Source organism: Xiphophorus couchianus, chromosome 1, assembly GCF_001444195.1.
Source record: "Xiphophorus couchianus chromosome 1, X_couchianus-1.0, whole genome shotgun sequence".
Lineage (NCBI taxonomy): Eukaryota > Metazoa > Chordata > Actinopteri > Cyprinodontiformes > Poeciliidae > Xiphophorus > Xiphophorus couchianus.
In genome coordinates this window covers 1,831,134-1,958,941 of record NC_040228.1, presented here as the reverse complement: position 1 = coordinate 1,958,941, position 127,808 = coordinate 1,831,134, and the positions used below count along the sequence as shown (strand labels likewise).

Here is a 127,808-nt window from a genome sequence, read left to right as displayed (position 1 = left end):
TGCCATACTGTCAGGATTACAGAACCTAAATAGCAACAGGCTTATTTGAGGAGCTGCAGTCAGACTGAGCGACTCGTTGTCCTCAAATGCTTGCCTCTCTTGTGGCGTCCCTCATGGCTCAATTGTTGGGCCAGTTCTTTTTGCTCTCTCAATGCTCAAATGTTAATTGTTAAAGCACATCGTCAGAATTATATGACTGCTTATTACGGCCATTGTTGATAGAAAAAAAAAAAACAAGAGCAGTACATTTCTGCTAAAAAATTTTTAATTTTTAAGATTAATCTCAGAAATTTTCTAGAAAACATTTGGAATTTTCTGAGGTCGAAAAGTCAAACATTTTCAACTTTTGAAAAGTTTTTTCTAGAAGATTTGAGATCTCAAAATTACTGAGTTTTTTTGGAAGAAATTTGCTCCTTTTTTTTGTCTGCAATGGCCGTAGTACGGTATGTAGAATTTATCACTATGTGGATGACACTCACTATGTGACACCAGACCTCTTTTGAAAGTCAATTTTTACCTTGAGTGTTTAGAGGAGGCTAGTATGCGATGGGATGAAACCATCTGAAATCAAACACAGGGAAGATGTTGTATATTTTAGAACTTACATCCAGTAACATTTTGTCCCTTCAAGTTGTAAAATGAAGCCCTTTATCAGAAGCTCCTCGGCCTCTGGACAATTTCATCTTTTTTTACAAATAGACAAATCCTCCAAGCTTTTGTTTTCTTGTGTGATTAAGAATGATCACAGAGGTGAGTCCACCTCTTTCCTCTAAAGTTGCCTTCATTACATTCAGCCCAGACTTTTAAACTGGTCTTTAAGTTGGTGTTAGAGTGTCATAGTTGATCCAGCTAAATGTTTTAATGGAACATGAAAGTGAGATCACGTTACTGACATCAGTGGCTGCCTGTGCGGCAATTTTAGAGTCAATGGTACGATTTTATTATTTGCTTTTAAATCTTTATATGGGCCAGCAGCTTGCTTTATTAACTCTCCATATTCCAATTAGCTCTGCTGAACTACTTTTTCTTGCAATAAGGTGGAAACAGAGAAAACTCTGGAATAAACTATCCCTGCAGATTAGGCCTGCTCCATCATTACACTTTTTAAAAATGTGTCCTATTTTCTGTTTTGTAAATTTAAGTCAACCGATGCTTTTCTGTGTGATTCCTTTTTTGATATTTTATGATTTGTAGAGCCTTTTGGTTAACTGATGCTTTTAATGTGCCTCAAAAATGCATTTGATTTGAACGGAATAGTTCATGTAATCAAAAAACCTCATTAAAAAACATTGAAATTTTACAAGATTCTTGTGGTTAATCTAAGAAATTAGCCTGCCATTTAAAATTTAATTTCTATTTGGAAATTAGTTTTTGAGTTGAATTAAATGAATGTTCAAGGTTTAGATCTGTCATTTGTTTCTGCTCATTCAAGTATTAATAGAAAGGAAGCTTTATCAGATGTTCAGCTGATAAACCACGTTCTGCTGTAAGTGTTCAGTTCCTTTTAAGCAGCAGGAACCAAAATAAATAAAAAGTACGAAGCTGAAAACAAAAAAAAAAATAACCTATAAGAACCCATTTTGCAGTCTATTTCTAACCCATTTTTTCCCCAGCCTTCCATTTCATTTTATTTATTTTTCTCCACTTTAAAAATGTCAAAACAAGTGTTCTTCTGACATTTTTACACCTTCCCCTTTTCAAGAAACCAATATTCACGACATATTTCCCAAGACAGTAAGGCGTTTAGCACGTGTTTCCTGTGCAGTTAAAACTTTTATAGTTTTGTTTTTCTTGTCTGCTTCTGTCTTCATGTCAACAGTTTGAGCCACTCAGAAAATTTCTTCTCTGCATTTTCTTTTTTGCTACTTGAAAATACAGTCCAAAGTATCCACCAGCTTACTGTGTGTTGCACCACCTTGGCAGAGTCCAAAATATATTTGATGGATTATGTCCACTCGCTTCAGCTCTTCAGGAAGTGTTTAATGTAAAGTGGCTGGTTTGGAGAGCGGATGCTCGCTGTGTAAGGAGCTTCCAGCGGGACTGAATACAGTCATCTGCACAGAACAACACAAACATAAATCAACCGTACCCTGACAAAGCATCTGTGGAGAGTAGTTTTCAGTAAAAAAACCCAAAGAATGACAGTCCTTCACAAATATGTTTCATAAGTCAAGATCTAACCAGTGTACAATTACGTATCTTCAAACTAATGCACACTTAAAGGAAGAAAATGAAAGATGGACATGATGCTTATTTCTAGTTCTTCCAATTGTGAAACAAATAAGCAAACAGAAATTAGATTCAATTGCAGCTCAAGAGAGAGAGAGAAAAATCCATCAATTAAGATGCAGTTATAAAAATACACATTATCTCATCATCCATCAGCCAATCAGAGGAGACATCAGCGTCTTATTCAGGAGTTGGAGCTACAAGCCTCTTATACTCCGGAGGCTCTGCATTTTTGTCTGAAAACAACCTATCATCCTCCTATCACTTCCAAAGGTCTTTTTTTCGTTTTAGCCATTAGTAACGTCCGGTTGTTGATCATGTGACTTTCCTAATGTGAAACCTTTCATCAAAAAATTAGGTTTTTTTTTTCGAAATTGCCGTGCTACCATTTAGCAAATTTTTGGAATTTCAATTTGTGCAATTCTATGGTTCAATGTAACTAATGTTAGCTAAATGTTGTCATTGATCATATTATTCATACATAAGCCTGTCACAGTCGTCAATTAATAGCATGATAAATTAAAATGAGCTGAATAATATTTATATATTTTTTAAGGCATCATAATCAGTTTTATTTATGGTTTCGATTGTAAGTGTTTTTTTATTTCTGTTTTGTTTATTGTTTTTGGTTGTTTTCTTTTTGAAATGTAAAAAAGAAAATGTAAAAAAAGAAATGTAAAATATCTCCCAGTTCCAGTGTTCTGTACAAAATTAAAGTTTATTGATCTTTGAAATGGTGAACTTGCTTCATAATTCAATATATATTACTTGAAAATTGTCATGATGGGTTCCAGTTTCTTCACCCACATACAGAACACCACCAGGAGAATAGACATTCAGATAAATAAAGTTTATTTTAACAATAATGAGAAGTGAGATTGTGCGAGTCTGGTCCTTGGGGTTGGCAACCGGAGTCATCTGTACAATGAAGAGCAGTGAAAAAGAGAAGGTGAGTTTGAGGTCATAGGAAAGTGGAACTTCGAGAAGAATAAGATCGATCTTACTTGATTTGAAGATAGACGTCTGCCAGGGGGGCAATACAGTGGTTTCCAGAGTATAGTCTATTTGTGGGTGTCCTTGAAGTGGTCCGGGTTCCAGGGGGAGGTCTTGACAGAGTGAGTTCTTGTTGGTGATGTGAAGGCTGCTGTGGAGGGCGGACAGGTAAGTTCAGGTGCGGAGGAACAGAGGAGCAAACCGACTGCCAGCTGGGAATCCAAGAACGGTTTATTGGAAATCTGCAGGGGCGAAGAAGGTACTCGGGCAACCAGTGGGTAACGATCCACAGCGTCACGAGGGAGGAAAATCCAGAAATCCAGGTCTCGGACTTCACAGGGGACTCGGACTTAAAGCGTCACAAAGAAACACCTGAGAGAGGGGCAACAAAAATAAATTACTAAAAGTAATCTTCAGAGAAAACTCAGAGAGCTAGCTCGGAGGGGCACAGAGTACCATAACTGGCAAACACTCAGGCGTTGAAGTGCTGGCAGCCTGCTCCTCATATACTCTGGGATGATACAGAGTGATGAAACACAGGTGCGCTGACACAGTCAGCGGGCACGCCCTCCAAGGTGTGAAGCCTCTAGTCACCATCTAGTGGATGAAGGGGGAAGCAGCAGGCAAAACAGAAAACAACCTACAAAGAAACCAAAACCCCGGTTCCCAACAAAAATGGTCTCAAAACAACAATGTTTATCATCAAGCAAAGCTTGTTATTGTGACAGGCCTATTCACACTTGCACAAATAGCTATTAAATACAGGAAATGCAGAGGAGAAATATGTTTTGTTGGCACCCACTCTACCGTGGTGCCCAATGCGTTCCATATCCACTTTTTGCACTACTGGGTCGCATCTGTTTTAGTTAGTAGTTTATAATATACACAGTCTTTCTCAGCTCTGCTACAAAGAAAAAGCAAAACTGTGAACTGTGTGAATTTTAACACTTGAATACTTTATTATTACGTTCCTGATTTTGTACAATCTTACTTCTGCTTTTCTATCTCAATATATTCGTCACATTCTCGGTTTTAAAATCTGCACTTGTCTTAGATCATCCACGTTTGTTGCTGTTTGTTTTGCCTCAGAAGCACACTGAATTGACGATCGTCTCATCTACAATGTCAATAAAGCTGACTCAGTGGACCACGTTGTTCTGACTTATGTGAGGAAACGGGACTAGAAGTGTGTGTGTGGCTCTAATTGAGAGAGACGGAGAGGACAGGAAGGAGAAGGGGGGTAACACTACAGACACATGAGACAATGGGAGTGCCGCGTCACCATTTGACAATCCTGGTCAATGTCAAGCTGTTGCACAACACCCATCCCACCCCTCCCTCTCTGGTCTCCTGTGTCCTCCTTTGTTGCCTCGTTTTCTTGCAGCTCTGCACGCTCTCTGCCTGTCTGCTCTCTCCAGTCCACACAGCAAACGTAATTATAGAAGGCCTTTCTGCTCTCTGGAGCAAAACGTAGGACATTTGGGAGCTACCTGAATGTCGCAATGATGAGAATGTTTCAAAATGGACCTAAACTCAAAGCATTTTCAATGGCCTCCACTCCCCCCTCCTCCTTACATGTAGTCCTTCAGCATTCTTTAAAAGGAATAACAATGCTGTGTCTCTTCGCTGTCTCGCCTTTCATTCCTGCATGCCTCTCTCTCCCTCTGGTCCCTTGTGACCTCTGCCTCAGTGGGAAATACAGAGGAGGAAGTGCAGATCACAGCTTTAAATGATTCTGTGTGTCTGGAAACATGGACAAGTCCACAACCAGCCAGCCAACCCCTGGCTGACCTGAACTCTTCTGTCTTCCTCCATCGTTTCCCCTACATCACATTCCTCACTGCCCAGTTCTTGCCTCATGTAACGGTGAAACATAATTCTCCTGTAGGGCCATCATGTGGCAACGATGCAACCATTGGTCAAAATTTCTGATATTTGCTGCTATAATTCTGTTTTTTCAAGAACTTCCTTTTAGATTCATTGTTCTTGTTGAAATGATTCAAGTTGACAGTAAAATTGCATAAAACTTCCCTACACTTGTTTTGCACAGCTGAAAACTGCCAGATGGTCTGGAGAAGGACGCTTGGCTTTAACCCGTCTGACACTGACCTACCGCTGCTGTTTATCTTTACTATTAACGGCCCCAATGGGAAAGTATTTGTAGAAGAGCATTTTCTGTTCAATACGTTTCTCCTCATATATAAATACAATCCTGAATAATCATGATAAATATTCATCCCATAGGCTAGACTGTTGGCTAAATAAGTGATTAAATTGAACCCAATTTAGAGTTTTACAGGTCAGCCAACCTCTACAGTGAAAACAACATTTAAACCTTAAAGTAATAACAGAAAACTGGGATAAAAAAAATTATCAACTAAATTTCAGAACCTGTAATTAATTGAAAAACACTTTTTGTTGCAGAATTATTTAATAAATAGTCACATGAGCTCAACAACAGACATTTATTGTTTTTGATGTCACCTTTATGTTATTTAACTATCAGATCAATGCAAAGTGCTATTATAACTATTCACATTTTCAGGTTTTTATTCACGTAGCTTCTTTGAAAAAGTACTTCTTCAGAAATGTGGACACTGACGTTAGCATTGGTAAGTCTGTGCTGCTGCCACATGCTTAGCATTGAGATGCTATTTGGACAGCTTTGCAGACAGGCTAACTCCTTTTAGCACAAAATGAACACAACAATAGTCTTTTCCAGCATCCTATCAGATCAGTTTTAAAGCAAAATCAACCCCCAGTGAGACCAGAGAAGCTGCTTTGTTGTCAGTCACTGTTTTTTTTTTTGCTTTTGCATCAGATTTACTAACGTACCAGAAACAAATACAAAGGTTACCAACTAGTAGCTTTAATTTTAATTTTATGTTGAATGCAATCACATACATCTAGTCAGGTTTGCAAAAGCAGACTACTCATTAAACTTGGTAAATAAAGTGTCCCATTTCCCATTCTTGTTATCCAGAATGGAATAAAAAATGTATTAGGTATGAAAATACAAATAACCGACCCCAAAATGTACGATATTTCATGACTTTCTTCTAAAAGAGAATCTTTTTTTTTTTCAACAGAAATCCTTTCTGTTGTCTTATTAAAATACTGTGCTTGTTGAAAACATTTCATAATAATAACAGTCGTAGTACACTAAATGTGACAGCTTCTGTTTTTCGGTCTGATGTAAAGAGCAATGCAGTTGGCTCCTCCACATCCTGCTGCCCAGAAAAAGTAGGAATCACCATAGCAACCAGTGACTATCCTTTGTATGAAAAGTATGAAAATTACACATGGGAACGACTCATTTCACCCAGATCCTCAGAGGAGATTCCAACCAGCATTATAACAATCTCTGACTTCGTCCTTAAATAAGAGCCACTTGTTTTTTTCCCTGAATGAAAGTGTCTTCAATCAGAGGCTACTTCAGGTTCACTGCAAGACTGACTGCTACATAGCTGCTCACAGCATTGCCATCTTTGAAAACACTAGAATGATATCACTTTCCACAAAAAACATTTTCTCTTTGGGATAAACAAGGTATTTTTGAACTGAATTACAGAGAATCGGCATCATGAGGGACACAACTGCTGAATCTGTTGGTTTTCTATTGCTTTACTACATCTTGACAATGTAGAAAATTAATGACAGATCTGGTTATGGTGGTGTTGGATTGCTATTATTTTGACCAAAGCTCTATGTTAACATATGAAATAACCAATAAATTACTACTTGCTCTTTACTTGAAATGTGTCTTAAAATGAAGTAGATTGCATAAACATCTCCACCGGAATGGAAGATTTTCAGTAAAATAAAATTTGCATACATTCTGTTTCTGCTAAAATATACAAAATTAGAGTATATTTGTATTTGTAAAAGGTTACTCCTCCTGAACATCCATAGGCTGTTCTTTCTCTGTGGAGCTTTGATGAATTTTGCATGGCTGTTTGCCTAAAACGTTCCCCTGCATAACCTTATTTTCGAACACACTCGTTAGTCTATTAATGAGCAGAGCCATGTGAACCTGATCACAACATCCTGAGAGCGCACAACGCTGATAGTTAAAACCAGCACAAAGCTCGTGACAACGCAAACATCTGGCGGGTTTTGCTCCATGCGGGACGATACGTGCACATTTCCACGCGTACAGGTATGATTGCTTCTTGTATCCACACGTTTGGACACACGTGGAACACAGGTTGTTTTGATTTTCATTCCCAAGACAACAGGTGCAAATCGGGAGCTTATCCAGATTTCCACCTTCCTCTGTTATCCCAGCTAATTTCCCCCAGAGGGAAAACACGGAGCGGGGGAAGTGGGTTCAAAGAGGTATAGGCCAGACCTATATAAGTGGAGCGTTTCCCAGCTGTGATGGCTGAAGAATGTACGGTATGCGCATAGATGCACATGTTCACAATTTGCACAGATGCATGTCTTCCTACTTGCATCTATTGCATGTTGAAAAGCAGAGCGGGAGAAAAACGTAAACAGCTCTGATCGTTATTCCTCAGAGGCCGGGTTATACATAGAAAATTATACACTGGAGAGCCAACACCATCTGACTAAAGCTCGCTCTTTCAAACCAAGAAGTGAATCACATTTGTTCCATGAGAAAAAACAGCATTAAAAAAACATGAAAAACAAAAGTTTTTTCCTTACAGTCAAGCATGTGAAGTCCTTGTTTAGATAGTAGAGGGGCCCCATTTGCAGTGTGTGTGGGTGATTTACACACACACCACTACCCCCACATACGCACACACACACTAATACACATGCCTACACACGCACACATGCGTAAGTCTACTGATGGTGGGACAAAACTTAAATTTTTAATAAATTTAATTTCAGGGTCTGTAATTAATTATTCACATTTAATCACATTTGAATCAAACTACATAAAATAAGCAACATGTTCAATTTAAAACAATCATTTGCTGTTAAAGTATTGTGTAAATAGACACATGAATTCTGCATCAAATATTTATATTTTTGATACCAGCTGATTTAAAGGGCAGCTGGCCCTTTAAATCCTCGTTTGATTTTTACATCACTCTTTATGTTCTGCTGCAATTCAGTGCGATTCTGCTTGAATTTTTTAAACCTGTAGTTTTAAAAGGACATGAGGTAGAAAAAGACAGCCAAGTACTGTTGTGGCTCTACGGCCAGAGCAATAAGCTCCCTGACATGCTGGGGCTAAATCTTTCATGTGAGAGGGGAGATGGGAGTTGTGTGTGCGTGTGTGTGTTAGTATATGAGTGACAGACAGCTATAAAGCAAGCTTGGTCAGACTGTGACTGAGTGTTCACATCCTTAAAATTCCAACTGAAAGGAAAAATTATTTAGAGCTGTAAAGTAATAAAACAATGAGCGCTGTATTTGTTAATGTTTGATGGGAACTGATTCAGTCTATATTGTAAACGCGCTGCAGCTGCTGAGGGCCGTTTTATACATTAAGGTTAATTACAGGACTTGGTTGGGGTCAATGTTTAACCATGAGTGTCTGTGCTCTCCGGATTTGTTGCATGCACTAATAATAATAGAGGCCTAAACTGGGAAAAGTACACAAAAAACACAGAACTGAATGGAATAAAAGAGTCAGTCTTTTAAAGCTTTTTCTACCTAATTATGGCTCTTAGACAATCAAATATTATTAATTCTGTTTTAATATGAGTGGCTTGTATTGTGGTGAACTTTTGTGCTATATGGGTTTTTATTCTTTTTAAATTTGTAACCTGATATGTTTTTTAGATAAAAAAAAGAAGCTTTTTATTCATTATTATTGTTATTCTCTTTTTGATGGAAAAAGCTTAACTTGTGTGTAATGGACAGTAACATATCGTGTTTTTATTGATTGTACCCTGAGGGACTACAGATGAAAACTAGCACATTATATCATGTGCAACATCCGTTTTGAAATAAATAAACAGCAACAATGTTGATCATACAGCAAATATTTTTATGACTTTTTGGTCATGTTGAAACCACGGGCTACCAGGTGATTTATTGGGATTTTATGGAATAGATCAGAATAATGCCCACAAATTTATGTTGAGGATTTTCATGTAAAGAATTGTAATTTGTTTTTATTATTTTTTATTGTTTCCTTTCTGACAGTGTCAATGTGAAGCCCATCAGATTTACCTTCACAAGTGGAGCATTGCTGCTTTCTGTATGATGCGCCACCTCCGATATATGTATGAAACTTTATTAGAAATTGTTTTTGTTTATTTCAAATGTAATAGACACAGAAGCAAAAAAGAAAAAAAGAAATGGGCAAAGGTGGAGGAAAAGGTTTAAAGGGAAAGAAGTTGAAGCAGAAGGAGAAAACAAGTCAACACCCTAAAAGTGAATTTATACATGTGTATCAATGACAAAATGTAAATACAATACCGACTTGGAAAAATAGTTACAGTCATTCATTTTTTCCACATTTGGTGACATTGCCATCTCAAACTTTAATGTATTTTATTGGGATAGGCAAGGATTGATATTTACTATTTATCCTCCTTCATTTACTCCCTGGTAAAATCACCTTTCACTGCAATTACCACTGCAGCTTTCTACATGCAGACTGACATTTTAGTCCATTCTTTACAAAATAGGTCAACCATAGTCAGACTGGGTGGAGAGTATTAGAACAGTACGTCATGACACAGATTTGTATCTACATTTTCTGACTGACATGAATATGCTTTCATGTAACCATTCATTTGTCTTTTGGAGACAAAACCCAAAAGTGTTAAACTCCAACCAAAATTCCAGAACCAGCAGGACTAAAGTTTAAAACCATCTGTACTAACAGGTTTTCTTCCAGGACTTCCCTTGTATTGAGCTCCATCCGTTTTCCGACCAACTCTGATTTACTTCCAAATCCCAACTAAAGTCAATGATGGTACCTCCACCAGGTTTCACAGCAAAGATGATTCTTGAAGTGTTCTTTCAGAGTTAGTTTGGAACCAAGCGTCGTGTTTTGCATGTGGGCCAGAGAGGTTAGGTTTTAGTCTTGTCTGACTCTTTCAAATGTTTTTTTTGTTGTTTTTGTTGTTGTTTCTTAAAGGGCTTGCAGCAGGCTGAAAACAGGATTTCTTATTGCTTTCTTTCAACAATGGCCTTCTTCTTTCCACTTTTCCACTAGGGCCATGTTTGTGGGTACATAAATAATACTTACCCTGTCAACAGATTCTTCTCTCTGGTTTCTCCAGAGCTACAATGAGGCTGATTCTCTGACTGGTGCTCCCTTTCTCCAGGTTTCCATTCAGGTAAACAGCCATGTCTTGGCAAAGTTGCTGTTGTGCCATAGAGAGTATTCACTGGTATGGTCGCTGGTATGAAAAGCTACATACCAGCGACCTCTACAAGCAATGATTGTACTTTTAAAAATGTTGTTAAAGAAAATGTTTTATTTTTGCCCCATTTCATTACTTTGTGTTTGTCTGTTACATAAAATCACTACAAAATACTTTGGAGTTTGTAGATGCAGTGTGACAAAATGTGAAAAAGTTCAAGGATGTATTTTTGCAAGGCTCTGTGCTTGAAAGAGCCTTCTCTTTTCTGGTCGGTCTTTTTAGTTCCACTGAAACAGGCATTCTCTTTTAAAATTACTCTTTATTAATAGTTCTTCAAGAATTCTGAAGGTCTTTTTGGTAGAATTGTACTCTCGTTTCCATTATATTGCTTGAAGATTTTCACCAAATGGTTTCTTTTGTTAGTATCGCATGGGCATAAAAGATCTTGCTAAACTCTCCACAAATAACAGATGATTTAGTAAAGAACTAGCCAGGGATGACTCATCCACTTATATCTCATTTTAAGCTGCTACACTCACTACAAAGTCAGTCTCTGTTTACTTTCTCAAACCCTTAATTTATTATTTGTTCAAAATAAATGGAGTTCCCCACAGGACCCTGAATACTTAGGCTCCACTGTGAACAGCCATCAGAAGTAGTGTTCAAATGCAGAGCACAGACCGAGGAAAGCTTTAAAGATTTATGGGGAGACTAAGCTTCGGTTTAGAGATGAATGATGCAGGCGGAGGCCAGTGACCCAAAGGGCGGAGGGAGTGGGTGTTGGGGGTATGGTCGATTAGGGTGTGGCTACAGACGGGACGAAATTAGGACATGGTTCAAAAACACAAAGGGATTCCAACAAGGAACAAAGAGCCAACTATAATGAGTACAACTCTGGCGACACAGAGCACGTTAAAGAAGAGGTGACGACACGTCTGCACGTTGTTTGACCGCTGGAGGTGACTGAGGGATGAGACGCAGGTGTTGATGATGACTGTTCTGGGTTGCCCAGGGAAACAGCGAGAACAGGAAAACAGAAACAGTGCTGTTGTTACAGATGCACTTGTTCACGCTCACTAATATCCTAAATGCCCTTTGAAGGTTTATTAGCAGTGGTCAATTGCCTAAGGAAACCCATTAATAGCACTATCTGTGACTCAGTCCATATATTTTGTGTAATTTTTGGGCTTTATGGTGACATGTTAAGCAGGAACTAAAGGAGAAACTAAATGTCCTTTGAGGTGGTGTAATTACATTCAGTTCCTGACGAAACTCACCAGCCAAAAAAAAAAAAAAGGTTCTGAATGTTCTTCATCTGGGAGCCATAATTATTTAAACAGTGAAAAGATGACTTTCAGTTGAGTTAGCAATTAGTGACTAATCTAATTTCCCGGAATAGTTGCAGGGGGTCACCATCCCTGTCTCAGGAAGCCTCAAAGATGCGTCATTAAGTCTGGATTTCAGTGGAAAGTTACTGTGTCGTAAAAATCCTGCCGAGGTTTTTCCTCCCCTCGCCAGGAAACACTGCCGGCTTGCAATTTGGGAATGAAAAAAAAATAAAATCTTTAATCCCAGTTGAAATTCGAACATTAATTGTGGGTTTTGGTCAGTGACTGCTCATACGTGGACCATTTACAGATGAAGAGCACAGGGCCCAGTGTGTGGTCAGGCAGGTCTTTAAAGTGCTAAAATAAGGCCACTGACACTTCTCTTCTGTTAGCAAACCACTTGCATTTCATACCAAGACCTTGTAAACAGATAAAAAACTGAAGATTTCAAAGGAGACAGTATTTTTCTCCAGGTGGAGGGCAGATTAAATGAGTTTTTACAATATCCATCCGTCCACCAGTCCATTCGTCCGTCACTGTCCTGAACACATTTAGAAATGTATTTCATGTCTTCTTTTCTGTTCTCAGTTTTATACATAAAACTTTGAGCTTCCTATGTTTATTTTAGCCAATTCCCATTAAAAATCTAAAATATAAGAAATCAAGGATCCAAAATATGTAAGCATGTTTGATGTAAAACATATTTTTACAAATATTTAAAAGACAGAGCTAAAATGATTACAGATTTGACATTTTGAACAACATTTTATGTGTTTTTTTATCTGTTGTATTAACAATACAGTTCAGTTTGGTGCAAATAATAGCTGCCTTTAAATTGCTTTATAAAAAAAATGGACATTGACATTCTTACATTAGCAGTTAGCTAGGTTAGCAGGGCTAGCTTTGCTAAGATTTCAGTTTTTGTGTTTATATAGAGAATGTACTGTATCTTTGTACCTTAATGCTGAGACTTCCAAATCCAGTGTAACAGAACCTGATATTTCAAAATGTTAAACTTGTTTAAGCATGTTTGCTTCCTCCTACTCCCCAAGGATGAAAAACCTCAGACATGTCTCGACATGTTGCAGGAGATTCAGTTTCTTTTGAAACGACTTCTTACCTACTTATACTGCCTCATATTTGTTTTTGAAAATAGTTCACTTTAAAACTTTATTCAGTATTAGCTTCCACTCTGAAAGATGTTGTTAGAGCATCAAGGATGTGTTTATGTATCCTGTGTACAGCAATGAGAAAAACCTTTGACTTTTGAGCTTCTGACATCAGTTAAGGTTGAGCTCTAATGACCAACATTACCTACGCTACACACAGAAAGACACACACAGGGACATTTTAGAAGCACCCCTTAGCCTTACACTCTGCTATTTTTGCTTATTTATGGAATATTTTGCCTTGAAGAATCATGAGAATTTTATGTTGTGAGCTAAGATTTGTGTCCTGTGTTTTGTTTTTTTATTACTATTCTATAATAAAAGACTTCATATATTGACTGTGATGTAGTTCAGCTGCAGAAAAAAAATCCTCTAATGAGCTTGGTAAAAACCAGCTCCTTGTTCTATGCTTTGCTTCATCCAGAGGGTCTGGACTCTTAGCTATTGAGAAAATTGCTTCCTGGAGGCATGAACTGTTGAAATTTTAAATTTTACCCAATCGTTAACGTTGCCTGTGATGTATGTTATGCGCAAGTTTCATGCAAGTTTAATTGAAATTGCGTGCGCTATAAATAACTATCAGAGAGAAGTACTCATCCAAACGAGGTGGCTGTTATTGCTAATTCTTTAAAATCACTTCCTCTGCTGCCTTTGCTAAAACTACACACAGATTACAAGTGTAAAACAACGCAGAAGTTCAACGTCCTCATTCACAACTTCTTCTGTTCTTCGTTTGGCCTTGTAGAAATTCTACCAGAGGGAATCCAAGCAAAGGGGAGCAAGTCCAGACTGTGCTGGAAGTGAGACTTTATTCTAACAGAATTGCACAGGAAGGCACTGACGTGGCTAGCACCAAATAAATCTTATGTCATAATTCTGTACTGGCCATCAAAAAGACAGGTCTTAATCATTTTTGATTGTAGACCAAAAGTGCCAATACCTCTCTCTTGAAGTTTTGTGTTCCTGTAAATTACCACCCTGTCATGTCTCATCTTAATTTTTGAGGAGATTTTTCAGTTTCCTCACTGCATTGAAACAGTGTTGATAAACCCAATTTAACTGTAAACCAAATGATTGGTTTGTGTTTGTTCTACATAACTAAGCTACAGTATGGAGCATTATTTGTCATGAGCAAAACTTGTATCAGTTGTCTGTCTACCTAAAGAGTCTAAATAACGAGACATTTTGCCACAGCCGTTGTTACAGATTGCACACTGATAGCAGCTAGGCATGATGCTTCTGTATCCTGCAGCCTGAAAGGTCACTGTCATCCAGGAGTTATCATCTGTTCTCAAGCTCATCAGTCAGTTATCTCAGTGGCACTGAATGTTTACTCCTATTGCAGCTGACCTTCAAAGCAATCTGTAAGATTCGGGTTTTTCCAAACCCCATCTTATCCAGGTCCATCTGTATTTCCTTTTTTTTCTCTCTCCTTCTACAATATAAAGGCCAATGATCCAAATACATTTCATTTATTGTGGAGTGGAAGACCTATTTACTGGGCTGGTAATGTTCAGTTCACTCTGAGGAGTGCTTGCTTACACTGCAAGTCTGTCTGTGGGAGTTTTCATCAGTGCAGCCTGTGGGTTTTATCAGAGGTGTCCCACCTGGAGGGAGTCTGGGAGTAAAAACAGCTTCAGACAGATTTAGAGGTCTTCTTGCTCCACAGGAATGAATGAATGAAGAGTGTTTGTGTTGCAGTGGTGTTTGAACAGCGTCCTTTTTTTGGAGCGAGTTTCACATAAGAGGCTCCCGAACTGAGCAGACAAAATGCACCACGGCGCATTTGAATGATTTTTTTAAAAGAACCAAAAGGACAAAAACCTCTAAAACAAAAAAAAAAACATTTTATGTACAAAAGAACATGACAGAAAATTGGGGCCTTTTTAAATAATAAATTACAGAAATTACTTTGTTTACATTTATTTTAAGTTTGCAAATCACAAGAATAAAACTTTAGAATGTTTTCTGTAAAATACAAAGGGCAATATACTATATATTACAACAGTTTGCCTAATTTGGAGATTTTGTGGCTCTTTGAAGGGATCTGAGTCTTCAGTTTCACGTCAAAGAGCCGTTCAAATTATCCATTTCTAAAAATACATTTTTGAAAGAAAAAGTCATCTTATTCCAAATATAGATTTATTTTAATTGCTTTTATGACTGAGCTTCACTAAAAAGTTGAATCCTCTGTATTAAAGAGGAATTATTAATATTTTACAGGCACATAGTGCCATTTTATAGCACAATCAAGTCACTATGTTACCTTCAGTTATGAAAATGCTACATACATGATATATGACTGAACAGAAATGTGACTTTCTAATTTAACGCCTTGAAATTAGGCCTTTGTCTCTATAAGAAGCTTTTTCTGTTTCTGAAACTCCGCATTCGTGGTGAAAAACCAACTCCGCACCTTGCCCTGAACACAACACTTCCACCACAAAGCATGGCAATAGCGACATCATGCTGTGGGGGTGTTTTTCAGATGGAAGATGGATGGAGCTAAATACAAGGTAATCCTGGAAGAAAACACATAGGAGACTGGGGAAAAAAAGACTTTGAAGCTAGGAGGAGGTTCACCTTCCAGCAGGACAGCAACCTGAAACCAGAGCTACAATCGTGGTATACATCAAAAAACATGCATGCGTTAAAATGCCAGTCAAGTTGCACGTCGGCGTTTTTCTCTCTCTCTTTCTCTCTCACACACATGCACACACACAACCAGTGAGCTATTAATGTAAATGTTGGTAATTTTACTTGCTCATTAGAGAGTCACATTAAAGTAATGAAGCAGTTGGATATAATCATCAGTGGAGGTGGGGTTTATTGGAACAGTCCCTGGGAGTCTGGGGATCTCTGGCAGGTTCCTGTGCTGCCCCCATTAGTACTCAGCTTTTGGTGAACATTTTCTGGGGCAAAAATAAAACTAATATCTCTAACATGATCATTTATATCTCTGACCATAGGAGGTGTTTCACTGCAGAGTTGTGTTTTTGTAAAACAAAAGTCCAGCCTGCAGGATCTGGTAATAAAAAACAACAACAACAAAAACAAAAAACAAACAAACACTGCAGTGTCATGGAGGACAACAGACTGGGCCAGCCCAATAACAGGCTGATTCAGTTTGTTAGAGAAGCTCAAGGTTTTTTTTTTGTTTTTTTTTCATGTTTATGCATTCATTGAACTGGAAAGTTATTGGGCTCTTTAAGCATTTTACCTGCCGATCAGATCCAGAGTGGAAAGCAGTTTGTTTGCTTCTTTTTCTGTGCATTTCTTTTGCTCAATCTCCACTCCAAAATGATTTATTTGGCAAAAACATGTTAACTGAGAAAATTAAGATGATTCAGCTTTATTCTGGCTTTAAAATATGTTTGTTTTGGTGATATGAACTTGTTGTCATGCAGATGATGTCCCAAAACCAAAAGATAGCAGTTTTTTGAAAACATTGCTATATTGGACTGGATCTCTGTCAATACGTTTCAAAAGTCCTTTTCAGTATAAATAATCTTATTTTTCTAATTTAACAGTTCAGAAATCTTTTACAAGAATTCTTAAATGATCTACGATTCATTCATTAAATAAGGATTAATGTGTTTAACTATAAATCTACAATAAGTCTTAGTTGTTTTTTTTTCTTAAATGATGCTGAGTAGGTAATGTAGAACACTACGTAGCTATAGCAGGAGTATTTATTTTTTCATTAGATTCCCATTAAATTAAAACAATATGCTCCAATATTTCTGATTGGCTGGTTTGGCTTAATTATCTTTTTCCAGTTCCTAGTCCTAGCTCATAAAACATTGAAGAAAAACAAGGAAAAGACAAAAAGACATTCAAACAGGATTTTCTGACCAAGTCAAAACAAGCCCTGATCCACCCAGCTCTGTTTGTTTGTGTAATCATCTTTGCTTCCACTGTACACTTTGCTATATTCACCTAATTCTGTGTAAACTTAGTGACTGTTTTTACTCTCCTATTGAACAAGAGGAAAACAAACACTGACTTACAACTAGCCTTTAAGCTGAAGCTTGAATCGAATTTCAAACTTACATTACTCTAGTTTTCTTTATCTTTTTACTCACAGCGCAGTGTATTTGTCTTGACTACGTCATACTTTTACCACAAAATATCAAAAATGTCTGCTGCACCATAAAACTTTATGCTGTAACTAGGCTGAGAGTTGCTTTTCAACCGTAATAAATGGACCCATTTAATGTGCGGATGAATTTGATGATGACACTTGACAAAATGTAATGTCTGTTATTGGCTTTCATAACTGTTGACTCTATGATGTATTTCTGATGTTTCCCTTTGTTTTCACGATGTAAAGCACTACAAACTGCCATGTTGCTGAAATGTGCTACACAAATCAACTTGATTGATTGATTGTAATAACATATATATGAGATACATAATTTATTTTTCTAATTTAATCTAGTAGTTTTATTTTAAACTTTTTCCTGGTGGTGGCCATAGCAGACGACCAGCAAAAGATTAGTCACTGATTAGCCTGATCTGTTTTGAGGAAACAGAGAAAGCTCCATTGAGAGTATTATTGATTTGGTGGAGATGTAGGCATTCTCACCTGGTTTATCAGAAATGGAAGCGCAGATGAAAGATGAGGCCAGCGACAAGAAAGTAGGACAGGAAAAGTAGGGGTTCGAGCACACAACCTTGGGGAACGCCATGGGATGGAATTGGCCAGGAGGAGGCGCAGTTGTTTACATCGATGAACTATGTAAACTATGTCTGTCTGAAAGGATGGATCTGAACATATATAGATGGCACAGAGTCAGTGATGTGGAGGAAGACTCCAGGTGGGTGCGTTGAGTAGCCTGGTTGATAGTGATGAAGGAGAGGTGGGGTTAAGGTAACTTGATAAGGAAGAATACGTTCTTCAGATTGAGTTTTCAATAGAGTAACATTTAAAGAGACAAGTCAATTATATAGCATTATGTCGTAGCATAGCAGTGAAGCGGGCATATGAGACAGGAGTTATTAGAGAAAATAAGAGGGTGGTGAAGGTTCACTGCAGCTGAGGATGTCAGGCCAGCTTTGGCTTGCTTTGTACAGCACTTTGGTGCAGTCTTGTCTGCTGTAAGGTGCTATATAAATAAATTTGACAAATTTGACATTGCTTTCCCCTGCCGCTGTCTCCTTTTTGGAAGTCGGTCGGGGTTACCCTCAGCAGAGTCCTGAAGGTGCAAAGCGGGGATTCTTGATGACTTGATCAGACATGACAGAGCAGCGGTGAAGGAGCCATCCATGCCAACTAGTATAGAAGGAGAGGACAGAGGAGAAAGTCAGTCACAGCCCAGGGGCTGAAGAACACGAGAACGCGTCATTGTTTATATATCTGGTTTATTGGAGATTATTGTGACATAAAAGAAAAACAAGTGGAAAACTAACTTAACTAGCAAGATCCCCTGGATGCGCTTAGCAACAAGGAAGACATCTGGAAGACATAATTAGTAAAAGAGAACGGGTTCAAAATAAGATCAAGGGAGCTTATATGTCCAAGGTGTGAGGAGAGCAGATGTCAAAGGGTGCTAATCTGGAGCCGAGTGAGCTATTTAGATGATCCCCCCGTTACCCGGCTGGTTGAAGTCAGGTTGCTGGGTCCAGTCAGAGCATGTGATGTAATAAACACAGACAGAGCCTAGCATGCAGCTCCCAGGGCCAAAACACCAATCTGGAGCATATGACACGTACCAAGGGATTCAGATCAACAACAGAGTAGGCTCATAGACGCTTTGCTTTCTTCATAATAGTTTTTATCTTTTTGTGATGACATGAAAAGATGCTGATGTAGGCTATAATAAAGTAAAAAAACAAAAACAAATAAACATTAGTGAACTCTGCAAGAAGTTTAAATAGTAAAAAAGAAGCAGCTAAAATATATTGTTTTTATTTTTGATTTTGATATGATTAATATCTTTTTGTTTTTCTTACAATATAAAAAGGGATTTTGTTTTTTTTACTTTTTCATTTTAATATTCTTAAACCATTATGCTTGTTTAATATATATATATATATATAAATAAAGTATTTATAATAACATTAGGAAGAAAACACTCACTTTTCTATTCAATGAAAATATATCTTTATAAGCTTCACTAAAACTTCCATTTTTAAAAGAAAAACAATTTCAAAAACACAAACTTTGGTTTGTTGGCAACCTCTAACGTCTTTGTCATCGTCACTGATTGGCTGCATTTTTCTTTTGCCTATAAATTGGAACAAAATCTCAGCTAGGGTTGAAACAATTAATCGATTTAATTGATTATTGAAATAATCAACTAGTTTAATAATTGATTAATCATTAACTGGACAAACTCAGAAATGACTATTTGATGAATAAACAACACCTTGTAATTATGTCAAAACTGTAGAAGAAATATGTTAGATTTGTATTCAAAATAATAAAAAAAACGTCTTTGTCACTTTCCTTACTTTGCCTTATTCAATTTCTATAATTAATTAATAATTAATTATTAATCGGTAATGCAAAAATGAGTCAATCAATCTATTAATAATTAAGCACATTTAGTAAAGAAATGCTGTTATTGCATTTTAGTCAATAAAATGTTTATTTTCTTATAATAAGAATAAAATTGAATCATTTGTTTGCATCTTTTAATTAATTTCTAATATTGTATAAAGTAAACTGAAGCGGTTAAATAAAAAATCGGCAGAAAGGCCAATTTTCTTATCCAATTAATCAGTTAAGCATCAGCATAATTGATCAGCAAAATAACTGTTTGTTGCAGCCCTAATCTCAAATATTACAGATAACAAAACAATAACTAATGGACATGGGAAACATAGTTTTCTATGTGTGACACTCCAGCTGCATTTCCTTTTTCCTGCAGCACCTGCACTACCAGCAGCACTGCCGGCACACAGCAACCATCAGATATCCTCAATCTCAATGCGAGTCATCGTCCCAGGAATGAGGCTGTGTGCGTACAAACTGTCTGAAATAAAAACATCAGGGAAACTCATGAAGCACACCTGGATGCTGACATGGGGGTGCAATAAGGAGGTAATCTCTCCAAGCTGTAATGTAACTTCATATGGGGCAGATTTTGTTTTAATGCATGGAGCACACCTCGCTCAGCTCAGCTCTGCCTCTTTCCTTAATTTTCTCTGTGACTTATTTAAAAACTTCTGCTGAAACCTAATAGGTCCAGGTGCTCCTAAGGTCAGTCCAAATGCCGTCCCAGTGAGCCACTGCTGCAAAAACGGACTCTGGGAGCTGCCGATTTTAGCATTACTGACTATTACGTGTCAGTTAACACTTCTATTTAAAAACTGGTCAAATTATCCCATTTCAATAAAGCTAAAAGCTGAAAATAATACTTTCAAGACCGACTAAAACAATTCAAAGGCTTTTCGGTGTGTTCAGTGTCTGGTTTCGCCACCAAAATAAACCCTTCAGCCCATAACAAACATTATCAGGTGGGAACGCCGGACCTGTCCCCTGTAATTCTCATTCCAGTGAAACCAAACCCAACCTACCGCATTTAGACAGCTCAAGTCTCGCAAGGACTGTTATGAAAATCTTGTGACATGTTTAGCTTTTGCAGGAGGTGGACTCAGGAGACTCCAATCAACTGTCCAAAACATGCTGTAACAGTGCAAGTGTGTTCTAGTTCCTGAAGTCTTTTTTCCCTTTAGGTTGCCTCTCTGTTTAGGCAAGCCAAATGAACACATGACATCACTAAGGTTGTAAGTCTAAAAAGGGAGAGAAGGTATGTAAACTATGCCAAATCTGTCAGGCTAAATTCAAGGGAACTCAGTGGTCCTCTCAGACTCCACAAATACGTTGAAATAGATTACAAGTATTTATTTAATCCTGTACTGTTAATGAAACCTACTTTGTTACACTACTAAGGACTGACTTGATGTCATTAAAGGGCCAGTGTTATGTAAAATCAACTTTTTTGAGCTCTAGATTATAAGATTACTCCCTCATGAAAAAAACATAACTGGAGTGTCACCTTGACTCTTTGCATGCATGTTTGAGAAATCCTTTAATCTCTGGTGGCAACCATTTGGGTTATGTAAGGGCTTGCTCTGACCTCCTCAGAGCTGCAATCTCGAGCCAAGCTTCTTCATTACAGAACACCTCTCTCCTGCAAATCCCCCACTCAGCTCCTCCAGACTAGCGGCAGCAGCAGTTAGCAAACACCTGCTGCAACTGTGCATCAGCTGACCTCAGCAGAGGAACTACTTCTCAGTGCAACGCTCCTGAGAACGAGTGTTAAAGGGTTAATGGAGAAACATTGCTGCAATGACTTCCTCAAGGTGGAGTTTCAGAAAGACCAGGAGCTTTTAAAGAGACAGAGGCCTAATTTCAAAATGTTGAATTGCAAGGTCAAATTTCTTTTAAGTCATATTTGATATACATAGCATTTATATACCAACTGAAGGTAACATATAGTTACTTGATTGTGCTATTAAAATGTCACTAAGGAGTTGGAAAATATACAGTATAACTCCACCCCTTTAAGTCAAGGCCAATTTTTGGTACAGAAGCAATCATATAGATGAAAATTCAAGACTAGAGTTATGTAGTTAAAACTATCAGGACAGTTTAGGGTCTTAAATAGACAGGATTATACTTATACTCAAACCGTATAGCGTATCAAAGACCACATTATTTTATTCTCCTCTTTAAATTCCATTTTATCAATTTTCTTTACCAGCTCAATCCTATCGGGTCAGAGGAGGACAATCTCCAAGAGTTAGTGGGACATGGGGTAAAAGCTCAGCAGATTGTCAGTCAGTCATGGAGCAACTCAAGTGACACACAACATGAAAAACTATCTATACACACTCACACCAAATGACAATATAAGTCAACCAATTAACCAACTAATATGTATTTTTGGCTTTAGGGAGCAAGCAAAAAGAGATTTTTTTTTTTAACCAAATTTATCTTTTGGCAAAGAAGAGGTTGTGGGGTGCTGTGGTAGTGCAGGGGTAAAGTACAACCCATGTGTGGAGCCTTGACCGGGATGTCATAGGTTCTAGTCCCAGTCCGATGACCTTTCCCTGCATGTCTTACCTCGTTCTCATTATCCACTTCCCTGTCTAACCAAATAAAGGCTGCTAGAGCCAATAAAACCTCTAAAAAGAGGTTGTGTTTTTTTTTTTCTTTGACCATTATTTTAAGAAGTTGACGATATTTAATACACAGCATGAAAGCACACATGGGAAATGATCACCAAAACATCAGATGTTCTGTGATCATTTGCAGGAAGAGCAGCCTTTTAAACTCATATACCAGGTCTATATGGTATATAGACCTGGTATAGACCTGGAATGAGAACTTACAAAGTTCTCATTCCAGGCTACTGTTTTAAATCTAATATAAATATAATACAATGCGACCAACTAGAGTTAGGGTTTTCACTCCTTTAAGTCATTTGATAGTGATTAAACTTCTTAGGCAATGATAAAGGCAGAGAAAATAAAGTTTGTCATCTGAGCTGTTGCCATTTCAGAATTTCTCCTTTTGAAAACTCATGACCATCTGCTCATTGTTTTCTCAGCTGCTCAGCATTAACATGCTCTACACGGCTCCTTCACGTCTCCATGAGTTTTTCTGTTCTTCTTGATTATGAGTTAAACTTTCATAAAACCCAAACCCTCCTGATAGTGACGATCAATCACCTTTTCTTGATCCTGCCTTGTTTTGTCCTGTTTTCACTGGCAGAATTACATTCATAATGACATAAATCACCTAGAACTTAGAAAGCGGAACAAAAGAACCTCTTTTTTTTTTTTAAATGCACTCAGTAATGACTCACTTAATGTATTTAAAAAGCTTCTTAAATGTTTGGTCTTCACCTTCTCCTTTGAATACAGCTGTGAAGGACAGCTGAAGTCAAGTAGACCCATTATCCTAACTTTCCCTCCTACAGTCTTACATTTCCTTTTGAAATTTTCTTTCTTTAAATTTCTTGATCAGTCACACATTGTAAAAAGGATCATGTTGTACTCCACCTGTTGTTTATTAAACCTAAGGAATACAGGTTATTGCATCATGTAGCATGTATGCTACATAGTGCTACATTATACTACCAAAACTACTGAAAAAGCTTTTGTGTTTTGGTAAAACATTTGGATAATCTTTCAGGGAAGCATTTGTAGGAGTTTCAGATATTTTCTAACACACATGGTTACATATTTAGTTTGTTATAACTCTTAAAATGAGAAGAGTTGCTTATTTTTAGTCGAATGCATGTCATGGTCAGTTATTTAAAGTTTTAAGAAAACACTATCTGAAAGTGGGTTAAAGGTAAATTCACTAAATACCAGCGACCCACTGAGCAGCAATTTGCTACAACAGAGCCAAGCTCATATGGTTGTAGTAGTTTGTAGCCTTCTCTGCCCAACACCACCTTCAAAATTAAGGCCAAAATGTAAAGGTTTGCTGATCCAAAACAGGAAGTGCCAAAGCAGTTAAAGTAATAACTAAGATCTCTACAAATCCATGCATTCTAACATAACTATTTAGGCAGTCTGGTTTGTTATAACTGTATACTTATTGAATAAAGAAGTAAGGAACTAGGATTTCACATATTTTGTACAAGTAGAGTTTTTGGCTTGGTTTGGTGGTTTTGGTAATTCTGTCTTTATTTTTATGTCAGAATCTAATGGAATGGAATGTGTACACGATATCTGAGTGGATTGGTCAGAATTTCCTCCAGCTCAAAGCAAAAAAGACTACAGGTTTAATATTTGGTCCAAAAAAGGTCAGAAATCAAAACTGAGCTAGGCTCCATTGGGTTAAAGAGCACAGAGTGAGCAAAAACTTAGATATCTAACAATCTGAGGCCTGAAGTTTCTCCCAAAGAAAGTCAAACATTAGCTCCTCCTACTGCTACCTTAAAGATACTGCAAGAATAAAGACTTTCCTGCCAGAAGAGGACACAGAGAAACTGGTGCAGTACTACATAGGCTAGACCAGTGGTCCCCAACGACCGGGCCGCGGACCAATTGGTACCGGCCGCGCAAGAAATAATGAACTACTTCCGGATCTTTTATTTTGAAAATCCTAAACTGGATTTTACCGGTTACGTCTTGTGCGTCAAAATTGAGCCAACTTGCAGCAGAATGAGTAACAAAATAACATCGGAGTACTGCGCACGCAACCCCCCACCCCCCTCCCGAACAACAGCATCGGACCGACTAAAAAGGTTGGGGACCGCTGGGCTAGACCATTCCAGTCCTGAAGTGTCGCTGTCCTGAAGTTTTTAGATGTGCCACAGATACAAAACACTGGAATGAAATGGCTTAATTACCTCCTCCTTGTGTAGATCAGTTCTCCAGAGCCTTGCTAATGACCTAATTATTCTATTCAGGTGTGGTGCAGCAGAGGCACATCTAAAAGTTGCAGGACACTGGCCCTTGAGGACTGGAGTTTGAGACCCTTGGGGCTAGACTTTGGTATTACAACCATATCAATCATGCTTTTTTTTTGTGCTTGTTTTGGTTTTGTTTGTTTTGTTCCTCTTTTCTTCTGGCCAAGCTCTTAGAATTACTGGAATACCAAATACTCTACCATGTCTGTGCTGTTGTGGACCAACTCCAGTCAGGATGGAGTTTGGATAAATACCAAATTAGGATTTAGCCTAAATAAGACAGACAGGGATTACAGGAAAAGAAGGCAGAAAAGCTTGTAAGTCAGAGTGAATGGCTTAAATATAAAATCTATGCACAAGATTCATACAAGTTTGAATCTTCTTTTACTTACTTCATACTTCATATAGTTTTTACATTATATAGTTTTTACTCTCAAAATGTATGCAATTGAAACCAGATGTTCAAAAATACTTTTAAAGAAAACTCCAATAACTAATTATTTCTTATTTTGTATCATTGAACAAGAATAAATGTTACCTGTTTTATATCTGTTGAGTGAACCAACACCATTTCTAGCTGTTAAATGTTGTTGATGAATGTTGACACCATCAGGTGTGAGGAGATTGAACCAGACTTGTGGAGATCTGTAGATGTTTTCCTGGTTTCTCTAAATTATTTTCATAATATGACAAAAGCAGTAGCGCTTGTGGTATAGACGATATGAGCAGCTGCCCATGGCGACTTCTCCTCTAGGGCAGCATGAGCTGCCACACCATTAGAAAGTGTGCAGTTAAATTTTTAGCCTATTTTGCTTGAAAATTAATTATTTAACAAAAAATATGAGCTTTTTACAACAGTTTTGCAATTTAATTTGTGTTTGTTGAAGTGTAATAGTGTAAACTGTCTAATACATTTAGCAGTTAATTGAGTTAATTGTCATTGTGCAGTGACATTTGTCTTAATAAAAATTTAACTAGTAAGACATAATTTTGTAAAATTTTGACAATTGGTGCAATTTATTTTAATTAGGGTTTTTTTTTTGTATTTGCATTGTTTACTTTATGAGAGTTTGTAGTATTATTCTAGTTACTTTCACATTTTTTCAAATAAAATATTAAAAGTAATTTTGAGTGTGTTCATGATGATACATTAGGGTGACCAAACGTCCGTATTTCCCGGGACATGTCCGTATTTCACGTCCTGTCCCGGGCGTCCCGGGTTTTTTTTAGAAAGTTAGGAAATGTCCTGTTTTTTAGATTTCCTTCATTGGACCATTAAATTTACAGGCACTAGGGCACTGCGCACAGCGCTGCGTGTGACGTAATCCCTGAGCCGCATCAGTGCAGGCAGCCCTGTTCTTAATCAGAAGATAGATAGCGTTGCTGTCAGTACGACAACAACTTGCCAAAGTGCAAACGTATGGAATTTCCCAGCTTTTAGAGCACCCCCCCCCCCCCCCCCCCCCACACACACACACACACGCTCCAGGTTGTCCTGGTTTCCGCAAATTAAAATATGGTCACCCTATGATTCATGATAATCTAAAATGATGTGTGGAGCATGTTGGCAACAGACAGGCTAGGACCGCCCCTGGACATCAGTAAGCACATTTAAATCAGATGTTGTGAAGCTGACAAACCCGTTAAATTAGAGAATGGGCTTTCCAAGTTAAGTTAACAGCATATTCATTTCAAATTATGTTAACTTCTGAATTAAAAAATACATTTTAAAGAATCTCTCCAACTACTTTAAGCAAAATTAAATATTTTGGGTAATCCTCACTGAACAGGAAAAGTTTAGTCTAATTTAAAGTCAGGTAGTGAAGAAGAAAAGCAAATGTCTTCATTTTCTTTTCCACAATGTGTGAAAAATCTAACTTCATCATTTAGGTAACTCCAGCTTTAACATGATGCCTGATTATTAGATTCTTCTTCTCAAAGTCCAGCACATTATTGATTTTCCTCTACGCTGGTTAAACATGAGTACATGTGTGTCCTCACGTATTCTCACTGTCTTCCTAATTATATGTGCATGCATTGTTCGCTGGTCCAAGGGGGCGTCAGGTCAGGTGGGAGGGGTCTCCTCACGTGTCAGGGATTGTGATGACACAGACGAGAGTGTGGGAGCTTTAAGCTGTTAGTACAGGCTAAGCTGTGGGACATTAGGTTAATGTATCCTCGCGGCTCCTCTGAGTTAAACAATAGCTGAATGGAACTGTAGAGGACAGGCCTGCCTACAGCTACAGTCTGGGATTATTCACCGGAGCATGAAGAGTCACACTTCTTGGAGTGCACTGCAGAAAATAAAGTAGATATTTAGCTTTTATTTATTAATATGTGCTGCAATATAGACACTAACTATACAAACATACCTAAAAGGAAGCACCTCAAAATTAAAAAACGTAAGTGAGTTTTTTCACATCAGAAAATAATAACAATCAACTGGTCTCAGGTTCTAAAATTGTTCAAATTTTAGAATACACACTCAATGTATTTGACACTGTCCATTATTCATTACTCAACAATTAAGGAAAAATGGCCTATTTACTTGTGGAAACAACAAAGTGCATCCTTGCAGCTTTCACAGGATTTAAGAGGGAAATTAAAGCAGGAAGGAGCTGCTAACTAATCACTAAAGCGCACTTGTGTGCATGAACCTTATTAGGCCAATTAAGTCCATTGTCCTACTGTAGAACAGATTCCTGACAAAGGGAAAATACAGTAGAGTTCTCAATCTGCCAAGGAGTTTGCTCAAGCAAATGCACCCAAAGTGTTACTCTACCTGGTTGCATGAGTTAGATTTGCAAAGCAGCATAGAAGGCTTATCAGAACACCCAGAGTTGACCATAAACTCCTCTATGTATCAAAGCGTTCTAGAGAGAAATGTGAAGCGATCTGAAATTTGACATCTACAGAATGGAAGGATGCATTGTGATTAAAATGGAATATGCAAGAAACTACAAACTTCAATGAAATAATGAGATGTTGGTAGTGCAACGAGTCAAAAATATGCACTATAATTTAAGAGACTGATTGAGTTATAGAGAGCATGACTTCTGAGAGGTACTGCTGGTGAAGATGGTTCTACAAGGCTTTTAATTAAACTGTGTAATTAGTATTTAAACAAAACTCTTAATTTCTGACCTAACTTTGTTTAATAAATAATGACAATAATGTGACAATGCTTTTCTCTGTGTTTGTAGACTTCAAAAATAAGAATAAAACTTTATTAGAGGATGTTGAGGAACAGATTATTGCCATCACTTCCTGCTACCATTATAGAAAAACTTTTATTTTCAGTATATTATTACTGTAGCTTTGGTAAATATATTTTTGACATGTTTTAGTGATATTTTCCACATCAGTTTTATACAATATTCAAACACACTTAAAAGTTCATTAACAACAAAAGTGCCAGGGATAGTCCACTTGATACTGTAACAGCCTCAAATCACACAACGATTCTGAGGGTCAAAATTCTACAGCTTTAATTTAATGCGCACTAATATAAAAGCATCTGCTGCCCCTAGAGGCAAATAGTGAAACTACATTAACACGAGCAAGTCCTTAGCAACTTCCACAAAATGGTGACAACCGATACACTGAAATACGTAGCTGTATGCAGAACATTGCTGAAAGTATATCTTAAGTAGCTAATGGGACCTTTGTTTCCCTTTATGATTAACCTACAATTCGCTTTTGCTGTTCGACTGAGGCTAGGGACACCACTGCTACCGGAGTTAAATGCTGAAATAAACCAATTAAAAACGTCGTCCATTCATATTTTCTCAACTGGTGCTTAGAAAAGGTGTTTAAGATGTTTAAAAGCAGGTACCTTAAGCAATTAGTCTCTAAATTCTGAGTACACGAAGCAGATAGAGGAGGAGTGTCGCTGTATAAATCGTAGCATAACTTGCTATTAGCTGAGCTGCTTTAAGGATACGTGGCATCATGTGACGTGTACTGTCAAAATACCAGTCATGTGGTGTAATGTCTTCGTAAATTGATTTACTACCTCAATGTATTAGACATATATTCATTTAATAATACATATATGTGTGGGTGTATATGACCTTAGAAGTTGAGTGTGTATTATTATCTGGTCCCATGGTGTAATGGTTAGCACTCTGGACTTTGAATCCAGCGATCCGAGTTCAAATCTCGGTGGGACCTCATCCTTTTGTGCTGCCTTGGAGTTGCGTTTTGATTTGAAGTCAATACAAAACTGTTTCAGTAGACACAAAATCGTCCTTAATCTATGTCCAATTCATTTCCCATAACTAAATTCTATAGAAAATTTAGATTTAAATTTAGAACTTTATTTCCACATATTTATGACAGTTTTAAAATATAAACATCAGCGACATGATATTGACATTTCTTTGGATATTATTTTTTATTTTGGAATGTTTCTCAAAACTGTTTCTCGGCTGACCAACACTGACGGAAGTGACCTGATACGCTGCGTCACACAGCGCTTTCATTCGCAGCTGTTGTGCTATACCCCATCTGTGATCCCTGCTGCATCTACACTGGAAAGATTTGATTTTATGCAAACTGTTTATGCATCTGGCTTACAATGACAGCAAACATGTTAAAACTTCTGTAGTTTTACAATAACGTCTGTAAAGAGTAGTAGTACTGCAAGTGTATATACAGCATAAAACATGGAAAAGGAATGAAAATAAAACTCCACGGGTGACACAAAATTGTATATCTTTTGGATTTGTAGAAAAATATTTTGCAGCAGACATACAAACCAAAATAAAAACAATAGTATCAACATTTAAAGACATCTGAAATATTATTACAAATATACATAAACCTTGCAGTGCTGCCTGAAGTAAAAATTAAAAAAGAAAAAACTATATACTGACAAAAAATGCTGTGAGGTTTATTTTTAGAATAAAAGACTTGCATCAAATTAAGATTTTTTACAGCAATACAGAAAAATGTATGACATTATATAAACTGTAACATGTGTTGACATGTGTTGGCAAATCAAGCAAGTATTGTGGGTTTGCACTTTAACACAAGCTATGATGTTCCTGGATATGCTATGAACAAGATTTATTGTGTTGACAACAGGGCCCACTTGTTGTAAACACATTCAGTTAAAAGTTCAACTTGACTTGCATACCAAATCGAGACTAAACTGTCTCAGTTTACGGTAAAAATTGGCTTTTATTACTCAGTTTGCCGTCCAAGCTAAAGGCTTCAGATAAAAAATATCTAATTTACAACTAAGCAGATATGAGAATAGCTGTGCTAAGCTTTTGAAAAAATGACCAACAGTCCAGGAAGCTGGTTAGATTTAGTAACCAGTTAAAAACAATTTTCACTCTGTGTTTCAATAAGACACAAACACGAGAGCTACTTAAGAAATGCCTCATTCCAGGTTTAGAGTTTTCAACCGAGAACCTAAGACTAAGCCTACACAGTGCCTTATTGGGTACCTTACAATGGCAATTTGGGTTTCTTTTAGAAGGGCAGAGAGAAACTGGCTGGTGACCAGAATTGTCTGAATTCCTGCTTGGTAAACCCAGGCAGGTGACCAGCCAGTTTTTTTGTTTTCAATCAGTGAACACACCATGCTTATCATTACCAGGCTTGTGCTCATAACACTGTGATGTGGACGCTGAAGCTGAGCGGTTAGCTATTTTCATAACCAGTGGGGTCTTTCCCATGAAGCTAAAGGAAACACAAAGATGTATATAAGCTATTTGAAATAAAACTCTATTTTCAAAAACCAGTCTAGAAAGATTTGAAGTTAGGTCAGGCTGTGAGTAAGAGAGCAAGATTTAAAGCTGATAGCAGGGAGACTAAACCGAGTACAGAATAGTCATTTTATCTTATTGAGCTTTCAAAATGTGAGCAACCTTGTTAAGGTAAGAATTCAAATTCTTTAGAGACTGCGATTTTAGCAATGCTATCTGTACTAACCATGTTAATCGCTAACATTCTCGTGCAGTAGCCTCACTAATATAAGTAGCTGATAACTGCTGCTGGCAGCAAGATGAAGCTCTTGTTATATATTAATGTATTACAGATTTTAAAAGGAAATTGTAAAAAGCTAAATGGATGTAGACAATTTCACAAAATGAAATTCGGAACCAGCCACCAATTTCTGATATGTTCAACTCTGGTCTCCTTGAAAGACATGTGAATTTTTGTGTGCGTGTTATGGCCGTTAGTGAGGTCTCCAACGTTTTTGTGAGTTACGGGTCAGAGCTGGACATTTCCAAGTTGCCATCCATGTTTTTTTTTTTTTTACAGTTACTGAAAGTAAAGCAGAGCATTGTTTGAAGTCAAAATACCTTGTGATAAAAATGGGATTTTTGTATTCTCTTGAACCTTTTCACATTTTCTCATGTTACAACTGCACAGTTTGATGTGTTTTATACACAATTATGGACGACTTTGTGCTAATCCGTAACATAAAATTCACTGAGGATTCGGGTTGTAACATAGGAAAATGTGAATAGTTCAAAATACATACGCCAGACAGTGTAAAAGCTCCGTAAGGCCACAGTGCACAATTTTGTAGTAGCATTTTCAAGTGTAGTATAAAAGAAACTTTAGTTAAAAACAAGAAGGAAAAAAATATGATGCACTGCCTATTAAAATGCACAGAAACAATACAATGGCACAATGATAAACAAATGTCTTCCTACAAGTTCTTGACTGGTGTAAAAATATCAGATTGTTCATACAATATCATTTATGTACATACAAAGCAATCACTTTCCATTTACTTTGTAAATGAGTTTTTAGTTTCTTTTTTTCAGATGTTGGGTGCTTTAGTTGTTGGACACCACAGCCATCATCTCTGCTGCTTCCGAAGTCAGCGGTCTGGTCTTGGTTTGTGCATCCTTATCCTGTCCCACAGGCATGAGGTGACAGGTTTCCGTCTGTTGGTGAGACGGCGCCGCGGCAGGCACCTCGACGGGCACCTCGATGGGCACCTCGGCGCTGCCAGTGGCACGGCTGGTCTCCACGATGGAGGAGGTAGTGTGACAGCTGAAGTGATGGCTGACGAACTGAGTTTCTCCCAAACCCGTTTTCCCCCAGGCGATCTTCCACTGAACCCACTTCCTGCACAGCGCTGTTTGGGCCTGCACATAAATTCAAACACATGTTTCTGGATTGCAGTTTTAAACAGCCATGTTGTAAAACTTAAAAAATTTGGTTTGGGAAACCCTCTGAATTTGATGACATCCAGCTTTGTGGAAGCGTGCTTAGGAGGTCTTGAGTGGTAAAAGATATGTAAACTAAGTGAGAGTATGTAAAACATGAACTCAGTGCACCCTAATCCTAACCCTATGGCAACAGTAAATGTTGTTTTAGGACTATCTGCAACTGAAGGACTTTAGAGAGGATTTTTAAAAATACTTTACATATTTACTCTGTATATTCCTGTTTTATGAAGAACTGCTTTCAAATGCCTTCATTGTAGCAGGAGTTTAAAAAAATACTTGTCTGCTTAAAAAATGCAGTGGAAATTAGGATTTGTTGCTACTTATCAAGATTTGATGTTCTTCTGGAAAGAATATACAATATAAATGTTCAAATGATAAAATTAATTCAATTCCAGTAAGAAAGCAATGGCATGGCAAAATGCATTAAATATGATTTTTTTTTTTCTTGAAAGACATTTTATAAAAATCTTGAGCAACATGCAGACATACAGAAATACACATAAAGAATACATGTAAATTAAGTAAAAAGATTATAGGCAATTTAATTCTTATTTTCTATTAGATAAAGTTGAATGATTTTTTCATAGAATTGGATAAGGTTGAAATAGATAGATCAACATACCTCTGCATTGCAGAAACAGAGAATAATTGACACAAGGAGTCCCTACAAAATAAAAGACAGTTTATCAAACAATTCATAACGGATACGAATAAGATTATCATATTAGTGCAGAAAACACATGAAAAAGCTAATTAATTATTAAAAGTACTCAGTACTCATAACATAAACTACATTAAACATGTTTGGTGTAGTTTTCTACAGATTAACAAGCTCAGGGAAATGTCATGTTTTGTTTTCTCCTTTACAAGTAAAGGATTTGATACATATTTAATTAAGATAGGTTCAATTATTTTAGAGATCTGTGCTTGATGAAAGCAAATGGTACATTTATTTTGTTTAATGAAGTTAACTGATTACATGTGCAATAAAAATAAAGGAAAGATTTTAGCATAGACCTTTTAAAAATCTTATGAATTTTTTGACTACAGTGGCTTGTATTACAGCCTCAAATTTTAACATATTTTCTTTGGATTTATGTATATTTGTATTTAGCCTCCTTTTGGGAATGTCTCCACCAGACAGATCTGGATTCTGACAAAAGTCCAATTCTGTTCTCATTTGTCCGTTTATTCCTGCAGGTATGTGTCAAAATCCCTGCAGAAAGAGTCCTTTTTGCTGCAAGGCATTGAAAAATAAAATCAACCCAATTTAAAAATCTGAAGTCAGCATTTTATGGTGCAAAAGACGCACCCCTATGCATGATGTGCCATAGGGGTGCTGCGCTGTAGGGGGCGCCAAAACAATGGTATAAAAAATTACTATAGCGGGTATTTCTGTATTTCACAGCTTTTTGCTTATGGCTAAATGATGCGATTCACACCAGAGTCAAGTTCATGATGTGTCCGCATATAATTGACCTCAGAAAGGTCAAAGTTGACTCCCTGGCAATGATGATACCAGACTTGTCACTGCGTATCCCTATTTTGAAAATCCTTTATCATTTTCCTTCCATTTCATAAAGATGCTTTGTTTGTTTTGGTTTATCATATACAGCCTCCTTTAATGTTTTATTTATTTTATTGATTTTATAAATCAGTCATAATCAACAAAATTTGCCATTTTGACCAAAAAATTATATATAACCCCTTTCTACAAAATAACGAGAATTAAATAAAAACACTTAACATAAAATAAGTGATTGGATAAATATTCACCCCCTTCAAATCAGTGTTTAGTTGATGCACCTTTGGCACGGAGTCTGTGTGTATCTGTCTTGATCAGCCCTGCAAATCTGAAATTAATTGGGGGGGGATTTCTCCCAGAAACTAGTTTTCACTTTGACATTAAAAGTTTTTTGTTTCGTTTCTTTCTTTTTTTTTTTTTTGTAATTTTTTTTGTCAAACCCCAATCCCCCAAATTTTATTGATCATGATTGATTGACATCCAGAGGGTTGAATCCTGTAAAATTCCTCATGAGACATTAAAGTTTGCAAACATAAGGCAACAAAATATGAAAAGGTTGTTGAGATTTTAATACTTTTGCAAGAGATTGTAACTCTGAAAAGTAGCTTAAAACAATCACACATGTGTACCTGGAAGTTGGAAAGGATCGCCACAAAGCAGTAAATGACTTGGTTATCAAATTCGTGTGGTGTCCAGGGCATGAGGATGTACTGGACTCCTAGCAGAGGGATCAGAATGAGCGTGGCTCTCACCGCCTTCATGTAGGTGGTAGACTCAGCGCAGTGCGTCTTCCTCAGCTTGGTAATGAGGACTCGGATGACGTTCAGGAGAAAGAAAAAGTTTACCTGATTGGGTGGACAGAAGATAATACAAGTGAAACGACAAAAAGATACACGTGAAACTGCAGGCATTCATTGTAGAGGAACAACCTCTGTTGGATTATGTCCAACCTCTGTTGGACATAATTTGTAGAAATTTCTCCCAAACATCTGCTGATTGAACAAATAGTAGACCAGAAGCTCGACACACCAGCTAATGGACAAGAAAACTTTGTACAGCTCTGGTGTCAGAAATAGTACAAAAGTCCTTGTTGTTTTTAACTCCTTCAGCAGTCAACCTTTCCAGAGGTTAGTAGATGGCCCTGGGCTAACATAATGAACATTAATCCATCAAAGCACAACATCGCTTCAGTAAAAGTCCAGCTGCATTAAGCCCAGTGGTCCAGATGATGTCTGGCCTGTTTCATTGAATTCTTTTGATTTGAAAAAATAGAAAACCTATTGAAATGCCCAAATCATTTCCCATCAATAAAAGTCACATAGCTCCAACGCTTTTTGACCAGTGTTTATATGATAAAACAAGTAAAGGAAATGCTTGATAATATGCAGAAAAAACAGATAACTACTTACAAAGAGTGCAGCATGAATGGGCCCATGAATGATGTAGAGAAGGTGGGAGTTTGAACTGATCCAACACCTGGAGAAAACAGAGCTAGCATTTTAGGTAAAGCTCCGCAGCTTTGATACGTTTACAGAAAAGACCGTTCCGTCAGCTCAGATGATGGTTGTAAAATCCAGTTAATACAAATACAAAAATACTTAATTGCTCTCAGAAGGGGATCAATGTTGTTGTAACTTACATTGAACAAAAATATAAACGCCCCTTGTCAAATATGAACATTTGGGTTACACAATATATAGAAAAACTTAAAGTATATTTTTAGCTATTACTGATCTTTATATCGGCATTGATAACAAGGTGGTTCAGCCATTTGTAGCGGATTGACAGTCCTTTGAACATGATAGAGGTCAGGTTGAGGAATTTGCCGAGCATGCAGGTTGGTTCACGTTGTGTGATGCGTCTGTTGTCAGACCAGTAGTCTCATTAGCTGTGTGTGTCGCTGGTCTTAGCTGATCTTGTGCTGGAGTGGTTACACGTGGCTGACGAGGATGAGGTCGATTTGCAGTAGTGCCAGGCTGTTGGAAAAGAACTCTTAAGCGGCCAATGGTCCGATAATGGACATAGAGCCGTGCAGCTACTGCTCAGGTGGACATCCCTGCATCCAACATGCCAATGGCACGCTCCCGCATAACTTGTGACATCTGAAACTTTATGACTTGTGACAAAATTTGACATTTTGGGGTGGCCTTTTATTGTCCCCAATCCAAGTATTGTCCAGCTGTTCCTCATTTTGTCTGATCATCCACTGGACATGCCCCACCCATGCACTGAGTAAAAAAACAATTCACTGAGTAATGCTCACTGACAGCACGTTGAATTAAAAATTATATACAAATCAGGAGAAATATTACTTTTATACAATAAAATGTCAGCAAATGCTCATTTACAGTTGTTAACTCCACATGGCAACAATATTTGACATTGAGCATTTTTATTTTTGTTCAGTGTATTTCAGATTCTTCAGAGTTATTGTAGATGATGATGGTTGTTGGCAGGAAAGATCTCCTATAGCAGTCTGTATTACAGAGAATCTGAAAAAACCTCTGACTGAAAACCTCTGAAAACAGTTTTGAGAAACTGTTTTCTCAAGACAGTTTTCTGAAGAGGATAGTCAGGGTTGGCCATCATTTTCTTTATGAAGAATCCTTCTTTTCATAGTCATGACCATTATTTTATTCATTTTTTACTGCACTATTGTAGTTATTAAAGTAGAGGTTACATACCAATGATTAACTTAGCTGTTATTAAAATGAACATTTCTGTTTGACTAGATGTAAGCTTTAATAAATAAATAAAAATGAATAAAAACATACCAGCAAGCACAGGACACCCAACATGCCACTTTTTATGCATTTATTAGAATAATATCTGTGAAAACTATTTGTGAGATTTATTTTGAAAAAAAAAACTGGAGTGAGTTGGCCTAAATACAACCAGGAGGATAAATTAGGGTTGATCATAATTCAGTCAATACAATGAAACAGACCACAGGAAGAAAAGTACTCACGTGTCATTAAAGTAGAATCCACGAGCAAAAGCATATATAAGGGCAGGAAAGATGGGAAAAACTGCGAACACAGAAAAAAAATCCACAAACATAAGAAATATATCATCCCACCAATCCCTGTAGAAGCTGCTGGAAGTTATAATAACTTAGGTTAGTTGCTCAGTAGCTTAATGTAGATTAAAAAGTGAAGAGGAAACACTGAGTCTTTCAAAACATTCACTTTAATGTTCTATAAATTAGTGTCTCAGTTTCTATTTTGGCAATTGCACAAGTGATATAACTCAGTTTAAACAATTGTTTAAACTGAGTTATATCAGTACAGCATATATACTGATATAATTCAGTGTAAGCTATTGCTTAAACTGAGTTAAACAGCCTTCCATAAATAAATCAGATAAATGAAGCTGCTCTATGTGCATTGATTCCAAAAGCTGGTTAAAAGGAGAAACACACATTGCTTTTTATTCAGCTCAGTAACATAGCCCCAGCATTTCAAAAGCAACAATCACGTGAAGGAAAAACTGATAAGTGTGGAACCAGAGAGCCTCATCTGAAGAGACACTTATATAAGGAGAGAAATACTCAACCAGCAAGGTTACATCTTTGTGCTGAATGATGTTGAAAATGTATGCTCTTAATGCATCAAAGGTAGTCCAGGTCTTTATGTGTAATAACTGCTAATGTAAATATAGAGCTGGTGTGAAGTACCAGGTTTGGGAGGTACAAAACATTTATATAGTCCATGTTACTTGTATTCATCTCCATGGCTCCCGTGACAAGAAGTCTGTTCCTGCCTCTGCTTTAACCTCTCACTGCTGTCAGTCAAGCAGATTGAAAAAACTGAACCTCCTTACAGGTGTGATGTTAGATAAATGTTTAAATAAAATGTACTTTTAAGTTTATCTTCTATGATTCTTCATTATATCCTACCAAGCATCTGAGGGTGAATGCTAAAATTTCCCTTAAGTTTCAGTTTAGCTAAACGATGTAAATCCTTACAGGCTGACATTAAGATGGTTCTCTGAACTGTTTCAGGAGAGTTTAACTTATTTAACTTATAGGAATTCTTGAATCAGGTGTGAACTTCAGTGTTTATTTTTTTCATCACAGTTGTGAATTGATGTTTGAAAAGTCTTGAGGAGGATTTGAACAGTAATTCCTTTGTGAGCAGGCTGAGGAGAGCAAATTGAGTAAATGGAGTCCTGTTGAAATAATTCATTTCTATTCAGTCCAGTGCAAGAATCAGATTGGGGTTCTGATCAAGGTATCTTTTAATAATCGATATCAGAGTCCCTGACTCCACTCACTCTGTTGTTGCTCTACTGTTTGTAATTACATTAGCCACTCCCCCAGTGAGTCACGTGGCTAGCATTTTGCATAGCTAGTTATGTCAGTTGTGTGTGTAGCTTGCAAAACCTTGCCTTACTTCATGTAATCCGTGGTGCTTTAATAACAGAGTGAGGTGTTTAAATATAGAAACACTTTAGCTTGAGAAACTGCTGTGACAGGTTGAGTGATGGTTGGGGCTCCACCACACCATCTTAGCCAATCGTCCCCTCCCTGCTCATCCTGTCCAATATGTACTCATTTAACAAGGCAAGAGTGGTGAAACACCTCCCTCTGTTATCGAAGAACCAGAGATTAAATTCATTAACCCATTTCTTTCTAACATTGGTCAATGGTTCGGGAGAAATGATCCACCTGGCAGTCATCCTGATCCAGGCATGAGGTAGGCCCCGACAACAATTAAACCTCTAACAAAGGTGGATGGAAACCCTGTACTTCCACAAGTGAACATCTATTTGACAGTAAGACAAATAAATGTTTGCTTTAGACAATGCTTAGTGTCTAAAGCAGCACAGTGCTGCTTTAGACACTAAGCAGTACTGGGCCTCAACCGCACCCTAGTGGCCCCAGGGAGCCAATGTAAACTGATGGAGATCACAGGCATTCACCCTCTTAGCTATGGTCAAGAGTGGGAGCAGAACAGAAAGAGTTTTCATGGTAATACCTACAATAGGTCCAGATAAACTTTTATAGTTGTAAAAGCCTTCTTCCTTTTCTAACAGTCACTGTAGAAAATAAAGCACCTCAACTAGAGAACACTCAAAACAAACACATTGTTCTCACACCATTTTCCAGAAACCAATTCAGTTGAATTTTGGTTGATGTCTTCTGGAGAAGGACTTGCAGAAAATAAATTCCCTTTTACCCAGGTCATGCCAAGAGAGACAAATGATCCTCAATCTCTTCCTGTGACAGAAAGTTCCTTTGAAAAAGAGAAGTCCTAGATCTCCTAATAAAAACAGGATTATCTCCAGATAACTTGCCCAAACAACAGGTTACTGAGCCTACTGTTGATTGTTCCCTGATGGTTGATGTAATCTACCACTCTGGAGTTTCCATCTTCACTAGTTTCCAGACATTTGTGTGAACCAATCAGGAACTGTGGATACTGGATACTACCACCTCCAGGGTGTTCTGCTTTTGTTTTGTTGGTTTTTTGATAGAGTCTTTCTGCTCTTGGCATCATGGATGAGTCCAAAAAACTTTTATTTTTGCTGATTCTCCTGAATTAGTTGTGCTAAGGCACAAACAAATGCACTGTAATACTTATCAAGTGTTCTGGAGTGTGTGACAGAAGCTCAAGATGGCAGCTTTTTCTGCTCCATCATCCTCTTATTATAAATATGAGATGGAAAACTTACAAGGACTGCTGGTAAACTTAAAAACCCAAGAGGATTTGGTTGCCAAGCAGTGATGTTCAAACACCTCACAACATTTCAATGGACTTCAAGCTAGTATCCAGAAGACAAAATGAGAAGGGAAGGTTGTCCGCTTTTTGTTATTTGAGATAAAACTATGAAGGCTGGTGTAAAAATGGGAACCTCAGACAGTTATTCATGCTTTTATTTCCTCTCAACAAGACTACTGTAACACACTTTTCACATGAATCAACAAAAAGAAGCTCTTGATCGCCTTCGTTTGGCCAAAAGCTCTGCAGCAGTGTTTTAACTGGATCAAACAGAAAAGCTCACATCACTATTTACAGTGATGTGAGTGATAAATTTTTATGGCCCTGCATGGTCAAGCTCCTTCCTTTAAAACAGAATGATAAAAGCCACTAACATGAGCCCTCTGGTTGTCAAACCAAAATTTACACATAGTTCCTCAATGCTGATGTAAAACTTTTAAGACTATTGAACTTCAGCTATGGAGATAGCTTTATTTGTATGTAGGTTGTCTTTAGAGCAGGCGTGTCCAAAGTCGGTCCTCAAGGGCCGGCATCCTGCATGTTTTTGTTCTCTCCCTGGTTGTAGTAACAACCTTCTCAGCTTGTCAATGTTCTCCTAAGGCCTCTAATGAGCCATCATTGGATCCAGGTGCGTTAAACCAGGGAGAGAACTAAAACACACAGGACGGCGGCCCTCCAGGACCGACTTTGGACACCCCTGCTTTAGAGTCTGAAATAACTTAAAAAGCAGCTAAATGCATTCTTATTCAAAGACATTTTGCCTTAAAATCTTTTGGAATGCAAACTGTAGTGTAAAAAAACCTCATAATTCCCTTCAGTCTCCCAGCAACCAGCACAGTCAAGTCCAGTGCACAAATTAGAAACATGCAATGCTTCTGCCCTTATTAAAGCCTTGATCAATCAATTATTTAAGGTAGTTGTCTGTGACATCTTATATTTAATGCGAATAAGTGGATCTGAAACAGCTGTAGATAACCAGAACTTCCAGACTTACCCCATCCCAGGACATAGTACCAAACCAGCTGCTGTTCCCCCACAAAGACGGCCACTATGATGAGCGTGTGGAGATAGATGCCCTCACACAGCATCCAGAAGTAGTTGGAGGTAGACGTATACGCAACCAAAGTAGCCAGAATCTTGCAGCTGACCTGATGGTAAGAAATTCAAACATTTGTTCACTGATAGAAAACACAAACCCACTAAAATCTGTGCAAGTACAACAGAAATCTATGAATTAGCACCTCTTCTATAAACCCCAATAAGTCCAGCTTACATAATGTATGTAACTATGTATTTTTCTAATCAATTAAAGTTAAATTCTTAGGTGTAATGAAATGAAGCAATTAATCAACTCACAGGGTTGATGGCATTTATGGTTTGCCTACCACCGGAGGTCATTGAAAGCCATCCCATGGTAAACACAGAGTTGAAGATGAAAGAGATGAACATGTTTTTGTGGAGAGAGATCCTCTGACAGCTAAGACTTCTAAAAAAGAAAAACATATTACAGAGAAGATGAAAACAATCAGATTAATTGTATTTTTAAAGACATAGAATCTGAATTTTTCTCTGTGACATTTATTTAGTCATTTAAAGTCATTAAAAGAAATATACACAGCAAATGGACGTAAAATTGGATCAGGCAATTTAGACTCACTTTAAATAGGAGAAGATGATCAAACTGATGATTAAAGAAATGATGGATATACCATGACCGGCCATAGCCAGGTAATAGAGACTGAGTGTAAACTGCAAGACAACATAAATGTTTGGTCATAGTTAAAGTACACACCTGCATAACATAACTTTTAACCTAGCAACAAGACAAAAAAAGCATGGGTTTAGCTGGGGGAGTTTGCATAGTCTCTATTATAACATGTTATAACAGGAAAAGGAGGGCCATCAAATGTACACAGTGTCTCATCTGGAGTCATGAATGTAGACAGATTAAGATAGTTTCAACTAGCGGCGGTTTCTGATATGGGCAACATGGGCAACCGCCCAGGGTACAAAGGGCATTACCTTGAGTTTGTCTTTACTGTAGGCAGAACACAGTGTGTAGTTAGTCCAGACTCTTTTACTCGCTGGATGGTGGAACCACTGGCCATCAGGATTGCAAATTTTGGTAGCTGTTTCTGTTGTAAAAAATGAGCAAAAACTCATTCAGTCAACAGCAATGTGTACTCAAAGTGTAGTTATTGCTTTTCCAGGAAGCATGATACCCATATAACTAAGATAAATGCAAAACAAAACAAGCTTTAATACACATGTATGCAAAGCTTTTGAAGGCCTTACCTCTGGCGTCAAAGTCTATAAAGTATGAAGGACACATCTGCATGGAAGTCCCCGGCGCCGAGTCGTCCCAACACATCCAACCGTCCCACGTACGGTTACAGAAAGGGCCTGCAGAGAACAAGACATCGAGAACTGAAACAACAGCAGTGTAGACGTGAGTCAGAACAGTGGCTTTTTAATAAAAATAACAACATTGTACTAAAAACAACCTAAACACATAGAAAACATGAAATAAAGTGAAGAAAACAATAACTGACAGATTAAAGGCTCAAAACCATTGCAGAAATGCATCACTGTAGATACTGTAGTACAGTGAAGACAGTCAATGTTTATGTATCCAGCCAGTTTTAAGGTAATTAATTTTTATTTTCTACAGAACTGAAGTTGAGAGACCAGTCCTGGTTAATATTTCCCAAACTTTCCCTTTTGGGCCATAATTTCAAATGGGATGTATGGCACAAGAACCAAACCAAAAAAAACACACCTTTCCCAGTGAAACATGGTGATGGCAATGTTACTTTCCATCATGTGAAGCTGGAATGTTTTATTTTTATGAGTGAAGGTTGAATTGAATAAGAAAAAGTTCAAAATAACATTTTCACCCAAAGCCTTTATATATTCAGAACAAATTTCATATTAAATGTGAAATGGATTAGCTGGTGTGTCTAGTCTCAAGGCATGCTTAATGTAAAAGACAGAATGGGGGTTGATGTCATGTTTGAAAATGTTTTGTTCTGGTTTTGGTTGAAGGTGGCCACTTAAGGGATAATTCAAATGTTAACTGTGTGATTATTGAAGTGACATGTTCTCCTTTCAGAGCCAAGTGATTCAAACAAGCTGAGCACTGAAAAAAATTGAAGCTAATATTGGATTAACCTGGAAATGAAAGGAAGGGTTAGATTTACAACTATGCCAAAAGGGCAGTCATATCAAAAATGAACAGGAAAAGTAATATAAATGTTCTCTTTAACAATGATTGTTATATTTTAATAAAATGTCTCACCAAATCCTCGCCCACTTAAAGCTTGTCAACAATGGACGGAAACCTGCCAGTGCTAAGTTGCACAGAGGCATGTTGGGAAACGCTACACAACATAACATTTGAAAGGCAATGAACGGGAGAAAAGGGCGCTGAGAAAGAGACAAAAGGCAAGTTTCCTTTCCTTCAGAGCAGACTTCCCTGTAGCCACCATTTCTTTGTCTTTTCTGCTTGACTTTACATGGTGAAAAGTTGACAGGATGACAAGTAATGGATGGAAATCTGCATGTAAAGAAACAATCTGGTCCACATTAAAATATGTAAATGCATTAAATGCTGCAGGATTTCTAAGATGGTTACTACCGTTGCCTCACAGCTAGATGGTTATGAAATGTTTAATTCTTGGCCATTCTTATTTGTCAAAATAGAAAATAAAAATCTAATCATTTTAAAAATTATGCTCATCCCTTTTTGACACTAAAAATGGGAAACACTTTGTATTTAAATTTAAAGGTTTGTATTTTAAAACAAAAATAACTTTAATATATTTTTCTAAAAGGAAAACCAAATGACCAAGTTAGACCATTAGTCCTCCTGTCCTGTTAACTGTCTGAATGAGAAAGGACACCATGGTTGTATAATAAACAGGAAATCGTACATCCAGGGCCGGGTTTACAAGGATGTGGGCCTACGGGCTGGAGATAGTTTTGGTGCCAATTATTTGGCTGCAAAGAAAATTATTTAATGCAAATTACATTATAATAGATAGTCCTATATGTATGAGCTGAAGCATATTAGCTACATATTTAACACATCCTGTAACTGATAACTCCATGTTGTTTCTAAAGAAATTAACTACATCTTTATAATTTTCAGATACTTTAATATTTTTTTTTTATTATAAATGAATAAAAATCATTAAATAATACAACTGACAAGATTGAGGGCCATGAGTTTTATATAAAAAACCTACATTCATTTTTTTTAAAAATGAAACAAAACAAAAAAATGAAAGAAAAAAGTCTTTGAGCCCCTTCACCTCTGACTGGGACTAGGTCAGCCCTTTTTAGGGCATGTGGAAGTGAAAGTGAAAGTGAGAGTCTTTGTCATAATTATTTGTTTTTAATATTGTCCTGTGTTCCATTTTGGTATTTTGTCTTACATTCAGGCTTCTGTTTTTTTTTTTTTGTTTGTTTTGTTTTGTTTTTTTCTTTGTCTTGAGTCGAGTTTTTATTTGTTGGTTTCACTTTCTGCTCCCTGGTTTCCTTATTATCTATTCTGACTTTAGGTAATCATTACTCCCTCAGTTCATAATCTTGCAGATTATCAAGAAGATCTTTAACATTAAGCACTTAGATGTGGCTCTGTGTTACTCGTGTCATAGATTTTGTTACAGTTCCTCTTGTCTTAGCATCATCTCATGCTTTATTAGATAACTAAATTAAACTAGATGGAATCAAAATTAAATTAAAAAAATATATATCAACCAACTGTTTCTGGAGCTCGTGGTGCATCTGTGTGTTTTTGGGTTCTTTATCAACCTATATCTCTCCTTGGATTGTAACGAGAATTAAACAAGCCACACATTTTTCAAATGTTCAGATTGTTATTTTTCCAAAATAATAAATAACTTTGTCCGAAGTCTTAGTCTCATCTCATAAAGTCATGCGAAACAAATTCCAGAACCAGGAGGAGGGGCTTAGCGCTATCAATCAATGTCATATCCTCGCTGCTAAATGTGCAAATGCTGGAGAAACAATTTATTGTTACAAGAAAACCGCCGACCTTGGTGGCTATGCTAACTAGCCTAGCATTCACAACAAGATCTGCTCATAGTGAAAAGCTGTAGCAGTATCAGAGAGTGGAGGGCAAGGGGGTGAGCAGTATCACACAATCATGTTATTGTCAGCACTAAGATCCGCCCCCTGGCTCTGATTGGTTGTTTCCAGTTAGCATTGGGAGCACTGAGAGAAGGCAGAGGAGCTAAACTTTTTCACAGATTGCCTGTCTCATAGTATACGGTCACGACATGAAAAAAGTAACTCCCAAATTTTTGGAAAAGTAAAATACTGAAGCTTTAAAGCGCACATATACAGTAAATGTAGATATTAAAACCTATCACTTATTTCATAAAATGTATATATTTATTTTATTTTTCTCTGCCATTAAGAAGATTTTTCTGTCAGATATGGCCCAGACTTGCTTTCCACAAAATAAAATCCTTTAAATAATGCTTTTAAGGACAAGTGGCCAAATGACGACCTCACCTTCATCTGTGTGAAGTGGCTCGTGAATCATCTTCAGGTAACATTCATACTGAGCCAACAAGATCTGATGTCTGGAATTTCCATACAGGGAAGATAAATCATCATTGCTGAAATCTGCCTCGTCTGCTGGCTTTTCAGCTGGATCCAGTGAGCCCACATCCTGAGGGACGGAGACCTGGGTGTAGTGCAACCAAAAACATTATCTTTACCATTAAACACAGCTGTTAAGCCCCATGTTCAGACATAAAAGCATTACAGTGAGCTGCACTCACCTCTGTGCCCAGCGCCAAGGCAGCCACGAGTGAGAGAGTGAGGCTTATCCACATGTCTCTAAAGGAGGGAGAAACAATACTTCACGTTAAGAACCAAGTCGGCAAATTGAGCAATAATTGTTTCAACTACAAGATAAACTTGATTTTCTTTTCTAATAAAGGAAAAATTCATATAATTTGAGTGGACTTATTAACTGTAAAGTAATCCCTGGACATATTGTGCTACTTTTAGTTTAAAGATAGCATTGCACTTTTATTTACTTTACATGCATTTTCTCATCTATGAGGACAGGAAGTTCATGCTCTTGCAGTCATTCGTCTCTGCTGTCTCCTCAGGGTCACAGAAACAGATGTGTGTTTATTATTATTACTGGGCAAAAGGGCAGCAAATTCCCTTAAACAGTTTCAGCATTAATGAACTAATGAACTCCTCCCTCCGCCTCTCCGGCAGAGTCTATAAACCTACGTGCAACTTGACACGTTCTGTCAGGGTAAACAGGATTTCCCAGCCACTGTGAATTTGGATTTAGGAGTGAATAAAGAATAATTTTAGATCAGTTATGACAACATGAAAATCAGAGCTGTTCTCACTCAACTCCTTCAGACTACCCAGCAGCAATTAGCAAACAGCTGGTGGAACTGCTGAGCTCATTATAGGAGCCGCTGCTCAGAGCAGCACTGGTAAAAAAAAAACATTGTTAAAGGGTTAATAGAGGAGCCATGTTGGGTGGACTTCCTAGAGGCAGTGTGTCAGAAAGAAGTTTTTAAAGAAAAAGAAGCTCAATTTCAAGGTGTTATATTGCCAAATCAAATTTTGTTTCAGTCATGTTTGAAATGTAAAGTATTTTTTAACCACTGAAATTAACATGGTTAGTTGACTGTGCTATAAAATGGCACTGTGTGGTTGGAAAACAATACTGCCCGCTTTAATAAATCTTTGTTGTGGTTTGGATAAAATGTATCAACATACATCCAACTTTGAGAGATTTTTTTGTTAATCTTCCAATTAACAAGACACTTAAGTTAAAATGATGAATGTTTAATATAAACATTCTTCTGTTTTATATGAACAATAAAACAGAAGGTTCAAACTAAATGAAATGAGGCAGCGTTCACAGTATGTGTTGCTAGCGGGGCCGAGCAGAAGCAGTACCGGCTGCCAAGTCATTTAACACAAGACTCAATGTTTTTGGGAGGAGGCGTTGCATTAAGAATTGTACAATTATATGTTTTCCCCCTGAACCGAGTTCGACTCTCCTTCGCTATCACTGTGACACGCACAGTAATACAAACATTATGATTTGCAAGACCATTCATCAAGAAGCAAACAATGAGTGCCCTTCAATGTTATGCACACAGAGACATGTACCGATTGTTAAGACATCACAAACCAAAGCACCAACGCTGTCACATGATTGTTTCAATTTGGCAGCTGCCATTCTGAGCGAATGTCACCAATAAATGCTGCGTGCAATCAATCTGTAAACCAAGCAGAGTTATTTGGGTTTTCGCTCTAGATTGAAAAGCTTTTGTTTTATGCCTTTGTTTGTTTGTCCTTTCAAAAAGAAATTTATTAAAAGGGGTCAAAAGCAAAATTATTCACTATTAACCTGACAACACTGTTATCAAATAAAACCCTCTCCAGTCAGCTCACAATAGGCCTGTTGCAATAAGCAATGAATCAATTAATCACATGATAAATTGAAACCAACACACTTATAAATAGACAGGAACAAAAGAATTAACGTATTAAAATTTGAATGAGTTTGGACCAAGATATGGTTTTCAAAAATACAATTTTATTCGAGTGTTGAGCTGGATGGTGAAAACGCTTAACCCTACATTATGAAAAATGTAATAAATAACTCATAATGCATGAAAGAGTTGTTATTTTTCATAAAATCCACAAAAGAATTGTTATTTGTTATATGTTTGTGCTCGAAAAGTGTAAAAAAATACATGAACCGACCGGTATCTGCCATATCTCCATCTGCTTCCAGCGTTGGTGCTGATTTAACTCAGGGATGTGTCACAAATTCATGTTGCATAGACAAGCATGCTGTGTGTATATCTGCATGCGTAACCAGCCCAACCTGTGATCCTCAGAACGACATGAAGAAGGAAGGGTCAAAGGTGAGCTGACAAGTAGCGCCGTTAGCAGGAAACAACAATCAGCTCAATCTGGCCGTTGTAACTGAAATGTTCTCCAAGAGTATTTCTGAATAAAGTCCTTTAAGTTTTCTGGTTGTACATTTTTTTTTTCAAACTGGTGCGCTAACTGTCCAGTGTCAGAGCCATATTCTCAGGCCAAAAATACACAACAATATAAAAATACACATCAAATACAGGTGCTTAAATCCACAATCAAACCCAAAAAGTTGTCAAGAACCTGAGGCAACACAGCAACTGCAGACCATCACACTACCAGCATTGTGTTAAACTGTTGTTATGACGTTCTATTTGTGAATAAATGTGTTGGGCGAGTACCTTTAAAACTGTTTTTATCTTGATGGTTCATAGGATATTTTTCCTAACATCTTTTGTATCAAGATATATTTTGGCTGATTAGTTTAGTTTTAGTTTTTATTAGCCTGGCCATCGCCTTACAGTGCAATTCAGCTCAATTTTCATCTCCCCTCACTCACTCTGGGTTTCCTCCTATTGTCTTGAATTCCTTCTGTAGATTTTCTACCAGGCCAATTAGTGAACAAGAGAAGTTGTAAACAATGACATTGAACTTCTGCTCTGTTTTAGAGTTGTAGTCTGTCTGTAGTTTTATCAATGGCAGCAGAGGAAGTAAAGGAAGCTGTTCAGTCCTTGTTGGGCAAACTTTCAAAAATTAAATCAACAGCCATCTCGTTTGGATCGGTACTGCTCTCTTGGCTACTTACAGCACAGGCAATTTCCAGCAAGCTTCACATTGTCGACTGGGTAAAATCTAAAAGTTCAACAGTTTCCACACCTTTAGTAAGCAATCACTTCTCCGTATCAGAAGGTCCAGACCCTCTGGACATTAAGCAGCCTCAGACGTCTCCTATGATGCAATTTTTGTTTCTTTCTTACTGTTGAATTATGAACCCCAGTCTTCACTAAGACATGTGAGGCTGACAGTGATTTCCATGTTTTGGCTCTTTTGTAACTTCCTGGATGAACCATGAAGATTGGGCACTTTGGGTTTCCGTAGACCGACCTTGGGAGGATCACATCTCTTCTCTGTTTCATGTTTGTTGTTAAAAGATCTCACTTGCCACTGACTTCTAAAGCATCAGAGTTGAGCATGTAGCCTTTCACAGGCTGATAGATTTCAAACACTTTCCTTCTCATCTGTTCTTCATCAGGATGGATCACAGATCGGAACACAATGTGCTAGTTTATGAGCTTTTTTTAAGCCAAACTGTTGAATATTAGTGATTTCCTAATTCCACAGACCTTTAAGAACCAGTCACAGGGCAACTACTTTTTAACAGCAATGTTTAAGAAAATTATTTTAATTGACGCTTCGGTAAGCAATGTGCCAATATATTTATAATACAAGTACTGTATTGGAGGGCGCTACAGCAACAAAAACTGAATAAGACATAATTGATGTATTTGTCACCACATCGTCACATGCTACTTTGGTTATGCATAAATTGCTTTGTGAAAATTTGCTTTAAGCAGATACTGTTCCTTCATGTTTGTTGGTATCTCAGTTTATTAAGAAATATATTTTTGCTGCAGCTTCCTCTCTAAAGACCATTCTTTTAAGCCGAGTTCAGCCACGACAACGCCATGACTCTGCTATGAATTAAACACGATACATCTTTGTCCTCCCAACACTTACTGGTTGGGTCACCTTAAGCACCACAAGCAAACAAAGTGTCTGCCTACTTCTAAATAGTAGCAAAGCAAATAATTTATAAATGCTATTGTTGGTATCCATGTTGATGATTCCTGCGAAGTGGAACATTTTCCTTTAAAGGAGTTCTGACTTCTTTCTGTGAAGTGATGTTTAGATGATCTGGAGCCAGTTACTGTCAAACTGGAATGCAAATCTGGAACTGGAAACAAAAATCCTGCGTCAATTTGCCACATGGAATCACACATGGTGAATAAAACACCATAATAGCAGAAAAGCAAAAATATTCAAGAATTAAGTCTGAGAAATTCAGTCTTGTGTCAATTCCTAAGTGGAGCTAAGTTTTTAAATCTTTTTTGTTTTAGTCACATCCTGAATCTCAGTGAAGGAAATTAAAAGCCAAATTCTGAAAAATGTGTGTGAATAGCCTTCCTAATGTTGTTAAACTTCACTTGCTCTTAAGTGAAAAAAAATCTTTCTACCAACATTTGCAAAAAATGAGGCATTGCAGAAAATGAAACAATTTCAATATTTCAAGTTTGTGAAAAACAATGTTATTAAATATCCCAGAGAGTTTAAAGAGCTTTTTGATACTTTGATTTCTCAAATAAATAACTGGGTAGAGTTGTCTAACTAATAAAACTGCATTACTAAATCCAAAAAAGGGTGTCCATACAAGGCTGTAATTATAGTGAAGTGGGGACAGAAACTGCTCAGAATGAACAATGACTTTCTCTGGAACTTGACCTTTCCAGAATATTCAAAGTCAGTTACTCAGCTTTTGTTTTTCGCTATTTTTACCTGTTAAATAGGAAGCCATGGTAGAAAGCTGTTTGGATCAGACTGAGTATTAACCAGAACAAAAGCTGAAAAGATTCAGTGAAAGTGGAAATTCAGAGAAACATTTTATGGAAAGGCAAACGTTATGTTATTTGACCACAGGGACAAAAATTATGTTTGAAAGAATGAAGGCTTTTAAACCTTTTAAACCCAAACATGAATCAGAACTGGCTTCAGACTGCAAAAAGCAGGATAATATTCTGCAGTAATGTATGCATATACCAACCACTCTTCTTTACTATATCTAATAAAGATGGTTTTGGTTTCTGAAACTAAAAAAAACATGACAGAACCTGTAACCTAACGAAATAGTTTGCAATAAACCATAAGTCAATTAATTGCAAGATAAACTAAAGTGAGCTCAATAATTTCCATTTGCATGATTTATAATTATTCTTTTCTAATAAAAACTGGATGTCAGTCTGCTGCTTTGGTCACAATTAGCCCTTTTCTGAAAGACAATTTTGCTTACAGAGATTTCATAATTGGTTTTGTTTGTTGTTTCTGTTGTTTTATTTATTTTAGATATTTAAAATATCTTCCAGTTCTGGTGTTAAATTTTCATTAGACTTTAAAGTTTATTGATCTTTGAGAATGTGTTCTTGCATTATTATGCCATTACCATTATATTAGTTGAAAATGGTCTCAAAATAACAATTATATTGTTTATTGCAATAACTTCTGGGACGATCTATCATCCAGAAAAGGTTGTTATTGTGACAGGCCTGTGTCTGATGCAATATTGTGATCTTAAACATCTTGGTTTTTTTAGCATATCATCATCACATTTAACAGAAATAAAGACTGTGTGAAATTACTTTATATGTTTCATGATTGAACTGAGTTATCAAATAATAATTTTCAATTATATTCAAATTTATTCAGAGGCTCTGTACATACACACAGTATTTGCATATGCTGTTCTTCCTAAAACCTCAGCTGAAGGTTTTTTTTGGAGTGTTGAACAAGCCCTGCAAAACTTTGTTTGGTTTCCCATTAAAGCCAATGAACCGGATCAGAAACCACTGAAAACCTTTCAGACACACACACACAGACGCACACCCCCATACAAGACAAAGGAGGTCAAATGAACCATGACATGACTCATATTCTTCATGACAAAAACATCTTACTCCCTTCAGGATACACATATGAGTTTCTGGAATTCAAAATAAGCCGGGTCAAATTTAATCTCAGCCTCCCTCTGCATTCTGAACCCCTGAACTGAATCTGACGAGGAAATGAGTCAGTCTGCAACCTCGACCCTTGCAACTGAAGGAACTCATTAAATGTATTGATTTTAAATTAATTAAGCTTTTAAATCTAACTGGGCTCATTATTAATTCAGAGTTACATTTGTATCTTTGGTTGTGTTGAAAATGATTCAGAAAGCCAGAAAAAAAAATAAATAAATAAAAAAAATAAAGTTATTCATTATTGCCCACTAATTTTCAAGCTGCCTCTCCTTCCAAATTAAATATGATCCTCAATAGTTCCCAGAATGCATCATGGATGCCTGTCAAATAATGACCATGTCATATAAACAGTGTATAACGTGTGGGTGGGGGCAAATTTAATCAGCAGAACATATGACAGGACTGCTAGATAGGGGAGGAGACAGCCGAACATTGACTCATTGCATTCCTGTCTTTTGAGGTAACGCTTGTTAGGAAACTGGCCATAGTGTATCCATATTTTATGAGTCGACTGGATTTTCACTTCTAGTCCAGAGTAATTTTCCTTTTCGCTGCATTAGTATCAGCTAAAACAGAACAAAGATACCGCTTTACAGCAACGCTCAAAGAGAAGATAGAAATGGTGAGGCAAAAGTTGATAAGGAGGTAATTAATAATAAGATACAAAATATAATCCTCCAATAAACAGTTTACGGCTCATCAGTATCGACATAAATTAACAATCAAATTCTAACATTGCTGATGTACTTCAGAGTGATTAACTCCCCCAGCCTGAGGAGAGGGGACATAGCCTACAGAGCCTCGGTCAATCAGATGGTAATCACCAATTAGGGAGTTTCACACCTGATGGTCCGGTAGACTTGGTTTGACTTGGGAGCAAAATTATAACATCTGTTACATTTTCAGCTGGCTCAGTTCTGGCCTATGGTCTTTTGTGTTTAAATAGTTTTTCAAACACAAAATCAAGGCTAAGCAGTCAGCAGTAATGGGCATATACTGTTAAATACTTCAGCAACCATATCTATGACTTCAGGTGCATCAGCTCTGAATTTCACCAAAATTACACCAGAAGTAGTACAGCGGGTTTCCTTCTTTGTTCTTCTAGCACAGGGGCAACTCATTATGCTAACCAGGAAAAATATCACATGACCTCTTGCCCAGACCCGCAGGGTCCTGCAGACATGTACATAATTTGACCAGAACCTGAATATGAATCCCATCTGATAAAAGTAATACCTGGCCTGGGGTCTTTCTGCATGGAATATTCATGTTTTCTCCGTTCATGTTAGGCACCTAGAGAGAACGTGGGCTCTCTCCAGGTGCTCTGGGTTCCTCCCACAGCCCAAACACATGACTGGTAGATCAAATGATTACACTGAATTATGTGTGCGTGTGTAGTGGTTCATCTACCCTATTGAGTTCCATTTCTTCCTTCTATTTCTTTGCCATATTTACTAGCTTTCTGAAGACAGATGGGCTTTATGAGGACTAAAGCCTGGTCCTGATACAGTTGAGCCCCTTGTTCAGGGTCAAAGGTTAGGTTTAGAGGTACAAAGTGAATTAGGTTTTGGCTAAGGCTAGGAAGAGATTAGTACTGGTTAGGTATAGAGAAAATGTCTGGGTTACATACTGTATATGTCATGATGTGTTGTAGGTGAACCCAAACGCTCCAGGCAAAAGCATAGAATGGCCTTGAGTGTTTAACAAAACAATATCCGAATCCAACTACAAAGGAACATCCAAAGGAGCACAACAAAATCTAAAGCAAAATCCAAAACAGCAAACATGTGGAGGAACAGAGGAACACAAGGGGAGAGATGAGCAAAGTGACCAACATAGTAACCAGACAGACTGACGAGTTGTGACTGAGATAGAGGAGCTTAAATACTGGGAGGCAGCAAATGGAACAATGGACCTAACTAGATGAGATGATTGATTACAGGTGTGAGTAGTTGGCACATTAGCTAGCTGAGGGGCGGAGAGAAGATGGCATAAGGAAGCTAAGAAGATCTGCTGGGGGAATACAAAAGGGAGGAAACAGGGAGCTGAAAATACTTCTAATACTAAAGAAACACTAAGACTAAAGAAAACCTGATACTAGAAGAGAAAAAGACATGAGGGAAAAACTTAAACAAACCTAAACAGAAACAAGGCTGATCTAACAATAATAAGAACTAAGGAACATAGAGCTATAATAACTAGAAGATCTAGACAAAGAAATAACCTAACTAGAATCAGTAAAGAAAGATGGACATAGATTCAGACAAAAAGACTAACTAAACCTAAAGTTACAAAATAAGAAAACTAGAAATACTAAAGGGGGAGGTAGAAGGACTTAAGAAATAACCTAACTGGGATTACTAAAGGAAGATGGACATGGATACAGACATAACAGAACTTAACCTAAAGTAACCAGATAAGAAAAGCTAGAAACACTACAGGAGGAAGCTATAAGGACTTAATAATTTAACTGGAACTACTAAAGAAAGGTATACCTAAACTCAGACATGTAAGAATAACTGATCCCAGTGTGATGAAATAACTAAGAAATAAACATTACTAGAAACACTACAGGGAGCCTGAAATAAGAAATAACTAGGATTACATAAAAATAATCTAACTATAATCACTAATGAAACCTAGACATAGACTCACAAGAATAACATAACCTAAGGTAACTAAAGAATAATTGTAAATAAGATGCAAAAGCAAAACAAAACCCAGAGTCCTGACAGTATAAATACAACTATTAAAATGAATGGAAGTCAACACAAAGTCCTAATATGGGCCGAAATACAAACTTGAGTGTGTGTGCGTGTGTGTCTGTCCTGTGTGTCTCCTCCAATAATCATTGGAGGGAAGAAGGTAAGTAGATGTTTGAAAGAAATAACAGTTCTCCACTGGATACCCTGAATGATACCCTATGACCCACTAGCTTAGCAACTCATGAAACAACTTAACTAAACATATGGACTGTGTTTTATCTGATTTATAGAGACATGTTTTCACATGTCTATGTCTAATAAACTAAAGGGTCACTGGTTGGGGTGAAGAGAAACCCAAACATTGTTATGTTGCTATTCCAGAATTAGCTTTGTGTCCCTGGTGCCCTGCAGTAAAATTGACTGCAGATGCTTGTCTCTGAGACTTGAAGTCCTGGGAAAGAGAGAGCTCAGCCTCTTCCAAGTCTTTTATGCATCATAGCAAAATAAAAATGACCTGATCACAACCTCAAATGTACAAAAACACACAACTGATTTCTGACAGTCATAATTTTTTAACAAAAACATCTGGCATTAGTCTCCAATTTTAATTAAAATAGACTAAATATTTTTGTCTTGTTCCACCAAACAGTAGAATTGAAAGGGGGAGTGTCCCCCACCCCCAGTGCTGTAAACCAGAGTTTCATCCAAAACCTTCAGGTTATTTTTAACAGAATCATAAAAAATATAAAAAATATTGTATTCCACTCTGCATTTAAAATTAATTTATAAATGTTCATAACTGGACTTTGGAAAGAGGCAGCAGATAAAACAAACTTAATATTTCTTTTTTTTTAGGTTCAGCTGGAATGAAGTCATTGCACCTAATGTGAGAAAACATCAAACAGACAGGTGTGTGAGGGACTAAACAAAAAAAAAAAAATCACAGTCTGGAATATTTATTCTGCAACGATCGGCAACAAAGGGGAACAAATGACCGCATAATAAAAGTAAGTTCCTTTTAAGGTGTCTAACACAAACATTTCTCAGAAGAACAATTGAAGAATGGTGTGCTGCTGATAGCAGTGTTTGACAGATATAAGATAAAAACCCAGAAACAAAATGGAAAACAATAGAAAGCAACAAAACTGCTGGTTAAACTGAGACCAGAGTAATTTCAATGGCATATCGGTACACATGCTAATTCATTTCATTCTTCTTTTAGGAAAACAAAATAAATATCTGACTTTAATTTTTTTTTAAAAATCACAGATTCACATTTAAAGTAATATTCTATTCTTGCCATCATGTTTCCTTGGGCTGGTAGTAATATTAATTGGGGATGCACAATATATTGTCACTAACGTCGGTATCGGACGATATTAGTCATATTGGTATCGGTTTGATAAATAAAACAGGGCCGATATTAAAAAGCAACTTTTTTCCCCATCATATTAATATCAGATACCGATATTAGCCTAAATTTTCACATCGGTGCATCCTAAATATTAAACTGGCCCAGCCCATCTAGATTCCCAACTTGAAACCAAAAGGCAAACAAAAGAGGAAGCGAGGGATCAGAATGATTGCAAGGAGACTTTCCAACCTCCAACATTTGGGGATCACCACAAAAGATAAATCAATGTAAACATGCAAAGAGCTTTTTGGCAAGCAAATACTGTACTATCACTATCATCAAGGGTATAAATAATTTTACATATATAACTAAGTGTGAATTAAAACAAAATAAATTCATTATTTCACAATTAAGACTGTTTTTATATTACTCTTATCTTTAGATAAATACCTGTCTTCATTTCCTGTCAAACAAACTTCTTGGTTGACTGAAATTAGTTTAAAACTAAATGCAAATCTGTACGAGATTTTGTCACATAACTTTATCTACACACATGGAACAGACCAGACACCGTCACACATGCATCATTTTTATTACCTTTGCTACTGGAGCTGGTGCAGCAGACACATTTATTGTTAATAAATCAGTTAGATAATGCTGCACAGCTGAGGTTTTGTCTCACTTTCCTCCTTTATAAAGGAAGCTGATGTCACATTGCAAAGCCCCCAAACAGGAAACACACATCTGCACACAACTGTTTGTCTATAAGTTGTTGTCAAAAGTTATTAATAAAATTAGTTTTTCCAGATGATCAGAGAATCAATCTGGCACAATTTTAATTTGATTGAGTTTGAAAATTTTGTTTATTTTATGGCTAATAAGTAAGAGTTTGAAACTGGGGTCACCGTCTCTTTTACAAACCTGTGAAATAAGTGATTTCTTCTCATTTCCCAAGTAAGTGAAACTATAAACCTACAATTTTTCTGACATGAATTGATTTTTCTGATTTCTGCCAAGATCTCCTTGACCTTGTATGCATGTGTTTTAGCATTTCTCACCCAGTAAGGTTCATTTTTCTAACAAATATTAGAAAACATTGTGAGGACCCACTACTCCCCATGGGGCCCACAGTCTGGGCCCTATTGAAAGAAGAGCTGTTTTTGGGTTAGCGGTTAGGACTAAGGTGTGAATCAAGTTTATGTTAGATTTCTGGTCAGACGTCTCTCAGTAATGGTTAGGGTAAGTTTAAAGTTCAGGGTTAGCTTATAGAAATGAATGAAATATGAATGGAAGTTAACGCAAAGTCCTTGTGAAGATGGAAAGATGCAATATGTGTGTGCTTTAGTTTTTGGCTATCCTGTAGAGCACTACTATTACGTATTTTATTTCCATTTTATCAATTTCAGAATACCAACTCACACAATCTCCTTATGTGAGGAAAGGCAGAGGAAGGACGAAGGTTGAGAAGACCACTTCCTGCCACTTCTCAGCTCTCCACTTCTAAAGAATCCGGCCAGTTAAAAATAAGCCATTGTTACATACACACAAAGGAACAATGAAAAAGCTGTCAAACAAGGAAGGTGAAGCTAACGTGGAGATCTGAGATTAAAAAAAAAATAAAAACACACATACACACACACACGCACACACTGGGTTCATTTGACAATGGTTTTTCAGGCAAGTTAGTAAATAATAAAAACAGTGACTGTTGGAGTAATTCTCCTGAATGAATAAATGTACATGAGAAGGTGTTACACCAGATTTTTAAATCAGATGTTTGTATATGTAACACAGTGCATATATTCCAAATATATTTCAATTGTTTGTCCTTTTTATCTTGCCGGCTCCAGTTTTTATCAAATTTTAGCTTTTAATGAAGCCTGCAAAACGTTATTGTGCTACTTTTGATTTTTTTGGTTAACTTAAGGAAGTTTAAATTAACTTCCTTAATTTAATGTTAAGGAAGTTAACTTAAACTTTCTTATTTTTGTCGATTCATCTCCCTTCAGATTCTCCCCTTTTACAGATCACAACAATTACATCCTGACTACAAAAACACATATTGTAGACTCACATCAAATGACTTCAACCTTTCGTCTGTCACAACAATGAGCAACAGCAGCAGAGAGGAGTCGCCATCCAATATCACTGAGCCACATGTAGCAACTGCTGCATTTCTCTGTCCAATTTACACAATCAGTGCAGCCTCACTGCCTCATTCACAAATAATGATAATGGTGCAAACATGGTCATCACACAGAAGAGAGCAATTTACACCATTTTTCCTTCAGGTGTAGTTGTTTTAGTTTCATGATTGAAATATGACAGTCAGTTATAAAAACTGCCGTCATACAAGCCAAAGAGAGAAAAAAATATGTTGTTGCGATTTTCAAAATCAAAACACGCGTCTTAAACTATTGTAACACTAAGTGGACACTTTAAAATCAGTAATATTAATAATACATTTCACTTTTAATACACAATCCTTTGTAAACAAAAGTTATTCAGTAGTTTTCCCTCAAAAAAATGGTCAAAGTTCAAATGCATTAGACTGCACATTTATTATATAAATATGCACAGTACTAATTTTCCGTACACTGTCTGTTATTTATATGTTTTAGTCAGAAAAATGTTTATTGCATTCTGTTATTTTAAATAAATAAATTAAAAAAATTTATTTAGCTTTTAGGATCATTTTTTAACCTGAATGAACTAGCATTTACTATATAACCATTATCTGTTGGAAAGGTGGATTCTTCTTTCCATGAAGAAGGTATTTTTTAAAGATGAACAGTTCCAGTCTTTAATGCTGTCAAAATCAGTGACTTTGAGATTAGCAGCATATTTTGGGTACAATGTAAAACCTTATGCTTCATTGTATTCCTGTGCTTTTGGTTACTGTTCCCTAAGCACTTCCTGGTCTTTAACAACCATTTCCCTTCATTTACTCACTGGTTCAACATGAAATAATCAAAGGTTCAGCTACTCCATGTCAGATTCCCTGTTGTCTTCACCTACTGTTTCTGGATAGTTCTGTGAATTAAAATCATATTTTTTCACTATGCGCAACACCAACCATGGCACACCTATACATAATGTGTAATTGAAATGCAGGAAAATTTGTTTGCCAGCAAAAAGCAAAGAGCAACTGTTTCTTTGTGGGGTTTTGTGACTTAGATGCAGACTCTAGTTGTCCCACATGGGCAGCTCTTTCAGATTCAAGTTGTGAAACCCAGCAGAAATTATTTCACTCATCTATTTAAAAAGACACAATCATTGCAAACATGTTGGGGGTCACTGTAAGCATTGACACAAAGCAATGTGAAATTTTACATTCCCTATCTCTGTTGGCTGCCAACCCAAGCAGCTAGCAGGATAATTGAAGCGTTATCTCCGCTCTTGCTGAGCTGCAGCTCAGATGTAATTATGTGGGAAAAAGAGAAAAGCTTTTGGACAAAGTGCTTGAAAATGGCTCCCACACTCATTCAATGCATCAAGACAACAAATTACATGGCAAACATTTTCAACCCTTCCATCAGCAATATAAACTCTGCAAGATAATTTATCTTATTAAGATGCTTTAGTGGGTCATTTTTATACATGCATACATCAAATAATGAATTGGTCTAAAAAGCAACATCAACATCAAAAACATCATTAACACACAGGATAACTTACAAAATAGATCACTTGCTTTAAGTTCTTGTATGTACAAATTCTTTGAGGGTCAAACATCATGAGGCCAATAAAGACATGATAATTATTATAAATGTGCCATGTAACTTCATTTTATGTGAACCATTGACATGTTGGATAAAAGGAGAATAAAATACATCTTTTCTACATCTTTGATATTATTCAACATCTACAGGGAAAATTTAGGTCCTATAATTTCCCATCATACCCACTGCTGCACACACCACAGTTCAACCATTAGAAATCTTAATAAAATTGAAGCCAGTGTTGCTTAAAGCTTGTTGCTAAAATTAGCTTACTAATTAGCCAGTTTGGGTTAGCTAGCCTTTGAACTGCAGACTTTTGGTATGCTAACTTTTTTTTCAATAGAAAGTAAACTTAACAGTAATTGGAAATAGTTTCTAGTTTTCACCCTAAAATCTTTCAACAAGCTCACAAAGGGAAAGTGACTCTTGGCAAGAGTTACCAAAAACATGTCTACAGGTTCTGTTGAATCAACCCATGTCTGAATTGGCCAATAATTCAGACATGAGTCATCAATACTAATAGTTATGCCAAATATTTTTTTTCTTCATAACAACGATTAGTTTTTTAATATTTGTTATTCTAAAATAATTCCTAACATAACCTTTGGTGTTGTCTTCAGTTCAATTTCAGATTTTTCATTTACAGCTCCTTTAATCTGTAAATGAAGAATTTACAGATGAATGTTTTGGTGCCAGTTGATGTGAGTAAGATAAGTAGATTAGCCAGAGGTATTTTTCCTGAACAAGGCCGCCTGTTGTTGAGCCCCTCATTCGCTTAGAATGAAAACATTAAGATGATCTAAATACTAACAGAGCTTGGGGTAAGTTTTCAGTTTGCCATAATAACTGATTCTGTGTATTTTACAGATATTTGTACTTATTTCACGTCTTGTATTCGGGTTGGAGGTGGGGCGACTTGCATGTGTTGCTCCTTCAACATTAAACTAGGGCTGCAGGTAAAGATCATTTGATCATTGTTCATTCTGTTTAGAGCATATTTACAGAAAAAGAAGGAGTTTCTTTTATCTTAAATGCAAAATGTATTTTTGTACAGTTTTTGCTGCTCTGACAGTTTTATCCTTTCAGCAAATGACTTATTTTTAGTCTTTTTACACATAAACAATTAATCGAATACTAAATTTTTTGACTATTATTTCAATAATAGATTATCACAATTAATATGATTAAGTCCTACAAAAATTGGGGCTGCACATTGATGTTAGTGGAAATAGCTAACATCAAAGTTACTTTATCTTCTTTGAAGAAGATAAAATCAACATAAGGTGGTTGTTAGTAATATGAAATTTGCAACATAAACAAATTGGAAGGTTCTGCAAGAAAAACATTCAAGTGGACTAAAAAGACATCAGAGTTAGGACAATAATCACAGAAACATGCTTTGAACATAGAAAATGCACAAAACATTAAAGACAAAGATGTAAAACAGGAGACAGTATTTGTGGTCAAACTGTAAAAGAATCAACAGAGATCAGTCATGTTAATGACTAGAATAGTCATTAACATGTAAGCAGAAAAAACGATGTTACTGGGCTAAAGAGAATCAGACGTAGCAGTTTCCAAAGCCACTGATGATGTAAAGTTGCATGTCAGGTGAAGGATCAGGTCTGATTGGATCCGAATTGAAGAATTTGCTTTTTCACTCATAAAGTCCAATTAAAACTTTTTTTTTGCATTTTTAAAAAATTATTTCTATTCATTACCCAAGATTGGAGTGACGGCAAATTCAACAATGCCATTTATTGTGTAAGTATGTTGTCACACAGTCTGATTGTTCAGCTGTTGGGTTTATATTTGCACCATGTCGGTTCTCCAGAGTGTTTAATGGCACATCTTCTGTCCCTTATGTATAATTCCTTTCACTTTTGGTCTTGAGCTTTGCTGAAATGGCCTCTTAATGCTGTCTGATCCTATAAACCACCTAAGAGAACAAGCAGTTAGCAAAATTGGGATTTATGAGAACCCAGCCATCAAAGTATAACTAATTACTGACTTTATACTCTTGTAATTTTACCAAACTCTTTTATTTTTGTAGTTTGGTATTCCATGATAGTTTTAAATTAATTTTTTGTTTTTAAAAAACTCAGCAAGTCTAGAAGAACAAGCATAAATTGTTCTCTATAGCAGGCTTTCATAGTCTGCTATATTAACTTTTAGTGAAATAGGATGAAATGTAAATCACACCGACTTGTGTTTTTAACATCTTTTAAATAATAGGCAACTTTAATATTTGCGTCCATATTTCATTTTCAATTAATCAATATGAGATTACGCACCGAGCGACAACTCCTGCACCCCTGCAACTATTATTTGCACACAGAATGCAAGCACACATGCCGGCTATCTACCACCTAGGCTAAAATAAGCCGAGGTTCTCTCACAAACTCCAAGGGGAGAGGAGGTTGTTGCTTGTGTTATGAAAACTGGACAGCAAGTCGTGGAAGTGGGGGGATAGTTGGAACCAAAGTGGCCAAAACACCTATTAATACACTGATAGCTTCCTGGCAAGAGCAGGCTGTTCCAGTCAAAGGGACACTCGGCGGGTGAGGGGGTGGAAGTTTCCCACGAGCGTGTGCGGAGTCAGCCTGTATCATCCCGGGAAGACGGGGAGGTGTTTAAAAGTCAAGCTGCTCTCAGATCAATGTCTTGAATGTGAGTATTAAACAGGAAACAACTCCTGCTGGTGGTAGGAACAAAAAACCACTTTAAAGATGACCTACTGGGCGTGCCGTGGTGGCGTAGTGGTTAGCGCAACCCGTATTTGGAGGCCTTGAGTCCTCGACGCGGCCGTCGCGGGTTCGACTCCTGGACCCGACGACACTTGCCGCATGTCTTCCCCCCTCTCCTTCCCTGTTTCCTGTCAGCCTACTATCATTTAAGGGACACTAGAGCCCACAAAAAGACCACCGGAGGGGTAAAAAAAAAAAAAAAAAAAAAGATGACCTACTGTAGCTCCTTGAACAGGTCAGGATAGGGCTATGGGCTACACACACATGTTCATTCAATTTTTACAAAAATCATTCTAAAATAATAAGATTTCAGACTTTTTTGAGCTCCTTTGACGATGAGCTGTCTTAGGACCTTTAAATCCAAATAAGATGCTCCTAGCCACGCCCAACAACTCAACTTTTACAGCCACACATGCATAATTATTACACCTACATAATTATGAAATTTTGCATAATTGTTGGTATAATTAATGGCACAGACACAAATAAGACAAATGTCAAACATTGTCTTATGTCCTTTACAGCAGTGGTCCCCAACCGTTTTAGTTACGCGGATTCGCAATTGTGCTGCGGACCCGGTGGCGGCGGCGGGGGGGGCTAACCCCCTCATTTTTCGCGGCGGTTACGTTCCAAAAAGAACCCGTGATAGGCAAAATCCGCGAAGTAGGAACCTTCAGTTTTTTTTACAATTATTATACAATAAAAAACTCCATAATACATTGAAACCAAAGAACAAAACCTTTTTATAGGCCCAAACATTTAAAAAAAAAACAAAATTGTTTATATCATGGACAGGACATGAAAATTGTACAGTACTTTTATTTGTTAAACAAATAAAAAGTACTGTATAAACATTTTTTTTTTTTTTTTTACAAATAACTACTGTACTGTAAAATAATAATTTTAATATGAACTGAAAGCGGATTCCCGTGCCCGAATTGCGGAGATCAGCGCCGCCCCACCGCGACCTGAGTCATTGGATTAGAACGGAAAAAAATAAAAAATGATTATGAAAAAAAAACAAAACAAAGTACAGTAGGACAAATAGTGACTCACGTGTATTTCACTGCTCTTCTGACTGAGCCGCTGCATCCTGACTCCGCTCTGTAGCGTTTTTTTTTTTTTCTTCTAAAGCCCGCGGTGCAGGTTTGTTTTTTCGAGGGAAGAACATAGTTATCGGTAGATGTTGTCACTGTTTTTTCTTCTGGGCAAAAAGATTCTTATAAACTGACATGCCACCATCGATTATGTTAAATTTGGCAAGCTGTTTTACGTATGTGTACAAATTAAACCGCAACGTTGTTGACACACAGGTAGAGAAGAAGAGGACAGACTGTTTAGCCAATCAGAATGCAGAACACAATGCACGATGCAAATCCGCGAAAGGTGAACCGCGAAATAGCGAGGGTTCACTGTACTCTGATGTTTTTTGTTACTCATTCTGTTGCAAGTTGGCTCAATTTTGACGCGCAAGACTTAACCGGTAAAATCCGGTTTAGGATTTTCAAAATAAAAGATCCAGAAGTAGTTCATTATTTCTTGCGCGGCCGGTACCAATTGGTCCACGGACCGATACCGGTCCGCGGCCCGGTGGTTGAGGACCACTGCTTTACAGTACCGCACACACCTTTCTGTCAGATCGGCTTTCATAAGTTTTTATAGCCTTTGAACCTTTCCTCATTGTATCATATACACATACAGCACAAATGAGAAAGTATTTCCTTGTGGCTTTCTCTGAAAGACCAACCTGTCCATGATTGTGAAGACTAAGAAAAATGATACATGGTTTAATTTTTTTTTTTTTCCCCTTTATTTGCATGTTTTCAATCAAATTCCTTCTTTGACAGTGAGGGGGAAATGTTTGTACATGGGGAACACATTTCAGGGAAACCTGGAAGCAGAACACATGGAAGCTGTTTGTGAAGAAGACTGAAGGTTAGATGGAAAGGGCCAGATTAACTAAAAAGATCCTCTGTGATCATTTCAAGACCAGCTATTCAAAAAACATACTGTCATAATATCATTTACGGTCTTTATTATCATTTATCAACCAAACATTCCTCTGTAGTGGAGCCTACAGAGTTATTGACAGCATCATTCCTGTCAATAACTGCTTCAGCTTCGCCATCCATGGCAACATCAGTCATGACTTGGGTGCCATTAAAGTCAAACTCTGGCTCAAATAAACAAACTTTGCAACTCAAATTCTTCAGGTTCTGTGTTGAAATCTGTCAGCATAACTAGAAATGTTGCTTTCTGGTTTTGCTTGTGCCAATGGTGACATCCGTTTTTTTTCTAGGTCTGACCAACTTAGATTGTGACCGACTCATGCTTTTTTGATACAAGAGAGAGAAAAAAAACTAATGGTTAAGGTTCTTTGATACAGGAAGTAATTTTGAGTCCAACAGAACATGAAAGAATTACATGATTCTCCATATTCTTGAATCATAGAACATGCCATATGCCCCTAATTTTTTTTATACAGTAAATAAACATAAAATATGCAAACAATTTTTAGTATTTGACCTAGAGACCACCAATTTGGCCAGTCTCCAATGAACTGATTGGTGCATCTCTACACTTCTCTCATGCTAGCAGAGCAGTACAATTCCCAGGCCTCTTGTGATGTCATCAACCTAAATACGCACAAAGCAGATGACCTTCTCTTTTCCCTCCTGTGAACTTTTGACAAACTTAATATTTTGTGAATTGCCACAGGGGAAATTCATACTTCATAACCAATCTTTTTTGTGTTGGTGTATATTTTAGAGTAACAAGAAAATACACCATGGAAATTACCTTTAAAGCAAAACCAACCAGTCTGCATGAGGTGGAGTAGTGATTGCTAACATGCATGAAAATAACCCAGGAGAAATGCAAATTATTTGAGGGAAAAACAACAAAAGCTTTTGCAAGCTCTTCTAGGCTGCTGGGAGCAACTGAAATTATTCTAGTTTGCATCTGGCTGTTCTCCCTTTACGCTGTTAGCAGATTTAATGTGAAACAAAGCAACTTTCTTTAACTGCAATTTTATGGGGGAATTTTTCTGCCATAATCCAAGAGCACACATGAAGTCCTGCTTTCAAAATAAAAATGTAAGCAAAAATATTAAAAGTTTTGAGAACAAAAGACAAGAAATCCTGTTTTCAGACTAAAAATGTGTGCTCTTGGATTATGGCAGAAAAATTCCCCCATATAATGTCTTTAATCTATCTAAAAAAAAAAATAAAAAAAAGCCAAAGCAGATGCACAGAGGCATGAAAAAAATTTTCACATAGAGATTTTTTTTTTATTTCCTTTTTGCCCTGAACATTGAATCCAAAATTAAATTTAAAATGAACAGGAACCAGTGAAAAGTCTTTAAAACCAGAGGGGTTTGAGCTCTTCTGTTTCCAGTTAAGAGACTTGAGAATAATATCCAAATCATCCTTGTGGAAAACATAATAGAACCCCAGCAAGAACCAGGATGTTAGGGATAATACATTCTGCTCTGCCTGAAAATTGGAATGGAAAAAGTCCACGCACCAGTTCATAAATTTCACTCAGATTAATCATCTCCTAGTGAAAGAAGATTCTCTTCCATGACATTAACCAGGCAGCGCATGCTTGAATATCCTTCAATAGAGATGAATTAACTCTGCAGAGATGAAGCGATGTAACAAACCCATATCCAGTTCTTGCAAAAGCTTGACGTGTCACAACCAGTTTTAAGGTTCAATTACTTTTTCACATGACGCCAAGCTGGTGCGGATGGTCATTTTAGTTTAAAAAAACAACAAACTATTCATCTCTGTCTATTTCTAAAATTTGCTTGATGATCTAAAACATTCCTTTGTAATAATAAAAGCTAAAACAGAATAAATATGCAAGGGTGCACATACTTTTTTAACAGTACTTTATTTTCAGGTGTTTGCTCATTGCTGAAATAATTTAAACATAAACCCTTTTGAGCCTAAATGAACAAGATTACAGACCATCTTACTGACTGTCAGTCAGAGGCATCTTGATCTCAGCTGTAACACAGACTGCTATTATATGTGGAATCCTTCATACACAACGGCTATCTTGGATGATATGAGTTACAGCAGCATTTTCTTTGGGGTTAGTAAAGTATTTTTTAACTGAACTGAATTGGAGCCCTGCTTTAAGTATCAGTTGGTCACAATAGAGTGAGTCTGTTGTTATGACGTCCATTAATGTGAAGCGGTGTAGATGAAGGGCGAGTCCTCGGTCAGCACCAGCGAGCTCAGAGTAATCCTGACGTGACATTTGACATCAAGGATGGCAGTGATTTAATAGAGCTTAATAGTGTTTCCTCTCGTTACTTAGATAAAGCAATCTATCTCTGCAACAGCAGCTCTTTAAGCAACAGTAAAAGCAGACAAAAACACTTGCATCAACCTTCATATCCTTTATGACAGGAGAAGCAGTTACAATAACTGACTTAATGTGACTGCATCTTAAACACACTGCTATTAGATTTCAAATAGGAACTTAGAATGTGCATCGTATTATCTATTTGATTGATATTAAATGACTTAGTTGCTACATAATGCTGCATTTGCCACAATATTATATTTTTGTTTTTAAATGCATTGCCAGCTTTTTCTGTTTAATATAAAAAAAAACAAGTATTCCACCTTGAGCTGTGTAGGAGTATTTATTTTTTTAATAACACTACTGTACTTTCACCTGATGCCTCATTCAGTCATTAAACAGAAGTAATTCCGTAAAACCTATCTAAAGTTAAGATTCGTGACTTACCCTTTTTTGAGTGAGATGTCAAACTTTAGTTTCCTCCAGTGCTCGCATGACCCGAGCTGGAAAGCGTCTCATTCCGTCTCTCTAACAACTCTGACCAAGCCCACAGACTGAGCTGCAGCTGTCAAGTCAGCTGACATCACGTGCCCCCCGTCCTGCCGGTACTTTCAAAATAATAGAAACAGCGATTTAAATTTTTGTTTAAAACCTCGGTAGTCTTAACATCGGATTCTAATTTATTGAAGGTGATAAATATGGATTTCACTGTAAAACAACCAATTTTAACTACAAAACACGTACCGGAGAGGCATTCATAAAGAGAACTATTGTGGTGTCTTGTGGCCTCATGTCCAGCAAAACAGCGCCATCTGCTGGTTAAAGTTGGATGTCTTATTGCTGGACTTGTTCCTTAATAACTAGCCGACGTATGACCCGGTCAGAAGCGGAACGAGAGGAGCTTCTCCTCTTAAATCAGCACAATGCCAGTCAGAAATTACCTGCAAGTGTGTGTGTGTGTGTGGGTGGGGGGTAGGGGGTGTATGTGTGGGGGTGTGTGTGTGGGTGTACGTATGTGTGCGCGTGCAGTGGGTGTGCATTTACAAAGTAATACTAATACAAGCAATATTATTAAATTAAATAATGTATACACTTGTGTTGTTTTGTTGAAAGAACTCATTATCTTTATTCTTATTCTAATCTAATTAATTGTTTAGCTTGATTAGCTAGATTTTATTGATTTTATTACCATTATTAATATTAGCTGTAGTGCATCGTAGTATATAATACTGTGTATTATATTTTCTTATGTTGTGAAGTTGCCCTTATATTACAGTCTCTGATTCTTATTTTTCTCTTTCTGTATTTCTTACCTTAGTTTCAACATGTATGGTACACTTGAATTTGTCCACTGTAGGTCAAGAAAATATATTCTTCTATTTTATTCTGGTAATATTTCTGGAAACTGATGGCAGATTCTCTATGGGCAGATGGTGCCACCATGGTCTGCATTGCCAGGCAGACCATGGTGGCACCATGCCTGGCAATGCAGACCCTTCTTGGACGAGCTGAGTGGATCATCATATTCATGCGCTCTTTGAAAGGTGTGCAAACTCCGCTTGGCCGGCACGTCGCTCTGCTTTCTTGGTGACAAAATGGTGCGTACCGAAGGAACTCTTGATTACAATAATTTAGAGAACAAAAACTTCATTCAATGTAATTAAATAAAGTGTTAACGAGTTGACTTTCTTTTTAGGTGAAAACAATCTGATTAAAAACTGCATTAAAAACATTGTGATTAACGTTGTTTAGTGTGTATTTTTTACCTGTTGTATAGTTAAGAATTTGTGCTCCACAAAAATATTTGACCAATTTGTGTGCAAAACAACGAGGGTCTTCTGAAAATTCATCCCCTTCACCATTTCGTACCTTTTAACGAAACGATCGTTAATGTTTACTCCATCTAAGAGATTCTATGATCCTATTTTGACTATTTGAAATTATTTTTCCTGGTCATAGCTGACTACAAACCAATTCGTCCCGTCAGCCATTAGCACCCACAAGTTTTATACCTAAACATTTCATACTAAAACCAGTGTTTTTTTGTAATTCAGAATTACAAATAAGACATAAATATTTCTGAATAAAATTTCTCATTATTATATTTTTTGAAACTCCTCCATGGGCTGCCACCTTATCGTGGTGGAGGGGTTTGAGTGCCCCAATGATCCTAGGAGCTATGCTGTCTGGGGCTTCATGCCCCTGGTAGGGTCACCCAAGGCAGACAGGTCCTAGGTGAGGGACCAGACAAAGTGCAGCCCGAAGACCCCAATGATGAAGGAAAACCTTGGACTTGGTGTTCCCTCGCCCGGACGCGGGTCACCGGGGCCCCACTCTGGAGCCAGGCCTGGAGGGGGGGCACGATGGCGAGCGTCTGGTGGCCGGGCTTTTACCCATGGAGCCCGGCCGGGCTCAGCCCGAAGAGGAAACATGGGCCCCCCCTCCCATGGGCCCACCACCCGTGGGAGGGGCCAAAGGGGTCGGGTGCACTGTGTGATGGGTGGCGGCCAAGGGAGGGGACCCTGGCGGTCCGATCCTCGGTTGCAGAAACTGGCTCTTGGGACGTGGAATGTCACCTCTCTGGTGGGGAAGGAGCCGGAGCTAGTGCGTGAGGTCGAGAGGTTCCGGCTAGAAATAGTCGGTCTCACCTCGACGCATGGCTCTGGTTCTGGAACCAGTCTCCTTGAGAGGGGCTGGACATACTTCCACTCTGGAGTTGCCCAGGGAGAGAGACGTCGGGCAGGAGTGGGCATACTTGTTGCTCCCCATCTCGGCGCCTGTACGTTGGGGTTTACCCCGGTGAACGAGAGGGTAGCATCCCTCCGCCTACGGGTGGGGGGACGGGTTCTGACTGTCGTTTGTGCTTACGGGCCGAACGACAGTTCAGATTACCCACCCTTTTTGGAGTCCTTAGAGGGGGTACTGGAGAGTGCTCCTCCTGGGGACTCCCTTGTTCTGCTGGGGGACTTCAACGCTCACGTGGGCAACGACAGTGAGACCTGGAGGGGCGTGGTTGGGAGGAACGGCCCACCCGACCTGAACTCGAGCGGTGTTCTGTTGCTGGACTTCTGTGCTCGCCATGGATTGTCCATAACGAACACCATGTTCAAGCATAAGGGTGTCCATATGTGCACTTGGCACCAGGACACCCTAGGCCGCAGTTCGATGATCGACTTTGTCATCGTTTCATCGGATCTGCGGCCGTATGTCTTGGACACTTGGGTGAAGAGAGGTGCGGAGCTGTCCACTGACCACTACCTGGTGGTGAGTTGGCTCCGGTGGCGGGGGCGAAAGCCGGTCAGACCTGGCAGGCCCAAACGTGTTGTGAGGGTCTGCTGGGAACGTCTGGCGGAATCCCCTGTGAGACGGAGCTTTAACTCCCATCTCCGGCAAAACTTCGAACACGTCCCGGGGGAGGTGGGGGACATGGAGTCTGAGTGGACCGTGTTCCGTGCCTCCATTGTCGAGGCGGCCGATCGGAGCTGTGGCCGCAAGGTTGTCGGTGCCTGTCGCGGCGGCAACCCTCGAACCCGTTGGTGGACACCTTCGGTGAGGGATGCCGTCAGGCTGAAGAAGGAGTCCTATCGAGCCTTTTTGGCCTGTGGGACTCCGGAAGCAGCTGATGGGTACCGGCGGGCGAAGCGGCATGCGGCTCGGGCGGTTGCTGAGGCAAAAACTCGGGTGTGGGAGGAGTTTGGAGAGGCCATGGAGAAAGACTTCCGCACGGCTTCGAGGCGATTCTGGTCCACCATCCGGCGTCTCAGGGGGGGGAAGCGGTGCAGCACCAACACTGTTTATAGTGGGGATGGTGTGCTGCTGACCTCTACTCGGGACGTTGTGGGCCGGTGGGCAGAGTACTTCGAAGACCTCCTCAATCCCACCAACATGCCTTCCACTGAGGAAGCGGAGCCTGGGGACTCTGGGTTGGGCTCTCCAATCTCTGGGGGCGAGGTCGCCGAGGTGGTTAAAAAGCTCCTCGGTGGCAAGGCCCCGGGGGTGGATGAGATCCGCCCGGAGTTCCTTAAGGCTCTGGATGTTGTAGGGTTGTGTTGGTTGACGCGACTCTGCAATATCGCATGGACATCGGGGGCAGTTCCCCTGGATTGGCAGACTGGGGTGGTGGTCCCCCTGTTCAAAAAGGGGGACCGGAGGGTGTGCTCCAATTATAGAGGGGTCACACTCTTAAGCCTTCCTGGCAAGGTCTATTCAGGGGTCCTGGAGAGGAGGGTCCGTCGGATAGTCGAACCTCGGATTCAGGAAGAGCAGTGTGGTTTTCGTCCTGGTCGTGGAACACTGGACCAGCTCTACACCCTCAGCAGGGTCCTGGAGGGTGCATGGGAGTTCGCCCAACCAGTCTACATGTGTTTTGTGGACTTGGAGAAGGCGTTCGACCGTGTCCCTCGGGGAGCCCTGTGGGGGGTTCTCCGGGAGTATGGGGTACCGGGCCCTTTGATACGGGCTGTCAGGTCCCTGTATGACCGGTGTCAGAGTCTGGTCCGCATTGCCGGCAGTAAGTCGGGCTCGTTTCCGGTGAGAGTTGGACTCCGCCAGGGCTGCCCTTTGTCACCGATTCTGTTCATCACTTTCATGGACAGAATTTCTAGGCGCAGCCAAGGTGTTGAGGGGATCCGATTTGGTGGCCTCAGGATCTCATCTCTGCTTTTCGCAGACGATGTGGTCCTTTTGGCTTCATCAGATCGTGATCTGCAGCTCTCGCTGGATCGGTTCGCAGCCGAGTGTGAAGCGGCCGGGATGGGGATCAGTGCCTCCAAATCCGAGGCCATGGTCTTGAGCCGGAAAAGGGTAGAGTGCCTTCTCCGGGTCAGGGGGGGTGTCCTGCCCCAAGTGGAGGAGTTTAAGTATCTCGGGATCTTGTTCACGAATGGGGGAAGAAGGGAGCGGGAGATCGACAGGCGGATTGGCGCAGCGTCTGCTGTCAAGCGGGCGCTGTACCGGTCCGTCGTGGTGAAGAGAGAGCTGAGCCAAAAAGCGAAGCTCTCGATTTACCGGTCGATCTACGTTCCCACCCTCATCTATGGTCATGAGCTTTGGGTCATGACCGAAAGAACGAGATCGCGGATACAAGCGGCCGAAATGGGTTTTCTCCGTAGGGTGGCTGGGCTCTCCCTTAGAGATAGGGTGAGAAGCTCAGTCATCCGGGAGGGACTCAGAGTAGAGCCGCTGCTCCTTCACATCGAGAGGAGCCAGTTGAGGTGGCTTGGGCATCTGGTCAGGATGCCTCCTGGACGCCTCCCTGGTGAGGTGTTCCGGGCACGTCCCACCGGGAGGAGGCCCAGGGGAAGACCCAGGACACGCTGGAGGGACTATGTCTCTCGGCTGGCCTGGGAACGCCTCGGGATTCCCCCGGAGGAGCTGGAAGAAGTGGCTGGGGAGAGGGAAGTCTGGGCCTCCCTTCTGAAGCTGCTACCCCCGCGACCCGACCTCGGATAAGCGGAAGAAGATGGATGGATGGATGGATATTTTTTGAAAGCTTGTTCTTACAGTACATTGTAGGCTATATCAAATTATTTTTCGTTATGATTCCCATTTGCACCAATAAATATATAAAATATGACTCCTGACTAAATCAAAATAACTCTTAATTTTGACATAATCTATATGAATGAAACATATTTTCCTTAAAACACAATAGACAAATTCACCCTATTTGGGACTTATGCTTTTATGACAACTTAATTCTGTAAACAAATCAAATTCTTAGCAAATTAATTAATAACATTAAATTGTTTGTTAACAGGTGCGAAATGGAGCCGTAAATGCATCAGCATGTTTACTGATCGCTCATTGGTGCAATCAATCTGTTATCTGAGCCAATCATAGAGCGAAGGGGGGTGTCTAACATGCGCCCCACCTTGTTTCGATCACGTGACGAGAGCTCACGAAGATGGTGGAAGTTTCTTCTTCCTCTGAGTGAGACACCCCGACAGAAACCCAAACATCCAGTCGGACCAGAGCTGGGGGAACGTTCCAGCGCCGCCAAAAACATCCTTCAAGCCTCCATTTGGTTCTCGGTAAGACTAAAGCAAATACCTGTTTGTCTCGGTAAGGTGGTTTGTTTTTAGAGACTCCGTAGTTTGGGGTTTTCATTCTGCCATGATGATACAGGCCAGCAGGCTCTAAGGCTGATACGGCATCAGGTTGTCAAACCTGAAGACTTGCTGACGTTCAACACGTACACAGCAACTACACCAGCCAAGAAAATACAACTGCTCACAGTGACAGCTCCCTGTTTCACTCTCCGAGCGGAACTTACTGTTCCCGGTGCTCGGCTACATTTGTTAGCACATTCCCAGTTCGAGCAAGTTATGTAATGTTTGTCATGTTTATTAGGCTAGGGTGCCAGAAAAGGCTAGTGGAGGCTCGAGCAAGTAGAGAAAAGTGTTCCCTTCGTCATTTGAAACCTTTCTGTAGTTGGATATTCTTTAACTTTTACAAATACGAACGAATAAAGTAAACTCATTAACTTCGTAAAACCCAGCTGTCAGAAATGTTTTCCATTTACAAGGAAAGTGTCGACCACACCTGCTACTGCGTCACTTAATGAGCTGGCTAATTACGTTCACCAGCAAAATACAAGGCAGTAGTATTAATGCCATTGAACTACACTGCTCAAAAAAATAAAGGGAACACTTAAACAGGTGTTTCACACTTAAAGTGTTCCCTTTATTTTTTTGAGCAGTATATTTTGTCACACTTTTTTTTTTGACAATTTCTTTCTAATGGCCACTCTTCCAAAATTGAATGAGTCATTATTAATAGCTTATTAATTTTCAAAAGTTGACAGAAACTAAACACAAATTTCTCTTAGGCATTGTGGGACGTTGTGAATTAGTGGTGAAATTCAACTTTATCAACCAACAATGTGTTGAAACCCATTTAGGTGTTCAAATTTGTTCCAGTACAAGCAGAAAATGATCAAGTTCACAGGTTTTCTCCATCTTGGGGGGGGGAAAAAGGTGGCCCCTGGACAAATAGGTCACCTCCTGCATATGTATTTTGAAAGACAGCCTTTATCATTGATATCGTCGTTTTCTGTTCCTCCATTAAATATTAATATGCTTTTATTGCCGTTTTTACCAAGAGCCCTTTGTTGGCGCCTCTGATTAATGCTCTCATTGCCAGGCCTGTTAGCATAGGTGGGCAGTAGTTCTACTATATTCTATTTTCAGATGGGGCTATCAAGGGCGTAAATCCCATCTCATTATTGGGGGGGGACCATAAACATGAAAATTTTTCAAGAGCAATTTTGGGGGAATCGGCGAGGTTCCATTGAAATGTAACATAAAATGTGGTTTAAAAACCTTTTAAACCACATTCAAGCTGCAGAACCAAAAATGGCTAGTAATGCACATCAAACATGTTTTATTCTCAGTAAGCAGCCTGCAGAGAAGTAAAACAAAAATTCAAATCTTGCTTAGATACGAGTTTTGTTCAGTCTGACTGATCTAATCTCTGCTACACCTTTACAAAAATTTAAGATTCTAAATTCAAAAGCTTTAATGAGTAATTCCTCTTAATAAAATTCCTCATAAACATTGCTTTATTGAAATGGCTCCCAATACAAGTTATGGCCTATTTAAATTATAACTTGTTAAGTTGCTTTATTTTTAAGCCTTTTAGTTTTGGCATGAACTGGGTAACTGAGAACAAATAAGTAGATAGAAATGGATATCTGGGGAGTATCATAATTTAAAGGTGACACTTAAAGCATGAGAGTTTATATAGAAAAAAAAATTCAGATTTTATTTTGTGGTTTTAAAGGCTCTACGTTGAAGACAGTGAGAAATAAAGGCATAACATTTTGTTAATTTCTATCTGTTCTCTCTTCTGTTCTTGGCTCCCACACACAGAGCTGGGTCCACTTGCTCAGCCCCTCCATCCCATTTCAAACTCTTCTAATTTAACTAAAAGTTAAAGAGTTAAATATGAATGAGATGTTTGCTACCTTTAGCAAAAAAGCTTAAGTCTATGAAAGCAGTGTAGCAGTTTTGCTAATAAGGCAGTTTATCATTATTCAGTCAAAGTAATGAAATAAACTGCAGTCTGATTTTTATTAATGTGTTTCTTCCCGCTGAGCAGTGAAGTAAATAAAATGTTTACATGTCTTTTGCTGAAAGTATTTACTTACTGGAGAGTATTTTATTTGTGATGCAGAGCCACAGCAAACAGGTAACTCCTTACTTCAGCGGCTCTGTGCCCTGTTGCTCCTCTTACACTTTAGACTGAACCATTGTTCTAATAATAGTAGAACAAATTTAATCTTATTTTTTTCTGAGATAAATGGCAGATTTATTTTGGGGTTTTTTTTGTTTCCTTTGCCTTTTCATATTGATAGTATTTAAATGCAAATGTTTCTTCAAAGATTTTTTTGGGGGGGGACAATTCTAGACTTTGAAGAGAAGAGACTGAAACTTCAAAGAGATCTGTCCCCCGTGCCCCCCTCTCAGGATTTATGCCTATGGGTGCTATGCGAAATGTTTAAAGCTTGGAAAATTATTTTACATCATACATTTACATTTTTTAAACGTTACTACTTTCTCCCTGACCTGTTTGCTATCTGAAAAACCCCTAAGAATTTCATAAAACATATGGATTTATACTAAGATTAACTAAATACATGTACTAATTGATAAGTAGGATAGAATGCTAAAAGAAAATATTTTGTATATATTTCTTGTTTCATCATAGTCTTATTTCTGTGTGCAAATGGCTATTAAACAGTCCCATTGTTTTTTTGTTTTTTTTTTATCCTTTTGAATCTTTTTCCAGAGTGGGTTAGTGTGAGCAGACAGAAGTGTGGATGAATGGAGTCTTTTCTATAGCTGTGTGCTCTGTCTGAATGTAGCTGTGAGCGCACAAGTCCTGCAGAGACAGCAGCAAGGTACCAGAGATTCTCTCAGCAGTTCTCACTCACCATGCTGTTCGATGCCGTTTGTCCTCTGCCCTGCTGTTTCCAAACCAGACAGAGAGGCAGTGAGGAAGCTCTTGGCGGTCACTGTGTAAAATTTGGCGACAATCTGAGTTGGAAGATCTTCTTTCCATTAGCTGCAGATCAAGTAAAGAAGCTTTCTTTGGCTTTCAGATTGCATCTCTGGCACGGATGCACCGATCCACTTTTTTCACTTCTGATATCAATACCAATATCTGAGGCATAGCATGGACCAATACTGATCTGATACAATTCAAATGACACACATGATGGAGTTCTAGCTACTCTAAATACAGGCTGATTGTCACTCAATAAATGAAAAGTGCTCAAAGTTATTGAGAAATTGACAGAAGGAATGACATTGGTCTATAATTATCAAGACCGTAATTCCCTCCATCAATAAAGTAGGAATATTTTTCCTAATGTAAGAGGGTTTTTTCTGCACATAGACTATGAAATTTAGCTCAAGTAGGAACTGCTGTCTCTTCTCTATTTCAAATCAAAGCAATTATATCATGATAGTAAAAATGGTGATATTTTTACTCATGGTTGTCACTGTAAAGTGAAAGTCTCACTCTGGTCCAATTGAGGGTTAGGTAGTTTTGTTTACAGGGAACTGTTAACCCTGGTCCCTGTCAGCTGGCCTAATGACATTGTTGCTGCAGCGTAAATAGCAATGGACTCGGCAAACACTCGACTTCAGGCACTCCAGAGGCAGGACTGTGAGAAATGCAGAGCTGAAGGCAATTGGGAACATCGTGACATAATAGTTTTTATTTTCAACATGAGTCAGTGGAACGTGGCGCAGTACAAACACGTTTGGATGTAGTCACCGTCTGATCTGTGATGCCCTGCGACAGACTGGCGACCTGTCCGGGGTGTACCCCGCCTCTCGCCCGGAACGTAGCTGGAGATAGGCACCAGCAACCCTCCCGACCCCATTAGGGACAAGGGTGAACAGAAAATGGATGGATGGATGTGGAGTCTCTGCTGTCACAGCGGAGAGTTTCAAAAATGTTAACACTTCAGTGTTGGCTATGTAGACATCCTGAGGTTTAAAATTCAGCAAACACCCAGGCAGAGCAAAGCTAGCCTTCTTCTGGAGCTTCAATGTCAGCTGTTGCAATGAATTATTGACTAAGATCAAAGCCATGGTCGGAGTGAAAGTTTAGCTAGGGGCTGCTCTGTTTCTCCGCCGTGCATTCCTGACTAGCTGGAGCGGGGACCATGCATTATTCAGAGCCACTCTAAGGTAATAAACCAGATTCAAGGACAGATTGCAGGATCTGGTTCCTGTGCACATGTCCTGATTCCTTGGGATTTATTGTTTTTTGTTGCTATGATACGGGATTCACATCATTCATGAATGCCCTGCGTTATAATTTGCTCCCTGGTTTTGGAGCGGACTCCTGTCCGCTTAGCATCACATATGCATTCGAACCACACCAGAGTTCACCTCAATCAGATCTAGATCTAGGTTTGTAGGTGGACCAGAGTTTGGTTTTTTGGTCTGCATCAGAGTTTGATTGTTCATTTACATCTCCCCATGTGAACCGGACTTTCTAGGCAAACAAACTAGAGTTTGATTAAAGCTCTCTAAGCAGTCCTGGTCTATATCTGCATCAACCACCTGCATGAACTTTGATTAACTTTTAAAAAAAATTATTGTAGTAAAATGCAGAACGTTTCAGACTTATGCTTTAAAGCTAGAATCTGCAGGTCAGACCTCAAGGATAAGGAGAAATGAATATCTGTCTGGATACTGCTAACTCCACTTCAGTGTTAGACATCTATAAATAATATTCTTTCAAAGTTCAGACTAATTCACTCTTAGACTCAGATTTGTTTTGAGTTTAAAGCTTAAAGATGGTGTATGTTGACCTTTGCCCTCTTATCTATCGCAGCGGTGAAACTTCCATTCCATTCACCTGAAGGCTTGACTGGTAACTCTTCTAGTTATTTGTGTTTTAATATGCCTTTGTGTTTTGGATTTCTACTTTCTGTTGAGGCTTTTAGAGATTTTGGGGGGGAAATATAATAAGCAGATGTGTGTCTACAATCATCCAGTCTATGAATTTTAACATCAGGAAGAGGAATGAAATTGTATTTTTAATGTTTCCATTTCTTGAGTCTGAGATGAGGCCTGTCATGACACCAAAATTTACTGGACGATAAATTGTCCCAGAAAATATACAGAGGAATAATAATATTGGTGTTTTTTGAGAATGTTTCAAGTAATATAAAGGTAAAAGAACATATTGTCAAAGACTCATAAAGGTTAAATTCTAATGAACATTTAACACTGGAACTTGAAGACAAATTAAATTTCCAAAATAAACAGAACAAATAAATTCAGACTCTGTAAACAAAATTGTCCTTCAAACAAAAAAATATCCAGATGATACCAAAGCAGCAGACTGAAGACTTTTATCATCCAGTTTTTGGCACAGAGAGAGAGAGAAAGAAACGAGAAGAAAGATAATTAATGCAAATGGAAATTATAGAGATCATTTTAATTTATTATGCAGGTAATGCATTATTGCTAATTGCAACAGGAGGGCTTCGTTTTTCAAATCTCATAAGAGGCTACTGGACCAAAAAGGGGATCACAGTTGCATATATAGAAATTCATTAATCTAAAGTTTTCAGTCAGTAACATCTGATGAATTCTAATTAATGTACAATTTGAGCAAAAGAATACCAATGAAAAATAATTAATCTGACATAAAGTAATTAACTGCATAAGCATGAAATGGAGTGTATACATATAATAAATTGCAGCTAGTTATGAAATCTGAATTGGCGAAGGCATGAATTGACCCAGACCTATAGGAAACTGCTTGGTTTCCATCTTCTTAATGATTTGTTCTCTTCCCTTCAGGCCCTCTTCCCAGCCCTATGTCATGGCTAGTGGAGTCGCCAAGTCAAGCACCTCCAATGGGTACCCACCGAAGGCACAGCTACAGATCACTGGTAAGTTTTAACACTTGGTTTTAGGTGGAATTAGGTACAGGAAGGGAAAAGGAGTGGTGGTTGAACTATGAGCTCTTTCAGTTTTCAAATTTTTGTCTGAAGAAGCACAAGGTGATGAAACTGCAGAGTGACTGTTCCTCACAGATAACAAGTCTGAAACACCCACTAACTTTGGACCAAAGTAAATGGAGTCCACTTCTCTTTGTTAATGGACTTTGGATTCCACTGTAAAGACAATAATGTCAGCACTAATTGTTATTATTCTGAGTAATGTCCAGGCACTTCTACATGTCTGTATTGTAGTTGTTGGAGTACAGCAACCTCCACAATTGTGCGAGTTAATCTTTGGTCATCATTTTTTAAATTTTTTAGATATGGGCAGGTAAAACTGAGCCATTTCCTGATTTCTGAAGACTAACATATGTCTGCTTTACTAAAATAGTATGCTCACTTATGTTTCCTGTTTTGAATAGGAAATGAAAGACTACTCGGTGTCATTTATACCCTGAGATGCATCACTACACAGTAAAAACAGAAAATCTTACCAAGTACTTTGCCTAGTTTCTAGTGCAAATACCTTGATACATTTGAAATGGGACAAAACTAACTTGCATCACTTCAGCAAGTTATAGGAGGTTGTCAATAATTCCTTAATATTGATGAAAAAGTTCTAGTTTCACTGGCAGATTATTTCACTTACAACATGAGAAAAATGTCTTGAAAACAAGTACTTTTTTTAAAATCAATATTCAAAATGTATTGACTTAAAACAAGATCTTACATTTTGCTGAAAAGTTACTTGTGAGTTTGCTTTGTCACATTTCAAGTGTACTAAGACATTTACACTAAACTCTAGACAAAAATAGATTTTTTTGCAGTGTAATTAAAATATCTTCTATACTTGGACTAATTTAGGGATATGAATAATATTTGATGTTTTGTGGGAACAACTAATAATTGCAACTCCGGTGTCAAAATAAATTGTCTGAAATGGAGTTTTTTCCTCCTTATCAGTAAATGTTTTCATTGTGAGGTTATATTCCTGCAGTAAAAGATACAAGAACGTCTTTTATTGCATTGCATTAGAGTTTCACAAGTCTTTCTTACTGGAACCAGTAAGCATGTAGAGCAGTGTAGTTGAATTAGACTTTACTCTGGCTTTAAACCCAGCAGTCTGTTTTGTTTACTTAAGCTTACTGTAAAACCTGCCTCATATTTGCATCCCAGCACAACCCCGCAGATAATGCAAACACACTACAATAATGGGGAATGCATTGATTAAGATAAAAATTTATACCACAAAATATAACTCCATTGTTTCAGTTTTTCACTCTTGGATTGGTCATGTTTTAGCTCCTTATCCTTTTTTATTTTCATTTCCTGCTAGTGACTCTGTTCTATGACACCTCCTCTGTTTGTTTCAGTGCTATCAGCAAAACTGAAAGAAAACAAGAAGAACTGGTTTGCTCCCAGTCCTTATGTAGAAGTGACAGTCGACGGGCAATCCAAGAAAACAGAGAAATGCAACAACACTCACAGTCCCAAATGGAAACAGCCGCTCACTGTGTAAGTCAGCATAACTGAAGACTCATGTGACATTGTTTCACAGATATTACCAGGACTTCACTTCAGTGACTAGTCGGGGAAAAATTAGCACATTATATTTTGGATTCACTCAGCTTTAGGAGGCAGTGCATCATGCCTTGCGCATTACTTGCCTTGAAGGCTTAAATGTTACCAATGAGGTGTTTCTGAAAACAAGTCTGCAATTCTTGAAAACTGTTGAGCTATTTCCAGGTTTGACTGAAAAACAGCAATTTTCTTTGGATTAGTTTTTTTTCTTAAAACTATAAGCTCACAGAGTTTTATGGAAATTTTAGTGCTGCTTTCTTCTGCTGCTGGAGCAAAGTCCTCTCAAATGTTTCTTATGGAGTGAAAATAGTGTCAAAAAGATTTGTGTGTGCGTAAAATGATTTGTGCGTGCGTAACAGGTTTTGTGCGTGCGTAAAAAGATTTGTGCGTGCGTAACAGGATTTGTGCGTGTGTAAAACGATTTGTGCGTGCGTAAAAAGATTTGTGCGTGTGTAAAAAGATTTGTGCGTGCGTAACAGGATTTGTGCGTGCGTGAAAAGATTTGTGCGTGCGTAACAGGATTTGTGCGTGCGTAACAGGATTTGTAAACCTTAAAAATAAAATACATGTTGAAAAAGTACACACAAATCACCTGGTACGCACACACAAAACTGCAGTTACACACAAATCCGGTTACGAGTGCACAACTATTTTTGAGACTCATTTCACGCCTCGGTGGAAGCTCCAAGATTTGTGTGTAGATGGTGCGTTTACATGCTAGTAAAAGCTGGGACATCTGAGTTTTCTTCGGAACTGTTTCTTTTTTCCACAGTTCAATACATATTTCTCTCTTTACTTGTCTCGTGGCTTAGACATATTTTTGTGAGAGAAAAATACATATGTCATTACACCCACGACTACTTTTTAATACTATAAGATTGTTTATATATGAATCCGCATTTGGGACCTATTCAACTGTAATTACTTGGGTAAAAAATTCAACCACTAGGTGGCGGAAGTTTATTCCGCTCTGACTGGGAAAAGCCTTCATTCAAACTGAGAGAAGAAACAAGAGGATGGCGGGTCAGCCGAGTGATCGTGTTCGTGGTTTACCGTCCGAAGTTAGTGGATGTTAAAATTTGCACGTTTTCCTGACCGTTGTAATGCGTATTTGTTAGATTATTTCAGATTACGTTTTACGTTTCAAGTAGTTCGACCCAAAGTTCTCGCCCTTCTATAGCAATAGCTCATGTCTACGTTAACTAAGCTACTATTAGCCCTCGATTAGCATCGGTCCAGTTTAAAACAGAATCTTCCTGGCCCATTACAGCTATGTCTACGTTTATCACCATGCTCAGCTATTTTTATGATGCCGACAATAATGTAGGCTTAGGTGACGTCTTTTATTATTTGAAGGATTCATCCCAGTTCTCCTCACTAATTGTAGTTTTTGATTTAAATTTTTTTTTAGTTCTGCTACAGACTTATGTTTCGTCTATCACCTGTATATTTTATATCTTACTGTAATCACTTAAGATTTACTCTTCTCTACATTTCTTCCTGGAATATGATGGTCATTGCTTTCGTACCAGAAATAAATACGTAGAACATCTCTTAACAAATGTACAAATGTATTCTATGCCATACATATACATCTGCACCGTTTTTTATATTAGATTCATGCAGATCATCAATATTTCAAATTTTGAAAATATAACCTCATCCAACACTGAAGCCTTTGTAAGCAGCTGAATATAAGTGTAGTAACTCGGCTGAATCTTTAAAATATTAATATTTCTGTTACTTCATTATGAGCAAACCACATTTCTCATTACTTCCATGTGATGACTTACATTTTTGGACAGATAATATGTTAAGTTGTGCTTCACATTAACTAAATTGTAATTGTAGCCATCTAGTGAAATTATATTTCTATTGTCCCCAAAAAGTGCTAATAATGTATGTGTTTTCCACATTTCAGTCAGTGTTCAATTTTTCACTTTATAAATTGCATAGTTGAAAAAGGACATATACAAATTAAATATGGAATATTTTATTAATTATCTGCCAGATAATTAATAAAATATAATTATAATAAATTATAATAAAAGACGTCACCTAAGCCTACATTATTGTCGGCATCATAAAAATAGCTGAGCATGGTGATAAACGTAGACATAGCTGTAATGGGCCAGGAAGATACTGTTTTAAACTGGACCGATGCTAATCGAGGGCTAATAGTAGCTTAGTTAACGTAGACATGAGCTATTGCTATAGAAGGGCGAGAACTTTGGGTCGAACTACTTGAAACGTAAAACGTAATCTGAAATAATCTAAAAAATACGCATTACAACGGTCAGGAAAACGTGCAAATTTTAACATCCACTAACTTCGGACGGTAAACCACGAACACGATCACTCGGCTGACCCGCCATCCTCTTGTTTCTTCTCTCAGTTTGAATGAAGGCTTTTCCCAGTCAGAGCGGAATAAACTTCCGCCACCTAGTGGTTGAATTTTTTACCCAAGTAATTACAGTTGAATAGGTCCCAAATGCGGATTCATATATAAACAATCTTATAGTATTAAAAAGTAGTCGTGGGTGTAATGACATATGTATTTTTCTCTCACAAAAATATGTCTAAGCCACGAGACAAGTAAAGAGAGAAATATGTATTGAACTGTGGAAAAAAGAAACAGTTCCGAAGAAAACTCAGATGTCCCAGCTTTTACTAGCATGTAAACGCACCATCTACACACAAATCTTGGAGCTTCCACCGAGGCGTGAAATGAGTCTCAAAAATAGTTGTGCACTCGTAACCGGATTTGTGTGTAACTGCAGTTTTGTGTGTGCGTACCAGGTGATTTGTGTGTACTTTTTCAACATGTATTTTATTTTTAAGGTTTACAAATCCTGTTACGCACGCACAAATCCTGTTACGCACGCACAAATCTTTTCACGCACGCACAAATCCTGTTACGCACGCACAAATCTTTTTACACACGCACAAATCTTTTTACACACGCACAAATCTTTTTACGCACGCACAAATCTTTTTACGCACGCACAAATCCTGTTACGCACGCACAAATCTTTTTGACACTATTTTCACTCCATAGTTTCTTTGCAGGAGAGTAATGACAGCTTTGTTATGAAAAACAAAGCATAGCTTTAACTACAGCAAAAAAAAACTTCTTGGGGACAAAAATCTTTATGGGAATAAAAACTTTAATCGCATCTCTACTAGCAAACTACAAAAATGGCTGAGAGGGGTGGAGTGAAAGTCTTTATGACCTGGTGGTGGGCGGGGCTGGAAGTGCATCTTTTGCATTTACAGGGACGGCACAAAAATGAGTTCCTCTCAGAAAAACCTCAGAACAGGAATAAAAAAGGACTGGAGTGACAATAATGAGGAATTCAGACCAAAGCATTGAAGTTCCACTTTATTACTGAATGATTTAAGTGGGAAAATGATTTAAAATCATGAGATGTCCAATCCACTGTAGACATACTTGACACAAATTCCTTTTGAACTTTATTTTTTATGTTTTAAAAAGAATTTGGAAACGTCGGGCACTTTATATTAGAAATAGACAAACTCTGTGTCACAATGTTTTTTTTTTTGTTTGTTTTTTGCATGTCTGGCCTTAAGTTTTAAACAATACATGGTGCCAAACAGGCCTCAGTTTTCCATTATATTTAATAAAGAGCTCTTCTACAGTTTCTTTTAGAGCCTTGACAACAGAAGCATGTATGTACGAAGGGAGGTAATTGGAGCCATGTATTCACAATGTCTTTTCCTGGTGCTGGTCAAACAGCTGTCATGGTGTTATTTATAGACACTCTATGTTCTTGAATAGTTTGACTATTAGCCAGAGGAACATGTATGCAGATGCTTTAGATGATCTAGCTAAATAATCACCTGCAATATGTTTTACCTGAAACCTAGTATCAATACATTTGTGCAGACCAAGTATCCTGGATGCCATAAAATGTATTTTCATAATAAAGAAAATGATACAAGGACCCTAAGGGTCGCTAAAAAGCAGAAGCTTTGTTTCTGGATTTCTCTGGATTTATTAAAACATTTTGCCTCAACAGGATCGTGACTCCATTCAGCAAACTGGTGTTTCGTGTGTGGAGCCACCAGACCTTGAAGGCAGACGTGTTTTTAGGTATGGCCATGCTGGACATCAGCGAGACTCTCAAGTCCAACGACATGAAAAGTGAGTAGTTGGAATGCAAACAACTGTCAAAACATTTAGCCCCCTGCAGTCATCTGGTTATGAAACCATCATATGTTACTATAAGCCATGTATGACTGCCAGTTGCTGTTGAGATGAACACCAACAGTTTAGGAAGAGGCTGGGTACGCCGACTCATGGTTCACCTCACCTGAAATGGACCAGCAGAGCTCTACACACCTGAGGAAACAAATTGTCTGATCTGGAGCAGAGATGCGCCTGAAACATGCAGAACGCCCACTCTTGACAATTAAGCATACATTTTGTTAGAGTCCACACCTAAATCTCAATGAAATACGATAGAGAAACTTGAATCCTTTGAATAGTGATGTTCACACTTGGCCTGTCAAAATTTTGCTGAGTGATAAATTGTCCCAGATGTTATTGTGATAAACAATAATATTGTTGTTTTGAGACAATTTTCAAGTACCGTATTTTCCGCACTGTAAGGCGCACCTAAAAACCTTCAATTTTCTCAAAAGCCGACAGTGCGCCATATAATCCGGTGCGCCTTATATACTGTATATACCAATATTGAGCCACAACAGGTCTCGCAACTACAGTAAGCAGCCGCCGACTTCATTTTCCTCCGTAGAAGAAGAAGCGCACAGTGCATGCTGGGTTTTGTGTAAAGACCCTAAAATGGCTCCTATTAAGAGACACGCTTATGATGCAGAGTTTAAGCTCCAGGCGATCAGTCACGCAGTAGAACACGGGAATAGAGCAGCAGCGAACGAATCAAAGTGGATATATATTGTGATTGCACTAGCGTTAGATTTACCTTAACAGTATCAGATTGTTTTTTACGTGTTTATTGAATCCAGGAAAAGTTCCCCTCCACTATATGTTATACCTTGCTGTTGTTAAAAGATAAACTGTGTCACAAAAATACCACGTCACTTACTTTACCTCCGGGAAAATAATAAAACAGCTGTTTATTCATTTTGGGAATGAACGGAGTTTTCAGAACGCTGGTTTGTAATCTATTAATAAAGTTTGACTGACCTATCTGACTGTTTTGTTGACATTCCCTTTAGCGCAGCTCCATCTAATGGATGCATAATGTAACCCCAGCCTCTACTGTAGCGTCTATTCTATGCGCCTTATAATGCGGTGAGCCTTATATATGAAAAAAGTTTTAAAATAGGCCATTCATCGTAGGTGCACCTTATAATGTGGTGCGCCTTATAGTGCGGAAAATACGGTAATATGATGGTAATGGCACAATAATGCAAGAACACATTCTCAAAGATCAATAAACTTTAAAGTCTAATAAATATTAACACTGGAACTGGAAGACATTTAAAATATCTAAAATAAATAAAAGAAACCACAAATAAAATGAGTTATGAAGTCTCTGTAAACAAAACTGTTCTTCAAAACAGATCTAGTTGGGCCAAAGCACCAGACTGGATGACTTTTATCATCCAATTCTTGGTTGAAAGACATGAGAAAACAAACATGCAAATGGAAATTATTGAGCTTGTTTTAATTTATTATGTGGTTTATTGATTTATTGCTCATTGCCACAGGCCTAGTTTACACATGCTTTTGTATCCAACCTGACTGAGCTGGAGATGTTTTGCTAAAAAGAATGGACAAAGGTGTCTGCTGTAAAATTTCAAAGCTGCTGGAGATGCACCTCATAAGATTTGAAGCTGTTTGGTAGCAATAAGGGTCAGAATACAAAAGCATATAAAATTTTTCAGATTCAATTTATGAAAACTATTTTAATGTCAACTAACCTAATCAAAATGAGGTACTACGTATTTTGCAGGTCTATTTTTGAAAAACTTATTTGAGAGAATATGCAAAAGCTGAAGGTCTCTGGATACTTTTTTTAGTGTTGATGTGTTTTGCTTTCTCAGGCCTGCAAAGCTTTTTGGAGCATTTGAGATCATCAGATTGCATAAACAGAAAATGTTTTATCAGTTTGTAGCAAAACGCTTGGCTCTTCCTCACCGCTCTAGCATGTGAAACTAAACTGCATAGTTCATAAGGAATGTGAAAGATTCACACCAGTTTTTCTGAAATAGTTCTTCTTTCCCTGTGCTCATAGCTGAAGCTGGATCTTATGTCTATGCTTGTTGTATGTTGCAGCTGCATCTCTTGGTGACAAGTTGAGCAGTTTTGGAAACTAATCCAGTAGTGGAAAAACATGCAATAAAAAGCAGCTTGAATTTCATGCAGATTTCAGACTCTAGTAATAACCATTTCTGGTATGTTAGTCATTGAGAAGTCTGCCTGGTTTTTTGCATAGTTACACTCATTCCAGCACTGCTGATGGTTAACTTGTGGTGAAAATTACATACTGTGATTGATGTTCCATGTCAAAGCAGAAAAACGCACCGTTTTCAGAATAGCTTTTAGCCCAGATGATGCATCTTCTTTATGTACTTTACAAACAATCTCCTGATTGAACTTGCAACAATAACAATCCTAGGCAGAGGCAGCCCAGTAACTCGTTTTTTCTTTTCTTTCTTGTTCCTCTCATTTATTTGACATATTGCATGTGTATCTGTTGTCCAGATGTGATGGTGTTTTATGACGTTCGTCTGCACTTTATTTCACCGTTTTGCAGTGGTAAGGTTTTACAGTGTATTTCAGATGCAGATGTATTGTCTCTGTAGTTTCCGATCTGGTGCAGTCACTCCAGCTGCACGCTGACAGAGAGCACTCAGACATGGTGGGGGACCTGTCCGTCTGTCTGGACGGAATGACGGTGGACCCAGAAATGTTCGCCTCAGCAGAAGCCGACCACTACAGTGAGCAACCTGGATTTAAATTAAACCATTTCAGTTCATATTGAATGTTCATATAACAGTGCAGATTATATGGTATGGCAGCAGCTTTTAGATTTGTCTTTGTTTCTTTTTTTAGGTACATCTAATGGAGAATCATCACAGCACAATGGGGATCCTGCTGTAAGGTAGATAATAAAGGCCCATTAGTGGCACATCATTTTATATCAGTCAAATGTCTTGAAAGTAAGATATTTATTTGTTTAAAGTTGGAAAGAGATTATGCCTATTAATTTACTAATATAATTTATACATTTGTCTTAAGTGCAAGTATCAGAAATAACTGAAGGAAATAAGATTTCTAAAGTAAAATTGTGCATACTACTTTAAAGCAAATGTGCATTTTGGTGCATGGAGTAAAATTATAGATATTTTGGATGAGAAGTTGTAAAATGCTCTACTATAAATATTTCAAAACACTTTATAGGAAAAAAAAATTATACACTTTTGAGTTAATGAGGAGAATGATAAACTATTTGCAACTTAGTTTAATGCATACGACCATGAAAATGTATATTGTAATTATTGAGAAAGGGGCAGGTTTACTCAACATTTCTCTTCTTCCTGCTCCTTTTTCACTCATGTATATGAAGTGTTGTAGGAGAATCTGTAAATTTATGTTAAATGGAGTGAATAAACTGGTTGATGGACATCTCTAGCTTTATTTGGTCTTACTTTGGTTGTCTGTTTTTTTTTTTTTTTTTTTTTTTGGACAGGTCAAGTCGAGACAGCTCTCCAGCTGTGGACACTGATCACAGATCCTCTCCCAGCACCCAGAGGACAGTGAGCAGCAAAGGGTCTCCATCAGTGGGAGGACGGCCCGCCCGACCACCCAGACCCTCCAGGCCTCCTCCCCCAACGCCCCGCAGACCAACTGCTTCACCAGGTGGGACATGAAACCGCCCCAGACTGTACTTGCACAATATAACAGGTTATCGAAATGATCTACCCGCTCCATGAAACATGACCATAACGCTGACAAATGTTGACAGTCCAACATACTTTCTGGTTGTAAACCTTTCACACAGAAGTCTGATTGTCATTGCATTTAATTAGTAGTATGAACGACCAGGAGGAAAAATATAATCATATCAGCAAAAACTCTGACTTGAGCTTCAAGACCTGCTGTGTGAACATAGCCTTAAATTTCACCTGTGATTTGACATATTGTGAGGCTCTGGTTGTTTTATTAAGGTATGTTTAATTAGTTGTTTGCGTAATTGAATTTGTATTTTGAACACTATTTTGATGGGAATTTGACATGAGTTTAAATATATTAATGGAATAGTTTAGATTTGGATTGTAATCTAAATCTAGAATGTGGTAATTTAGCAGTATTTGTTTAGATGAATATTTTGTCTAAAGCAATTTGTATTTTGTTTTATAAGTTTATTTGCAATCTACAAGTGGCATGTTAAGTAGATGGCTGCCAAAACAATTATATTATTCCATCAAGCAAAATGGTAAATCTAGGCAATGTTAATTCTATATTTTCTAAAAGTAAAAATGTGAAAATTCAAAGTAAGAACAAGTAAATGTGGCATTATTATAACGAGCAAAAAATGCTACATTATTTTCGCAGTAGTTGCAATAATTGTTACAAATCTGTTATGCTTCATTACACCATGCCTCGTTATAATCCTCTGATCTCGTCGGTGCTTCCAGAACCAGCCGGGTTGCTGCGTGTCAAGCTTAACTTATCTGCATCAGATTCTGCTGATCAACGTAGTTTTCAGATTGGACAAACACAGGTGGATCATAAAGTAGCTCTGCTCTGCCAGTATCTCTGGCTCAGGCGCTTTGACCCAGTTGCTTTTGTCACTTTATAGTAACATTTTATGGGTTTTTCTTCCCCCTCAGCCTCTTCTACCAATGGGATGGCTCCCACAGAGACTAGCCAGGGCCAGGCAGCCTCTGATACACCGGTGCGGACCCCGGGGCCCTCATCTGCTCCGGACTCAAGCCCATCGACGTCCTCAAATAGGAGCTCCATGCCCGCCTCCACAACCGGAGGCGCAGCGACCAGACAGCCGACCACGCCTTCCCTCCCACCCAGAGCACCATACGCCAACGTTGGACCATTGCCTCCTGGGTTGGTTCTTATGCTGCAGTCTGCGCTGCTCAAAAAAGCTGCATCAGCAGAAAATACAGGAAGAGAAGTTAATGAGTCATTCGGAGAGACGGCGTTAGGAAATGGTGCCATCTTTTTAAGTCAAACAAAACCAGTAATCTTGATCAATTTAGGGCATAAATATTAATTTCTGAAATCAATGAATGTTTTCTTCAGGCTGTTGTGATGTAGTTGTTTTACAGGAAGAGCAAAATAAAAGCTTAAACTTCTAGCATAGGTTTGCCACACATGAATTATGGGAAATTTTTGCCTTTTTAAAAACTGTCTTGTATGTTTGATTCATTTATTTTTTCACCTGTTTGTTCTATAGATGGGAGCAGAGGGTGGATCAGAATGGCAGGTTGTATTACGTGGATCACATTGAAAAGAGAACAACATGGGAACGTCCTGAGCCGCTGCCCCCTGGGTACAACTTCTTTTCTCAAGACTGATGGCTTTAAATATGGATATATCAGTATTGCAGTAATTACAGTTCTTATTTTTAATATCTCTACAATGTCAGCTTGCATAGATTCACAGTTGAGGGAAAAGTGTCTTCTTCATGTTGTCCTGGTGATTTCTGTGAACTTGCTATATTAGCTGCTGTCAACAATTATTTTGATGCACAAGACAAATTATTGGGAGTGAAATTATTAGTGTGATTCAGGTTAAAATGCATATGTAACAAGTTTCAAAGAAACAGGTAAAGATGTGTAAAATAAACCTTTAAAAAATTGTTAAGATATCTTTTGATGCAGCAGAAAAATGGAACCTTTTTTCTGAATGCATTTATTTAATGGGAAGAAAAAAAAGTCTCAAAGAAGTAATTCTTAGTTACTGGTGGCGCAACAGTTTGAGTAATGGTTGAGTAATGGTTTGACCATTACTCAACCGTTACAGTTTGAGTAATGGTACTCAAATTAAAGGTTGTACATTTCTAAATGTTCTCGTGGGAGATGGCAATGCTGCTGGAATAAAAGATGATTTTATGATTTCCACATCTAGATGCAGAAATCTCAAATCAGTACAATTCATGAATAAAATCAAGGGTCAGATCTGTAAAGTATTTAAGCCACCTCAGATTCAGAATGTGTGTTAGATTTGATTTTAGGTCTAAATTGGTTGAAAATGGCTACAGCTTTTAGCTTTTACCTCTTTTCTTCCTATTTCTCCATATAAGAATTTTTTTATTTTCTCTTCAAGTGTTGCAGAAATAAACGTTTAATCTTCTGCGTGTCTAAAGGTGGGAGCGTCGTTTTGACCAGATGGGCCGTGTGTACTTTGTTGATCACATCACGCGAACCACCACATGGCAGCGGCCCACAGTGGAAACGGTGCGTAACTACGAACAGTGGCAACACCAGCAGAGCCAGCTGCAGGGCGCCATGCAGCAGTTCAACCAGAGGTTTATCTATGGGGTAAGACTTCCTCCTTAACATGTGATGGGAGAGTGGGGGAATGTGGAGGTTCGTTTTATAAAAAAACAAAAACTCTCAGCGGGAGAAAAGCGTTTTTTTTTTTTCTCACCGACCTTTGTTTTTTAAAAATGTTAAAGGGTAAATAAAGGAACCATGTTGTGAAGAGTTTAGAAAGAAAAAAGTGTCTTAAAGACATTAAACTGGTATCATGAGATTTGTGTAGTGGGAACCTTGTGAAATCTATTATGGATAAATTTTCTAAGTATATCCATATCTAAAATATATCTGAATACACAAACTGAATTCAGACAACTTGTGACTGAAGAAAAAAAAAAAATTGTAACAAAGATATTCAGCGTCTGTGATTCTGTGGTCTTAAGGCAGCATTTTATTTAATAAAGATTTGATCTGGAAATCTCTACACAACCTCAAAACCACTTCATCAAACCGCTTCTACTTCACCAATACAATGAAGCAACTTAAATTACATAAATATATTTCCACATCTTGTCATGGTTCTTTGTTTATCTCATGTAAAAAAACAAGGCAAGATTTTGATCCTGTGCTTAATAATTGTACCTAAATTTGTGTCACAGAATCAAATGGAACTCTGGAAACTTTTGTACTTTGTTACAATTTTATCTAGTTTTAGTAAAATTCAGTTTGTTTGTCTTTTTTTTTGTCAACATTTGTCCCTGAAGGTTCAAGACCAGGCAGCAGCTACTCAGAATAAAGAGTTTGATCCTCTCGGCCCTCTGCCTGCTGGGTGGGGTAAGATCATTAAAGGCGCCGCAGCCCTTCAATGGATCAGGCACATGAACATTGACCCATCATAACAGGTTGTAAAGTTATATTCAGTATACAGCCCAGATCCTTTTAGGAAAGTCAAGATAGGTTTATTTGAAAAGCATCGTTCATGCTCTGAGTGATTCAGAGTGCTTTGATGGAAAACGAAAGAACAGATATTAAGAAGGGCCAGTCAGAAATATTTAGACGTCTGAAACTGAGCCCAGAAAGTTTAATTTATGTTTCTATATGTACATATAAAACCTAACTCATGCAAAATTATACAGAAATATAGTAATCACATAGAAGTGTGGCTTAAAAACCCGGGTTTTTTGTCATGTTTTATACATTAGACCAGTCATCCCCAAGCCCCTGGCCACGGACCAGTACCGGTCCGTGAACTAATTGGTACCGGGCGGCACAAGAAATAATTAAATATTTCCGTTTTATGTATTATCCGAGTCTGAAGGATCTTTTATTTTGAAAATCCTTTAACCGGATTCTCTCTGTTACAACTTGCGCGCCAACATTGAGCCCACAAGCAGCAAAATGAGTAAGAAACAGAGGTCTTTGGAAAGTTTCTTTGCAAAGGGAAAAGGCCCAAAGAAGAGACATGAGAATGGATTTATCCTGGTAGGTGATTCTCACATTACAAGCCCGCTCTGTATGATCTGCGGCGACTGGTGTTCTGTCAGATCAGCATACGCCGTCAGATTGTCATACGCTTAGCACAAAGTGACGTCTATATCTGTCAGACAAGTATACGCTGTCATTACCATATGATTTTATTTCATCAGCAGCATAGAATCATGACGTAGATCGTCATACACATTTATAAACAACTGTAGGACATCCTGACTCAACGGTTAACTAGTCAGACCGTCATCAAGCAACAGGGAGGCGAGTTTTACACGGGAGTGTGTTGTAGTTGACTGCAGCTTTAGCTAGTCACTGCTTTAAATAGACTTTTAAACCACGACAATGCATGTATATTTATCTAGTTCTCATTGAAAACTGTTTATTGACTTATTTTCATCGTAACTTGTTGTGTATGGTGAACTGACAGGAGCAAATGAATGCATGCAGATATGTTTTCTGTCCCTTCAGAAAAGAGGACGGATGGCAACGGAAGAGTTTACTTTGTCCATCACCAGACCCGCTCAACTCAGTGGGAGGACCCTCGAACTCAGGGGTAAGAGAGGGAATTCAGCCCCGTCTTTTTGGCTTTGTTTTCCTGAAAACACCTTTTTACAATTCTCATTTTCAGATTACTGAACGAGAAGCCGCTTCCTGAAGGCTGGGAGATGAGATTCACCGTGGATGGCATTCCTTATTTTGTAGACCACAACAGGAGAACGACTACCTACATTGACCCTCGCACGGGGAAATCCTCTCTGTATGTTTTCCTCCTCATTACTTTTCATTCCCCCCTAAAAAAATGTAAGCCTTACTATTCATGAAGAGTACAACCAGGCTAGCTAAAGAAAAATAAGAAAATTTAAGAGAAAATCTTTATTTGAAAAGATTGTGGAAGAGGTCAGACCGGTTCATTGCATGTAGATACACACTTTAGACACGTTGCATGTTGTTTTTTTACATCTGAAAATTTTGAGCATGCGTCCAAAACTGGAAGGCAAAAAGACGATTCTTTAACATGCTAGCTGTGCTTCCGCTGTACAACAATTCTGTTACCTACATCTCCAGGTTTTATTTAATTATTTATTTAGTGCATCGAAGAAAAAATAACACTGAAGAACGGTTGATATTTAAGATTTGGCACATTGTGTTGACTTGACAGCTAAAACCAATAGTAATCGTCATTCAAATCCACACTAATTTGCTCTGATAAAAACAAACTAAAACATCAACAAGGAATTTATAGGTTATTGAATTTTTCAGGTCACCAGAAACATTGAATTTTGTCACTACGCAGCACATATTGGACCACAATTACTTCTATTTTCTGTTTATTTAAAGTGATAACTATAAACTGTATAATTGCCCATCTCTACTCCTGTCTTTTTGTTTAGCCTTTTTCTCGTACATTGACACTCATGAGCTGGAAGCAGGCGTATTTATGACTTGTGTTGCATGTTGTGGCCAAACAGGTTTGGTAAAACCACAGAATGTTTAAATGAGCTGACATGAACTGCTAACATCCTGACAAAGAAACCTGAGCAGGTCACCCCCTACCTAATGACTCCTGCTCTAAACAGTTTTAAATAAAAATTTCTTTATTATTCTGCGGTGTCAACAGCAAGCACTTGCACACAACTCAAAGTTATGTTTATAGAACTATTTTTATGTTTAATACACACTGACATGTGATATAACATTATTATTGTTGTCTATAGTGAAAATGGACCACGGATCACTTATGTTCGAGACTTCAAAGCCAAAGTTCAGTATTTCAAATTCTGGTGCCAGGTAAGAGTCAGACTGACACCATTTTTGTCTATCCCACTCAGAAGTACTTCTGTGTGGAATATTACCAAATGATAAGGGTTTATAAGTTATAGTTTGTGATTAAGCTACTGCAGTGTTGAGATGGGGATGAGTAGAGTTCATCCCACTAATATGGAAGAATAATCTGTAAATAAGATGCAGTCTGAAGTTGTTAAAACAATGAGTGCAGCTAAAGGCATACTTTCTTTTCAGAATTAGAAAAATCTTCTTTCTTTTGTTTTTTTCCAGCAACTGTCTTTGCCTCAGCATGTTAAAATCACAGTAACGAGGAAAAACCTCTTTGAGGATTCTTTCCAGCAGGTATGTTTGCAATGAATTCAATCTGACAAAGTGTTCAGTGGAATTAACCAGAGCTGCTGTTTTGCTGAAATAACCTTTAATTAGCTAAAAAGCTAAACTCAAAACATTTTGTATTAAAAAATGATCATTGAACAAGTTATTGTGAGTTGTATTTATTTATATTGTGTCTATTTTAGATAATGAGCATTAACCCTCAGGATTTGAGAAGGAGGCTTTGGATCATCTTCCCAGGAGAGGAAGGACTTGACTACGGAGGTGTTGCCAGGTAAGTTAAGGAGATTGAGAACTTAATTCTTGCCACACCTTTAGCATTTTCATCATTTGATGATGATCTACTCTAACTCTGTTATTGTCGTCTCAGAAGCTTTAAGAAGCGCATAAGTTTGACTTTTTGTTTCATCTCTTTGATTTCCACCAGTGATTGGAATGTGTCTTAACAAAAGCCCTTGTTGGACTTGTTCCTCTCTGTCCTTTCCTGTAGGGAGTGGTTCTTCTTGTTGTCTCATGAGGTTTTGAACCCCATGTATTGCCTGTTTGAATACGCTGGTAAAGATAACTACGGTCTCCAAATCAACCCTGCTTCAGACATCAACCCCGACCACCTCAAGTATTTCAAGTTTATTGGACGATTCATTGCAATGGTTAGTTTTTTTTCATCATGGCATTAAAAAAAACTTTCGGAGTAGTTGAAGAGGTCTGTTGTGAAAAATAAAAATTAATATTCCATTGTTTTTATCCCTCAGGCTCTTTTCCACGGCAAGTTCATCGACACTGGTTTCTCTCTGCCATTTTACAAACGAATGCTCAACAAACCTTTGACACTCATTGATCTGGAGTCAATAGATCCTGAGTTTTATAACTCCCTCATGTGGATTAAGTGAGTGTGATCATATCATTTTAGCTCTTAAGATTAATAAGACAAATTAAGTAAAAGTCAATATTTTAAGATGCCTAAATGTCCGTTTTATTCAACTTAAAGTCAGATATAATTGTGGTTGTATTGCTTAGATATGAAATAGATATGAAATAATTTTTGTTAATTTGAACTCAGAAATGGTTTTGGTTGAATGATTCAATAACACGAGACTCTCCTAAAAGAAGTCGAAAATCTTTGACTTTTTAAACTCAGAAATTTCCACTTTTCTCTAGAAATTTTCTGTGATTGATGTCAAACTTTGATTTTTTTTTTTTCTAGCAACTTTTCAAACTCAGAAATTTCTGAGATCTCAAAAAGTCTTTTGTGGCAGAAATATATTCTTTTTTTTTCTCTCTGTATGTACAACGTCCTTAATGCACCATCTTAGTCCACACAACCAGATTCCAACTTTCCCTTGTTCCGACAATTTGTCTTAGAAACTTATCTGGTTTGTCACATTGTAAAGCGTCTGATAGCAGTGTAGTGTAAAAGCGAGCAGTGATACCACTGTGACCAACGTGTTGTCTCATTTCAGGGACAATGACATCGAGGAGTGTGGGTTGGAAATGTTCTTCTCAGTTGATAAGGAAATGCTTGGAGAAATATCCACCCATGAGCTTAAAGAAGGCGGGGGAGACATCCAAGTTACCGAGGAAAACAAGGAGGAGTACATCAAGTGGGTTTTTCTTTTTGTCTGTGTTCTTTTATCTGTGTTGAGTTGCGTTGTGTTTACCTCTCTGCTGCCCCCTGCAGGTTGGTAGCAGAGTGGCGGCTGTCCAGAGGAGTGGAAGAACAGACGCAGGCGTTCTTTGAGGGCTTCAATGAGGTCCTCCCTCAGCAGTACCTGCAGTATTTTGATGCTAAAGAGCTCGAGGTGAAGCTGAAGCACAAACTTGTTTACATAATGAGTGATTCAGAAAACACAACGAGGCGCAGGCTTTAGGATGAGTTCTTGTCCTTGCACAGGTCATGCTGTGTGGCATGCAGGAACTGGATCTGGGAGATTGGCAGAACAACACCATCTACAGACACTACACTCGGACCAGCAAACAGATCGTCTGGTTCTGGCAGGTTGGTGGGAAACGGTTGGATATCGGTTTTCACTAAATGGTGAATCATTTAAAACGGAGACAGTTATAACAAAATTGATGCTAGTGTGGTTCGAGCTCCTGGAGTTTTGTGACAAACTGTCAGAAAAATGCACTTCTCCTTAAAATTGTTTTTTCTAGCTATGATGGAGAATCTGGATGACTTGGAGGGGAAAAATGGTGGATGTTTTATGATGGATAAAAATTGACATGTGAGGAAAAAGGTGATACTTTATGTACATGTTTCTCACCAACCCTGAAAATAGCAAACATTGAAGGTTAGCTTCAACTACTTTCAAACTGAAGACTGTTGTCATGGTGACCTGGTAGCACTGACGTACGATGCATTCCCTGATCTGACTTATCCATAAAACAGTTTTACTTTTTGCTTGTCTTTGAAGCAGCACAAGTTAATTTTATAGTGAAGTTTTTCTGTAAAATGTTTTTCATTAAGTTCAGCCATAGTAAAATGGTTTTCATCACTAGGCCTGTCATGCTAACAAATTTTGCTGAGCGATTAATTGTTTCAAAAATGATTGCAATAAGCGATATTGTTTGAAGACCTTTTTACACTAATTTAATGGAAATGATGTAATAATGCATGTGATTTCCTGCCAAAGATAGATGCACTTTATTTTCAAAAGAAGACTTGACACTGGAACTGATAAACAAAACAACCAAAAACAAAAATAAAATGGATTCTCAGTCTCCATTAACAAAAAATGTACTTGAATAAAAACTAAACATAAAGCCAAAGTGGAAATAATAGTGCATTCAACCAAAAGAATGCAGATTATTGCCAGTCAGTAATCATTAGATTTAAATAGAGAAGATGGGCACATCCGACTACCTGATGCAATAGTTCACACTACACGATTTTTTTGCCCCGATTGTTCCCTTACGACAATCTTAGAACGTTGGCATTCTAAGATTGTCGCTTGCGATTTCGTAACCGATTATCCTGTAGTGTGTGGTGTGTTACGGTAGATTGTCAGTTAACGCAGCCTGTTGAATGTGACAGGTAGCCAGTCAGAAAGCTCCACTCCGTGCTTTCTGAGGGGAAATTACGGAAGTCCAGCAGACATTGGCGATGATATGTGGAAACGACATTAATGTTTATTCAACATTTCGTGCAAAGAATAAAGAAATGACAAGAGGAGGAGTTGGAGTAAAATTGCTACCGCAGTTGATAAACCTGGTAACTTTTCAGCTGTTCTTCATTAACGTGACATAAATGGATTATAATGATTTTCATTCAGTCAGGACTGACACTAGCCACATGCATTGCAGGTAGATTGTAGTAAAACATTGATTAATGCCTGGTTTTAAAATTAGTTAACTGGACTTGTAGCCATTATTTTGTGCCCGTTGTTGGACGGCACGATCGAACTGTTAAACATAGGATTTCTGTCGGCTAATGTGTGGTCTCTCAGGTTTTGAAAATGGGCCGACAATCGGCCGCCAACTTTACGATCGTATAGAGTGCACTGGGCATTACACTAAGGAAGTGAAGAAGGGAGGATCAGTGGAGAGCACCGGAGTTGAGCCTTTTTTCATTCAGTGTCATTAACAGAAAAAGAAAAAGGCCAGAAGAAACGATAAAGCCGATAATTAAAACGAGGTCGATAGTTTTAATTTATCATGCAATTAATTGATTTGTTTATCGCAACAGGCCTATTCATCACTTATTTGAGCAATTTAGTCAGTAAACTCTGACTAAGGTAATCTATTTTAATCTGCCATTGCTGTAGATATTTTCTTGGACTTCTGATATCAGTATTTCTGTCTGCAGTTGATGAAGGAGATGGACAACGAGAAGCGGATGAGGCTGCTGCAGTTTGTAACCGGCACTTGTCGTCTGCCTGTGGGAGGCTTCGCCAACCTTATGGGTAATTAATCCTCTCATTAAAATATTTCACTTGACACGTTGATTTTTTTTCACGTATCTCATATATGTATTCTATCTGAATAAGGGGACAGTTGGTCAGCTTTAATACGTCTAAAACCCTGGCTCTGGAATAACTTGAGCTCCCCGTCTCTTGTTTCCTGAAATGTTTACATAATGACTCTGCACAGAGCAAGTTCTCTGGCTATGGAAAGCCAAACCAGTTCTTTTACAGAACCAGTTAAAACTGGCTCTACTCCTGGTCCTGTCCTTCATTGGAATCAGCTCTCTTTTAAAACACACAGGATTGTGTGTACATAGTTTATTTCCAGTATAATTAAATTTTTTTCCCTCTTTGCCATTTCATAAAATTGTTTTCTATTTCCTCTACTTGTTCACCATATTCTACAGTTTTATTTCTGAAAGAATCAAAAAAATGTTGGGTTTTCTTTGCCGTTATTTTGTGGGGGGGATTATTCCGATGGTAAAGAGTGTCTCTCTCATTGCTCCAAAAATGATGCATAACAATCCATGTTATTAATTTTCAACCCAGTCTTGGCTGAAACACCTACATCAAAAATATTCCACTTTGTAGTTTACTTTTTGGAACATCCTGCACATTGTTGTTTTGTTTTTGTCTTTCTGTCTTTTTTTTTTTTAAATAAAAACAATGAAAATATTTTAAAAATATGAAAAACTTATCTGGATTGGTCTGAAGCTGTTAAAGGTTGAATAAAGTGAAAATGAAAAAAATATTTAAATTTTATCTTAGTATTATTAGGTGTACCATTTTGGGTCAGCAGGATAAATATTGTCATTTTCAAGGTGCTTCAAGGATTAAAACCCTGATAATCAGCACTCTCATCATACACCCCAAATGTAACCCAGCTGTGTGAAATTTTAGCTGTTTTGAATTAAATTAAATATTGGGTGAAATACAGTAATTAGTTTCTAACCAGAGGTAGGATTTCTTTTACATTGTACAGGCATTTTTAAAAGATTATTTACTTCAGTTTTTGTTGTTGGTTTATATTGTTTGAGTTTCTCAGGATTATTCGAATGAATACTAAATGTTTGTATGCCCATGTATGTTTTAAAATATGTCTTCACAGTTGAATTAAATTACACTTAAATAATTGAATTTAACCAAATTGGGGATGGGTGATATGGCCTGAAATTTCTATCACGATATTTTGTGGTATACGACAAAAGTGACAATAACGTGATATTTATTACTTGTGACTGTGTCACAGCTGTTACAACCCCACAAACACAAATACTGCTCCTGAACAACCTGTTTATAATACACTTCTTTAGGATGCAAGACACACAAACTGCTCACAGTAAAAGCATTTATTTGTGTTTTCTATTGATGCGTCTTTCAACAGTGGAGAAAACAGTAAAACTAAGGATAGTTTTTTGGGGGTTTTTTGTAAACATCGTTAATTGAGATTCATCATTACATTTATCACAACAAATAACAATACGGTAAATACTCATCCCTCAACCAAATGATTAAACCTATATGCCATTAAATAAATGAATAAAAAAACAGTTAAAAACAGACATGGGGACAAAAGACGATTCAAACTGAAGAGTGTCCCTCATTTCAGGGAGCAACGGGCCACAGAAGTTCTGCATTGAGAAGGTGGGAAAGGAAAACTGGCTGCCCAGAAGTCACACATGGTGCGTTTCAAAAAAACCCAACATCAAACACACAACTGTTCTCCTTCTGGGATCCTTCAAGTGATTATGATGAGAAAACATATGTTCTTCAACTCTCTAATGTGTTTATTTTCGTGCTGCAGCTTCAACAGATTGGACTTGCCGCCCTATAAGAGCTACGAACAACTCAAGGAGAAGCTGATGTTCGCTATTGAGGAGACGGAAGGATTCGGACAGGAGTGAAAGGGAGACAAAGTGGGAAAACCCCGACAATGTTTAAATCAGGGAGCGCCAGCCTGCAGAAGCAGCAGGTGTTTGGGAGAGGCGACGCTCGTCTGCATGCACCGGCTGGTGAGATGGCTGCCAGCATGTACAGTAGTCGGGATCGGGGAAATCCTCACAGCAAACCTCTCATGGCTTCATGAGCGGGAGCAGAATTTCATATTCCTTCAAAACCAAAATCCGAAGGCTGCCTTCCAAACGCGGTCGTCATGTCAACGAGAGAAACTCATGAGCGGGGGCACGATCTGAAACGTAGAGGGCGTGGCTTTAAGTTTTCAACTTGGCTAAGTTCCCCCAAAACGAGTCGCTTTCTAATCTGAGTCTGTACTAATGATTTAAATGATTCTTCCTCTCTTAAGTTAACATTAATGACTTTCAAAAGCTTCAATAACAGACAATCTTGGTGCTTCAGAGATTTGGGATTCCTTGCTTTTGTTTTGCGCTCTGGATTATGTCGTGTTTTGAGTCTGTGAATCGATGAATGATTGTGAACAGTGTTGTAACCTCCATTATTTTTTTTAATGGTGGTGGCAAATGTTATAAAAACCATTTAACTGGCCCTAGTTTTATAGGGCTGGAGTCTGCACACTGTGATCTGTAATAACAGGACAATATGGATTAGAGTATTCTGGAAGAATCTTAATGTTCTTAACAGCTTTAATGACCTTTTTTTGGTCTTTTAATGTACAGAAATAGTCTTAATTAAACCAATTACTTAAAAATCCCCAGAAGACCAGAAGAAGGATAATACTGCATCAAACCAAATAAAATGTAATCCTATGAGGCACTTGCATTGCAACCCGGTTGTCTCTTTTAAACATGTAGCATTTGAAACATGAACAAGTGTTTTCTTGCCTTATTTTGACATCTTTCACAACAGACCTCAAAAAGGAAGGGATGCAAATGTCGTTTTCAAAAGTCAGCAATAACTGAGGAAATTTAAATCCCGCCTCTCTCCTTACACCTCTCATTTATAGCTCATTATGTCTGAACTTGTGAAAAATAATATATTTTATTGTAACTGCATTAATGAGCACCCCTGGTGAAGATGTGTGAAGCAGCTTTTAAAATGAATCAGAAAGCTTAGAGAAATCTGTTGAGAGATGTCATTTAAAAGCAAAGTGTAAATTTAAAAATGCTTGTTATGGCATTTTAAAACAAATGTTTAAGGAAACCAATTGTGGTAATTTTATAAACGGAAAGTGAAAAGTAATTGAACATGAGATATAAACTGAATCTAAACTGAAAGATTAAAAGTCAATTTTTCAGATTCTTTATGAAGAATATTTTACTGCAAAGAAAGCAGAATTTATTTTGAGGCTTTTTAAATATTTTTGTCCTGGGTGCCAATAAATCTGGAGTGCTGAAACTCCAGCACTCCAGAAAGTCATGGCTTTTTTTTAATCACCAAAAAACTTTTTCCTCACCAAGTGTTGAAGCTGAGGAAGATTATGTAATAAAATGAAACCTCGTGTTGTGAAGACTGTCTGTTTAAACTGTGTAGTCACACACTGAACCAGGAGAGGAAACTAACTGATGAACTTTGGATTCAAGATGAATTATCAGTTTTTAGCCTTTCCCCCCCTCAGTCTCCCAGCCAACAGAAACAGTTGGTCATGTGGTAAAATAATTCTCTCTGATCAGACTGATTCATTCCCCCATTGGAATAAATAAATTGATCAGAAATGTCCAGGAGAAACTGAGGTAGGAAGATTTATTGGTAATTTTAGTTAAGAGAACAACTGTATGAAAGTAATGGATGTATGAGGATCAAAGGTCAAGTTGTGCTCATTTTTGAATTTTTCACAATGGAAACTCTTGAACATCGTAAACGAACATATATGGAAATAAAAATAAAGATGCTAATATTTGTTTAAATATTTTCCAGAATCCTGGTTAATCCAGCTAAACCACTGTCACTCCTGTACAGGACAAGAAGCTGTAAATGGTGTTCATAGCAAAGTTTCTAAACATTTTAAATACGAAGTTTAAGGCAATGCTCTATTTTCTTTTCTCTCTAACTGCTTATGTACATGAAAGATGTGTAACATAGGAATTGTCACGTTAATAAATGAACTCAAAACATTCTGTTTTTGGTGTTCTGGTGAAGGTAAATGTGTTTAAAAAAAAAAAAAAACCTGAAGGCTGAAATACTTGCATGAGTTAATTTTAATTATATTCTATACAAAACTCTGGGGGAAATGATCATAAAACATCTGAACAATGGAACTGTTTTAATATAAAACAAATATTCTCATTTCCCAGTACAGGAAACAGCTTAAATAAAGAGGCAGGTTTGGACTACAAACATGGCTGCCTCTGTGAACTGTTGTGGGCATTGGTCCCAGTCTGTGTCTGCAGCTCGTCACTGGTTTCCATGCCACCATGTCCCTCTGCCCCTCTCTCAGTCTGTCCCTCGGTGGTAGCCATGGCAGCATGGCGGCCTCCATCGGTCCCCTCTTCGTCCCCTGGCTGAGTTTCTCCTATCTCCTGGTCTCCATCGGAGCCGTCCTCTTCCTCTGCCTCCTCTCCATTAGTCTGCAAGCGTTTGGAAATCCTCGTGAACCTGCTTCTCCTCCCGTTGCGCTCTCCTTCCTGCTCCTCAACCGCCAATGCTCCTGCAGCCTCATCGGCCTCCTCGTTCTCCTCTGTCCTCTCCTCTGCTCCTGTCCTGTCTCCCACTGTGGGACATTTGTGGTCTCTGTAGTAGCTCTGCCTGGTGAACCCCTTGTTACATGTAGAGCACCTGAACCTGTAGTTGTCTGTGTGGGACTGCTGATGCTCCAGCATGTGAGCCCTGCGGCTGAACGCCTTCTGACAGAACAGACACTTGTAGGGTTTGATACCTGGCAGAGAGGAGAGCTGGTTACAAAAAGAGCAAATGCCAAAAAAAATTCTAGAATATATGAGAAATTTACACAATCAACTTTTGACAACTTTAACACCAAGAATAAAGAGCACAGGTTTGAATTTAATGTAGATTTTCTCAGGGTGTCTGTATAAAGAGTCTTAAGTCTTAAATTCATCTATCTAAAATAAAGCCCTTAAAATGTCTTAAATTCATTTTTAAAAAGTAATTTGGGCTTTAATATGGTCATTATGGATATTAATTTTATTTTAGAAAGTGCAAATTTCATCACCAAACTTCATCCAGCTAAGTAAATTCCATTCATAATGGTCTTAAAGCATCTTTAATTTGAGATGGTAAAACCTGTAGAAACCTGTAATTTTCTTATATTAAACAATATTAATATGAGGTCAAAAAAGTATTTATATCTGCACTAATATTTGGTTTTATGTCATGCATTGGTGGACACACTTTCACTACTGTGGAACTAAATTTTCCATTTACTATTTTTGGTAACTTTGAAAAAGCTTAGTGAACTTAGCTTCCTCTAAATACCATGCTGATGGTTTAGTGCTTTAGGGTTACTAGGGTAGCTAATTTTCTAATTAGTGGTTCCAACCATTGATGGTTCCACCACAGCCACACAACAAGCTTCATGTTTGATCATTACAAAATATATGGACTCAACACTTCGAGCTTGATTGAATTTTGAACCCCAGATGAGACATAGATGAGCTGTTTGACCACAAAGACTAAAGCAACGTCTGGAAAGCAATCAGTTCCTGATAAATGGACTCAACCCAATGTGGTAAGAAGAGTGGTCAGATATCCTAGCAGAATTGTGCCAGAAGCTTGTGTATGTAAACTAGGAAGATCTTCAGACAGATGGACCGTCGTTTTCTCACCAGAATGTGACAGGATGTGGGCTTTCAGTTTGTCTGGTCTGTTGAATTCTTTGGTGCAGCCCACATGTGTCCTGAAAAAGGAAATAAGGGAGAATAGATGCAAAAATGTGTAAAAACATTAAAGTATTTGAGCTATAATTACATAGTTCGGGTCAGGGGAAGAAGTTCGGAACTTTTTTACTCGTCCTCCTTCAGGAGCCTCACCTGAAGGGACACTTGTATTTCTTAAAAGGCTCGTGGATCAGCATGTGTCTCTTCACTTTGTCCTTTCTGTTGAACGTCGCCTCACAGAGGGAACACTTGTACGGTTTCTCACCTGGAAACGGAATAAAACTCATCTTTTGTTGGATTCAAGGTTCACACAAGTTCCCTGACTTAACACTACAAACTGAAACTGCACATTTTAGATCTGAGTTGGAAAAAACCTTCGTTAAATTTCAGACCTGAGTGAATGCGAGTGTGCAGCTTGAGGTAGTGCTCAGTCTTGAAGGCCTTCTTGCAGATCTGACACTTAAATCTTCCTCCAACGCCATGAGTGGGCAAGTGGCGCCGGAAGTATCTCTCACATGGGAAGACCTGATGATGAACAGAGAGACGGCAAGCAGATCAGAGCTTATCCAGACATTTCCAGCTAAAAGTGAGAGACTTTGGTGTTAAAAGATCAAGAGTAGCTTTAATCACTATAGCAACACCTACTGACATAATAAGGAACTCAAGACTCAGAATGAAATGGTGTTTAAAAAACTTTGCTGCTCCTGATTTTCTCTCTTGTCCAAACATGAGCAACTATTGTATCACTCTGAGCCTTAGATATGTGCAGCATGATGGTGAGAGGCATACCTTCTGACAGTGAGGGCAAGGGAAGCTGTGGGAGGCGGTCAGCAGGTGTTGCTCCAGAGCTTCCTGGGTTGAATATCTGCTCTGACATTTCACACACCTGCAGTGACACACAGAGACACTCTAGTAAAAACTAAACCCTGCATGTAAAGGAAATGCTTTGGGAGTTTTCTGTTGTATTTGGACTAAAGAAAAAAGTCGGAGGGGAATTTTTGAATATAGTAGAAAACTAGATATAGATAGATACACAGACATTTCTTCTACATGTTTACTGAAGCTGATGTGTCAGAAGGAACATCCTGCAGGAGGAGTGGCTGTCTTGACCTGAACACGCTCGTCTCCTTGCGGGTGTTCTGCTGTGGGCAGAAGCAGTGGGAGTACTGGTGGACTCCCAGCTCAAACAGGGAGGGGAAGACCTTGCTGCAGAGGTGGCAGCGGTACGTCAGCTGCTCCTGGTGCGTCCGGATGTGTTCCAGGAAGTGGTCAAGCTTCTGGAAGGTCTGGGAGCAGCTCTTCAACACACACTTATACACCTGCAGGGAAACACACAGCAAGCAGTAAGAGCGGCTGCATGTCTGACACAACTTTAGTCCCAATCTTCTCAATCTCCATTACTTATGTGTACTGGAACTTGTACAAAAGATTAAAAAGCAAACTAAATTTCTTCACTTTTAACTCAATTTCTATACTTTTTAATGTGATCTTGAATGAGATTCTTCAGGCTTCAGCTGCTTAGAACAGAAAAACAAAACATTTCTCTCTGCTTGTTTCGCCCCAAACCTCTGAACAAGAAATGGATTTTAACTTTGTTCCCTCATTACTGAACCTCCCTCAGCATAGATATAGCCATATTTGGTAACCATGGAAATGTCAGACTCTCGGCTAGTAGTGACCAGGAACACTTAATCAAAAAGACATTGTAGGGAACTCTGATGGTGCCAAAAATGTACAGATTTTGGTAGTTTTAATTTTTTTCAATAAAATGTACCTAAATTTGTTGTAATTGTTTTTTGTTTTACACTGGATTTCCAAAATATAGACTTAAATTAGAATCAAATCTAAAATGTTCTTACTGCTTTGTTATAATTCAATAAAAATAAAATCAAAAACAAGCCATTTTACACATGTAAAATTAATTGACCTATATCATTTGCTTATTATATCATTTGCTTACATTTTTTTAAATAATGAGGGTCCATCTGAAAATATTGTATGAGTTTATGGGGTAGGAGTTCATAAGTTTCTTACTTCTTCCTACTCCTTTTCGAGCATGTTAAGATTATTGTACAAAAATATGTGTGTTTTGCATTCCTTGTTCATGTGTGTGATTTTATACTTCTATCAAAACACAGAAATAACCAGTCTTGTAGAAGGTGCCAACCTGTGCCAAAGATAAACACCGAGGGATTTTATTTCCCAAAACCTCTTTACATTTGCTGTAATTATCCCCAGATGCATCAGACTCTACACAGGTAATGTGGATCTACAGTTTACAAAGGTTTGTAGCCTTATTCATGATATTTCCAAAAGGTTTATATAATTTGACGGGGGACAAAAAAATAAATAAATTATTTTCTCCTGCCTCACCTGCTCGCCTTTATGCTGGGTCAGGTGAGACTTGAGTTGGAAGTAGGTCTTGAACTTGCAGGTGCAGAACTGGCACTGGTAGGAACTGTCTATCACAACAATCTGCTTGGTTTGAGCGCCGCCCTGCTGGTTCTGGTCGGACATTGAGCGAGTGTGACCATCCTGGGCGTCTTCCCCTCGGCTGGCTGTCAGACCGGGTTCAGCCTCTGTCGCTGCCTCCTCCCCTGGTTCCTCTGTAAACAGGAAGTGAGCTCACTGTACAGGTTGTGAATCTGGAGTTAGTTTTGTTGTCCTGAAATTGAAGCTCACCCGTTTGGACCGGCTCTGGTTCTGCTTGAATCTGGTCTCGGTCCATGTTGCCTTGTTTCTGCCGCTCCGCCATCCGTTCTTCCTCAATGAATGAAACGGGAACCACCTTCACAGTAATTGGCAGCCGGGACACGGTGTTTGCCACGCTCATCGGCCACACCTGGACAGTCAGGACAGCAGGGGGCGCTCGTTCATACAGATGTGAATCTCTCTGTTTTGTGATTTGAGTTGATTCCAATTTTTAGGGTTCAGATACGATATTTAATTCAGAAACCAGTTTTTCTTTTCAAACGGTCAAGAGTTCAAATTATGTGACTGACAAGAGGAAACAAATACAACATTTATTCAAAACAATTCTATTATGATCTTAACTGCCTGGCTTTAAATACAAAAATATAAAAAAATGAATAAAAAACAATTTTACAAAACATTAAGCAGACTCAAATCGATTTGACCATTTTGAACTGAATTCCAGGCCGAAGAACTGTGATTCCCATGTAGAATCTTTTTTTTTTTTTGCACATTTATGTATTTACTTCAACCATCTTAAAATTCACCTCTAGAAAAACAAAAACAGACAGTCCACCTTGTGAGTCTGCATGTGTTTCTTCACATTGGACTTCTGGGCGAAGGCCCGCCCACAAACGATGCACTGGAACGGTTTCTCTCCTGTGTGGCTGCAGGCAGAAAACAGACCAATTGGTCTCCATCGACACTGGAGTCAGTTGGTGGGTGAAGTCCACGTTATGCTGCTCACCTTCTGATGTGCTGCTGGAGGTCAAAGTTTTTGGAGAAAAACTTATCGCAGAAATTACACTTCAGCTTCGGACCTTTTCCCTTCAGGTGATCTGCTGAGGAGAGAAACCTAGAACTAGAATTATAGACTTTACTGTCATTTAAAATCTACATTTTGAGCAAAATGTTGTTGCAAGGCTCCAATAATGATAAAATAAATAATTAATAATAAAATGTATGAATCTAAAATAGACAATAAATATATATATATATGTATATATCATAATCAGCATCATAGTAAAGACTTTTTCAACTTGATTGGCACTTCTGCTTTGCATCAATACCTTGAATGGTTGATTGTTTATTCCTGTAATATTTTAGGCAGATTGTGATTTATCTGTAACTTGTACACATATTGGAACTGAATATTTAGTATTCAGTTCCTTTTTACAAAATGTTCATGTGATTTTTTTTATCTGTGGAAAAAGGAAAAAGTTAGGGGGACTTAACTTTTGCCTTTTCCAAACCTGTCGTAATAATTTATCTCAGTAAGCAATAAATCAATGAATTGCTTAATAAATTAAGCTCTTGATCATTTCCATTCTGATTAATATTTTATTAAGTGTAATTTTGTTAATAGAGACTTCATAATCTATTTTCTTCATGGTTTTGGTTGTTTGCTGGGTTTTTTGGTAGTTGTGATTTAATTTTAATAATTAAAATGTCTTCCAGTTCATTAGTCTTTGAGAGGGAAAACTTACATTATTATGCCATTAACAATATATTACTTAAAAATTATCTGAAAACAAAAATATAATTTATCACAATAAGTTCTGGGACAATTTAGAATTAGATAAGTATACATTTGTATGGTGACCGGCCTAATCTAGTCTTACACTTTTGACTGAATATCTTCTTGTAGCTGTCCATGTTTCCTTTCATTGGTGGGTTTACTGGTATATTTTGAGCCACTGTCATGTTACAGAGCATTTTAGAGGATTTAAGTTGTGGGTTAAACTATGGCCCTGCAACCCAATTTGGCCCGCAGCACAATTATATTTGGCCCAAGCTGTATCTCCAGCTGTCTGCCAGAGGCGGCCTCACTAACACTACAAACCCTTGAATGTTTTATAACCTAACATGTGAAGTCGACACCTCCGGTCTGATCCTGAACAGAAAGCTGGCCAGAGTTGATGTGAAGATTTAATTTCCTCTTGTGAACAATGAAGTGTTAAATAATAATAATAATAATTTTTACTTTATTCATCCCAGCAGGGAAATTATTTCGCAGTTACAGCACATGACAGGAGCTGTGTCTGCAGGCAGCCAGCTGAGCCAGCGCCATTAAAAGAAGGAAATCAGCTGAAAACAAATAAATCAATGATTTGCAAAAACTCTAGAAAACCAGGCATCGTTTCCTTCACTTCACAGCTAAACACAAACATTACTGCAGCTGTGGCTACAACCACAGCTGCATTCACACGCATTCACACATCATCGACATGTGAAGGGGTGTGTGAGTGCGTGTGAATGTGTGTGAATATGAGTGACTGATTTTCATTTTGATTCTTAAAATACCAAAATGACCACATAACTTTATATTTTGGTCCATCTTCTGATGTAGTTCTTAATTATTAATTGATGTTCTGATCAGTTACTCTGTACTTCAGTAAAATTTCTTGGATTGTTACTTGTTACTTTTAATTGAGTAAAAATATGTTGAAGTAGTGACACTCCTACTTGAGTCCACATTTTGGTTACTCTCCCCATCTTTGCATACATAAAGTAGTTGTTAAGTGACAAAACGTGACTCTAGTAAGCCATCACCTGCTGCTCCGTCCGTTGTCTTCTTGCTGGTCCGGGGCTGTTTAGGTATGATGACCTTTTCAAAGTCACTCAGCTCCGCCATGCTGCCCATGTGGCTGCAGCTCTTTGCTTTGCTGCCCTGCTTCCCGGGGCTGTAGACGGGACTGCTGCTGAATGACTGGCCCTCCACGCACTGGCCGGGCACCCAGTGAGAAGGAAACAAGTAAGAAACACGGGAACTGGAACTGGATGGTGTATGAGATATTGAGAACCGCAGCAGGAATCAGAGAGGTGGAGGAACTCACCTGAACAGGGTGGAAAGCTGGCAGGCCTAACGTATGGATCTCTGCTGCACCGCCAGCACCAGCAGCTGCTGCGGCAGCAGCAGGGCCTGCCATGTGGGGCATAGTGCTGTACACCTGCACCACCGAGTTGCTGTGGCTCACTGGCACCTGGGAGGAGAGGGGCTGCTGGGTGGGCTGCCCAGCTGGCAGAGCGGGGGGCGGTGCCTGGCTGGAGGGCAGAGGGTGGGAAGCCTGCTGCTGATGCTGCTGCTGCTGCTGATGATGGTGGTGGTGGTGGTGGTGGTGGTGCTGAAGATACGATACCCCCGCTGTGTGCATGCTCAGGTTGCTCTGCAATAACAGCAAAACATCTGAAGAATGTGTTTCAGTTGGAGCAAAGCAGCGGCCGCTCCTGGATGTACCTGTATGGGCGTCTGCATGGCGGCCATGGGCTGGTCGATGGAGGTGAAGGCGGAGATGGCCGACATGAGGACATCGTCGCTGACCAGCACGTTGCCTTGCACCAGAGTGTGAGTCAGAGGAGATGGAGGGACTGTTATATAGGTGGATACCTGATGGCCGAGCAGGATAGAAGGAATTTAAACAACTACAGATAGCCTTTAGTAGTTTTTTAGCATTTTGTTGCAGATTTGATAATTAGTGTATCCAAATACCATCAGCTTCTCGGCTAGCATTAGCTAAGAACCATTTCCTTTTTGTGCCATTAAATATGTAGAGAAACACCAACTTTAAAACGTCTGGGTTTCTTCTCATTTTTATTCTCTGTTCAATAATTATTACCTTCGTTTAGCATAAATGCTACATCAGACCTTCTGATTTCATGCTAGCTTGATAAATTTGACTGGCAGACGATCAGAAAGATGAACATGGCAAATAACATTACAATAAATTACTTTAACTTATATTTTGCAGTTATGATTGAAAAGCAGATTAGATTTTAATATTAAAGAAATATTAACATTTTCTGATTAAAAATGTATTAGACTCAACTTTTTAACTTGACATTTTTTTATATCTGCCATTTTTCCGAGGGCACTACTTAATACTTTAAAAACCACTGGGCCAGATTACTGCACTGATGTATTAGTCACATCAAATATTAATCGGTCTCAAATCTATTAATAAATGAGTCTGAAAGAATCCAAATTTGGAGCTAATATATATTTAAATAATAATAAATAATATCTATTTTTTCCAAGTATCTTTATTTTTAAAACAACAATAACAAGAGAATTGTTCCTCTCCATTGTCAACACATACTTGCTCAGGAGAAGGGATTGCTGCAAGCAAAGTGAGTAGGCAATCAGATTTGAGGCATTCGTATGCTCTGCAATCTCTTAGTTTCCACTGATATTCCTTAACAAAAAGGAAACGGGCCTGCAGCATCACAGATCCTTTTTCCACATACTTATTTATATTAAGTAGAACTCAGCTGGAATGTCTGTTGCCACAAAGCTCAGTATTGATCACAACTGACCAAAACACATCGTTCCAGTTACAGTACACCCCGCTCTGTCCTCACCTGTCTGTTGGCGGCAGTTTGGGGTACGGAGCCGATTGACGGGACAGGAGCGTAGGCGTTGGTGGAGGCCAGGGACACGGTGGACAGGGAGGGGGCGCCAGACTGGCACTGCTCCCTCTTGTGCGTCATGAAGCCAGGCAGAGAGTTGAACTGTTTCTTACACTTCCCACACAGGAACACGTCTTCGTCGTCTGCAGGATGATTAAAAACAACCAGTCCGGTTATTATTAGTGGGAAAAAAATTCCTGCTTGATGGATGACTGCAGATGAAAACGAGAGCAAACAGAATATTTCATACAAACTGGTTCATCACTCCAAGCAGTGAATTCCTGCATGTGTTCTCCTGATCTAATGGGACATTTGTAGTAACTCCTTCCTGAGCTCCATGCAACAAGCAGTTAATTAATCACCCAATGATTTCCATTCTGATGATTTATATTTTTTGAAGGGCAAATTTGTTTACAGACACTTCACAATTCACTTTATTTATGGTTTCTGTTGTGTTATTTTTATCTATATTTTATTGAATGATTTTGTTTGTTGTGCTTTACTTTGGATATTTAAAATATCTCCCTGTATGGAATGTTATTTACAAAATTTAAGTTTATTAGTCTTTAAAATGGCAAAATTGCATTACTATGCCATTATCAATATATTTCTCCCAAACTATCTTTCTTAAAAGAAAATAGCATAATCTGCAGAGGTAGGGGAAAAATCATTTACAAAGGTATTTTCCAGAATTTTTTTACAACATTTTTTAACATTTAGATACAGATTGTCCATTTAAGTTTAATTGTCTTTTTTACACACAGTGCTCAACCTCCCTTCCAATTCCACTCTTCTGTTTTTTTGCATCTGTATAATCTTCAATCAGTTAAAATTTAGAAAACATGGTAAATGTGGACAGGACTTTGTATAATCAATTATATTAATGTTTGTAAAAGTATCCAAATTAAACCCAGTCCAGCTTTGAATTCAATTCAAAACATACAAATAAAAAGATTTGGAGGCCACAAAGCTGTGAAATTGCCTTTTTGTGTTTACATTTTAAAATTTTCTGACCAAAACTCAAGTTTTCTTGAAACTAAAAATTAAGGTCATCATCCAAATAATGCAAGAGCTCACATAAGAAGAAATTTAGATTTTTTTTTTTTCTGGCTTAGAAAAAAATGGAATAAGAAATAAAGTTTCTAAAGTTTGTGTGTATTTTTCCCCATATTAAACTGTAATTTTGCCATATTATTCCAGACTGTGCAGGAACCCTGTGAGTGATCTCACGTACCCATGGGCTGGATGGCCGGCGTCGCAGAGACATTTTGGCTGTTTGGGTCAGGAACTCCACCTTGACCATCCAGCAGTGACTGGACTGCCAGCACAGTCTGGTTGTCCATGCCTGAGGAAGATATAGATGGAGATCAGGTCACTGTGACAAAAGTAGTTCTTTTCATAATATGTTGTGCATTCTGACATATCGAGCAGTAGTTTTGATCCTCTACTTACTAATCAGGCAATTCTGAAAGCAGTTGGTTGCACATTTTATTTAGGGGTATCTGAGTAAAGGCAGTCAGAATACAAATGTACACCATATTTTTCAGAGCTTTTTTTTCTTATTATTATTATTGTTATTATTCTTAAGAAATAAAATAAAAAACAGTGTATCATTTTCCATAACACTTCAGTTACATTTATGCACTACTTTTTCCATCACATGAAATCACTACAAACTATATTAAAGTTTTTGGTTATGATGTGGAAAAAGTGTGAACAGGTTCTAGAGTTAAAAATGATTTAGTTGTGCAAAGAAAACATAATTTCTGCAAAATGTTCAGCTTTCTATGTGTTTACGTCTCCAACCACTGAGGTTTTGTACTCTGATTACAAGTTGTACATGGGTTCAATGTTAATATGAAATCCTAAACACATCAGGCCTAAAATCGAAGCTTGAAACAACTTAGTAGACTTGTGACAGCGTGTTGCAGTTTAAAAGGACAGCGAGAGAAACGAATATCGCCTCAAACTGCGCACCCACAATAGGATGTCTGATAGAAAATGGCTGGAATAAAAACGGGAAAATATTTCATATCTCCTTGGTTGTTTACATTTACACTTTCAGAGTTTTTCTGTTCTCTACAATAATAAACGTCTAACTGAGATTCAGACATGTTTTTCTGATTTCCATAAAAACCACAAAATATATTTATCAAAAATATCCTCAAATGCGCCACTGTGTTTATGGTTATTCAACAATAAAATGAATATTACTACCTTCGAGCACCTCAAATATTGCCTGCGCCATCTTGAAGCTCTCCTTTTGTGTAATAGACGCTCTACTAGCAATGCCTGCTGCTTGGTGTAAATACACAAAAGTTAAGAAAACGTGAGAAAAGCATTTTAGACATGAAGGCTTGACGGAAAATTCAAGTTATTGGGGGTAGGTTTTACTTAAGTTACAAAGTGTAACAGCTAATAATAAATATGTATTAAGTACTTGTATAAAAAATAACTTGAAAATAATGAGAGGTGCTGGATTTTTAAGCTCAGTCTCAGCCATAATAGCAAATTTGGTATTTGAAAGTTAGTATAAGTTACAGAAGTAGCACATTAACTGAAATTTTGTGTAATTAGCCATTTTATTGAATAAATGTTGATTGAGAATGATTTTCTTCGCTGAACATGAACGCACCTTCCAATCGAAGAATCTGTGCTCGTGCACGTGACAGGCAGCTGTTCTCGCCAATCAGAGCCCACCAGCCTCGCGTCGCGGAAAACGCACCTCTTTGACCAATGGGGTTCGGTCTTTCTCTCCACGTGCAGGTTTCGCGGCAAAAAAGATTTCGCGCGAAAACCGACCAACAGCTTGTTTGGATGTCGATCAGCTGGGACAATAACAACAAAAACGGCAGAAAACTGGGTCGCGAGGACACTTTTACAGATCGGCCGCGCCCAGTGGTAAGCGACCCGAGGACCTCAGCCTGCCGGTGTGATAAATGAACGTAGATTTAGGCTCTTTCATTTCGCGTTATTTTTGCATGTTTTGTCGAACTGCTTCCTGCGTGCCCCAACAAAACGAGGGGAATGAAGATATACGGCTAAAGCTAACATGCTAACTCACCCTATACATCTATACGCAACTTAAATCTTGTACTTTCATCAAGACAGACGCCTGGTTTCACAAATATACAGACAGAGATGATTTCGGCGCGTGGCAATGCGTTTTGGTCTGTAGATATTTTATGCTGATAAGCTAACTTCTGTAGGCTGCACTAAAGTTTCTTTAGCTAAATATACGAGCTCTGATTTCAAAGTAAAATGAAATGATGCCACTATAAGGTGGTTAATAGCTAGCCTAACTGCTGCCCGGGTCATTTAGTGAACTTGTGCGAGTCTTTGTTGTTGAGCTATAAGTTAGCTTGTTAGCAGGGCATCACAGTGGCCAGGCCGCGGCCGAACTCTGCTGACAGGAGGCTCGAAAACAAAAGATCCGCTCGCTCCTGAACCAGCTCATTCATAACCAGCGTTCATTACCTCCACCATAACATTTTAAAAATCTTTTTAATAACATTTCTGCTTTTGAGTCCGTAGGCGTGGTGCGGATTATGCAATTGAGCAACGATTCTCAGTTGCCAATTTTCCTGTTTGGCAGAACATCCTGTTTTTCAATTTAACCTCTGATCTACATTTGATTGATCAAATCAGTATTTCTAATTTAGATTTAAGTGACTAGGTCAACAACTTAAAGAAAAAAGGAGCTTTGCTTTTGAGGAAATGCTCTAACTCCTTTTAACAACACACACCCCTGAAAAGATTGCCCATTTTGCACCACAACATTCACAGGACACTGCAAATGCCAGTAGGTGTTGGTCCTCTTTCACAGCACGGCATCGCAGCGCGCCCAGAGTCCAGTGAGGACCACCATGTCAGAAACTCTGATAACAGGGCAGACGTCGGAGGATCTGCTGGCGGATTTTGAGACACTGCTGAACTCTGGGACCATAGACCTGGGTGAGGAGCACCAGATAGTGATCATCACCAGCCCCGGCAACGAGGGGCTCCACCCGGCCGTCGCCCCGACCAGCACAGGGGAGATTCTGCTCTTTGCCACGCCGCAGGGCCCTGCCGATGTAGGGATCCAGGACAAGAGGCGGCCAGTTTTGGGGAGACCTCCGGTGAGAAGAATGAGGGATGGGGAGATAAGATGAGGGGAGGGCGGGGTGAGAGAGTGAAAGAGCAACAAGGGAAGTGGTTAAACGAGGGCTTTCAGATGTTCTGCAGTGCAGCAGAGCTGTTCCTAAACCTCAGCATCTGTTGCTTGAAGGCATTTTGTTTTGCACATCTGCATTCTCCCATGATGCATCACCTCTACATTATCTAATACAATGTAATAAACCTCCGTTGTAACATGTTCTCTCCTCCACCTGCCTGTGGTCAGGTAAAGAGGAAGTTGGATCTCGACAGCGACCATCAGTACGTCAGCACCACACGACCAGCCACAGGCCAAGTCCCGCCCTCCACACCTGCTCCTCCTAGAGGTAGATGCATTTTTAAAAAAAACAACTCACAGCATTCATCAATGCGAGTGCTTCCAACACACACACACACACGTATATGTCAACCTTTGTTATTGTTTTAAGAGCAGCTGCTGCTTTATTTGAAACATCCTCCATTGTTTTCTGTCAGGTTCAGTAGTTAAAGGTACTAATGGCGGCTTTTCTCTGCGTTCAGGTCACATTCAGTGACAAGTTTTCACACCGCTCACCCTCAAACTTCTATTCACACTGCAACTATAAACTACAACACCTTGTATCAAGGTTTTATATGATTGACATAAAAATATGATATGGGGAATAAAAATGTGTTAACCCCCCTTTACTCAAAAAGCACAACACAAGCATTTGCTTTCTAAGTAGTAAGTTATGCCTGATTGTGTGCAATTTATTTGATCTTTGTTCATTGAGATGCAAGATCTCATTTACAAGAAAGAAATGTTTTTATGAAAATAAACAAAATTACAAACACAATACAAGTAGTTAAGAACTATGTCTCAGTTAAATAAAAACAAGTGCAAATTTCAAAAAATGTTTTCTCTTTTTGTATTAGAGCAGATCAGAGTAAGAAAATGCTTTAGTACAACTTCAGACTGCACTAACGAAATACTGAAAGTATAAATTCGTCTGTTCTGTGAAGGCCTCAGAGGTTTGTTAGAGAACAAATAGCATCACCAAAACAAGAAACAAGCTTTAAGTAATAACAGACTTTTGCTGGGGAATAAATTGTCTTAGAACTTTTTGTGATAAATGGTAATATTGTTATGAGATCATTTTCAAGCAATATAACAGTAATGGCATAATAATGTAAGTTTGCCCTCGCAGAGATCAATAAACTTTAAATTCTAACAAACACTGGAACTGGAAGAAATTTTAAATATCTAAAATTAATAAAACAGAAACAATAAATAAAATGGATTATAAAGTTTCTGTAAACAAAATTGTTCTTCAAAAAAGGACATGTTGAGACCAGAGTACCAGACTGAAGACTTTTATCATCCACTTTTTGGTAGAAAGAGAGAAAAGAGAAAAACAATAAATCATTCAAATGGAAATTATTGAACTCAGTTTAATTTATTCTGTGATTCATTGATTTATTGCTTATTGCAACAGACCTAATAAAAACACAAATCCACTAAACCACTGTTCAGTCTGTCATCCTGACATGGAAATATGGAGTAAGGCAACCCTGTCAGGACATGACTTCTGTTCGGACGTGAGAATCTGCCGACAGGAATGCAGTTTAGTGAAGCTATTCACAAATCTGACTGTTATAAATGGGCAGGAAAGAAGATATTTTTGAAAGAATGTCCTAAGAAATCCTTTTTGTAATTTGCTACAAGACAGGTAGGGAAGATGGCAAACATATAATTGGAACTTTTTTAATGTTATGCATGGTGATGAAAGAACACTGCACACATGTTGAATCACTGTGGTGGCTGCATCATATGCTTTTCTACCGTGGAAACAGGAAGGTGGTCAGAGTCGATGAAGGACAGAAAACGGGGACGTCAATTCAGTTGAAATAACTTTATTTGTCCCCGAGGGGCAATTTCAAGTCACGAGTCGTACAGACAGACTGAAAAGTCATAACGGGCAACAGAATTCATAAAATTCATACATGCTAAACAGACAGGAAAAAGTGCAGTGTAATTTGTGACTGTGTACAGTGTGTAGTAATTCTGTAGCCAGTCAGATTAAAGCTTATTTACATGATAGAATGGTCAAGTCAAAGCCCAGACCTACATAACTGAAAACAAAAACGGCTAAATTAAGATCATTAGGGAATGGGATTTAAACAAATGGTTCAAACATTTTCAGTACTCTGGTAATTGTTGGGTTACAATGGATAACAAATATGATTTTATATGAAATTTGACACTCACGAAAGGAAAAAAAAAACATAAATGGACTTAATGAGTAACACACAGAATTAAACAGAGAGAGCAATCACAGCCCAGTATGATCAGAACATTGCTTAGTGAAAGATCATTCAAATATAACCTAAACTGAGACCGACATGATCAAGAGGGCAGCCTTACCTGCAAATAAAACGGTAGTTATAGTTTTTCAGTTTGTAGATTAAAGACCTCTTGGTGTTTTCTGTTGATATTGTAGTGTATGCAGACGACTCATATACAGCAAATCACCTGGAACAAGCTGCTTCTAGGTTTTTGGAAACAAATAAGACAACTTTGGCTTCAATCATCATATCTCAAAATGAAAACCGATTAGACATCGCAATGTATTTTACAACTTAAGTACAACCAAAGGAGTTTCCCAATTTTTCATGATAAAAATCTAAAACTCAAGACTGTGGAGGAGACTAAATATTTAGGCATAGTTTATGAGTCCAACATCATTGAATCATAAATTATTCCATGTAAATCTTTTAGACAAGTCAGAAAAATAGATTAGCGCTTGTTAATGTTAAATTTTTTAATAATTTGAAGTTTTTTTTGTTTTTTTTTTTAGATTTTGTAAAAGCTTAGTTATTACCTTTTGATCTGTGTCGAAAACATATTGACATATTGTCCACTTACCCATATAACACACTAGTTGAAGTTGGAGGATGATGGTGCAGCATGTTTTTTAATGACTTACCACATGAACAAAGTTCTTCATATGTGATTTTTAAATTGTGTTTCTTATTTAAAGGAAACGGCGCAATTGGGAAATTGTTCTCTTTTTTTACATTAGCGGAATACTAATGTCAAAAAACATTAGTAAAATAGCTGTGTATACTAGCAGAATACACTCTTTGGGTGTCTTTCAACAACGGCTCCTACTTCTCTGACTTACCAGTAGACCTTTTTCAGTTCAGCTATTTGCAGTTTTAAGGTCATTTGTTTATTTCTAATCTGCCATTTCCTTCATGCCAAACAGGATGAGTCTACAATCCCTCAGTCAGAAGAAGTGAGACACTCTTCCTCTGTTTCCTCAGTGTGCACTGTTGGCCTGCGAGGCTGGATCTCAGTACCATCCTGACCTTTTACTCCAGCACCATGTCAGGAGTGGAAAACAGATGTGCTGATCAGATTGTCTGGTTTTGTGTTAGAGCTGCAGTGAAGCGACATTGTTCCTGCACAACGCAGCCAAAGAGGAACCTGTTTCAGTTAAACCCAAAGGCCGACGTAGAAAGAAGCTCCTGTTGTTTTATCTTGTTTCACTTTGTCCCAGCCGCCTGCATTTCACTTCCTGTCTCTGCTGGAGAAGAATATCCAGACATCGTCATGCAGCTTCTTCCATTTGTTTTGTCCCCTGAACAGTTTTATTTATTTTATTTTTTTCTTCTTTGTTTTTGCAGTACTGTTTTTATTCTTGGATGATGACCTGAGCAGTGCTCCTTCAGATATCTGCTTTAACTCCTCTGCTCTTTTTTAGGCTGCTCCAAAAGCAGGAAGTTGAGTATAGTAGAGGGAATTCTGGGTAAATACAATCAAAACAAACACGTCAGTCTAGCTAGTCAGTCTTTAGCAAAAGACAAAAGAGAAATCCAGCAACAGCTAAAATTTTACATCATTCCATTGTTTTTTACATTTTGTAATGAAGGAAGTTGTTCTCACTTTTTTCTTTGGAGGTTTTTATGTCGTTTCCTTCAGTGATTCTTGGTGCAGCGCTCCCACAGGACAGAGGAGGAACAGGTTTTCAAACACTTTGGTTTATTTGATACAGCAGATAAACACAGCAGCTGAAAATGGAACAAATGTTATAATTTTGGTTCCAAATCAAACCGAGTCTTCTGGACTATCAGATGTGAAAACATCCTTAATGTTCATCTTGCTGTTTAATCACTAATGTTTCCTCAGAGGCCTTCACAGAACAACTGGATTTACACTGAGATGAAGTGACTCACAAATAGGATGTTATTGGTAATTACATGACTTCTGTAGGCAATCCGTTGCGCTGGATTTTATTAGTGGTGTCAGAACAATGGAGGTAAAATTTCCTTCCACATCATAGTTGTGTCCTACTTTGGGTTTAATAATTAAACAAACAGGCGAATGTTTGAAGTTGTAATGTAACAGATGAAATGGGGTGGAATATTTCGGAAGAGGATTTTGCAAAATGTTGAACTCGAGAGCAGGAGCCCTAAAATGGAGGTTCAGTTTGCAGAACATTTAATAAACCAGGAGCCTCTGTTAATCCTGAGCATCCTCTTCATGACACTTCCCTCTTCATAGAAAAGTCAGAGGCTTCTTCAAATTCTCTATAACACAGACTGCTACAGGAGATCCTTCCTGCCCACAACACTATCAGAGTCTTAAATTAATATGAGTTGCTGCAACGTTTAATTTGGGATTCATTTTTTTGGGGATGTTTTTTGAAAGAATTTGAATTCTACAGGAAATGTAAACCTAGATCTTCTTTTTTTTCTGCAAAGTTCCTCGAAGCTCGACGGAGAAGTCCCGATACGACACGTCCCTAAACCTGACCACCAAGCGCTTCCTGAACCTGCTGTCGCAGTCGGCCGACGGCGTGGTGGACCTGAACTGGGCCTCCCAGGTCCTGGATGTCCAGAAGAGACGCATCTATGACATCACTAACGTCCTGGAGGGAATCCAGCTCATCTCCAAGAAGTCCAAGAACAACATCCAGTGGCTGTGAGTGTGGGAGCAAACCAAACTGCCGGAGTAACTTCTGAATTTTAACCCAACTGTTGTTCCGCAGTGGCAACCGTATGGATGCCAGCCTGGTGTCCCGGCACAAGGAGCTGCAGAGGGAGGTGTGTGATCTGACTGAGGCCGAGGAGCAGCTGGACGAACTCATCTCTAAATGCACCCTGCAACTGCGGCTGCTCACAGAGGAACCACAGAACAAGAAATATCCTTTTACTGCTTCTAGTGAATGCTGTCAGAGTGACCGGGTTTGATTCATCAGTTGGTTGGACAACTGTACACCTGCAGAAATATTCATACTTAGGCTTGTCACAACAACACAGTTAGCTGGACAATAGATAGTTCCAGAAATTTTTCTTTTGAGATGTTCTGTATGGTTTGCTTATACAGTTCATGTTAACTTGAATGACCAATATGGAGTTGTTCTTTTGCACTGTGACAACACAGGAGGGCATTTTATTTGCATAAGGTAGAAGAAGGAACATGGAAACGTAATTTGCAATTTAAACACTGCTAAAATCCTGTCTTTATTATGGTTGTATGCAGCAATTTCAACATTTTTTGCACAACCATGTGGTGCTAAAGATAAAGCTTTAGTCATTTTAGTCACTGCAACAATCAGAAAACAAAATTGTAAAGTACTTCAACCTGCAAACAGAAGTGTTAGCTCTTTAACAGCTGCGTCCATCAGGCTGGGCTACGTGCGCTGTCAGGACCTGCGGCAGTCATTCGACTCCCCAGACCAGCTAGTCATGGTGGTCAGAGCTCCTCCAGAGACCCAGATGCAAGTCACAGAGCCCAGCGAGGTGAGGGCAGAGGAAACCCGCCTCAGTAGCTGCGTTTCCATTTACCCTACAAGTCCACAGTTTGACATTTTGAACATAAATTTGCTTAATGGAAAAGCGCCAATTTAAAAAACAAAAAATACTCTTTGTCGATCAAAAGCTTCACAAGTGGTGTGAACAAACTTCTTCACGTGTGAGTTGTAATTTTGTTTCGTATTTAGTAGAAACACAGCAATTGCAAAATTTTATTTTTTTTTTTCCAACATTAGTGGAATATTGACAAAGTTTGGACATGTTTGTAATGGAGCTGCAGTGTGTGAGTTCCTCCTGACTGAGCGGCGTTCCTTCATGTCGTCCGTCTCTCTCAGGGCTACCAGGTGTCGCTCAGGAGCACGCAGGGTCCCATAGACGTCTTCCTTTGTCCAGAGGACAGCTCTGGCGTGTGCAGCCCCGTGACAGGAGGCAGCCCGTCTCAAAGCACCTCTGACCCCTCCCACGCCCCACTCCCCACCCCACCCGCAGAGCCACCGCCACCTTCGGCCCGTACCGGAGCAGCAGCGCTGGACGATGGCGTGTCTTCTCCAGCGTCCACCTCGTCCACGGTAACGGCGGCCTCCCAGCAGGAGGCTTCGCCGCTGGTGCTGGGTGGGGACGCAGGTGAGAGTTCACTCTCAGGCGTTTCTTACACACAAAAAGATAAAGACCGACAGCAAAGTCAACATGGCTGATCTCAGGAGAGGAAACTGTATAAGAGTGACGAGAACTAAAACCACAAGTACCATATCTTCCAGAAGGAAGTACCGTATAGTAATAGTGAATAACAGTAATAAAGTCACTGTTATTTTGTTTTGCCGTTTTTCTTTTTTGTCACATTTTTTGACTTGTGAGATTTATACTGCAGAGTGACTTATTGTCAGGGAAATACAGTAGTAAAGAGAAGGATGAAAAAATTCAACTCTGCTCTATAATAGTATAAAAATTTGAAATTGACATGAAGCCAACCCAAAAGTGGAATAAATCAAAACTACAGGATCTAGCTGGAAAGGCTGAGAAGTACCCATTTGGATTTATTCATTTTCCCCACTTATATAATAAGAATACCAAGTCTAGAAATCCGTTTCATTAGATAACAATGATATACAACAATGTTACTGACTGTGCTGTCTGCGTTTTTCCAGAAAACAACGACCAAAAACAATCAAATCAGATTAAGATGAGCAGCGATTTGTGCTTTACAAGCGGAAAAAGCCACATGTACTGCAGAGTTTACCCAGAGAGTCGGGTGTTTGGTTAGCTGAGTAGCAGCACACACAGAGGGTCACTGCGGGGCGAGGCGGGGCGAATGAACGGTGTGTGAGAATACGAACATACCATAACCAGATGACCACGCTTTACGGTTCCTTTTAACTAAATTTGTTTTTGTTCAAACTGAATGCATATTTAAGTTAACATCAGATCCTGTTCGTTTTTTATGTCTCTTTCAGGTTGTAATGGCAGAAGTAAATCATCATGTCCTCTACAGTGGAAATGCTGTAAAATTGAAAATTAAAAAACAAAAATAAAATTATAAGGTGTTCTAAATAGATCAGAAACCACATATAAAAAGAGCATGGAAGACCCTGTTTTTCTTTGGGTTTAGCTATTGTCTGCTGAAATGTTGCTCCAGTAATTAACTAAATAAGTGTAAAGCAACAAAGTTGAGCCACATTGACAGACAGGTTAAATTGCAGTGCTTACATTGCACGTCTGACGGGATTTTTTTTTTGTGACATGTTTAGTTATCTCAGAAGTTGATCAATCTCTCAGCAGGAACGACCGGTTTCACAACAGTGCTTAAACATAACTCTAACATCTTTAGTGGTTGGCTGCGTTCCCGTGCCATTGTCTTTTTTCTTTTTTTTTTTTTTCACACTTCTTGCTTTCGTCAACAGAATCTCTCCTGGGGGGAGACCTGTTCTCCAGCCTGGGGGACATCGACCACTTCGACCTGTCACCTCTCTCGTCCTCGGACCTCCTGAATGGAGAAGGCCTTCCTCTCCCGTTGGACAGTTTCATCAACCTGTCCCCTCCCTACAGACATGACTACCATTTTGGACTGGAGGACCATGAAGGAATCAGCGAACTGTTTGACTGTGACTTTGACGATTTGTCGCACGTTTTGGGCGACGGGTAGATGGAGAAAAAGACGACTTGAATCGTTCACAATGTAGGACTTTACCTTTCCGCTGAAGGAGAGCTGTGAACCAATATTTCACAGTCCAATCTTAGTTTTCCTTCCCTTTGGGCTCTGGGAAATTGCCTAGTTATGAAATCTCAAATTTGTCCTTAATTGTATATACCAATGTGAGCAAATCTCTGTGGCTATTTTTTAAAATTTTGACCAGGATTTCAGCTTTAGTATGGCTATTTAAATTATTTATATAAGTTTATTTTGATATTTTGTACCACGTTGTTGATTTTGGATGAATTATCCAAGTAGACATTGGGCAGAGGGGGATTGGAGTTTGCATGTGCAGCAACATGACGTCTAGGATTGGTTTCTCTGAACACTGATTCCAGATGTCAAGAGGAGTTTTGATCGTCAAGGGAAGATTGACGGCCTGCTATTAGAAAGCATCCCGGAGGTTTTCAGAATGAAAATCAGCAGAAAAGCACAAGGTAATTCCAACATTGGAAGATTCTCCAATCTCTGGAATTCTTCAAAACCAGATCATGTCGTGTCTATAAGGAGATGTTTTCAAAGCCAGAGCCCTGATGGGATTTTTATCCACTTTTAATGAAATATTCTTCTCTGATTACATTGTAAGAATCATCTTTCTTAGAATTTACCAGTTCTGAGGACTTCTCTAGAGGAGAAACAGTGTCGGTGTGTGGGGAAACCAAGCAGTGACAGATGAGGATTAATTTCTGAGCATCCTAATAAAAAGAGGTTCAAAAAGACCCAAAATAAACCCATCCTTTATTCTTGTGGCATAATCTCAAAACTGAAAAGTTTAGAAAAACAAGATCTTTATTTTGTTAAGAAATAATTGCATTCTAGTCATTAAGAAGTCTGAATTTCAGCATGGCGACACCCATCCACTGCATTAGCTCTGACAAATGTTTTAAGCTTTACTTTCCATAAACCCAGGTCCCTCTTGAAAATGAGATCTAGATCTCAACGGGGTTTACCTGGTTAAATAAAGGAATGATACATAAAAATAATAAATAAACACCACTTTAAATTTCTTCATTACATCATTCCAGTCTCTACATGTAACATTGATTAAGATGCATTCTTCCACCTGTGTTCTGTAAACATCTTTCCATGACATCTCACTACTGTAGATGTGAGGAGCGGCCATATTGAAATGCAAAGTCCGCCTTATAAGTTTTAACTAGAGGCAGTCGGAGTTGCTCAGTTTCCCCAGTGTGAAATCCAACTTCAGAGGGCAATCAGCTGGGTTTTCTGACTGAGAAGACAGAATTTTCCAGTTTTGAGTGCATCTGTATTAGCATTAGCCCACGGCCATTCTAACAGATTGAGGTCTGGCCATTGAAAAGGCTCATATTGTGTCTGGTGAACCATTCCCATGTTGATTGGACCTGATGTTTGGGGTTATTATCAGATTCTGACTGATTTTCAGTTCACTGAAAATCTGATCTTTTTTTATTCTTAATACTCTGTTTTATACTCTAACTACGTATGTCCATACTGTCAGGCCCACAGCGTCACAGACTCTACTAGACTTTTCTTTCTTGTGGAAAAGCTCCATCTCTTTCACCTTTGAGATCATATGCTGGTGTACTGTAGATTCCCAGTCATCACTGACATGGCAGAAGGCAACTGGTCTTCTTCTGCTGTTTCACCTCTCATTGATAAAGCTTCATTGAAAAAGCTTCTGAACATTGTTGGTAGTAGCTGTCGTCAGAACTCTCACAACAATATGGTTGTTAAGGTTGTAGATGTGGCAATGTAGATGTGGCAATTAGGACACGAATCACTAGCTACATTTCCATTTACCATGTTGCACAATTTGACATTTAGAAAATAAATGTGCAATTTCCAATCTTGAAAAAACTTGGGTTTTTTTCCAAATGTTTTGGTGCTAGGATGGCGCTAGGGTTTTTGGCCGTATAAAAATTGGTTTAATTTGCAAAACTGCAACAGAAACACAACTTTGGCCTCACACCATCCACGACCGGATGCTGCCACTGGCGCAAACCACGAAGAAGAAGGAAGCAGTTGGAGGATGATGGCGCATGAATTATTGTTCACGAGTGATTTTTAATTCCATTTCTTATTTAATGAAAACACTGCAATTGCAAAATTGTATTTTGTAGACTTCAGTGGAATACCAACAAAGTTTTACTCACTTTAAAATGGAAACGCAGCTACTGGTGCTTCCCCTCCACCCAGCTAAATGTTTGGATCGTTGTTGCTTTTGAGATGATGATCTCATTTTATGATTTCTAAATGTATTTACGCCTTGTGATCAACTGTTTACCAACATATTGATATTATTCTTGTGTTGCACTTCAGGAGGTAGCAACAAACAACACAATAAACTGTAAGCGGTAGAATGCTATCCTGGGGTCAGTGTTGACGTTTTGTATCAGGTCAAAAGTGAAACCAGCCCAACCCAATGAAGATCGTTGAGCAGCATATGATGACATGCTGATGATGGTGTTCAGCACCTTTTCTTGCATTTAAAGCACTGTGTACATTTTAACAGTGTGTTTGAAGAAAGAGAGGAGAAACCCCCGTAGAGATGTGACGCACACCAATCAGACGAACCCTGAAGGCTAACACCGCCTCTTTGGTTCAGTAATCCCAGCGGCATGCTATTAAAGCACACACAGGCTTGTTTGTGATCTCTGCAGGTTGACTGAATGTGAAATGACAACAAGTTGCTCAGAGTCGCTCGTTTATTGAACCCCTTTGATCTGAAAGGGGTTTCAGTCTCATCAGACCAAACCAAATGTTTCCAGATTAAATTCAAGTAGAATTTTAGCAAACTTCATATCTCTTGTCATAGTAGGACATTTCTCCCAAACAGCTGGTTAAATGGCGTATAATGGTTGTTATGGCGACTGGTGACTCCAAGATGACACATTTTGCCCCTGTTTTCTGAACAGTGAGCTTTGGAGATATTTCTGCCCTTTTGGACCATCCTTCTCACTGTGGGACATACTAGTGTCAAAACATAATGGGAATGTATGAATTGAAAACAATTGCGCTTCTATAGATTATGTTAAAACAGCTACTTTTCCCTCTACATAATAAATTCTCGAAAGTTAAAGGTAGGGTTCTTAATTTTTTTAGATGAGATTATGCTGCTGCAAATAAAGATTTAAGTAAGGTTTGTTTATTTTTCTTTCTTTTTTTACCAGCGATGCCAAGAAGTTTGTTTGCATGTCTGCAGACTGCTGCAGCTTTGAGTAGCAGTTAATCCTGATCAGACTCACTCAGTCCTCACGGCATTCAGCCACAGTCTCAGGTGTTTGGAGCAGAGTGAAGTCTTAACACAAACATGTGAACAGGTGTGTTTCAAGAAGGGTTTTGTGTAGGTTCTGGTGTGTTTTATTTTCCTTTACATGTTTAGCAGAAGATTCAGATGTTAGACGTTCACCTGCTAGAAGACATGGAGCTTTAATCTCCATCTCAAAGCTTACACAGTGGACTGTGGATCACTCTGCATTGCTGCAGGTGTTAGGAAAGATTAGGTAGAAGTTTTAGATTTGGGGAAAAAGGAAAGCAGAAACGAGGACGTCTTGTTTTTCAATGCACTTCAGATCGGCTCAGTATTGATCATGCCTTAAATCAGTTACCTATCAGGTAGAAGGGAGTCAGTCGTCTTCATCTTGACTGAAACCCTTCATTCATGTTTTTTTCCGCTTCAATTGCATCAACCTGCATCTTCATATTTGATTACAAAGCTTGGAGGAACTGTCCGCTTTCAGGTTAGATCAGCAATAAGGCATTTCCTTGATATATTAGATGTTTCTCATGCAATGTTGTACATGCACAATCTTTGTCTTAAGTTATGTAAGCTAACCATTTTATTTGAACTTTTTGCTTTCGTAAGCATTGGACTTTGATGTGTGTGGGTGTTTGTGTTTATATTTATTTTTTGTTCTGGAAAAGGGTTTAGGAGGGATTAAGGTACAGGTAAATAGAGACTTTATTTCAAATATTTTCCCCCAATTGTGACATTTTTGTAAATCTCCACCTTGTTTTGTGCATATTTATAACTGAATGTTTTTCCCCATCCTATTTAAATGATATACTGTATTTCTCCACATTTACCCACCTCCTCTGAATGCCATTTGATTATTTAATGACTCCTAAACAAGGTAAAAATGACTTTAGAAAGATGGAAAGTTATATTTTCTTTATTGATAGACTTTTATTACTTCATGTTTGAATTGTAAAATTGGTTTGAAACAAAAATATTTGTCATAAGTAGAATTTCTAATCTGAAATTAGCCATTTTTTCAGTTTCATGCTTCAAACTCCTTTTAAAGTGTAAAATCTTCATAACTAATGTCATATTTTATCTTAAAATCCAGTTTGTAACATGGAACTATTAGGAATTTGTTTGCTTGGCCTTAAACTCTGAGCGGCAGCTGAACTGTAGAGTTGGCGGCACCACCCTCTGTGTGACTCGTGTGTTTTTCTCAGCAGGACATAGGCAGTGCCTTGGTGAGGTAAAGTGGTGATTGTTGTGTGTTTGTGTTGTGGTGAAAGAACGTGTGGTGTGCAGGTGGTGTTGGATAAAGTTTGCACCTTTTAAACTTTTTCAAAAATTAATTGTGTTGCAGTTGTAGAAATCAGTGGCTTGCATAATGTGAAAGCGATTATAAATGGCTTTTTAAAAAAAATAATGGGTCAGGGATGTGACAGATTATTCGGGGAATAGGACATTCAATCCGATTTTTATAACACTATGCTAAAATTAGATTTTTTATTTTTTGGCAAAGTCAGTTTGGGATACAAATGAGGACAAAAGAAGAACTATTGTTATTTCAGTCACTATGCTAATAAATATTGCTGTGTGCTATGTTATGGGAACCAGACTCACGCAACAGTGTACTCATTGTTGCATTTGTGTGCGCGTGCGTGTGTGTTGGTGCGTGTGTGTGTGTGTGTGTGTTTGCAGAATTACAGATTAGTTTCAGTGCCCTTTTGTATCAAATTCTCCATGTCAATGTTTTTGACACAAATAAAAGTTGACTATTTTGATCTGACCTGTTTGCACCATCTCTTATGTGCATTTCACACTTCTTCTCAGTTTGCATTCATTTATTATTTATTAGCAGCTGGAAATATTGTAATGAAACAAATAAACTTCATTTTCAAAATGGAAATTGCTTAGAAATTTTAAATATTTGTAAATTCAGGAGCAATCTTGTTGGGAAAATAATGAGAAACTCAAAACTTGTTAAATCAGAAACGTTCTGTTATAACAAGGTGAATTATTCATCTTGTTATAATGAGATCTAAAAATATGTTTTTCTCATAAATGACGATGTTAAAAGGCATAACGTGACTCACTATAACTTCTTTTTTCACATTGTTTCTTCTAGACGACTTCTCAAAATCCCAAGCAGTGTTACTATTTTTCTGTTACTTTTCTTATTTAAAACAGTATATTTATTTATATTTCTACTTTTTAAAAAATCAGTCAAAACCAGTTTGTTCTTTTGTTGCTTAAACTAGATACTGCTCCTATCAAATTCAGTAAGTTTTTATAATACTTTAATGACTTTATTACTAGTAATTTAATGTTTTTTATTTTCTTAGTGTGGCTAATACAGTAAATGAAGGTTAACTCTTTTAGCATTAAGGAAACAAAAACAAAAATAAGCCAATAATCTGCATGGAAGATTAATCTAGATCATATAGATTATAAATGTACACTGACTGTCACACACCATGTAGAAGCTACATTACATCACTGCCTGTGTCATGTCGGTGACAAACATGAATCTGTACATAAAATCAGATCATCAAGATTATTATTAAACACATTGTGTTTTTGCACAAAAAATGTCAAATTTGTTGCCTTTACTAAAGATTTTTATTCAGATTTCTTTTAATTCTTCCATTTTTTATTATTATTATTTTTTATTTATTAAAAATACGAGTGGCCAGGATTAGACATTTCATACACTCTAAAAACTGCTGGGTTAAAATC

The 127,808-nt window shown here is 38.2% G+C and overlaps 4 protein-coding genes and 1 non-coding gene across 10 annotated transcripts; 3 read left to right on the top strand and 2 right to left on the bottom strand.

The window, feature by feature from the left end:
- Window positions 1–28,493: 28,493 nt before the first annotated feature.
- On the top strand, window positions 28,494–28,565 carry trnaq-uug (transfer RNA glutamine (anticodon UUG)). Its single transcript has one exon. It is a non-coding gene; the product is annotated as a tRNA-Gln (tRNA).
- Window positions 28,566–30,610: 2,045 nt separating this feature from the next.
- Window positions 30,611–65,960, bottom strand: LOC114147240 (calcitonin gene-related peptide type 1 receptor-like). 2 transcript variants are annotated; one of them, XM_028021861.1, is made up of 13 exons: window positions 65,819–65,960; window positions 44,653–44,710; window positions 44,381–44,555; window positions 41,135–41,242; window positions 40,862–40,974; window positions 40,497–40,588; window positions 40,196–40,325; window positions 39,834–39,987; window positions 36,085–36,145; window positions 34,526–34,592; window positions 33,746–33,961; window positions 32,214–32,255; window positions 30,611–31,507 (listed from the first exon to the last, which is right to left on the bottom strand). In XM_028021861.1, the coding sequence occupies exons 2-13, from the start codon at window positions 44,704–44,706 to the stop codon at window positions 31,193–31,195; spliced, it is 1,527 nt and encodes a 508-aa protein (XP_027877662.1). In that variant the 5' UTR covers window positions 44,707–44,710; window positions 65,819–65,960; the 3' UTR covers window positions 30,611–31,192. The 2 variants fall into 2 exon arrangements, with proteins under 2 accessions (XP_027877662.1, XP_027877666.1); XM_028021865.1 differs by lacking the exon at window positions 65,819–65,960 and adding an exon at window positions 56,005–56,023.
- Window positions 65,961–71,247: 5,287 nt separating this feature from the next.
- itchb (itchy E3 ubiquitin protein ligase b) lies at window positions 71,248–100,911 on the top strand. 3 transcript variants are annotated; one of them, XM_028001556.1, is made up of 26 exons: window positions 71,249–71,403; window positions 74,162–74,273; window positions 76,226–76,264; window positions 77,203–77,294; window positions 78,719–78,860; window positions 82,967–83,091; window positions 85,740–85,874; window positions 85,990–86,038; window positions 86,627–86,796; window positions 87,771–88,002; window positions 88,352–88,447; window positions 89,264–89,438; window positions 90,140–90,209; window positions 91,332–91,416; window positions 91,492–91,620; window positions 92,579–92,651; window positions 92,919–92,990; window positions 93,167–93,255; window positions 93,472–93,631; window positions 93,734–93,867; window positions 94,442–94,582; window positions 94,660–94,780; window positions 94,873–94,977; window positions 96,787–96,883; window positions 98,493–98,565; window positions 98,688–100,911. In XM_028001556.1, exons 4-26 carry the CDS (start codon window positions 77,225–77,227, stop codon window positions 98,785–98,787), a joined length of 2,643 nt encoding a protein of 880 aa, XP_027857357.1. In that variant the 5' UTR covers window positions 71,249–71,403; window positions 74,162–74,273; window positions 76,226–76,264; window positions 77,203–77,224; the 3' UTR covers window positions 98,788–100,911. The 3 variants fall into 3 exon arrangements, with proteins under 3 accessions (XP_027857196.1, XP_027857357.1, XP_027857279.1); XM_028001478.1 differs by lacking the exon at window positions 74,162–74,273; XM_028001395.1 differs by lacking the exons at window positions 74,162–74,273; window positions 76,226–76,264 and having other exon boundaries at window positions 71,248–71,403.
- On the bottom strand, window positions 100,220–112,001 carry znf341 (zinc finger protein 341). Of its 2 annotated transcripts, none has more exons than XM_028001224.1 (16): window positions 111,946–112,001; window positions 110,963–111,073; window positions 109,681–109,871; window positions 108,560–108,709; window positions 108,159–108,488; window positions 107,875–108,046; window positions 106,070–106,163; window positions 105,899–105,989; window positions 105,313–105,472; window positions 105,004–105,236; window positions 103,741–103,949; window positions 103,420–103,516; window positions 103,023–103,155; window positions 102,784–102,895; window positions 102,580–102,650; window positions 100,220–101,672 (listed from the first exon to the last, which is right to left on the bottom strand). In XM_028001224.1, the coding sequence occupies exons 1-16, from the start codon at window positions 111,974–111,976 to the stop codon at window positions 101,128–101,130; spliced, it is 2,730 nt and encodes a 909-aa protein (XP_027857025.1). In that variant the 5' UTR covers window positions 111,977–112,001; the 3' UTR covers window positions 100,220–101,127. The 2 variants fall into 2 exon arrangements, with proteins under 2 accessions (XP_027857025.1, XP_027857103.1); XM_028001302.1 differs by having other exon boundaries at window positions 106,070–106,160.
- Window positions 112,002–112,492: 491 nt separating this feature from the next.
- e2f1 (E2F transcription factor 1) lies at window positions 112,493–126,858 on the top strand. 2 transcript variants are annotated; one of them, XM_028019522.1, is made up of 8 exons: window positions 112,493–112,629; window positions 113,555–113,846; window positions 114,110–114,209; window positions 118,609–118,828; window positions 118,896–119,048; window positions 119,535–119,649; window positions 119,997–120,285; window positions 121,560–126,858. In XM_028019522.1, the coding sequence occupies exons 2-8, from the start codon at window positions 113,595–113,597 to the stop codon at window positions 121,799–121,801; spliced, it is 1,371 nt and encodes a 456-aa protein (XP_027875323.1). In that variant the 5' UTR covers window positions 112,493–112,629; window positions 113,555–113,594; the 3' UTR covers window positions 121,802–126,858. The 2 variants fall into 2 exon arrangements, with proteins under 2 accessions (XP_027875323.1, XP_027875315.1); XM_028019514.1 differs by having other exon boundaries at window positions 113,515–113,846.
- The last annotated feature ends 950 nt before the right edge of the window (window positions 126,859–127,808 follow it).

Bases quoted from the DNA above. Each gene is read 5' to 3' on its own strand.
- LOC114147240 (XM_028021861.1), bottom strand. From the start codon at position 44,706: ATGTGGATAAGCCTCACTCTCTCACTCGTGGCTGCCTTGGCGCTGGGC. The intron at 41,243-44,380 runs GTGAGGTCGTCA...TGTTCTCTGCAG, and splicing joins GCCACTTCACACAGATGAAG to GCCCTTTCTGTAACCGTACG. The intron at 33,962-34,525 runs GTAAGTAGTTAT...CCACCCAATCAG, and splicing joins CCATTCATGCTGCACTCTTT to GTAAACTTTTTCTTTCTCCT.
- itchb (XM_028001395.1), top strand. From the start codon at position 77,225: ATGGCTAGTGGAGTCGCCAAGTCAAGCACCTCCAATGGGTACCCACCG. The intron at 89,439-90,139 runs GTAAGACTTCCT...TTGTCCCTGAAG, and splicing joins ACCAGAGGTTTATCTATGGG to GTTCAAGACCAGGCAGCAGC. The intron at 94,583-94,659 runs GTGGGTTTTTCT...TGCCCCCTGCAG, and splicing joins AACAAGGAGGAGTACATCAA to GTTGGTAGCAGAGTGGCGGC.
- znf341 (XM_028001224.1), bottom strand. From the start codon at position 111,976: ATGGCGCAGGCAATATTTGAGGTGCTCGAAG. The intron at 108,489-108,559 runs GTACATCCAGGA...CTGTTATTGCAG, and splicing joins CCATGCAGACGCCCATACAG to AGCAACCTGAGCATGCACAC. The intron at 102,896-103,022 runs GTCTGAAATTTA...TTCCGTTTCCAG, and splicing joins GCACACTCGCATTCACTCAG to GTGAGAAACCGTACAAGTGT.
- e2f1 (XM_028019522.1), top strand. From the start codon at position 113,595: ATGTCAGAAACTCTGATAACAGGGCAGACGTCGGAGGATCTGCTGGCG. The intron at 114,210-118,608 runs GTAGATGCATTT...TTTTCTGCAAAG, and splicing joins CACACCTGCTCCTCCTAGAG to TTCCTCGAAGCTCGACGGAG. The intron at 119,650-119,996 runs GTGAGGGCAGAG...CGTCTCTCTCAG, and splicing joins AAGTCACAGAGCCCAGCGAG to GGCTACCAGGTGTCGCTCAG.